Source organism: Castor canadensis, chromosome 16 (genome assembly GCF_047511655.1).
Source record: "Castor canadensis chromosome 16, mCasCan1.hap1v2, whole genome shotgun sequence".
In the NCBI taxonomy this organism is placed as follows: Eukaryota; Metazoa; Chordata; class Mammalia; order Rodentia; family Castoridae; genus Castor; species Castor canadensis.
Genome location: NC_133401.1, coordinates 31,990,285 through 32,131,031, shown reverse-complemented (window position 1 = coordinate 32,131,031; position 140,747 = coordinate 31,990,285). Strand labels below are relative to the sequence as shown.

At 45.2% G+C, this 140,747-nt stretch overlaps 8 protein-coding genes, 1 long non-coding RNA gene, 1 other non-coding gene and 1 pseudogene across 20 annotated transcripts in view; 2 read left to right on the top strand and 9 right to left on the bottom strand.

Annotated features, from left to right (window-relative positions):
* The window catches only part of Znf446 (zinc finger protein 446), a 4,986-nt gene extending 2,569 nt beyond the window's left edge, over window positions 1-2,417 (bottom strand). For 2 of the 4 annotated variants that reach the window (XM_074058569.1, XM_074058570.1), the window contains exons 1-4: window positions 2,308-2,360; window positions 698-1,079; window positions 421-622; window positions 42-136 (exon numbers count right to left, since the gene is read on the bottom strand). In XM_074058569.1, the coding sequence (XP_073914670.1) occupies window positions 42-136; window positions 421-622; window positions 698-1,079; window positions 2,308-2,324 (696 nt within the window). In that variant the 5' untranslated portion in view covers window positions 2,325-2,360. The other 2 variants (XM_074058572.1, XM_074058571.1) reach the window with 2 other exon arrangements.
* A 273-nt stretch (window positions 2,418-2,690) lies between these two features.
* Window positions 2,691-10,977, bottom strand: Znf324 (zinc finger protein 324). 3 transcript variants are annotated; one of them, XM_020158660.2, is made up of 4 exons: window positions 10,524-10,977; window positions 8,294-8,420; window positions 7,751-7,867; window positions 2,691-6,939 (listed from the first exon to the last, which is right to left on the bottom strand). In XM_020158660.2, exons 1-4 carry the CDS (start codon window positions 10,542-10,544, stop codon window positions 5,474-5,476), a joined length of 1,731 nt encoding a protein of 576 aa, XP_020014249.1. In that variant the 5' UTR covers window positions 10,545-10,977; the 3' UTR covers window positions 2,691-5,473. The 3 variants fall into 3 exon arrangements, with proteins under 3 accessions (XP_020014249.1, XP_073914666.1, XP_073914667.1); XM_074058565.1 differs by lacking the exon at window positions 10,524-10,977 and having other exon boundaries at window positions 7,751-7,919; window positions 8,294-8,421; XM_074058566.1 differs by lacking the exon at window positions 10,524-10,977 and having other exon boundaries at window positions 8,326-8,417.
* A 3,512-nt stretch (window positions 10,978-14,489) lies between these two features.
* Window positions 14,490-16,365, top strand: LOC109683031 (probable ATP-dependent RNA helicase DDX52). The gene has a single exon (XM_074058577.1). It carries the CDS (start codon window positions 14,891-14,893, stop codon window positions 15,890-15,892), a length of 1,002 nt encoding a protein of 333 aa, XP_073914678.1. The 5' UTR covers window positions 14,490-14,890; the 3' UTR covers window positions 15,893-16,365.
* A 16,290-nt stretch (window positions 16,366-32,655) lies between these two features.
* Window positions 32,656-33,789, bottom strand: LOC109683034 (myb/SANT-like DNA-binding domain-containing protein 3 pseudogene; annotated as a pseudogene).
* Window positions 33,790-45,320: 11,531 nt separating this feature from the next.
* Window positions 45,321-47,047, bottom strand: LOC109683039 (ras-related protein Rab-18). The gene is made up of 2 exons (XM_020158667.2): window positions 46,620-47,047; window positions 45,321-46,564 (listed from the first exon to the last, which is right to left on the bottom strand). Exons 1-2 carry the CDS (start codon window positions 47,007-47,009, stop codon window positions 46,349-46,351), a joined length of 606 nt encoding a protein of 201 aa, XP_020014256.1. The 5' UTR covers window positions 47,010-47,047; the 3' UTR covers window positions 45,321-46,348.
* A 24,166-nt stretch (window positions 47,048-71,213) lies between these two features.
* Window positions 71,214-83,570, top strand: LOC141418148 (uncharacterized). Its single transcript, XR_012442815.1, has 4 exons — window positions 71,214-73,158; window positions 78,674-78,857; window positions 80,101-80,247; window positions 80,482-83,570. It is a non-coding gene; the product is annotated as an uncharacterized lncRNA (long non-coding RNA).
* A 4,942-nt stretch (window positions 83,571-88,512) lies between these two features.
* Window positions 88,513-96,915, bottom strand: Znf584 (zinc finger protein 584). Of its 4 annotated transcripts, none has more exons than XM_074058574.1 (3): window positions 96,469-96,915; window positions 95,671-95,797; window positions 88,513-90,937 (listed from the first exon to the last, which is right to left on the bottom strand). In XM_074058574.1, the coding sequence occupies exons 1-3, from the start codon at window positions 96,526-96,528 to the stop codon at window positions 89,955-89,957; spliced, it is 1,170 nt and encodes a 389-aa protein (XP_073914675.1). In that variant the 5' UTR covers window positions 96,529-96,915; the 3' UTR covers window positions 88,513-89,954. The 4 variants fall into 4 exon arrangements, with proteins under 4 accessions (XP_073914675.1, XP_020007405.1, XP_073914676.1 ...); XM_020151816.2 differs by having other exon boundaries at window positions 96,511-96,913; XM_074058575.1 differs by having other exon boundaries at window positions 96,378-96,474.
* A 6,309-nt stretch (window positions 96,916-103,224) lies between these two features.
* Window positions 103,225-112,963, bottom strand: LOC109674964 (zinc finger protein 154-like). 3 transcript variants are annotated; one of them, XM_074058578.1, is made up of 4 exons: window positions 112,752-112,963; window positions 112,505-112,616; window positions 111,103-111,253; window positions 103,225-107,005 (listed from the first exon to the last, which is right to left on the bottom strand). In XM_074058578.1, exons 2-4 carry the CDS (start codon window positions 112,550-112,552, stop codon window positions 106,707-106,709), a joined length of 498 nt encoding a protein of 165 aa, XP_073914679.1. In that variant the 5' UTR covers window positions 112,553-112,616; window positions 112,752-112,963; the 3' UTR covers window positions 103,225-106,706. The 3 variants fall into 3 exon arrangements, with proteins under 3 accessions (XP_073914679.1, XP_073914680.1, XP_020007406.1); XM_074058579.1 differs by having other exon boundaries at window positions 112,505-112,610; XM_020151817.2 differs by having other exon boundaries at window positions 112,505-112,963.
* LOC141418256 (U6 spliceosomal RNA) lies at window positions 105,798-105,904 on the bottom strand. The gene has a single exon (XR_012442940.1). It is a non-coding gene; the product is annotated as a U6 spliceosomal RNA (small nuclear RNA).
* Window positions 112,964-120,893: 7,930 nt separating the features above from the next.
* Window positions 120,894-123,212, bottom strand: Rnf225 (ring finger protein 225). Its single transcript, XM_020151818.2, has one exon. The coding sequence runs from the start codon at window positions 121,888-121,890 to the stop codon at window positions 120,910-120,912; it is 981 nt and encodes a 326-aa protein (XP_020007407.2). The 5' UTR covers window positions 121,891-123,212; the 3' UTR covers window positions 120,894-120,909.
* A 151-nt stretch (window positions 123,213-123,363) lies between these two features.
* On the bottom strand, window positions 123,364-128,160 carry Rps5 (ribosomal protein S5). The gene is made up of 6 exons (XM_020161920.2): window positions 128,002-128,160; window positions 127,020-127,128; window positions 124,589-124,798; window positions 124,320-124,448; window positions 123,571-123,669; window positions 123,364-123,488 (listed from the first exon to the last, which is right to left on the bottom strand). Exons 2-6 carry the CDS (start codon window positions 127,125-127,127, stop codon window positions 123,420-123,422), a joined length of 615 nt encoding a protein of 204 aa, XP_020017509.1. The 5' UTR covers window position 127,128; window positions 128,002-128,160; the 3' UTR covers window positions 123,364-123,419.
* Between the last annotated feature and the right edge of the window lie 12,587 nt (window positions 128,161-140,747).

The following is a 140,747-nucleotide window of genomic DNA, read 5'->3' as shown; positions in this document are numbered from 1 at the left end:
CCCATGCTCAAGACCCACATTTCCTATCAGGGGCTGCTCACCTGAATCCTGGGTGGGTGGAAAGATGTGGAGGTTGGTTCCTGATGTTGAAGATGCCCCTCAGGGGACTCAGATGGAAGCAGGGGCCTGGAGGATGCTGAGAAGTGAGGCAGATAGGAAGGGATGTCAGTGCTACTGCTGCAGCCTTGGCCCACCTCTGCCATGTGGGCCCACCTCTGCCCATGTGACACGGTAGGCAGCCAGTCCTGTGCCCCTGCCTTCTAGGGATCCAATTCTGCAGTCCCTCCAAGGTCCCCATCCCAACTGGGGACATCTACTAATATGAGGAGGCTTAGCCCTGGCACAACCTCTCCTGGAACCTCTCTCCAGGGATGTGCATGCTCCCTCCACCAACCCTCAGCCTGGTGTGGCACCCCTCACCCATCTCCTGCCCATCAGCACTGGGCTCCTCCTTCACACTGCAGGTGAGCTGAGCAGACCCCTCCACTCTGGCATCCTGTTGACCCTCCCCAGGGGCTGAATTCAGGGGCTCGACTGTTTCTGAGAGGTGGGTGGGCCCTGAGGACTCCTCTGTCTTGTGGACTGAAGGAAGCACCTCTGGCTTCAGGATATGAGCTGTGATCTGGGGAGAAGAGGCAAGTCACTGGGGCTCTAGTTTCAGTCCACCTCTCTAAGAAGCTAATGCCACCAAACTCACCCAGCCCAGTAGCTGCCCAGGATCATGCTGCAGCCCCTCCACCAGAGATGCAGCTTCCTCAGGGCTGCCTGGTTGCTGCCCTCGCACCCACGCCTGGATCTCAGGGGGCAGTGCACCCAGGAACTGCTCTAGCACCAGCAGCTCCAGCATCTGTTCTTTAGAGCACAACTCAGGTCGCAGCCACTGGCGACACAGCTCTCGCAGCTGGACCAGGGCCTCTCGGGGCCCCGCTACTTCCTGGTAGCAGAACCCCCGGAATCTCAGCCGTGCAGCCTCAGGCTCCTCAAGGGTGCTCTCGGGGTCTCTGAAGGGCAGGTTTAGGGGACCAAGAGGAGATGGCATTCTTGTTTTGAAGGATCTTCTTGCAGCTGCCAAAATAGCCCTATAGAGAAGGGATCAGAGTATCATCCAAGAGGACCTAGCCAGGGGAATGCAGATACCAGGCCCAGACCAGGGGCCAAGACCAGGACAGAGAACACTGAGACCAGGAAAGCTTCATGGAGGAAGGTCATAAGAGCTGACCAGAATGGAACTGAGATCAGGAGAAAGTCTTGGGGACAAATGCCTAGATGTAAAGTGTCCAGGAAACTTCCTGGAAACTGCAAACAATTGGGTCTAACATTTGGGCACGATGCAGGATTGTTGGGAGATGATGGGACAGTGGCTTTTTCAGCATACAGAATGGGGCCAGGGGCCAGAGTGACTGGGATCCTTGAGGCTAGGAGAGGAAGCAAGCAGGAGGTAGGGCACGCTGGGCTGTGTTGGGAATGTGTCTGTCTCTAGGACATGTTGCTTGAAAAGCTGCCTCTAGGGATGGGACAAATCTAGACATTAGTGTAAAGCAAAGTTGAAGGATGGTACATTTAGGAGGGCTGATGTGGACTCCTAGACACTGTGCTTGGGGACCATAACTTACTAATGATGTTTCCAACAGCTTGGGCCCATGCATGTAAAACCCAAAAGCAAAAACCAAACAGAACTGAACCATGTGTGCATGGAGTCGAGGGCTGGAAACTGTCCCAACCCTGGCGAGGTACTAGACTGACACACGCCCACCTGGGAGGGGGGGTCTGTCCCCCAAAACAGGAAGAGAAAGAGGTCTTTCAGGAGGACAAGGCCCAGAGCTGGATACAGGGAACGGTGTTCTGGGTGGGAGGAAAGGCCTGTGAAGGCCGGGGGACGCTCCAAGAGTGCCGGAAGCAGGGACCACACAGGTCCCGGGGGCGGTTGAACGCCCCACCCGGGTACAAGAAGCCTCGCCTACCCATCTAGGAACGCGCTCACCTGAGCCGTTGCCCGAGTGCCCGAGACTACTTCCGGGAAGTGGCGCTGCGCCTGTCCGGCAGCCCGCCACTTGCAGAACGTGTTGCTTCGGCGATGCTGCCCTGGCCAATCCCGGCGCCTGCCACGCAGGCACCGCCTCTTCCCCATCGGAATACATTTCCCATAAGCCTCAGCGAGGACAGGCCCGAATTTTCAGAGGCCTCTCGCGACTGAGGTGCTCTGTTCCTCTTGAGGAGTCTGAGGTACCGCAGAGTTTGGGGGCTCCTCCCCCTGTCTGGTAGCCCCACTTTGTTGCACCCAAGCCCCAGGACTCACCCATTACAGACCTTATGCTCCTGCGCATATGCACCACGGACCTGAACCTTACTGGCTGAGTATGATCTCCCGACCAATCAGAGCCAGCTTTCCGCCCGCTAATACTTGGAGAACATCAGCCCGCCTCTAGATGTTCCCATAGCAACGACAGGAGCGTCTCCCTGGAAGCCCCGCCCTCCCTCCCCCAGGCCAAAAGTGGCGGCGGCTCAGTGACCTGCTCCAGACCTCCCAGAAGGTGAGGTCCCACGGAGCACCTCTGAGCAGTTGTGTGGGGAGAGCTCGTCATCCCAGTTTAACAGTGGCCTCATCAGATTGTGATGTTGGGAGTGGGGGGATAAGGTCTTTTCTCTGGGACTATACAGATCGTCTGTAAAGAACTTTTACTACCCACCGGTGGGGAGAACACTGGGGCTTTAATGGCTTCTCAGAGAGCTCACCTAGACCAGCTGAGTTGCTGGTTCCCAAGCCTTCTGCTGTGCTGCAGGTAAGCCTGGTTGGACCGCTCCCCACTTTCCCCATTGTCGACTTAGTATTTGGTTTTTTCCATACCAGTGACAGCCCTCCCATTCACTTTTAGCTGTAGAATGCCAGTGCTGTTCAGACTTTTTCCCATTCTCTTGCTTGTGAATTTGTTTCAAACACTTCCTTCAGTGTGGTGTCAGTGGATTTGAATTTTATTTATTTATTGCAGTACTGGAGTTTGAACTCAGGGCTTCACGCTTGCTAGGGAGGTTCTCTACCACTTGAGTCACTCTGCCAGCTCTGGTCCAATCTTTTGACCTAGGAAGCCCAGGAACATTTTTACAGTTGCTACTTGTTCAGAATTTAAGAGGCACCAAGATATGGGAAGAGGTGAGAGTTCAGAAAAGTACTGGAAAAGGTAGATAGAGTCAAGGGGAGTGGAGCACAAGAGCACAAGCTCAGTGTGAAGAGCCTGGTGGTAAGACAAGATAAGTTACTGAAAGAAGCCTGAAGGGCCAGGAGGCTCAGGAAAGGTTTCATGTGACTCAGTACTTCAACAGATGCCTTTGGTCCTGAATCCCATAGACTCCCCAGAACAGTCCCCTGTGGTAGGGTGGAGGTTTGCCTGCATTTCATAGTTCTGTAGACTAAGTCTGTCTAGAAGGGGTGGACAATGGTCCTGGGGTCAATAGGACATCAGGAGGCCCATTTTGGAAGGACTGCCTTTACAGAATCTTGGGGAGTTGGGCCCTGCATGCCACCCCTCCTTGTAGGAACTTATGAGGTTTGTGGGGCAGAAGATGGGTCTGGTCCCACAAGTGGGTGAGTGGGACAGCAATGCCTATGCTGAGTGTAGGGCTGCAAGGTCTTCAAGGTGATGGGACTGGAACACACTCTGGGCTGGTGTCAACCTTGCCAGGTCACTACACTTGGCCACACCCACTCTGCCTCAACAGCAGATAGCATAACAGCCCAGCCTTGGTTTCTTCACCCACCTCCCTCCCATAACCTGGGGTGGGGGGAGGAGGCAAGCCCTACCCTGCCCAGGTCTCCCCCACTCACCTATAGCCATCAAGGGGCTACAGACAGCTGCATATCTAGTGTGGTGTCTCCAGGAGACCCAGGTTGAAGTCAAATCCCTGGATCTCTGTGATGACATTCCAGTGGCATGTCTACATATGTCCATTTATAAATTTAATATTTTCTGCATTGTATTCGGGTGAAACCACCATCAGCCTGTTATTGTTCACACAGATGTTTAAAAAGAAACCTTTGTCAGGAAGGATCTTTGAATTTGTTAAAACCTGAACCATGCCCTGGAGTGGAGAGAACAGGCTGAGGCTGTGGCTGTGGACTTCACACTCCTGGGCAAGAAATAACAATTTAAATCCATTCTGAGTTGTAAATGCTAGTTTTTGTTCTCCCCCTCCCCCCCCTCCATAAAAAGACCATTAACTTCCTTGTTAGTATGGCCCCAGGTGAGGCTAGAATCTGGTCTGCTGAAGTCACAGGAAGCAAACTGGGCCCCACCCCACATCTGTCCCCACTGTTCACGGGCATTATGCTGGGCAGGGTAGTCTCTGAAGGCTGCCACACACAGTTTCAGGCAATACCAAATCCTCTTGGTTTTTTGTCCACCTTCCAACCAAGGTGGGAGAACAAACAGATGGGCACATGGCCACCAAACCCAGCAAAAATAAGCAGCCCCACTTTGCTTCCTCTGAAGTTATCATTACTTCTTCAGATATAAAGGTTCCTCATACATTGGGTTTGCTAAAAGAGCTGGTGCCAGGGACTGGATGAGATGTGAATGAGTGCTGGGCAACCAGCATCCTCGATCTGTCTTCCAATGCTGAAAGCCACATATTCTGGCATGGGCCTCCACCTCTGGAAGTCTGCTATGCTAGTGAGCCAGGCCAGGCCTTCACACTTGGTAGACTAGAATGAGGGGGTTGTGGGATGAGGCATGTGGATGTTGGGTAGGTTCCACCTGAGTTCTAGTTCCAGCTTTGCTGTATGACATGGGCGACTCACTTCTCCCTGTGCCTTAATTTGTTCATCTTTGAGGTGGGGATACCAGCACAGGACTCAAGAGAGCTGGTAGAACTTTCTTAGCACCTACAACAGGGGATGGCAGTGAAAATATCCTGGACTTTATTAGGACCCTGCCAGGCAGGGTGTCTGTTAACAAACACCACCCTCCAAGGGCCCAAATCTTTTTCTTTTTTCTATTTCCCAGAGGAGGAAGCTGAGGCTCAGAGCCCAATCACTTGCCAAAGGCCAGGACAAGGAAGCCCTGGATAAACAGAGACCTGAGGGATGTATTCTGAACTGCATTTGTATTCAGGCAGATTCCTCTAGGATATTCCCACCCCATTCCTACACTTCCTCCTCACCTTCGTTTCACAGTCATGAAATACTGAAGTGGCATCACCATACAAGGCTCTTTGTTGGTCTCCCACTGGCTCTGCGCATAGTATAGGCCCTACCAAAATCCCAGCACCAAGTCTGTATCCCTGATGTCTCTGCGGTATGGCCTCTTGGAGGATGGAGATGTGAGCTGTGGCCAAAGTGGAAGGAACCGAAGCCAAAGAGTCTCCCTCATGTCTGGCTTGAATACACAAGGCTTCTCTCCACTGTGGATCTGCAAAGGAAATGGACTTTGTAGCTGTGGAAGGAATTCACAGAACACTGAGAAAGGCCAGAGCTGCCGCCTCAGGCCTTAGTTGGCTTTGGGGCTGCCTTTAGGACTGTGGCTGGGCCTGTGGCAGAAGTTATCTTGTCATCCTTCCCGGAAGCACCTTCTGATGATTCCCCCGGAGGCCTGGCTGGTGGGCAGGAGACAGCCCTGGGCCGCCGCATGGCCTTCTCACCAGTGTGGATCCTTTGGTGGTGGAAGAGCGCAGGGCGCTCGCGGAAGGCACGGCCACAGTGAGTGCACACAAAAGGCTTCTCGCCCGTGTGGATGCGCTGGTGACTGAGCAACACTGCGCCCTTGGCGAAGGCCTTGCCACAGTCTCCGCAGCGGAAGGGCCGCTCACCCGTGTGCAGCAGCTGATGCTGCGTGAGGTTGGAGCTGTGGCTGAAGGCGCGGCCGCACTGTGGGCAGGAGAAGGGTTTCTCACCGGTGTGCACGCGCTGGTGCTTAAAGAGCGAGGAGCCCTGGCTGAAGGCCGCGCCGCAGAGAGCACAGGCATAGGGCTTCTCGCCCGTGTGTGTGCGCTCATGCTGGATCAGGTGCGAGTTGCGGCAGAAGCGCCGGCCACACTGCGCACAGGCGTAGGGCCGCCCGCCCGCGTGGATCTTGCGGTGCTGGCTGAGATTGGAGCCATGACTGAAAGCCTTGCCGCACTCACCGCAGTGGAAGGACTTCTCGGCCGTGTGGATGCGCTGGTGCCGCACCAGGGAGGAGCTATGGCGGAAGGCCTTGCCGCAAGCCGAGCAGGCGTAGGGCGTCTCGCCGCTGTGGATGCGCTGGTGCTGTGTCAGGTGCGATGTCTGGCTGAAGGCCTTGCCGCACTGCGCACACTCATAGGGCCGCTCCCCAGTGTGGGTGCGCAGGTGCTTGAGGAGATCGGAGCTCTTCACAAACACTTTGCTGCACGCCCTACATTCGAAGGGCTTTTCCCCTGGGAGAAGGCTGGGGCCAGTGTGGAGGGCCTCACCCAGCTCGTCCCAGGTCTGGGGCTCCTGGGCGCCGGGGAGTCTCTGAGACTCGGACCAAACTGCACCCACTCGGTGTTCTCCCCGAGCGCGAATGACTCCGAGGTCCAGGATGCTCGGGAAGGCTCTCCTGGAGGAGGCTTGCTGCTCGCATGGCTTCTGCCGCTGGGCTGCCCGCAGCTGCTTCCCCGGCGCCAGCTGCTTCCCCGGCGCCGGGCGGCCTGTGAGGGCCTTCCCCTTGGATGGGCCGCCCTCGGGAGCCTCCAGGGGGGAGGTCAGTCTCAGGCTGACACTGGCCTCCGCACTCCCCGAGACTGGCAGGAGCTGTTCCCAGTAGATCACCGATACCCCGGTGGGTTTTCTCTCCTGAGATGGGGAGGTACCCTGTTGTTCCTCCAGGCTCTTTGTACCAGTAGCAGGGAGGACAGTAGTAGACATCCCACCGAGGTTATTCAGGACAGCCTGGAGCAGGGCTGCTTCTCCAGAAACATTTCTGCCTTCTTCCAGACAATGGGAACCTGAAGGCAAGGAAAGACAGAACAGTGGTTTCCTGGGTCATCTGGCCAGGGGGTGACCAGAGTAGCCTGCATGGGCAGGCAGGGGAGACCTAGGAGTTGGGTATAGAAGCATAGGGAAAAAAGCAAAGGACCAGGCTGGTCCTGCAAGAAGGGAGTGGGATGCATCTGCCCTCTCCATCTAGGACCCCATGGTCAAGACTCCAGACCTCAGACACCTATAATGTACCATGCAGAAAACTGAGCCACTCACTGCACACCGCCCAGGCCTCTGCGCTGGCTGTCCCCCAGACACACTTCCCAGGGCCTATTCTCCTTCCCCACAGTACTCGCTCCCCAGCCCACTTTTCTCCTTGCGCTGGTCTCCAACTCAGGCTACAGACTGAGTTACTGATTGCTTCTTTCCTGACATCAGCTCCAAAGCAAGACATGAGTATCCTGGCTGATGCTGTGTCCCCAGTGCCAAGGACTGCCTGGCCATGGCAAATGTTCAGTCAACACTTGAACACATGAATGAAGGGAGAAGGAATGACCCCACAAATGTGGCAACTAGATGTGGAGGAGGAAGCCACACAGCCCAGCTGAGGGAGGGCCTCTGAACAAGTCTCACCACTGCCTGGTGGTGACTTCTTGTGTGAACCCAGCTCCTGTTCTCTTGGAGCTCTCCCTTCAAGGGAAGTCTGGGACACAGCTTTCAGTAGGAAGTCAGGTGGGAAGCAGGAGACAAGGGTACTGTATGTCTATGGGGCCAGGAAGTGGAGACAGGGTTGATCCAGGTTAACCCTGAGTTCACCCCAGGTGGAGTCTGACTCACCAAGGCTGGGCTTCATGTGGGTGCTCCTGCCCAGGGTTGTGTCCATCCCACTGGGAATCCAGGGTTCCTCACCACGCTGGAGTTGGACAACAACACGGGGTCGGGAGGTAGAGAGTCCTGGGAGGGAGGAGATCAGGTGAGAAGGCAGCCCCAGGTGCAGTTAGCCTACCTATCAACAGATGGCAGGAGATGGGGCTTCATGGGAATAGACAGTGCTATTTCTAAAAACAAGAAAACCCAAAAGTCACAACACAAAAGAGAATCTCAGGGGCAGCTCAAGGGTCCCCATTAGAAACTCCTCGGTCAGCAGCACCAAAGGAAGGGTCATGGGCCCAGGCACAGAAGAACACAGAAAGATAGCACCACAGGGACACAAGAAATGGTTAAGCCAACCAGACTGCATGTCTTCAAGGCTTTGACCCCCATCTCACATAGTCCCTATCCAAAAGGTCCTGCTCATGGGTAGCTAGGGAGGAGAGGGGGCAGTCCTAATGGCCTAGTCCAGCACCAAGTTCACTTCCCATGGAGGACCCAGGGCTCTACCCATTGAGGCCACAAGTGCAAAGTTCTCCAACATCACACGGCGGTAAAGGGCTCTCTGAGCAGCATCCAGGAGCATCCACTCCTCCTGGGAGAAGTACACAGCCACGTCCTCGAAGGTCATCAGGCCCTACAATAAGCAGGCAGAAGGAGATAGACAGTTTAAGGTATGGCTGTGTGGACTGGAAGTATGGCTTAAGTGGAAGAGTACCTGCTTTGCAAATGCAAATCCCTGAGTTCGAACCCCAGTCCCACCAAAAAAAAAAAGAAAAAAGAGAGGGGCAAGAAGAAAGTTTTAATTTTCGGGTGGGTGCTGGTGGCTCATGCCTATAATCCTAGCTACTCAGGAGGCAGAGATCAGGAGGATTGTGGTTCGAAGCCAGCCTAGGCAAATAGTAAGACCCTATCTAGAAAAAAACCTTCACAGAGAAGGGATGGTGGAGTGGCTCAATGTGTAGGCCCTGAGTTCAAGCCCCAGTACCACACACAAAAAAAAGGTATAGCTGTGTGACCCAGTACAAATTCCCTGTCCTAATGGCCACCTCCCCAACTATGCCTCTTGAATACCCATCCTCCTTCCCCAGTTCTACATCAGACCTATCTTCAAATGGCACTTCCTTCACCTGTCTGATTCTACCTGTCTATCTTCTTGCCCAGGCCACAGAAGGTCACTCAGCCTCTCCACTGCCCACTCTACACAAACAAATGAGAACAATGCTTAGGGCCCTTAGCTGGCTGCCACACCAAGGGCAGTCCCAGGCATGTATTCATTCCCCAGCATGACCAAATGTGCCCTTCTTATACCTGTAAGAAGCAATTGTATAAGCCCCAGCTTCAGAGCCCAAAGTCATGTTCATCTATAAGATCTTTCTCTGTTGCACATGCCTGACTTTTAAGGCTGGTCCTCCCTACAGGAATTGGATGATCCCCACCAGCTGGCCCCAAGGACTGGTGGACACACAGGAAGTCAGTCCCTTCCTCCCTCCACAGTATTGCTCCCTCTACTTCCTTTCCACTCTACTGCCACTCCCCTGAACCTCCACCACCTGCCAGACTCTTCCCCTCACAGCCCCAGGCATCCCCAGACACTTCCTTGTTCTCAGGTCCTAACTGACCATCTCTGGTTGAGTCCATGAGATCTTCCCTTCTGCAGCCCAATTTCTAGGCCCTGCTTTGGCCCAAGACACCAGGACCCTGTCCAATAGACACAACTTCAGATCCACCAAACCTTCCACTTTGGGACATCACAGACTCCTGATCTTCCTCTGAAAGAAACCTCCTTTTCATTCCAATTATCATTTGTCTATGACAGCGCCATCCTCCCGGGCACTCATGACAGTTCTTTATGTATCACACTCTTTCTTAACCCACACCTGAAGAATCAGCAGATCTACCTATGATTCAACCACTTTCCCACTATCACTGCCCATCTAGGCTAGGGCCCATCACTGCTCACCTGGATTGTGGCAGTAGCCACTTCCCTTCATACAGAGACCCCACTCTATGTGTGTTCTCCACTCAGGAAGAAGTAGGCTTTAGAAATCCTAACTGAAAGGGCTGGGCATGGTGGTATACACCTGCAATCTCAGATACTGGGGGGGTGGAGATAGGGAGGATCATGGTCCCAGGCCATCCTAGGCAAAAAGTTATGGTGATCCCATCTTGACAAACAAGCTGGGCATGGTGGTTCTCACCTCTAATCCCAGTTACTGGGACACATAGGTAGATGGATCGCAATCCAAGACTGGCCCAGTCAAAAACTCAAACCCTACCTAAAACCAAAAAGGGCTGGAGATGTGGCTCAAGTGTAGAAAGTTTCCCTAGCAAAACGAGAGGCCCTGAGTTCAAGCTAAAAAAAAAGTCCTAAATGGGAGGATATCCAGACTGTGGTTCAAGTCTCCTATGGCTCCCAACGCCCTGGGGACAAAGTCCCAACTCCTCTACCTGCCATTTCAGGCACACAAGACTCCTCTCCGGGGGACGCTCCACATTTTGAACACTCGTTCCAGAATAATCAAGGTTCAGTCTCCCCTCCCAGCCTTGGCACCCTTCCCTAGGAACTTCCTTCTAGACCTCGTCCCTTTGGCTGCCAGAAGTAGGGACCCCATAGGTGCAAGCCTCACTGACCGGTATTGAGGGTTTTGGGACCAACCGCCTTTCCCACCCGGCCTGGGCAGCCAGACTAGACAGATCGTTAAGACTCGGGTCCATGGGAGAGGTCGCTCTTACTTACCCGCGCCCCCGCCGCCGCCATCTGAACCTGCAGCTGGGGCGAGCCAAAGCGGGTGGGCGGGAGACCCCGGCTCCGAAGGTCCCTGCCCGCAGCCTCGCGCGGCCCGCCCTTGCCTCAGTCTCCCCGTAGGCAAAAGGCGCAGAAGGCCCAGGGGACCGCTGTGGGACTGCAGCGGGGGCTAGAGAACACGTGGCTCCGGGCGCAGCCTGAGTGCCCCACCCCGGCGCCCTTGCGTGGCTAGGGGAAACCGAGGCTCGGGGGCGGAGCTACCCGCCCGCCGTCCCGTTGCGCAGGCGTGGCACGAAGCGGGTCCTCCGATAGTATCTTCCTCACAGACCTCGGCTTGGGTCTCCAGAACCTCCGGAAAAGCCCAGCCTAGCCCCTCACGCCCCGGCCAGGATCACCGGTGTGGCCCGACGCCCGGCAGCAAAGTGACAGTCCCGAACGCAGGAAGTCCCGCCCTCGAGCCTTCATTTGCCCAATGCACGCTGGGGCGAATGCGCAGAGCCCTCTGGGTGGTGTAGTTTCTGCCTGCCTTCCGGTATCCATGGCAACGGCCAAGCATTGGAGCGTGAGGTAATAGAAAATGATCCTGGAGACTGCACCCAGGTTTCCTCCAGCCCTCCACCGAAGTGGGGTTTCGCGACTGGGCCTTCGCGCGGGGTCCCGAGTCCCCCGCTCCCACCCAAGCGGCCCAGAGCTAGACCCTGGAGTTACCGAAGTGGAAACTTCCGAGGTTTCAGGACATCAGCGAGAAGCACAAAGGAGAACACAGCCGACACAGCAGCCCAGAGAGCGTGGTACAAATCCCAGCTCTGCCTCTTTTCTGCTGTGTGCTGTGGGCGGGCGAGGGTTTGACTGCTGTGCTTCAGAGTCCTGTAAAGTGTCAACACCAGGAATTGCAAGCCCCTAGCCTAGATTTTTCTTGAGTTTGGGAATTGTTTAAAGACACTTGCCCAAACTTCCCGCTTTCCTTGTAAGCTTACATTGGGCAGAAAGTTCTTTCCCAATCTTTCTTGTCCTTATGATGCACGGACGACACTCGCAGGAATTTCAGGTGCTCAGGGTTCTTGAGCCTGCTCTGAGAATGAAAGCACAGACAGACTCTAACAGCAGAGGTCGGAAAGATGTTATCTGTAGAGAATTTAGTTGGAGAAAAGAGAAGAGAAAGACTGAATATTGGGGAATGTAGGGGGACCCGGAAACTGGTGATCCCGTGGGCCAGGGTGGAGAGTGGGTTTTATAGCCTATTTTTGCATTGCCTGAGGGCGGAGATGCCTTTCAGACGCAAACAGGTGTTTCCTAAGGAGGAGAAGTGTCTCATTGACATCCTGCGGTCTGTCCTTCACTTAGGCTATCTAGTTCTTGCCTTGCTCCACTTGTCACAATATTGATTCTTTGTTCCTTTTCTCTCTAGACCAATCTAAGTGACTGGTACATGTGAAATCAGAAGGCAGAGCAGTCTCAATGCAGACTCATCCTATTATTGGTAAAGAATAAAAGGTTTTCTCTCTGTTGTTCCATAGTGAGACTCATGTTTTTAGGATCTTTAGACAGTTCTCATTGTGTCCACTTCTTTTTCTTTCTTTCATTCTTTTTTTTTAGTGGCACTGGGGTTTGAACTCAGGGCATCACACATTACTAGGCAGGGATCTTACAGCTTAGCCACTCCACCAGCCCTTTTTTTTGTAAGAGGTTTTTTCAAGACAGGGTCTTTTGAATTATTTGCCCCGGGCTGGCTTTGAACCACAATCCTCCTGATCTCTGCCTCTTGAGAAGGTAGGATTACAGGTGTGAGCCACCGGTGCCCAGCCTTTAAACTATTGGGTTTTTTTTTTTTTTTTGGTGGTACTGGGGTTTGAACTCAGTGCCTTCACCAGATGTGAGCCACGCCTGGCTAAACTATTTTTAGTAAGCCTTTAGGCTATTTTAAATTATCATTCCAATGTGTAATTATTTAGGAGAATGTTTAGAAATTCTAATCATTGAAATGCTAATTATTTAATGATTTAATAATTTTTTTTGTGGTACTGGGGCTTGAACTCAGGGCCTACAACTTAAGCCACTCCACCAGCCCTTTTGTGTGTGTGTGTGTGTGTGTGTGTGTTAGGTATTTTCAAGAAGGGTCTCATAAACTATTTGCCCAGATTGGCTTGAAACCGAGATTCTCCTGATCTCTGCCTTCTGAGTAGTGATTGCTACAGGCGTGAGCCACCAGCGCCCAGCTAATGACTCAATGATTTAATGAATTAAGCTTGAAACAAAAAAAATACCAGCAAGTCTGCACACACAATAGCTTCTTCTCCCTGCCTCATATTCCCATGTTGCCCAGGACTGTACTAGGGACATCACCCGGGGCTGGTAGTTGCATCCTAACAAACCTGATTGGACCTCTTATAAAGCGCCCATGTTCTCATCTATAAAACACAGGTAGTCACAAACATTTGCACAATGCTGAATCATGCCAGATATTGCTCTATGTCCTTTATCTATCATTGAGGAAACCATGTCATTGCCATACCTATTTTATTATCAGGGAAACTGAGCCACATGTCCCAGAGTTCAGAGATGATTATCAGCCCAGGTGAAATATGAAGCCACACAGTGTATGCCTTTGACTACTTCACCATCTTCAAGACTTAACCTAAAAGTCAGCTTTTTTTTTTTTTTAATTTAAGCAGGGTCTCTTAAGAATCCCAAGCTGGCCTGGAACTCAAGATCCTCCTGCCTCAGCTTCTTAGTGCTGGGATTACAGCCATATATCACCACATCCTGCTTGCAAGTCAGCTTTAAACAAATGAAAAGTTATGTGCAAATCACCACAACTAGGATTTACTAAACTCTCAATTCAAGTTAGCTATTATTTCAGTACTGTCCTGGCTGTTAAGACAGTTATGATTGAAGGACAAGTAAGGACTTCCTGGTGTCACAGGTAGGGGAAAGTGTCTTAGCACAGGAGAGTGCACCAGAAGCTGGATAGCATGGGTCTTTAGGGTGGAAGAAAGGTTAGGGTCGGTCAAGAGGCTCCAGGAGTTTATGGGTGAGCATGGGTAGGAGAGTGAGAGGAGGATGAGCCAGAGCATGGGGAAACTTAAAGAGTTTGGATTTCTTCCTAGGGCCAGGAGGAATCAGGAAATCAGGACTTAACCTCCTTAATGTAAGGAGGGCAGGGCAGGTCATTAAACGAGGCCCCTGACAACTGATCAGGATTTGGTTGGGACAATTGCCCAACCAGACTGATCTTCATGGTCGCTACTGCTGTTATAGACCAGCTCAGGCCATAACCACTGTGAAATCATCCAACTTCTAGATAGTGCCTATGGATTGGTCCTTTAAAAAACATTTGGGGAGGGATGTTGACACAGGGCCTCACTATGTAGCCCAGGTTGGTCTGAAACTATGTAGCTCAGGCTGGCCACAAACTCACAATCTTCCTGCCTCAGCCTCCTGAGTGCTGAAATTACAGCTGTGCATTGCTACTCCTGGCTGGTCCTTTTAATTTTTTAACATTTTTTTGGTGGGACTGGGGTTTGAACTAAGGGCTACATGCTTGCAAAACAGGCACTCTACCCCATGAGCTACTCTTCTAGCTCTGTTTTGTGTTGCTTATTTTCTATTTTTTTTTTTGGCAGTACTGGAGTTTGAACTCATGTCCTCATACTTGCTAGGCAGGTGCTCTACCACTTGAGCCACTCTACCAGCCCTATATTTTTGATGGGTTTTTTTTTTTTTGAGATAAGGTCTCTCAAACTATTTGCCCAGGGCTGGCTTCAAATCACGACCCTCCTAATCTCTGCCTCCTAAATAGCTAGGATTACAGGTGTAAACCACCAGTGCCTGGCTTACATTTATTTTTAACAAGAATTTTGGGGATGTCTTGACCCTGTCCAACACCTCTATCTGGAGCTGGACTCTGCAATTCCTTGCTGGAGATGAGGCTAGCCAGGTCCTGACTGTAAAGAACATCTCAGCTCAGAAAGGAAAAGATAAATTTCTTCAGGAATAAATACAAAATTCACGTTCAAGGAACTGATCTTCCTGACCCAATTGCTACATTTCAGCAACTTGACCGGGAATATAAAATTAATTCTCGACTGCTTCAGAACATTCTAGACTCGGGCTTCCAAATGCCTACACCAATCCAAATGCAAGCCATTCCAGTTATGCTGCATGGTCGGGAACTTTTGGCTTCTGCTCCTACAGGATCTGGGAAAACTTTAGCTTTTAGCATTCCCATTTTAATGCAGCTGAAACAACCCACAAATAAAGGTTTCAGAGCCTTGATTATATCTCCAACATGAGAACTTGCCAACCAGATTCACCGAGAGTTAATTAAAATCTCCAAGGGAACAGGATTCAGGATACACATGATCAACAAAGCAGCAGTGGCATTCAAGAAATTCAGATCTAAGTCATCTAAGAAGTTTGATATTCTTGTGACTACTCCAAATCGACTGATCTATTTATTAAAGCAAGATCCACCAGGGATAGACCTAACAAGTGTTGAGTGGCTGGTAGTAGACGAATCAGACAAACTATTTGAGGATGGCAAAACTGGGTTTAGAGACCAGCTGGCTTCCATTTTCCTGGCCTGCACATCCCACAAGATCAGAAGAGCTATGTTCAGTGCAACTTTTGCATATGATGTTGAGCAGTGGTGCAAACTCAACCTAGACAATGTCATCACTGTATCCATTGGAGCAAGAAATTCTGCAGTAGAGACTGTAGAACAAGAGCTTCTTTTTGTCGGGTCTGAGACTGGAAAACTTCTGGCCATGAGAGAACTTGTTAAAAAGGGTTTCAATCCACCTGTTCTTGTTTTTGTTCAGTCCATTGAAAGGGCTAAAGAACTTTTTCATGAGCTTATATATGAAGGTATTAATGTAGATGTTATTCATGCGGAAAGAACACAGCAACAGAGAGATAATACAGTCCATAGCTTCAGAGCAGGAAAAATTTGGGTTCTTATTTGTACAGCCTTGCTTGCAAGAGGCATTGATTTTAAAGGTGTGAACTTGGTGATTAATTACGACTTTCCAACCAGCTCAGTGGAATATATCCACAGAATAAGTCGAACTGGAAGAGCAGGGCATAAAGGAAAAGCTGTTACATTTTTTACTGAAGATGATAAACCATTATTAAGAAGTGTTGCCAATGTCATACAGCAGGCTGGATGTCCTGTACCTGAATACATAAAAGGTTTCCAGAAATTGCTAAGCAAACAAAAGAAAAAAATGATTAAGAAACCACTGGAAAGGGAGAGTATTAGTACAACTCCAAAATATTTCTTAGAGCAAGCTAAAGCTAAGCAGAAAAAGGCCACTGGCCAGAGCAGCAAGAAGAAGGTAACCCTTGAAGGCAAAAGTTAAAAACAAATTTTAAAAAAAGAAAATGTAATTTTATGATACCATGATATCAGCATGAATGTTGTTTTCATGGAATACTTCAAGTGTTACAATCACCGCTACCAAACATCTGAAATCAACTACAAATACATGAGTCTGGGGAAAAATAATCACTAAGCTATCAATGCATCATGTCACATTTCAATTCATATGTGAAAATTATATAATGGAAATATCATTGACATTTCTGTGGTTTGAATCTAGAGACATACTTCTTATAGAAGAACAAATGCTTATGGTAAAAGTAACAACACCCAAATGTGGTGAACTCTTAAGGAATTTTCCCTTCAAGTGTGAAGGAAAGTGTGATGTATGTTGTGGAGAGGCATCTAGAACAGAATTTTAAAATGTTGAGATTGAATACCCCCTCTATCCCTTTCCTCACATTTGTTTTGGCGGGGGAGGGGTAGATAAGGAGTAGCGCATGTAGTCTATCAAGAAGAAATAAATTCTCTTTAATATTTAAAAAAAAAAAAGAACATCTCAGGCCAGGGCCCCATCTTCCTTTTGAGGAAGATTCCTTTGGCTGCCTAATAGAGAAAAGATGGCAAAGATTCCCTGAATAGGGGGCATTCAAGTGAAAGGACATATTCTTGGCACTTTAGCAATTACCAATTTCCTTCCAGTGCCTCAGAATCTAGGGCTACTAGGTACAAATGCAGAGGAAATGGGTGCAATTTATCATGACTGCACAAAAGGAATAACCATGATGAAACTTCTCCACTGAAGGGCCAGCGCTGACTACAGCAGAAACCTGAGGTTACAGACATTCTGACAAATCCAAGGGTATGGAGAAGAGGTTCCACTTTTATACCCTTCATCAGTCACAGTTGCCAGCTTACATTTTCTTGTGTGATTTGATGGATGTTGTCCAGCATACAGCAGGCAGGGCCAGGGATCATCCAGGAAATAGACAATGAGCCCCTTAGAATTAGACAGTGTATTACTTACATAGATGGTGAGGGGGAAAATGACCACAGTACCCACATACCCAAAAAAGTGGCAGAAATGAAAGGAGCAAGATAACAGCAACATGAGTTATAGGACACCTTGTTTAGAGACCAAATCTGAACTCCAGCTAAGCAATTTTATCATCCAGAGGGGCCAGGGATGAAGTAGGAAGTCTCAGATCTCATCACAATCTTGGAGGAAAATGGAAATAGTCACATGTCAGAGCCAGGTGGGAGGTGGTCTTGCAGCAGCTCCTCACAGTATCACCTGTTCTGGGAAGATCACAACATTAAAAGAAGCTGTGATTCAAACATTGCCTGCATGGTTTGTGTGGGTATGTGTCAGGTTGCCTGGGTACCATTGGCTGTTAAAGTACCCAACACCACAGTAGTTGCTCAGTGTGGTTTTTTTGTTGTTCTTTTTTTGGTTTTTTGTTTTTTTTCGGTAGTGGGGCTTGAACTTAGAGCCTCATGTTTTCTAGGCAGGCACTCTACCACTTGAACTATTCTGCCATAAGTATATGAACATATGGATTTGAGATGCTGGCCTGAGTGTACAGTATTTCAATCACCCCTAAAAGTTCTCTTGGGCCCCCGACATCATATCTCACCCCAGGGCTCAGTAGTAGAGCAAGGCCCTGAGTTCCATCTCCAGTATCGCAAAAACAAACTGCTGGGCAACAGTGGGTAACATCTGTAATCCTATTCTCTGCCCCAACAGGAAACCAGTTACCATCCTTGTTAGGACAGGCTGGTAAATCCTTCAGAAACTGGCCTTTTAGGGTCTAATGGAATATGCTGTTTTCCCATTTTAGCCATTAAATGAAATCACTATGTGCCTTTTTCACATCTGGTACACTCACAAGGTTTTGCTCATTCTGGTGGAGAATGAGAGTGGAGCTTTGGCTAAAAGCTTTCCCACATTTGGTACAGTTGTAAGGCCTAACTCTGATAAGCTCTGATAAGAACTCTTTTTTTTTTTTTTTTTTGGTGGCGCTGGGTTTGAACTCTGGGTCTAACACTTACTAGGCAGGTGCTCTTGCCACTTGAGCCATTTGGCCAGCCCTCTTTTTGTGATGGGTTTTTCAAGATGAAGTCTTTGGAACTATTTGCCTGGGCTGACTTCGAACCACGATCCTCCTGATCTCTGCTTCCCGAATAGCTAGGATTACAGGTGTGAGCCATCAGTGCCCAGTTGGTATGAACTCTTGTGCTTAGCAGGATTAGAGCTGTGGCAAAAGGTTCTTCCACATTTTCTGTATTCATGTAGCCTTTCTTTGAAGAAAGATGTTTGTTGACTAGGCCAATTGTGAGTTTGATATCCTGCTTCAAGCAGATAGGTCCTTTGCTGGAGCAGACCAGGGTTCAAATAGGAACCAGGAAGGAGTTTATAGGCTTTATTGTTCATTGTAGTCATCAGGCAGTCAGTCAGTCACCATTATTATCATCAGCAGCAGTAGAAGGTCAGTACGCCCCTCACCCTCCTTACCCCCCGAATATAGGCAGTTATCTTAATAATCATTTCCCTAGCTGGGCATTGGTGGCTCAAGCCCAACAATAGGAGGATCCCATTCCAGATCAAGGGAAGTTACTCAGGATGTGGAGATCAAAAGGATCATAGTTCCAAGCCAGCCCAGGCAAATACTTCCTGAGACCCTATCTCAAAAAAATCTTCACAGAAAAGTGCTGGTGGAGTGGCTCAAGGTGTAGGCCCTGAGTTCAAGCCCCAGTATCACAAAAAAAAAAAAATCACTTCCCTTACACAGGAGGAGCTGGGGATGTAGCTCAGTACTTGAGTGTTTGCCTAGCATGCACGAGGCTCTGAGTTTGATCTTCAGTACCACAAAAAACAAAAAACAAAAAAAAAAAAAACCTTACACAGGAGGAGACAGGGAAATTAATAATATAAATATTAAAAAGATCAGACTCAGAAATTAGAACCAGGAAATAAAAAACTTGAAAACCAGACAGCAAGCTCCCCTCCCATCACCTCCTTTTAGATGTTAAAGGAGATACAAAGGGGCTATCCACCTGCCTTTTCCTTGGAAATATTAAGAAGCTGCAAACTCTTTACATAGGTAGAGAAACAGGAAATTGGAGGGTCTGTCTTTAGGCATGGAAGTCCTGAAACTCACTTAATGTTCACATTTTAGAATAATAAGAGCATGAATCTTGGCCATGTTTTGGGTAATAAGCCTGCCAGAAATGATTGTCTCTAATAGTTGGGGGTTCCTAGAGACATGACTATGTTGTATTTCTCCAGCTCAGCAAGTATAAAGACCCTAGATAAGAGCCACCATATTGAGTGTTCACTCCCATTTTCTGCAAGGGTAGCAGAAAGTATTTCTTTCTCCTTTTATCTATTTCTCCCTATTTTAATCTGTTATCCTAAAATAAATCCTTGCTAAAACTTTCACCTTGTGAAAATTTTCTTTTTGGCAGTACTGAGATTTGAACTCAGGGCCTCACACTGGCTAGGCTTTTTAGGAGAGCACTCTACCACTTGAACCACTCTGCCAGCCCCAAACCTTCCTTTTTGTAAAGATACCTTGAAACCTTTTATTGCAGTTCTTATGTTACTGTGATACTGGGAGGGAGCACCTCATCCAACATCAGATAACAGTGCCAAAGTATCCATAAGATGAACACTGCTGACTGAAGCTTCCTAAGGGGTAAAATGCTTCTCCAACAAAAGTTACTTCTTGCTCTCCCTCTTGTACCTCAAACTGCCAAATTAGCTATTTCTTTCTTTTATTCTTTTGGTGATACTGGGGTTTAAACTCAGGCCCTACACCTTGAGCCACTCCAACTGCCCTATTTTGTGATGGGTTTTTTCGAGACAGGGTCTCATGAACTATTTGCCTGGTCTGGCTTCAAACTGATCTCTGCCTTCTGAGTACCTAGGATTTCAGGTGTGAACCACTGGCACCCAGCTGTGTTGTTGTGTTGTTTTTGGCGGTACTGGGGTTTAAATTCTGGGCCTAGCCCTTTTTGCTCTTGTTATTTTTCAATAGGGTATTGTTTTTATGCTCCCTTGATCTGGAATGGGATCCTCCTATTTATACTTCCCACTAGCTGGAAGGACAAGCATGCATCACTACACTCAACTTTTATTGGTTAAGATGTGTCTCCTAACTTTTCACCAGGACTGGTCTCAAACCCTGATCCTCCCAATATCTGCCTCCAAGTAGCTAGGATTATAAATGTGAGCCACTGCACCCAGTGTTTGGTTTTCTTCTTCTCCTTCTCCTCCTCCTCCTCCTCCCCTTCCTCCTCCTCCTCCTCCCCCTTTTCTTCTTCTTCTTCTTCTTCTTCTTCTTCTTCTCCTCCTCCTTCTTCTTCTTCTTCTTCTCCTTCTTCTCCTTCTTCTTCTTCTTCTTCTTCCTTCATCATCTTCTTCTCCTCCTCCTTTCCTTTTCCTCCACCTTTTCCTTCTGCTTCTTTTCTCCTCCTCCTCCTTGTTTTGGGAGTTTGCTACCTGAGATATGGGACTCTTGAGGCAATTAGCAGGAAGCAATGCTTTATTGTGCCAGCACAGACTCAGCAGACTCACGTCCAAAGGCTGAGCCCTGAGAACAAAGGAGTCTCACCTTGTGTACCCTTGCAAGCAGGTTACAGAAGCAAAAAGCAAGGTCTAATCCATATATGGTTATATTTAATTTTATTGTCTACTTTATCCTAGTACTGTGTGACTTTCCCCTCCCTGGTGCTACATGACCTTCCTCATGTTCAGATTTCTCAGGTTTTATCTCTTTGCTATGCCATCCCTACCTTACTGCTACTTTCTCAGGACTTAGGCCTAGTCTATTTTCTTCTGATCCTCCTCCCTGCTACATTATTCCCCACTTTGATGCTCAGATCCACTTAGGGTCAAAGAGCATCATCTTACTTTAGGGTTTGTGTTTTTATAATATCATTACATGTAAGGCCATTTGTCATCTTTTTCTCAAGCTCAGTGGTCTCCCATGTTGGTCCCCCCCAGAAGCATAGCATGAAGTGACATTTAGTGTCTGGGCTATAGACTTAGCCGATGAGAGGAACAAGTTTTTAGCTTTGGCAGAGATGGAAAATTTACTCCTCATCTTCTTATAAAAGGAGTGAAAAACTTGGTATGAGGAACTCTCATGGGTAACAGCTACTAATTTGAGGTATATCAGACTCTCAGGGTCAAGACCCTTTTTATCTATTTTTATACCGATTACTTTTCCCCGTGTTTAATCAGATGGCTTAAGTACAGAAATTTACAGGGTTACGGGTGCCTCAGGTGTAGTTAGGGGCAGCTTTCCCTTGTGAAGGAGGGCTGTGTATTTTGTCCTTTGTTAAACCAGATCAGTAACAATAAATAGCAATTATGAATCCTGTTCAAAAGAGATAGAAGAGAGCAAATAAAAACCTTTCACCATGAGCCATAGGTTTCTGCCAAGTCTATGGCGAAGACTAGGGTGAGAACTATAGCAGCAGATACAGACAAGGGGTGACAATGCATTACAGTGAAATAACTGGTGTGAAAAACATAGCCCGTTTGTCCTGTTGGAGAGTTGACTCCTCAAGCTTCTGCCATGCATAGACTAGTGAGCTTTCGGGATGACTAGAGCAGGGCTGTTGTCCCGCTGTTCTTCGTCCCCCCACCCCTTGTTTCCTGGGAAATGGAGTCCTGCTGAGGGAGGGTGCTCAGGTTCCAGAGGGTGATCCTGCATGGTGAAGCTGGATCAGGGATGCACTTCCAATTGAGAGAATCTGGCTTGACTCTACTGTGGTGGATCCAAGGAGCAATCACTGCTTCTTTAACTATGGTGGGAGTAGACAAGATAACAAAAGGGCCCCTACAATGGAGTTTTAATAGTTGGACACTTTAGTTGTTTTTTTTTTAAATCTAGACATATTTTTTTAGTAGAATTACTTTGGCAATAATATACTGTTAGTATATATGTCCAAGAAAACTCATTGTTTAAAAAAGTTAAAACCACCATCTTTAAGTATTAAATGACATATTTAGAGCCAGTAAAAATAGTTATTTTGTTTCTATTTTAGTAGAAGACCCTGTCTAAAAATATGAGTTTGTGTCTGGAAGAGCTTTAATGCCAGATAGCCACACATGCATAAGAAACTTTTCTTTAATCCTCTAGGCCTTGGTTATTTTTGAGAGGTCTGGCACCAGTGACTCCATTTGAACTTTGATGGCATTCCCCCTTGTCTTCAAACTGCTTGTCTCTGAGCAGTCTCTTCTGAAGAGCTGTCTTCCATCCAAGTACTAACCAGGCCCAACCCTGCTTAGCTTCCAAGATCAGATGAGATCAAGTGCATTCAGGGTGGTATAGCTGTAGACTGAAGATGTTTCTTGATTGGTTGCTTTTTCCTGGATTTTGTTTGTTTGGTTGGTTTTGGTCCCATGTCGGGGGGTGGGGGGAATAACAAGCAGATCATGTGGGAGTTAGTGCCAACTAGACCCTTTTGGCCAAATTTAAGCAACAAAGAGGCTTAGAAGGAGAGGCTCTTAGGTAGTAGGCTTCTAGACAAGGACAATACAAAACAAAATCTAACAAAGCAGATGTCTAAAAAGCTAACCTGGTTGACACATAAGTAGTTATTAGAGTCATTTTTTGTGGACTTGATTGTAAATGTCCCAGAAGGATCAGAACTGTAATGACAAAAACTTAAAAGTCATGGTTAAAATTCTGATGGACAATTTAGTAACTAACAGAACAGTATATCTGTAACTAACTTTTTGTTACTGTGTTTATCTAAATTTTGTATTTTAGAAGGCTTGATATACTTAAAAAACATAAATATATTTAATGTATAGGAACCAACAACAGCATCACAGCTCTATAGAGGTTATATATACATATAGTTTAGTTGTTGCTCTTGAAGTAAAACCTTACATTTTTTCATCATTTGGAGGGGGAACAGTGTCAGCAACCCCAAAGAGCCTAGTCACAGACACATACAGGGTACCAACTGTATTAGAATCTCCCAAGACAACAGTTATTTAACCATGAGATCATCTAGAAAGTTTTATATAAACTGTTAGAAAATAAGAGGTATGGAAGAGGCAGAGAGATGGCTCAAACACCAGTACAGGGTTTATTGTTTAGGCAGGAGCCCTGTGGAGGGAGACCCCAGCAAGAGAACTAGAGCCCATTGCCATACACAGGCTTGGGCTAGATATAGGGGGCTAGTGGAAAAGTACCAGGAAGGTCACTAAGAGATATTGTTGCTGGGCAACCAAGAAAGATAAATTGTAGTTAGATCACTGTCTGCCCAACTGTCCTTAGCATCTATTCAGGGAGATAAAGGAAAGCCATCTGCATGGGGAAGGGGGTCTAGTCCTAATATGGCTGTCTTCATTGTTAACCCCAACATAAACTAACTCTTAAATGAACATGACTTAGTTACCTTAGTAGTTAAACCCCAACAAAAATCACCAGAGAACACAGGTAAATATTTATGGGGACTAAGTGTGGAGTTAGGAAACACAGTGACCAAGAATCATGGCTCAGATGTTGATAAGGGATCACATTCCAGATTGTTGACATTAACAAATGGCTTGTGACATACAGCAAGATCCCACCAACCTGTAATCAATGGAGTTCCCCTAAAGTAACAGGCCCAATCTGGGCATCGCAGGGCAAAAATTCCCTCCATCCAACAGGTGGAAGGAGTAGGACCAACATCTCCTCTCTGTTTAGTCCAATAAAAACTGGAGGTCTTGACTTTCAGTGTAGTGCTGCTTTTTGAGGTTTTTTTTTTTTTCTATCCATCTGGAGGGTACACTTTGGCTTTACATAAATACATCTATCTTAACCCTTATATCAGTGCAGCAGTACTCCCTGTTCTCAGCTGTCTCTTGTTTTTTTGGGTTTTAATAAACTCTTTTTGTCTTGACAAATTTGTAGATTAACCCACAGTACCAAAATTCCTGACAGTTACCTTGACAAACCAAAAAACATTTTAAGGCAATTTTTTTGTAAATGTTCTCAAGAACAATACAATATTTTTTTGTTTATTTTTTTTTATTATTCATATGTGCATACAATGCTTGCGTCATTTCTCCCCCGTGCCCCCACCCCCTCACTTACCACCCACTCCGCCCCCTCCCTCTCCCCCCACCCCCTCGATACCCAGCAGCAACTATTTTGCCCTTATCTTTAATTTTGTTGAAGAGAAAGTATAAGCAATAATAGGAAGGAACAAGGGTTTTTGCTAGTTGAGATAAGGATAGCTATACAGGGAGTTGACTCGCATTGATTTCCTGTGCATGTGTGTTACCTTCTAGGTTAATTCTTTTTGAGCTAACCTTTTCTCTAGTTCCTGGTCCCCTTCTCCTATTGGTCTCAGTTGCTTTTAAGGTATCTGTTTTAGTTTCTCTGCATTGAGGGCAACAAATGCTAGCTAATCTTTTAGGTGTCTTACCCATCCTCATATCTCTCTTGTGTGCTCTCGCTTTTATCTTGTGATCAGAGTTCAATCCCCTTGTTGTGTTTGCCCTTGATCTAATGTCCACATCTGAGGGAGAACATACGATTTTTGGTCTTTTGGGCTAGGCTAACCTCACTCAGAATGATGTTCTCCAATTCCATCCATTTACCAGCGAATGATAACATTTCATTCTTCTTCATGGCTGCATAAAATTCCATTTTGTATACATACCACATTTTCTTGATCCATTCATCAGTAGTGAGGCATCTTGGCTGTATCCATAATTTGGCTGTTGTGAACAGGTGCCTCTGGAGTAACCTGTGTCACAGTCTTTTGGGTATATCCCCAAGAGTGGTATTGCTGGATCAAATGGTAGATCATGTTTACCTTTTTAAGTAGCCTCCAAATTTTTTTCCAGAGTGGTTGTACTATTTTACATTCCCACCAGCAGTGTAAGAGAGTTCCTTTTTCCCCGCATCCTCGCCAACACCTGTTGTTGGTGGTGTTGCTAATGATGGCTATTCTAACAGGGGTGAGGTGGAATCTTAGTGTGGTTTTAATTTGCATTTCCTTTACTGCTAGAGATGGTGAGCATTTTTTCATGTGTTTTTTGGCCATTTGAATTTCTTCTTTTGAGAAAGTTCTGTTTAGTTCACTTGCCCATTTCTTTATTGGTTCATTAGTTTTGGGAGAATTTAGATTTTTAAATTCCCTATATATTCTGGTTATCAGTCCTTTGAAGTGTAGCTGGCAAATATTTTCTCCCACTCTGTGGGTGTTCTCTTCAGTTTAGAGACCATTTCTTTTGTTGAGCAGAAACTTTAGTTTTATGAAGTCTCATTTATCTATGCTATCTCTTAGTTGCTGTGCTGCTGGGTTCCATTGAGAAAGCTCTTACCTATACCTACTAATTCCAGAGTATTTCCTACTCTTTTCTGTATCAACTTTAGAGTCTGTGGTCTGATATTAAGATCCTTGATCCATTTTGAGTTAATCTTGGTATAGGGTGATATACATGGATCTAGTTTCAGTTTTTTGCCAACTGCTAACCAGTTTTCCCAGCAGTTTTTGTTGAAGAGGCTGCTTTTTCTCCATCATATATTTTTAGTGCCTTTGTCAAAGACAAGTTTGTTATAGTTGTGTGGCTTCATGTCTGGGTCCTTTATTCTCTTCCACTGGTCTTCATGTCTGTTTTTGTGCCAGTACCATGCTGTTTTTATTGTTACTGCTTTGTAATATAGTTTGAAGTCAGGTATTGTGATACCTCCAGCATTGTTCTTTTGACTGAGTATTGCCTTGACTATTCGTGGCCTCTTGTGTTTCCATATAAATTTAATGGTAGATTTGTCAATCTCTTTAATAAATGTCATTGCAATTTTGAGGGGATTGCATTAAACATGTAGATTTCTTTGGGGAGTATAGACATTTTTACTATGTTGATTCTACCAATCCATGAGCATGGGCGATCTCTCCACTTTCCTCAATCTCTTTCTTCAGAAGTTTATAGTTTTCCTTGTAGAGGTCATTCACATCTTTTGTTAGGTTTACACCTAGGTACGTGATTTTTTTTCAGGCTATTGTAAATGGAATTGCTTTCATATATCCTTTCTCAATTTGTTCATTGTTAGTGTATAGAAATGCTAATGATTTTTCTATGCTGATTTTATATCCTGCTGCTTTGCTGTAGCTATTGATGGTGTCTAAGAGCCTCTGAGTAGAGTTTTTCTTTAGGTCTTTAAGGTATAGGATCATGTCATCTGCAAATAGGGATATTTTGACAGTTTCTTTACCTATTTGTATTCCGTTTATTCCTTCTTCTTGCCTAGTCACTCTGGCTAGGAATTCCAATACTATGTTGAATAGGAGTGGAAATAGTGGGCATCCTTGTCTAGTTCCTGATTTTAGAGGGAATAGTTTCAGTTTTTCTCTGTTAAGTATAATGCTGGCTGTAGGTTTGTCATATATAGCTTTTATAATGTTGAGGTACTTTCCTTCTATTCCTAATTTTCTTAGAGCTTTTATCATGAAATGGTCTTGGATCTTATCAAAGGCTTTTTCTGCATCTATTGAGATGATCAAGTGGTTATTGTCTTTGCTTCTGTTAATGTGGTTTATTACATTTAGTTATTTTTGTATGTTAAACCACCCCTGCATTTCTGAGATGAAGCCTACTTGGTCGTGGTGAATAATCTTTTTGATGTGTTGTTGAATTTGGTTTGCCATTATTTTGTTGAGGATTTTTGCATCAATGTTCATTAAGGAGATTGGCCTATAGTTCTTTTTGGAGGTGTCTTTGCCTGGTTTTGGGATAAGTGTAATACTGAGTTCATAAAATGTGTTAGGCAGTTTTCCTTCCCTTTCTATTTTGTGAAACAATTTAAGGAGGGTTGGTATCAGTTCTTCTTTAAAGGTCTGATCGAATTCAGCAGAGAATCCATCAGGTCCTGAACTTTTCTTTTTGGGGAGACTCTTGATTGCTGCTTCAATTTCATTTTGTGTTATAGATCTATTCAGGTGATTAATTTCCTCTTGGTTCAGTTTTGGATGATTATATGTATCTAGAAATCTGTCCATTTCTTTAAGATTTTCAAATTTATTTGAATATAGGTTCTTGACATCTCTAATGATTTTCTGGACTTCCATAGTGTTTGTTGTTATCTCCCCTTTTGCATTCCTGGTTCTACTAATTTGAGTTTTTTCTCACCTCATTTTAGTCAGGTTTGCCAGGGGTCTGTTGATCTCATTTATTTTTTCAAAGAACCAACTTTTTGTTTCATTATTTCTTTGTATTTTTTTTTTTTTTTGGTTTCTATTTTGTTGATTTCAGCTCTTATTTTTATTATTTTTCTCCTTCTATTTGTTTTGTGATTTGCTTGTTCTTGTTTTTTCTAGGAGTTTGAGATGTGTCATTAGGTCATTGATGGGATCTTTCAGTCTTTTTAATATACGCAGTCATGGCGATAAACTTTCCTCTCAGGACTGCCTTTGCTGTGTCCCATAGGTTTCTGTAGGTTGTGTTTTCATTTGACTTCCAGGAACTTTTTAATTTCTTCTTTTATTTCATCAATAACCCATTGTTCATTAAGTAATGAGTTATTCAGTTCAAGCTGTTTCCATGTTTTTTGTCTTTTGTTGTTGAGTTCTACTTTTATTGTATTGTGATCAGATAGTATGCATGGTATAATTTCTATTTTCTTATATTTGCTGAGGCTTGCTTTATGCCCTAAGATATGATCTATTTTGGAGAAGGTTCCATGGGCTGCTGAGAAGAATGTATATTGTGTAGAAGTTGGATGAAACGTTCTGTAGACATCACATTGGTCCATTTGATCTATTGTATATTTTAGATCTTGAATTTCTTTATTGGTTTTTTGTTTGGATGACCTATCTATTGATGATAATGGGGTGTTAAAGTCTCCCACAACCACTGTGTTGGAGTTATTATATGCTTTTAGGTCTTTCAGGGTATGTTTGATGAAATTGGGTTCGTTGACATTGGGTGCATATAGGTTGATAATTATTATTTCCTTTTGGTTTATTTACCCTTTTATTAGTATGGAATGTCCTTGTTCATCTCGTTTGATCAATGTAGGTTTGAAGTCTACTTTGTCTGAGATAAGTATTGCTACTCCTGCCTGTATTTGGGGGCCATTGGCTTGGTAAATCTTCTTCCAGCCTTTCATCCTAACCCTGTGCTTATTTCTGTTGGTGATATGGGTCTCCTGTAAGCAACAAATTGTTGGATCTTCCTTTTTAATCCATTTCATCAAACAATGTCTTTTGATGGGTGAAATAAGTCCATTAACATTTAGTGTTAGTACTGATAGGTATGTGGTAATTCCTGTCATTTAATTGTCTTAGTTGTTTGAAGGTTTGATTGTGTGTACCTAAGTTGAGGTTGCTCTCTACTTTCTCGCTTTTTCTTTTCCTGTAGTTTGGTACTGCCTGATCTTTCATGGTTATGTTGGGTTTCACTTTTTGTGTGCAGAATCCCTTGAACAATCTTTTGAAGTGGTGGCTTTGTGGTCACATATTGTTTTAGTTTCTGCTTATCATGGAAGACTTTTATTGCTCCATCTATTTTGAATGATAGTTTTGCTGGGTAGAGTATCCTGGGGTTGAAGTTATTTTCAATCAGTGCCCAGAAGATCTCACCCCAAGCTCTTCTTGCTTTTAATGTTTCTGTTGAGAAGTCTGCTGTGATTTTGATGGGTTTACCTTTGTATGTTATTTGTTTTTTCCTCTCTTACAGCCTTCAATATTCTTTCTCTAGTTTCTGTACTTGTTGTTTTAATGATGATATGCCATGGGGTAGTTCTATTTTGATCTGGTCTGTTTGGTGTTCTGTAGGCCTCTTGCATCTGTATGGGAATATCTTTCTCTAGATTTGGGAAATTTTCTGTTACTATTTTGTTGAATATATTGTGCATTCCCTTTGCTTGCACCTCTTCTCCTTCTTCAATGCCCATGATTCTCAAGTTTGGTCTTTTGATGGAGTCAGTGAGTTCTTGCATTTTCTTTTCACAGGTCTTGAGTTGTTTAATAAATAGTTCTTCAGTTTTTCCTTTAATTACCATTTCATCTTCAAGTTCTGAGATTCTGTCTTCTGTTTGTTCTATTCTGCTGGATTGGCCTTCCATTTTGTTTTGCAATTCTGTTTCATTCTTTTTTCTGAGGTTTTCCAGATCCTGGGTCATTTCCTCTTTAATGTTTTCTATTTTGACCTGAATTCATTTATCTCTTTATTAATTGTGTTCTGTGTTTCACTTTGGTGTTTATACAGTGCTTCTATGGTTTCTTTTATTTCTTTTTTTGCTTTTTCATATTTTCTATTTTTGTTGTCTTGGAATTTCTTGAGTGTCTACTGTACATTTTGGTTGACCATATCCAGTATCACCTCTAAAAAATTCTCATTGAGTACCTGTAGTATTTCTTCTTTTAGTTTATTCTTGTAGGCTTCATTGGGTTGTTTGGCATAGTTTATCTTCATTTTGTTGGAGTCTGGATCTGAGTATCTGTTTTCTTCATTTCCCTCTGGTTTCTGTACTAATTTTTTGCTGTAGGGAAACTGGTTTCCCTGTTTTTTCTGTCTTCCTATCATTGTTCTTGGTGTTGTTATTGTCCCTGTACTGTGTGCGGTTAGGTATTTTCTGGCTTGTGATAATAGCACTAGTGATACTTAGAATGGAAGGGTGGGAGGAGATGGAAAGCAAAGATGTTAAAGGAAAAGGGAAAAACAAAGAAGTAGAAAAAAACAGAACAAAGAAACAAACAAAAAAGTTTCAAAGATAAAAACAGGGAGAGACAGTGTACTAATCAACTGTAAGCTGAAAAGGTATTAGAGTGTCAGAGAGAGGATTGAAAATTAAAAATAAAAAGAATAAAAATAACAATAAAAATGAAAAATAAGTAAATGAAAAATACTTATATACATATGTAAATAAAATTAAAAAACAATCTCCAAGTTCAAATCGAATAAAGTTTCAGTCTTAATAATTTTGGTGTTCATCTCTCAACCTCCCATCCTGGAGATGGTGCCTCAGTTGTTGTTCTGTAGTTTTCTCATCAAAGGGGAAAAATAAAATAGAACAAAACCACACAAAGCAAAAAAAAGAAAAAAGTGTCCCAAATTCAAACGCAATACAGTTTCAGTAAGTTTTTCAGCATGCTGGTGTAGTTTGGTTGTTTTCTCTTCAAAGTTAGGGAGAGAAAAAAAAAAGAGTCTGGAGACAGTTCTGTGAATGGCTATCTGCAGCTGTGGCTTGCCTGCCCACTGCTGTCAGCCTGCTGTTGCTGGAGGCATTATTTGTGCTGATCTCTGGGTTGAGCTTAGCACTCACCTGGCTTTGTTTACTCAGAGTTCTCCTGTGCATGAGCCGCTGCTATGAGCTTTCCGCTTTCCCCTTTCCCCTTTCCAAACACACTGGGGGAGGTGACACTGCACCCGCTTTCTCAGGCCTGCATGTTTATTTACAGTTCACGTGGGAGGTGGGTCTTCCTCCCTCTCTTGTGGAGTTTTCCTCCCACCACAACTTTTACAAGCTTTCCCGCTCCTGATTGCTGGGTGTGTGTTGCTGCTCCTGCCAGCCAGCCTGTTTGTTTACAGCTCACATGGGAAGTGGGTCTTTTCCCCTCTCCTGTGGAGTTTTCCTCCCTCCACCACTCACAAAGTTTCCCACTCCTGGTTGCTGGGGGCGCGCTGCCACTCCCACCCTCTCTAGCCAGGCTTGGCTTGTTTATTTGCAGTTCTAGGAGGGATTCCCCTCCCACCGTCTTCAGTACTCAGGGTGCCCCACCCTCTTTGCAATGTGTCTTTATTGTTCTTATTGCTTATTACTCAGTTTCTCTTTTTTTCCTGGGTGGGGGGTTGGTCTGTCCAGGGGGCTATGCTGATCTGGCCCAGGGTTGTCTGTGGGAGTACCACATACTGCTTAGCTCACCTTGTGGTCTGCATCTTCCCAAGCTGTCTGGCCACCAGTGTCTGGCGGCAGCCCAGGGGCCCTCCTGATTTCTCCGTTCAATGTGAAGTGGAGATGCTCTGCGCAGGCTGGAGGTGTGGAGGGGTCAAAGATTTGCCTCTTCTCAGTGGCCCTGCCTGCAAGGTGTGTCTCCAGCATCTCTCCAAGATATCACTTTAGGAGGCACACTTTCTGCTTCCTCCCTCTAGCCGCTATCTTGGAATCTCCCCTGAACAATACAATATTTTAAAGATAGCCTTGTTGGTATGAGCTTAGAGAATTAAGTGTTTAGTTTAACATCAGTACATTAAATTTGGCCTTACAAAACCTTTAATGTAACTCTTAGATTTTAGTTAACATAATCACTTACATAAGCATGTATAAGCTCCATCTTTTTATGACAACTTACTCTGTACTTTCATGACAACTTATTTTGCATCCCCTGGGGATCTTGTCTTTATCTCTTTTTTTATCTAAAAGTATTTTTTACCTTTTATTTTTTAAAAACCATATCCTTAATATGATGTTACTTGTTGAAATTAATTTGTAAAACCTTTAAACTTAGAACCTTATATCTGTATGGAAAAAAAAACAGAATGAAAGCAACCTTAAAATTATTTGTTTGTATAAAGACAATTTATACAAAGCCCATTTGTTAATAGACCCATATATTATAAGAGAGAATTTAATTCCAGATTGTATTTATGACAGAATGAAACATGTGAAGGTCATTTCTTTACCCAAATTCCAAGATTCCTGTTGCAGGCTGAAGCTTCCCTTTTACTCCCCCCATCCCCCTCTCTCTGAGCTGGAATGTTAACTCCTGAATGCCTGCATCTTAGTGAGACCTGATTGAAATAAGTTTGATAATCTGTTTTCTTAAAAGTAGTAGTAGAACAGAGTAATAATTTTTACATTGACTCTATAATAAGAACTGTTGTCAAGATGCTTACATATTTATGTGTAAAAAGCCTAAGCAGTTTATAATAGAGATCTTTAAAACAAATACCCTGATTTTTTTTGTTACCTTGAGTATCATATTAACCTTATAGCAGTAGTTTAAGAACCATTTGAAGATGCTTACACATAAATACACACTGAATACACCATTAGATGGATGCATAATCTGACCAGCCATTAGCAAGGGAAACGTAAGCATCTCATGACTGTCTCAATGATAGACCAAGCTTACTGCACCAACCTTTTGAAAGAGTTTGTTTGGTTTTTTTTACCAGCAACAGTCAAAGTTGCTCCTTTTTTTTCCCATCCTTTTAGGTAGGCTCTCCCTGTTTATGCTCCCTAGAAGTAAAGGTGCCAGCAAGTTCAGTATTTCTGGCATATTTTAATAATCCTAAATTTTTTAATTTACTTTTTATTTTTAAGACATAAAAATTCAACTGAAGGAATATATTAAACCTTTTATCCTCTTCTGTCTCCAAATATTTCATGACATTTTAATTTTCTCTCTCTCTTTTCTCACTCTCTCCTCTCTCTCTTTCTCCCCTCTTGCTCCTAACTTTATCCATGAAGACCTCATCCCAATTTTGTTTCCATTCCTCCACTTCCCTCTTTCTGCATTCACAACCCTTCCATAACATTCCTTTTCTTTCAAGTCAGACCAGATCTTATGAATCTGTGCAAGTCCATCATTCATGTGTTAATTTTTGTAAGAGCTCAGTTAGTGCTGAGCCTCAGTTCTCCTTTATGATGTCCATTTTGGGTGAAGATGTGCAAACTTGGACACCAAAGCTACCTATCAATACTGAAAGATTCTACCTAATAAATTGCTGCCTGAATTTAAATAAACAACAAAGTCTGGTTTTTTTTCTTACATGAATTCTAATTAAGAGACATTACATTCAGAATTATAGCACTCATAGTGATAACTTTCAGAAGACTATAACAGCTTCTTTGCCACTTAAAGGGTACATAGGGTGCAGCTATTTACCTGAATGTATTCTTAAATAAGTGACTACTACCACTCTAATTTTCCTAGTTGTAGCTCAGTTACAGGTTACTGACCGCAAGTTCATATTTCAGACTTTCTTTGCCAACACAGATTAATTACAAGAGAGTCATCCCCAAAGTCTTAGGGTGAATTGGGAAAGGGCCAGTTAAATGAAGAAACAGGCCATTCCTTGGTAAAAGTTTGTAGTTTTCTTTCCCAATACATCTTCTTTTTATTGAGAACATCCATTTTCATCCTGTGTTCCTCCTCTGCCATCTCACACTCTCGCTCTATCTGCTGGATTTTGGCCACATGCACCTCATTTGTTTGTATCAGCTGCAGTTGTAAGATGGACATTTGTTGATGGTGTTCTTCCTCATGCATCTTTCTTAAAGCACCTTCCTGAGAGGTTTTGCTCCTGTGGTTTTTATTGGCTGTTATTCTGACAGCTGAACACTAGGGTTTAGGTTGAGAGGTCCCCTCATATACTGGAAAATGTATGAACTCTTTCTCATCATCGCACAGTTCTCTATTTGAAACAGCAAGTGATTCTTGGGCTGCAGTGTCAGGGTGGTACTTGAGCTCTTCCTCAGGCAGGCTCTGCAGGAAGTAGAGCTGCTCGGGTAGCATGGCGCCCATCTTCTCTTTCCCCAGGGTGTGGGCATTCAGCAGCGGGCTGACACCATGCTTCACTTTCTCTCTCCTTTCATGGGCCATAATTTTTTTAGTCCGAGCCTTGATGTTCTCCCAGCACTTCTTCAGCTGTTTGAAATCCCACAGGGATACGCTAGGCTAGGAGTTGTATTCATGGGCCAATGCCTGCCAGGTTTGCTGCTTGAGGGCAATAGTTTGTGCATCACTTTTTTTACATTCCAGCACATATTTGTACTTTTCTACTAAAGCAAGCAAGATGCTCTTTTCCATCTGAGAAGTATTTGGCAGGTTTTATAATTTCGTTGTTTTGCATTTTCCACTGTATTTCTCCTGGTCACTAGCTATCCCTGTGCAGGCATCAGAGAGAACAGTGTTCCACAAAGATGTAACAATGTAGCATAGTGTGGGACAGCCTGGTGACAAGGCACTGTGATAAGCAGTGACAGAGTCTTGCTGAGACACACTACTCCAAGACGGGAAGTTCCTACAACAGGAACCTTCATTCCTGCAGCAGCTGCACAGTGGCCACAGACCAGAGAGGGGTGGGCACAGTGTGAGTGCAAGACCTGGGCTCCTCTGGCAGGTGGGCCAAAGTCTGTTTTTTGAAGACCAGTCTTAGCCTCTTGGCTTTTCCCATTCTCCTGGGTGTTAGGTTTTGTTTGTTTGTTTTGTTTTTTTTACAATTACTCTGTAAACTTCATTAATCACAGTTTTATCTAGTGACCCTTTTGGGGGCCATTCTACACCAAAAGCAGGCCAATTTACTTCACAAAGGAACTTTAGCTTGTTAGGAGTTAACTTAACTCCATAGTCTCCATTAAATTCCTTTTTAAAGTTATTAATCATACACTCCAAGAGAGTGTTTTTACTCTGATTTCTATCCATCTCCTCCTTTTACCAGACTGCCAGACAGACAGATCGGGAGAGAACTCCTCACTCACCTCACAGCTAGGCTGCATCTCAGCCCGTATTTTCATATATTCTCATTCAGCATTGTACTTCCATCCCACTCCCTGAAACTAAGAGACATAGTTTCACCCAAAAAAAGGCAGTTACTAGGGTGTCCTATTGGGAAGTGATCAAGCTCCCCTTCTGCCTCCTGGGGTAGGCCTGAATTTCAACCCAGGTTCTTACCAGTCTGATGAGCAGTGCTCCCCTCCCCTCTCTGGTTCCTGTGCCTCACTGGGTTCTGTTGTGCATCCAAGGCCCTACCCTGACTCCCCAGGAGGATGAATCCCCCTCCAGATTAAGCTGTCTATTGGTGCCTGTTGGGATCTCCTCCTGGTGGTCTGGGGGATGCACCCCAGTGAAAAAGGAGGTGATAACTCACCATCTCCACAATCCTAGATAACAAGCCCCCAAGAAATGTTGTGGGAGTTTGCTAGCTGAGATACAGAACTCTTGAGGCAATTAGCAGGAAGCAACGCTTTATTGTGCCAGCACAGACTCAGCGGACTTGTGTCCAAAGGTTGAGCCCCAAGAACAAAGGGGTCTCACCTTATATAAACTTACAAGTAGGTCACAGAAGCAAAAAGCAAGATCTAATCCATATATGGTTATATTTAATTTTATTGTCTACTTTATCCTGGTGCTATGTGACCTTCTCCTCCCTGGTGCTACCTGACCTTCCTCATGTTCAGATTTCTCAGGTTTTATTTCTCTGCTATGCCATCCCTACCTTACTGCTTTCTCAGCACTTAGGCCTAGTCTGTTTTCTTCTGATCCTCCTCCCTGCTACACCTCCTCTTCCTCCTCCTTCTCCTCCTCTTCTTCTCTTCCTCCTTTTCTCTTCCTTCTCCTCCTCCCCCGCTCTCTCCTACTCCTTCTCCTGGCAAAAGTCCCCATCTTCCAACTTGCTGGCTTATTGCCAATAAAGCTCTTCCTTTCCCCTCACTGTCTCTCAAGTTGTTGGCTTCATTCCATGGCAGTGACTCAGGCCTTTGGCAGTTACATAGTGGTGTTTATGACAGACTTGGGGTGGGGATGCTAAGAACATTTACAGTAATAGCTCTAGCTCTGGGTGTAGCTCAGTGGCTACAGAGCTTGCCAGTACAGCAAAGAAGGAGGGAGAGAGGGAGAGAGAAGTGGAAGAGAGGTAGAAAGAAGGAGTGGGGGACTGTGGAGTAGGGGGAGAGGGAGAGAGAGGGAAGGAGAGAGAGAGAGAGAGAGAGAGAGAGAGAGAGAGAGAGAGAGAGAGAGATTAGACTCCTATGCATTTAACATTGTGTTTGCCCTATGCTAAGTACTTCTCATGTCATCATCTCTCATGAGGAACCCAATACTTATCACTGGACTTGGCATTGCAGCAACTTCTGATTGATAAAGAAACCTGGAGAAAGAGCAAAGCCAGAAAAAGGACAAAGATGAGTAAAGCCGTTTCCCTTAACCAGGGCCCTTGCATCCAGCTATCTTGCTAGAAACTGCTGATGGCCTTCTCCACAGCTGTGCTGACCTTCAAAAGCTAACTGCCAAGTCTGCTTCTGTACTCCCTGCTTGCTTGCTGCTGCTTTTCTTGATATAAAAACCTCAACCACCCTGAGCTCAGGGCTGGTGCCATTTTGGAGATGTCCAGCTGCTGGCCCGCTAGCATAATAAACCTTCCTTTCCTCTAACCTCCTGAGTTTGAGTATATGACTATACTGTCTGTAACGGTTTTCTGCAACATGATGTGCTGGAAACCCCCAGGAGGCTGGTCAAAGCCGAGTGCTTAAGGCACCCAGGGATTCTGACTCTGTAGATCTCGGGATCAGAGCATTCTTGGCGTGCTCCCCAGTGATGCTGATGTCCTTGGTCAGGAACCACTGAATTATAGGGACACTTAATTTCAATAAATAAAAATGTCCAGGACATCAATCACTGACTGGACACTTCTGAGGGAAGAGGTCCTGGAGTAAATCCTTCAAGAGGAAGTTAAGACAGACCCCTGCCATGTTTTATTTAGGACTCCGTTTCCTAGGTAGCGGTGCTGCCTGCGTGTTCCCATGCAGAGGGTGAAGAACGCTCCAGGCCTAGCCCGACGCAGAGCGGAAAATACATTAACTAGAAGGCTTTGCAAGCTCGGTGAAGTTTGAACCAATCATAGCCCATACTTAGAGCTTTCTTCCTGTGGTGTTAGTCTTGTGGGCGGGACTTCCGGCTGCGCCATTGTGGACGTTCATTTTGCCTTTGTCAGGTCGTTGCATGCTGCCTTTGGAGCCGGGAGCTGCTTCCGAGGCGCATCCCTGGGACCTACCCAGAAGGACAGTGAGTGGGTCGGCACCTCCGTGCTTTACTATGTGCTGTGATCCCTGTAGTGAGGGTGTCTATACTCGCCCTCGGTCCCCGCAGCCCCGAAGGTGGCACCGTGGGCCTGAGCACATTTCTACAGTGAAGACGAGGCCCTGGGCCTGACAGTTGGCTCGTGATTACCTCGTCCAGTGGAGTGTGGGTGTTGCTGAGTCCGCAGGGAACAGCATGCAGAAAGGCCCAGAGACCTGGAGGTCCTGGAAATGCTGTGGTTCTGAGTGGCTGAGGGTTGAAGGGCCAACCATATAGAGGAACCATGAAGTAAGGGGTGGGTGCTGACATCCCTGGAAGTTGGGGCTGGACAGGATCCTGCTTGCCAACACTTGGCATCCAGGGACTGGTCACCATTTACAGGGGTGTATGGGAGAGAGACAAGAAATTGGTTTTGTAGGTCATGGGGTGACCATGGAACCTGGGGTGGGGGTAGGACCCTAGGAGTAATGTGTATGTGTGGAAGTGTAGGACAATGAGCCAGTTACTCAGGAAGAAGGGTGAGCCCCAGCCTGGTGTTTTTGGGATTCAGAATCTGGAGACCTAAAGCTCATATGTCATCTACTTCACCTGCCTGATCTTTGAGGGTGGAAATAGTGATCAATAAGACATGAATAGAGAGTGGCACCAATTGGCACTGGGGCTTAGGGCAGAGGGTTACCTGGGAGAGTGCTTGTGCAGGGGACCTAGGAGTCATGGAAGAAGAGATTGCTGCCAGAGAAGTGGCAGGATGTGGGGTTGAGGCCCTGATGGATTCATGGGTTTTTCTGCCATCATTTGGTTGGGACAACTTAGCATGGCAGGACCAGGTGACCTTTGGAGATGTGGCTGTTTACTTCTCACAGGAGAATTGGGGCTCCTTGATGAGGTTCAGAGGCTCCTGCAACATGATGTGATGCTGGAGAACTTTGCACTTGTGTCCTCTCTTGGTAAGGCCCTTACACCCAACCCAGAATTCTGTTCTAGGATGTGTCCTTCCTATTTCCTCCAGGGCAGCTCTGCTTTCCCACAGCTGGAGCATGGGAGCTTTTTTTTCTTTTTTTTTTTTTTTTGGTACTGGGGCTTGAACTCAGGACCTACACCTTGAGCCACTACACCAGCCCTTTTTTTATGGATTTTTTTTTGAGATAGGGGCTTGCTAACTATTTGCCCAGGTTGGCTTCAAACTGAGATCCTCCTGATCTCTGCCTGCAGAGTAGATAGGGATACAGGTGTGAGTCACTGGTGCCCAGCTTGGGAGCTGCTTCTTCACCTGGATGAGCTGCTGTGTGTGCAGAGCTGAGATGAAGGCATGGCCTGCCTTAGCTCCCCAAAGACGATGGATGATGGATGACCCCACTGTTTGACCTCTGTGTTTTCTCATTACCCTCCTCTGCTCCCTTGACAGCACTGCCCTGCATTAGCCTACACTTGGTGTGTTATGAGAAGTGAACATACCCTTTTATAGACTCTGAGTACCATATCCCTTGCTGCAACTGCACTTGCCTGAGGTTGTATACACTACTCTGTTCCCCTTCCTGTCAGGGATCTCCTGGGGCTTGCTTGTGTCAGGGCTTGCAGAAAGTATTGGTGTAATTTGGAGTTCCTGCTCTTTGTCCAGCCTTTACCCATACCTATGTTCTGGCACCTAATGAGGGACCTCCTGTGACCTACTCAGGTCCAGCCCTGCAGTGCTGTCTCTTCTTTACCCTGACTTCATTAATGCATATGCCAGACATGCATATGTAAAAAGGCTTCCTGTCCCTAACAAAGCCCTACATGTACTTCACAGGAATTTCTCTACTTTCAGGTTGCTGGCATGGAGTGCAGGAATCCTCTTCTGAGCAGGACGTTTCTGGAGCAGGAGTGTTCCAGTTTGGGACTTCTCAGGCAGGTTGGAAGGCCTATATCTGTGATATGTGTGGCCCAATCTTGAAAGACATTTTGTACCTTGCTGAGCATGAAGGAACACAACCTGGACAGAAACCATACATGTGTGGGGCATGTGGCAGAGGCTTTTGGATCAGTATGAGCCTTTGCCAATTTCAGAAGGAGCATAGTGCTGAGAAGCCCTTCATATGCTGGGTGGGAAAGACATCCAGGAAGGTCATGACCTCCAGCACTAGGCCACCCCCAGTAAGGGGAAACTATGCAGGACCACCAAGCAAAGGACAGTCTTCCTACTCCACTCCAGTGTCAGGCAGTAACAAGTTCATGATGTACAGAAGCCCTTCAAATGCAGCAGCTGTGGGATAAGTTTCAAGAAGGGCTTTGCTCTTCTTTACCACCTGATAACTCACTCTGAAGAGAGAGACCCTTTAGATGCCCAACAGGTGGAAATGTCCCCAACAAGAACTTAATACATATTAATCACTCAAAATTTCACACTGAAAAACCATCTCATGTGTGTAAGGAATGTGGGAAGGCCTTCAGCCATCTGTTTAAACTGGTATCTCATCAGAAAGTTCACACTGGAAAGTTGCATCACACTTGCAATGAAGGTGGGAAAATCTTCACTCACAAACACTGGTTCAGAAACACAGAGTTCATACTGGGGAAAGGCCTTATGAGTGTGGCCAGTGCAGGAAAGCCTTCACTCACAGATTCCATGTTGTTAGGCACCAATAAGTTCACAACACAGAAAGGCCTTATGAGTGCAAACAGTTCTGGTGAGTCTTTAGTTTTATCTCCAGCTTTGTTGAGCATCAGAAAATACACACTGGAGAAAAACCTTATGAGTGGAATGAATGTGGAAAAGCCTTCATTAATACTTCCCATCTTGTTCGTCACCAGAAAGTTCATAACACTTTCTGCCTTTTCAGTGCAGTGAATGTGGGAAAGCCTTCTGGCAAACCTCCAAGCTTGTTCTACATCAAAGGAGTCACACTGGAGAAAAACCTTATAAATGCAACCAGTGTGGCACACCAGCAAATTCATACTGGAGAAAAGCCCTATGAATGCTCAGAATGTGGGAAAGCCTTCAGTCAAAGCTCCACCCTCACTCAGCAACAGAAGATTCACATTAGAGAAAGGCCTCACAAGTGCAGTGAATGTAAGAAGGTCTTCAGCTACAGCTCTAACCTTGTTAAGCACCAGAAGGTTCACACTGGAAATAGGCCTTACGAGTGCAGCCAGTGTGGGAAAGTCTTAAGTGAAAGCTCCATCCTCAGTCAGCACCAGAGTCCACACTGGAGAAAAGCCTTATGAATGCAGTAAATGAGGAACAGCTTTCCACTATAGTGTTAAACCTTTCCAATCACCATAAAAGTCATGCTGAAAAAGAGCTTTCCAAGTGCAGTGGACATGGAAATCCCTTCAGCCAGCTCTAGATTCTCTCAGCACTAGAACGGTAACACTGGAAAAGGCCTTATGAGAATGGCCAGTGTGGAAAAGCACTTAGCTTGGATTTCTTCTTGTTCACTATAAAAGGACTCACTTGCCAGGTGCCAGTGGCTCACACCTATAATCCTAGCTACTCAGGAGAATCACGGTTCAAAGCCAGCCCAGGCAAATAGTTTGTGAGACTATCTCGGAAAAAACCTTCACAAAAAATGGGGTGGTGGAGTAGCTCAAGGTGTAGACCCTGAGTTCAAACTTCAGTATTGGAAAATAAATAAATATATGGACTCGCTCATGAGAAAACTTCTGTGAAAAGAACCTTTGTGAAGAAGCTATCAGCCAAAACTTGTACATCAAAACATCTCTTGTGGGGAGAGTGCCCATAAATGTCAGATACATGGGAAGCTTTGAGGAGCTATGTTACACTTTCTAACCTATTCAAGCACTTTGTCAGATCATGTCACTGACAAATACCATTTCATCTCTATAGCTGGCAGGCCTCCCCAGAGTGTGGCTGCCATACTCAGGGGAGACGGACCTGTGTGCTCTCTCATTTTCTGGAGGGAGTGAACAAAGCCCTTTGGGATCACCTCAGTTCACATTTCTCCCTTGGTCCAGTGGTTTGGGTGTTACCTTAACCTAGTTCTCGCCAAGAGGATCTGAATTGGAGTCTGTTGAGGACATCCAGCAATTTCTCTTTCTGGTCGTTTTTTAATCTCCAGATGACATTTTGCAGTGGGTTTGTTCAGCCACAAAATAACCTAACCCTGAACCCCACCCCTGCCTTCAGAGAATGATAATAAAAGCCTTACTGTGCAAGCTATCTTTTTTTTATTCATTTGTGCATACAATGTTTGGGTCATTTATCCCCCCTTCCCCCACCCCTTCCCTAACCCCTCCGCCCCCCTCTCAACCCCCGCCCCCTTGATACGCGGCAGAAACTATTTTGCCCTTATCTCTAATTTTGTTGAAGAGAGAGTATAAGCAATAATAGGAAGGACCAAGGGTTTTTGCTAGTTGAGATAAGGATAGCTATATAGGGAGTTGACTCGCATTGATTTCCTGGGCATGTGTGTTATCTTCTAGGTTAATTCTTCTTGATCTACCCTTTCCCTAGTTCCTCATCACATCTCCTATCGGCCTCAGTTGCTTTAAATTATCTGCCTTAGTTTCTCTGCGTTGAGGGCAACAAATGCTATCTAGTTTTTTAGGTGTCATACCTATCTCATACCTCCCTTGTGTGCTCTCGCTTTATCATGTGATCAAAGTCCAATCCCATTGTTGTGTTTGCCCTTGATCTAATGTCCACATATGAGGGAGAACATATGATTTTTGGTCTGTTGGGCCAAGCTAACCTCACTCAGAATGATGTTCTCCAATTCCATCCATTTATCAGTGAATGATAACATTTCATTCTTCTTCATGGCTGCATAAAATTCCATTGTGTATAAATACCACATTTTCTTAATCCATTCATCAGTAGTGGGGCATCTTGGCTATTTCCATAACTTGGCTATTGTGAATACTGCTGCAATAAACATGGGTGTGCAGGTGCCTCTGGAGTAGCCTGTGTCACAGCCTTTTGGGTATATCCTCAAGAATGGTATTGCCAGATCATATGGTAGATCAATGTTTAGCTTTTTAAGTAGCCTCCAAATTTTTTTCCAGAGTGGTTTTACTAGTTTACATTCCCACCAGCAATGTAGGAGGGTTCCTTTTTCCCTGCATCCTCACCAACACTTGTTGTTAGTGGTGTTGATAATGATGGCTATTCTAACAGGGGTGAGGTGGAATCTTAGTGTGGTTTTAATTTGCATTTCCTTTATTGCTAGAGATGGTGAGCATTTTTTCATGTGTTTTTTGGCCATCTGAATTTCTTCTTTTGAGAAATTTCGGTTTAGTTCACTTGCCCATTTCTTTATTGGTTCATTAATATTGGGAGAATTTAGTTTTAAGTTTCCTATATATTCTGGTTATCAGTCCTTTGTCTGATGTGTACTTGACAAATATTTTCTCCCACTCTGTGGGTGTTCTCTTCAGTTTAGAGAACATTTCTTTTGTTGAGCAGAAACTTTTTAGTTTTATGAAGTCCCATTTATCTATGCTATCCCTTAGTTGCTGTGCTGCTGGGGTTCAATTGAGAAAGTTCTTACCTATACCTATTAATTCCAGAGTATCTCCTACTCTTTCCTGTATCAACTTTAGAGTTTGTGGTCTGATATTAAGATCCTTGATCCATTTTGAGTTAATCTTGGTATAGGGTGATATACATGGATCTAGTTTCAGTTTTTTGCAGACTGCTAATCAGTTTTCCCAGAAGTTTTTGTTAAGAGGATGCTATTTCTCCATCATATATTTTTAGCTCCTTTGTCAAAGACAAGTTGGTTATAGTTGTGTGGCTTCATATCTGGGTCCTCTATTCTGTTCCACTGGTCTTCATGTCTGGTTTTGTGCCAGTACCATGCTGTTTTTATTGTTATTGCTTTGTAATATACTTTGAAGTCGGATATCGTGATACCTCCAGCATTGTTCTTTTGACTGAGTATTGCCTTGGCTATTCGTGGCCGCTTGTGTTTCCATATAAATTTAACGGTAGATTTTTCAATCTCTTTAATGAATGCCATTGGAATTTTGATGGGAATTGCATTAAACATGTAGATTACTTTTGGGAGTATAGACATTTTTACTATGTTGATTCTACCAATCCATGAGCATGGGAGATCTCTCCACTTTCTATAGTCTTCCTCAGTCTCTTCCTTCAGAAGTTTATAGTTTTCCTTGTAGAGATCATTCACATCCTTTGTTAGGTTTACACCTAGGTATTTGATTTTTTTGAGGTTATTGTAAATGGAATTGTTTTCATATATTCTTTCTCAGTTTGTTCATTATTAGTGTATAGAAATGCTAGTGATTTTTCTATGTTGATTTTATATCCTGCTACCTTGCTATAGCTATTGATGGTGTCTAGGAGCTTTTGAGTAGAGTTTTTTGGGTCTTTAAGGTATAGGATCATATCGTCTGCAAATAGGGATATTTTCACAGTTTCTTTACCTATTTGTATTCTTTTTATTTCTTCTTCTTGCCTAATTGCTCTGGCTAGGAATTCCAGTACTATGTTGAGTAGGAGTGCAGATAGTGGGCATCCTTGTCTAATTCCTGATTTTAGAGGGAATGGTTACAGTTTTTCTCCATTAAGTATAATGCTGGCAGTAGGTTTGTCATATATAGCTTTTACAATGTTGAGGTACTTTCCTTCTATTCCTAATTTTCTTAGAGCTTTTATCATGAAATGGTCTTGGATCTTATCAAAGGCTTTTTCTGCATCTATTGAGGTGATCAAGTGGTTTTTGTCTTTGCTTCTGTTAATGTGGTTTATTACATTGATTTTCGTATGTTGAACCACACCTGCATTCCCGGGATGAAGCCTACTTGGTCATGGTGAATGATCTTTTTGATGTGTTGTTGAATTTGGTTTGCCAGTATTTTACTGAAGATTTTTTCATCAATGTTCATTAAGGAGACTGGCCTATAGCTCTCCTTTTTGGAGGTGTCTTTGCCTGGTTTTGGGATAAGTGTAATACTGAGTTCATAAAATGTGTTAGGCAGTTTTCCTTCCCTTTCTATTTCATGGAACAGTTTAAGGAGGGTTGGTATCAGTTCTTCTTTAAAGGTCTGATAGAATTCAGCAGAGAATCCATCAGGTCCTGGACTTTTCTTTTTGGGGAGACTTGATTGCTGCTTCAATTTCACTTAGTATTATAGATCTATTCAGGTGATTAATTTCCTCTTGGTTCAGTTTTGGATGATCATATGTATCTAGAAATCTTTCCATTTCTTTAAGATTTTTGAATTTATTTGAATATAGGCTCTCGAAGTAGTCTCTGATGATTTCCTGGAGTTCCATGGTGTTTGTTGTTATCTCCCCTTTTGCATTCCTGATTCTACTAATTTGGGTTTTTTCTCTCCTCATTTTAGTCAGGTTTGCCAGGGGTCTGTTGATCTCATTTATTTTTTCAAAGAACCAACTTTTTGCTTCATTATTTGTTTTTTTTTTTGTTTCTATTTTGTTGATTTCAGCTCTTATTTTTATTATTTCTCTCCTATTTGTTTTGTGATTTGCTTGTTCTTGTTTTTCTAGGAGATTAAGATGTATATTAGGTCATTGATTTGGGATCTTTCAGTCTTTTTAATATATGCAGTCATGGCTATAAACTTTCCTCTCAGGACTGCCTTTGCTGTGTCCCACAGGTTCCAGTAGGTTGTGTTTTCATTTTCATTGACTTCCAGGAACTTTTTAATTTCCTCTTTTATTTCATCAATGACCCATTGTTCATTAAGCAATGAGTTACTCAGTTTCCAGCTGTTTCCATGTTTTCTGTCTTTACTTTTGTTGTTGAGTTCTAGTTTTATTGCATTGTGATCAGATAGAATGCATGGTATAACTTCTGGTTTCTTATATTTGCTGAGGCTTGCTTTGTGCCCTAGGATATGATCTATTTTGAATAAGGTTCCATGGGATGCTGAGAAGAATGTATATTGTGTAGAAGTTGGATGAAATGTTCTGTAGACATCAAGTAGGTCCATTTAATCTATTGTATATTTTAGATCTAGGATTTCTTTATTGATTTTTTTGTATGGATGACCTATCTATTGATGATAATGGGGTGTTTTTTTTTAAGGAAGGGAGGCTATATTTATTTAAAAACTATAAAAGGTTACAATATAAATCTATCAACAAAATTAATTATTAAAAATTACATTCAAGTAATTCATACATATCCAAATTTTGACCAAATCAAGACAACAATCCAATGCACAGAAATATTATAATATAGCTCAAAGAGCAAAAAAGTAATAAACAGAAGTCTTGCCCATATAGTCTCTACATAAATACACAAATCTAAAGTTTAATGCAACACAAATGAATCATAACCACATGTATTAGCAATCTTTCTCTAATATTAGATGTAAATGTTCATATTTAGTAAAAATATAAAGAATATAAAACCTTTAATCACATGTAATGTAGACTAAGGAGTAAATCAAGTAGAATGTGAGGTTGTCATATGTGAAGATATACATTTCAGAAAAAACCCAACTTGAAGTAAATTCATTAACACACATATTGCAAAGGTCCACAAATATGTTTTATCATTTGTAATTGTACATAGAGAATAAACTGCCAAGAAATTAGTTGAGGGGTATGATGGTGTCCAGCCTTAAAAGATAAATTATTTAGGGCTTCAAATAGCAGAGGTCAAGGTAAATTAAATAACATATGAGTGAAAAAACATACAGTGTACAATACCAAGAGGTTAGAAAACCGAATACTGTGGAAAGATTTATTAGTCTGTACAAGTTGGTTTTGATAAATTATTGGTTACCTGTTATAGTAAATTATCAAGATTTTCATTACAACATTTTCCCACACATCAGAATCTGGAAGCAATATGCTTTTCTCAAGTTATCATTTAGTGTTCTTTTTCCCCACCCCTCGAAACACAGAAATAGAATTTTGAATATCAACTAACCATTTATGGAAGCCATAAGATACAGATATTCATAAACATTATACAAGCTACAGTTGTGGAACGTGGACAAACACACAAACATTTATGAAAAAAGATGGTTTTTAAAGTGGTAAGTACTGAAGGAGTTATAACAAACACACTATTTCTGTCCTTCTGAAATTAAAATGGGGAAAACCTTATTGCCATTCTGTCAAACATCACATAACTAAAAACAGTGCACAAGGATCATCAATCCAATGTACACATCTCAGGATTAAAACTCCAGTTCAACAACTGAGCTAATCATTGAAGTAAATTAAAAAGTAATACCAAACATTTTTAACATATCAATACTATTTTACAAGCATCATCAGGACAAATAAGAGCTTTAATTATGAATTGACCTGGACTATATTCTGCACTGAGAATTTTGCTTAGTACTAAGAGGTTCTCAAACATCCTAGGAAAGCTTGGAATCACGCTCTTTCTTATTCCTCAAAGGAAATCTGACAGGTTTGATGATACCTATATATCTCTGTGGGTCTAAGTGTTCTATATACCAAGTAATTCAGTAATTGATAAAATATTTAAGCAAAAGGAAACCAAAAGCAGACCTTGTGTCAACATATACTAGACAGATAGATGTTTTAAAAATTACATGATAAATGTAAATCATAAAATCAAATGTACTCATAAGGTACATCTATTTTATGTTACATAAAAAAACTATAGACTGCAAACTATGCATGCTTACCATAACATTTTACCTGGGAAAGCCGATGAGTGGGATTTCTTGCAAGTGTTTACTGCCATGATACAAAACAATTATGTGCAAACTGCAAGGTCCCTAAAATAGCAGTTAAGAGTTTATATACAGAAAGATGTCACTATCTGATCAAATATGCAAGAGGTGGAATTTCCCAGAGTTTATAACACAGAATAATAGCCACCACAGGCTCCTCCACCATGGCTCTCTTCCCTGTGCGACAGTTTGACACCTTTGTTCTGGTTCTCACTTTCCCACAGTCTGGGTGTCTGAATAATCTTTTCAACAATATCCTCAAAGGCACACTGTACACCATCACAGGTTTTTGCACTTGCCTCTATAAATAACATGGAATGCTTTCTTGTGAATTTCAGACCTTCATTTCTATCAACTTTGCGATTTTCCTTGTCAATTTTATTTCCAACTAGCATGTTTACTATGTCATTTCTTGTACAGTACATTTCCAATTCACTCAGACAATTATCCAATTTAACAACGGTGTCTCTTCTTGTGACGTCATAAACTAATATAACACCCTGTGCACCTCTATAATAGCTGGGAGCTAAGATTCTAAACCTCTCTTGACCAGCAGTATCCCATATTGCAAGTTTAGCCTTATTTCCATCCACTGAAATTGTTTTCACCTTAAAGTCAACACCTATTGTTGCTGCAAGCTCTGGATCAAAAGTATCATCTGTGAACCTCAAGAGCAGGCTGGACTTGCCCATCCCACTCTCGCCAATGATGAGGATCTTCAGAGTGGTCAGCACGTCCTCGTCCATCCTGACTCCCAGCCCAGCCAGCTGCCCCTATTTTGCCTCTCAAGACTTTCCCAGGCAGAACAGCTCGCCATAATGGGGTGTTAACGTTTCCCACAACCACTGTGTTGGAGTTGATATATGCTTTTATGTCCTTCAGGGTATGTTTGATGAAATGGGTGCATTGACATTGGGTGCATATAGGTTGATAATTGTTCTTTTCTTTTGGTCTATTTCCCCTTTTATTAGTATGGAATGTCCTTGTTCATCTCGTTTGATGAATGTAGGTTTGAAGTCTACTTTGTCTGAGGTAAGTATTGCTACTCCTGCCTGTTTTCGGGGGCCATTGGCTTGGTAAATCTTCTTCCAGCCTTTCATCCTAAGCCTATGCTTATTTCTGTTGGTGATATGGGTCTCTTGTAAGCAACAAATTGTTGGATCTTCCTTTTTAATCCAGTTTGTCAAACGGTGCCTTTTGATGGGGGAATTAAGTCTGTTAACATTAAGTGTTAGTACTGATAGGTAGGTGGTGATTCCTGTCATTTAGTTTTCTTAGTTGTTTGAAGGTTTGATTGTGTGTACCTAAGTTGAGGTTACTTTCTACTTCTTACTTTTCTTTTCCTGTAGTTTGGTGCTGCCTGTCCTTTCATGGTTATGTTGGGTTTCACTTTCTGTGTGCAGAATCCCTTGAACAATCTTTTGTAGGGATTGCTTGTGGTCACATATTGTTTTAGTTTCTGCTTATCATGGAAGACTTTTATTGCTCCATCTATTTTGAATGATAGTTTTGCTGGGTAGAGTATCCTGGGGTTGAAGTTATTTTCAATCAGTGCCCAGAAGATCTCACCCCAAGCTCTTCTTGCTTTTAATGTTTCTGTTGAGAAGTCTGCTGTGATTTTGATGGGTTTACCTTTGTATGTTATTTGTTTTTTCTCTCTTACAGCCTTCAATATTCTTTCTCTAGTTTCTGTACTTGTTGTTTTAATGATGATATGCCGTGGGGTAGTTCTATTTTGATCTGGTCTGTTTGGTGTTCTGGAGGCCTCTTGCATCTGTATGGGAATAGATTTCTCTAGATTTGGGAAATTTGCTGTTACTATTTTGTGGACTATATTACGCATTCCCTTTGCTTGCACCTCTTCTCCTTCTTCAATGCCCATGATTCTCAGGTTTGGTCTTTTGATGGAGTTGGTGAGTTCTTGCATTTTCTTTTCACAGGTCTTGAGTTGTTTAATTAATAGTTCTTCAGTTTTTCCTTTAATTACCATTTCATCTTCAAGTTCTGAGATTCTGTCTTCTGTTTGTTCTATTCTGCTGGATTGGCCTTTTGTTTTGTTTTGCAATTCTGTTTCATTCTTTTTTCTGAGGTTTTCCAGATCCTGGGTCATCTCCTCTTTAATGTTGTCTATTCTTGTCCTGAGTTCATTTATCTCTTTATTAATCATGTTCTTTGTTTCACTTTGGTGTTTATACAGTGCTTCTATGGTTTCTTTTATTTCTTCTTTTGCTTTTTCAAATTCTCTATTTTTGTTGTCTTGAAATTTCTTGAGTGTCTCCTGTACATTTTGGTTGACCATATCTAGTATCATCTCTATAAAATTCTCATTGAGTACCTGTAGTATTTCTTCTTTTAGATTGTTCTTGTGGGCTTCATTGGGTTCTTTGGCATAGTTTATCTTCATTTTGTTGGAGTCTGGATCTGAGTATCTGTTTTCTTCATTTCCCTCTGGTTCCTGTACTATCTTTTTGCTGTGGGGAAACCTGTTTCCCTGTTTTTCCCCATCATTGCCCTTGGTGTTGTTATTGTCCCTGCACTGTGTGCAATTAAATACTTTCTAGCTTGTAATAATAACAGTGGTGGATATTTAGAATGGAAGGGTGAGAGGAGATGGAAAGCAAAGAAGTTAAAGAAAAAGGGAAAAACCAATAAACAAGTAGTAAAAAAACAAAACAAACAACAAAAAATGTTTCAAAGATATAAACAGGGAGAGATAGTGTACTAATCAACAGTAAGCTGAACAGACATTAGAGAGACAGAGAGAGGGTTGAAAATTAAAAAATATAAATAAAAATAAAAAATAAATAAATTTTTTAAATTTTTAAAAAATCTCCAAGTTCAAATGCAATAAAGTTTCAGTGTTAATTTTGGTGTTCATCCCTCAGCCTCCAATTCTGGAGATGTTGTCTCAGAAGTAGTTGTGCCATTGTCTCATCAAAGGGGAAAAAAACTAAAACAAAACAAAACAAAAAAACCCACAAAGTGTCCCAAGTTCAAATGCAATACAGTCTCAGAAAGTTTTTCAGCATGCAGGTGTAGTTCAGTTGTTGTCTCATCAAAGATAGGGAGAAAAAAAAGAGTTTGGAGACAGTTCTGTGACTGGCTATCTGAAGCTGTGGCTTACCTGCACGCTGCTGTCAGTCTGCTGTTGCTGGAGGCTTTATTTATGCAGATCTCAGGAGTGAACTTAACACTCACCTAGCCTCTCAGGCTTTGTTTACTTAAGAGTTCTCCTGGGCGCGACTGCCACTGCTACAAGCTTTCCCCTTTCCAAGCACACTGGGGGAGGTGACACTGCACCAGCATCCTCAGGCCTACGTGTTTATTTACAGTTCACGTGGGAAGTGGGTCTTCTCCCCCTCCTGTGGAGTTTTCCTCCCAGCACCACTTTTACAAGCTTTCCTGCTCCTGGTTGCTGGGCATGTGCCGCTGCTCCTGCCTTCTCCAGCCGGCTTGTTGTGAGGGATTTCCCCTCCCCCCCTTTTGGCGCTCAAGGTGCTCCACCCTCTTTGCTATGTGTCTTTTTTGTTGTTATTGCTTATTATTCAGTTTTTTTCTCTTTTTTCCTGGGTGGGGGTCGGTCTGTCCAGGGGGCTATGCTGATCTGGCCCAGGATTGTCTGTGGGGGTACCCAGTGCCACTCGGACCCTGTGGTCCACGTCTTCCCAAGCCATCTGGGCGCTGGCATCTGGCAGTGGTGTGGGAGCCCTCCTGGTTTCTCCATTTAATGTGAAGTGGAGATGCTATGCACAGGCTGGAGGTGTGGAGGAGTCAAAGTTTTGCCTCTTCTTGGTGGTTTTTCCTATAAGGTGTATCTCCAACATTTCTCCAAGATTTTACTTTAGGAGGCAGGCTTTCTGCTTCCTCCCTCTAGCCGTCATCTTGGAATCCCTCTGGAAGCTATCTTTTGATCTTGGGATTCTACCCTCTCTCTCTTTCTTGGGGGGACACTAGGGTTTGAACTCAGGATCTCATGCTTTCTAGGCAGGCATTGTTACTGCTTGAGCCATTCCACCCATGAATAAAAGGCTCCTGAAGTCCAAAATCTGTAGGCAGGTGTCACCTTAAGTGGATGTAGAAACACTTTGTTTGAGGCAATATGCCATTGGTAAATGTAATACCAGCTCATGAAAGCTAGTTATGTTTAACTCCACATTCAATGACATCAAACAGAGTAGCTTGAAATTGACCACAGTGGGGGAATTTTTTTTTTTGGTACTGGGGTTTGAACTCAGAGTCTACACTTTGAGCCACTCCACCCACCCTATTTTTGTGAAAGGTTTTTTTTTTTTTTGAGATAGGGTCTTGTGACCCTATTTTCCAAGGCCAGCTTTAACTGCAATCCTCCTGATCTCTGCCTCCTGACTAGCTAGTTTTACAAGTGTGAGCCAGCAGTGCCCAGAATAGTACAGGAATTTATAACACAAAAATTAGCAAACACCAGCTCATTGAGAAAACAAAAACACAAAAGACATGATTTTCTCTGACAGTGATCTTGGCCACAGGAGAGTGTTCTTATACACCCTCATCTTGTGCTGCCATATTCTCCAGAACAAATACAGATGTCTCTAAAAGAGCACAACCAGCAGCATGTGGATCATTGGTAGATCAAAAAATCTAAATGTTCCGTGTATTCCTTTAATATCCCAGGGCTATTCACTTCAAGGCCATCCCTGCAAGGGCAGGAAGCCCTGGATTCATGAAGGGAGGCCCTATAGATTAAGGATGTGGCTTTTGTGGCCCACCCAATATTCCTAGGGATTGTGGAATGGCCATGGCCTGTGTCATCTGCTGGTTTGTGCTGTCACTGAGGCAAGGCTATAATGGGCACAGAGATAGTAGAATCAGTATGTGATTGCCCCATTTTTTGTTTTCCAAGAGGAGTGAAAGAGCCACATTTTTATGTGGAATCCTTTGACCTTACAAATGTTTGATGTCATTTCCCCAAGACTTCTATACAAAATTGGCTCATCAGAACCTATGATCATAAGGTGTACACATGTATTCCTGGGCCAACAGTTATGACTGTTAAGCAAATTAGGCAGGGGGTAGCCCAGAGGTTCTCAGACATGAAGTATCCTTTGTCCCGCAGTATTTACCCCACAGCATGTAGCAGTAGTGGCGCTCTTGCAGCTCAATCCACATGACATCCCCCCCCACCCCGCCAAGTTCCCTGAAGCAAGAGACAAGCTAACCACATTAACCACATGAGGAACAATGTCTGGGAAGGTTTGTAATCAGCAGACATGTGCCAGGTCTGTATAAGTTCTAAACATCCTGAGGTATCAGAGCAGACCCTGACCCCAGGTCATCCCTTCTGGATATAAAAATTGTCTTCCATCATCATGGAAGGGCTGCTAGCAGTTAAGAGTTAAAGTCTGGCTGAACTATGTGGGGCCTCAAAGTAGGGTGGCATTTGTTATTAGACCTCAATCCATTGTATCCTGGATGGTCAGCTATTTGTAGACTTTGTAAAACAACCCTATCCCCATGCCCTTGGTAAAGAATCCTCAAATGAGCTTGCCTTCTGGTCTCCTCCAACGGGGCTCTATGCCAGGTAGCTGACCTATTGTGTGTGTGTGTGTGTATACACATGAATATGTGCCAGAATATTCCAAACCATGATCCTGTGGCTCTGACCATCTACAAATTGGGCTGCTCACAACCATTGTGACTCTGTAGGGAGGCCTGCCTATGAACTGCCACAGAGGAACCATGGGTCCTTTCAGCACCCAAAGCACTGCCAAGTGAACTTCTTGGTCCCATGTACCAATAATGATGATTCTTGCTGAAAATACTTAAGATTGTCACCTGAGATTGATGAGTTACCTACCTGGAGTTGTCCCACAATATCAGCCACAGCTTCACTTACTAGCTCCATGGACAGGAACAAAGACTGTCCTGGCTTTCCAGGTTCACATAGCAGCAGCAACAGGTGGATGAGGATATCCAAGTTGCCTCCTTTTCTTCAGTTGCCCTTCCCTAGAATTCTGACCTAGTTCTCAAACAAAATTCAGCTCCAGTCATCTGACTCCTCATAACCCAGCCCTGCTGTGGAACAATGAATTTGTTCCACAGGTTCTCATCTGGCTCATAATAAAATGTAAACATCTCACCCTAGCATACTGTGCCAGCATAACCTGGTTTTTCAAACACCATCTCATTTCTGCCACAATGCCTACACTTCAGCTCCTTCTGAGTGAAATACTCTGTCCTGGAGTCACCACCTTGGAGTCAGCTTCACTAATCTCAAGTAACATTTTTTTCGTCATTCTTCTCTCTTTTGTTTCCTTCACAGTTTTATTGGAAATACTATCATCTAGAATTATTTTCTCTGCTTATGTGTTAAATCTCTGTATTTCCATTATATGAAGATAACCTATAAGTGCAGATTATGTCACCTAATGGCTGTGTTACCACAGGTCTCAGCACAGGGCCTGTCATCCAGTAAGATCTCAGCAAACATTTGTTGACATGGCACTCAGCAGGACCTGTGCTTGAGCCTTCATACCTCTATAATCATAACTAATGATTTTTGTGGAAAAGAGTGAGAAAGGAGCATAACAGAAAGAACAAAAGTGAGCAACTTCCTGTGGGGAAGCTTACTTTTTTTTTTTTGCAATATTGGGGTTTGAACTCAGGGCCCCACGCTAGCTAGGCAGGCACTCTACCACTTGAGTCACTCCACCATCCCTAACCAATGCCATCTGAGAAGCTACTGTGTGCTGGGGTCTGCACTAGTACAGCAGTAAACAAAATATACAAGTTATTTCCCTTGTTGAGCTGACATTCTAGTAAAGAGACAAGCATTCCTCAAAAAAAAAATCAAAATATAAATTGTTTTCAGTCAAGATGGAGTGACAAGGACCAGATTTACCCTTCTACTTGAAACAATGAACCAACTAGACAAAATACTGAAAAAAAATTTTCCAAGTACTGAACAGAAGACAACATAGACCAGTGATCCCTAAGAGAAGGAAAACAAAAGAGATGAGCTCTGTGATTGCCTCTAGCTACTAACTGGAGAGCATATCTAGGCCATAATGTGGGAAGGAAACCCAAGACAGGAACTGGAGGTGTCCCTGAGTTGAATAGACCAACTTGTAGTCTGTAGAAACCAAGGCAGCTGGAGTGTACAGGGCAGAAGACTGAAGAGGAGAAAGCTGCATAGCTCTAGAAGTTGGAAGACTCTCCTTTGATCAGCAAATTCATGTGAGGAAACTAAGTCTGGCAAAAGAACCACCCAAAAGGTCCAGGGGGAGCAATATCCAAAATGTAAATAGTGTTGGCTATTTTTATCTTCCAACCAGTCAGGGAAGAAAAGCTTATAATTCACAGGATATTCAGATGAGTATTGTTCTCGGTGGGGAAACTCAGACTTAGATTAAAAGTCATTCTGGTTCTACATAGCAAAACTTGAAATCAAACCTCAAAATGATCTAACTACTAGAAACTGAAATTTAAAAATAAATATTAAAATAGCATGTGAATGTTTAGGATTATGCTTAAAAAAGAAATTGTAAGACTTGTACACTGTAAGCTATACAACATTGCTGGCCTAAATAAACATGCCATATTCATGATTGGAAGATTGAATATTTGTTATTTTACAACAATGTTATTACATTTAGTATGTTCCAAGCTGATATATAGATACAACATAATCCTAATACTAAGTACAGTCAATTTTTTTGTAGAGGAATACACCAATTAATTTTGTTTTGTGGTACTGGGGCTTGAATTCAGGGCCTATACCTTGAGCCACTCCCCCAGCCCAATCTTTTGTGATGGGTTTTTGAGACAGAGTCTCATGCAACTATTTGCCTGGGCTGGCTTTGAACTGCAATCCTCCTGATCCTGATCTCTGTCTCCTGAAGTAGTTAGGATTATAGGAATGAGCCACCCAGTGCCAAGCGACAAATTAATTTTTACAATTGATTGATTGATTGATTGTGATACTAGGATTTTGAACTCAGGGCCTTGTACTTGCTAGGCAGGTGTTCTACCACATGAACCCAGCCCCCAGCTCTTTTTGATTTGGTTATTTTTGAGATAAGGTCTGGCATTTTTATCTGGGGTAGCCTGGATTGCAATCCTACTACTTATGCTTTCCATATAGATTAATGCTTCCCACATAGATGGGATGATAGGCATGCAATACCATGCCCAGCTCTTCTTTTCCTTCCTTCATTCCTCCCTCCCTCCCTCTCTCTCTTTCTTTTTTTCTTTTGCAATACTGGGGATAGAACTTGGGGCCTACATCTTAAGCCACTCCACCAGCCCTTTTTTGTGCTCGGTATTTTTGAGATAGGGTCTTACAAACTATTTGCCTGGGCTGATTTTCCTGATTTCTTCCTCCTGAGTAGCTAGGATTACAGGCGTGAGCCACTGGCACCTGGTTCAAAACAATTTTTTTTTTTTGGCAGTATAGGAGTTTGAGTTCAGGGCTTCATGCTTGCTAGGTAGGAACTCTCCTACTTGAGCTACACATCCAGCCCACCAAAACAAATTTCAAAACTGAAGAACAGAGTTATTAAAAGACTTCTACACCTTATTCCACTAATTTTTGTAAAACTACAATAATAGCCAACATTTCATGTGGTATTGGCATGAAGATAAACAAAATGGTCAAAAGAAAACCGCTAGAGGTATGGATCAAGTATAGAGTGCCTGTCAAGCAAGCCAAGGCCCTGAGTTCAAACCCCAGTATCACACACAGAAAAGTCGATTCCTTTCCTGTTACCAGCAATCAAGAAATGCAATTTGAAACTAAAAACACTATACCATTTACATTGGCATCCAATAAATGAAATAAGTATAAATCTAACAAAATATATACAGATCTATGAGGAAAAGGTATAAAGTTCTGATGGCCATAATCAAAGAAGAACTAAATAAATGAAGAGACATTCTGTAATTAAAAGTAGTAGAAAGACTAAAAATTGTCAAGATATTGGTTCTTTCCAACTTGGTTTATAGATTCCATGCAATTCAATCAAAATCTTAAGTTATTTTGTGGATATCAACAAACTGATCTAAAGTTTATATGGAGAGACAAGACTCAGAAATGCCAACGTAATATTAAAGAAGAACAAGATTGGAGGGTTGGTAGACATACTGTAAAGGTACAGTAACCAAGGCAGTATGGTATTGGAAAAAATAGATTAGCCAGGAGTTGGTGGCATGCCTGTAATCCTAGCTACTCAAGAGGCAGAGATCTGGAGGATCTCAGTTCAAAGCCAGCCCAAGCAAATAGTTTGCGAGACCCTATCTCAAAAAAACCCTTCACAAAAAAGGGGAGGGGGGCTGGTGGCATGGCTCAAGGTGTAGGCTCTGAGTTTAAACCCCAGTACCAAAAAAAAAAGTAGAAAAAATGGAACAGAACAGAGAGTCCCAAAACAAACTCACATAAATTTATCCAAGTAATCTTTGGCAAAGAAACAAGTATAACACAATGGAGCAAATATTTTTCAACAAATGGTGCTGGAACAACTAGAAGTTCATGTGCAAAAAAAAAAAAGAAGAATCTAAACCAAGTGGCCAGGTGTGTTTTCACACCTGTAATCCCAGCATGGCTGAGGAAGGAGCATCCCAAATTTGAGGCCAGTCTGGGCTACAAAGTGAGATCCTGTCTTAAAACCAATCCCAATCAAACAAACAATGAATCTAGACAAACTGTAAACCATTCACAAAATTTAAATCATCTTGGTCTCTCAGCATGTTAGGAAATACAACAAAGTCCCTGGAAGTCTAACCACACATGCAACATGCTAAGAATATTTCCCAAACCAAGTGTGGTGATACACAGCTCTAATCTCACAGCTCTAATCTGCTTCAGCATTTGGGAGGCTGAAGCAGTATGAACCAGAGTTTGAAGCCAACCTGGGTTACATAGCAAGACCCTGATTCAAAACACCAGCAGCAACAAGAGTATTTCCCCAGTGGGCTGTTCTGGTGCACTCATTTGCCTTTTTCCAATGGGAACACTGGTGCCAAACAAGTGTATGGCATACACTGGTGGCACATTTTCTGCCTTGGTAAATGCCTTTTTAAACATGGACTATTTGGTGCTTGACAAGAACTGAGAAAGAGCTGAGATTTTACGCTAATTACTAATTAACAAGCTGCCAAAGGAGTGTTAAAGCCATGCTCTGAGCTTCTAGTGCAGGTCTGGAATGCATACCTTCCACTCCTCTTTATTTATTTTTTATTTTTATTCATTGTTTTTTGAGGTACTGGGGGTTAAACTCAGAGCCATACTCCCCTGCCCTTTTTGCTTTGGTTATTTTTGAGATAGTGTCTTGTTTTATGATTCTGTTGGACTAGACTACAATCCCATGTAGCTGGGATGATAGGCATGTGCCAGCCATTGGTTGAGATGGGGGTCTCATAAACTTTTCTCACAGGCTGACCTTGAACTTTGATCTTCCAGATCTTTGCCTCCTAAGTAGCTAGGCTTAGAGACTTGAACCACCATGCCCGGCACTATTTATTTATTTACTTATTGTGGTGCTGGGGTTTGAACCCAGGGCCTCATTCATGTCAGGTAAATGCTCTACCACTGAGCTACATCAACAGACCTATATTCTCTATACCTTGCCTCATAAGGTTGTAGACAGGATTAAATAAAATAGCATCAACTGAGTAAGCATGACCATAACCGGTTCAGGGTAAGCTATCAATAAGTACTGATGATATATTATTAACAACATAGCTATTTCAGTTATTAGATCAATATATAGGGGTTTATCTAGATTATGAGATATGGAATAGGTGAACCCAGTGCAAGATATCACATTAAACAAAACTCTAAGAGATTTTTATCTCTGCTACAGTGGCAGAGGGGGACAGAGTGGGCTAAGCCAGTAAAAGAAGAGGCTGAAGGAAGGGACTAAAATTTGGAGTACTTTCCCCATCCTCCTTTCAGGTATGTATTTCATGAAGGGAGTTGGGAACCAAGGGATAATACTCTCTGTACCTTCAGAAGCAGGATAAGTGGAAAATGAAAGTAGAGGTATTGGGAAAGAATCAAGGCAGAACCAGTTCTAATTCCAGGGGACACTAGAACCAACATGCTAGCACCATGGTGAGCTTCCTCAGATGCTTCACCAGATGCTGCTTGAAATCACTTTACTTTTAGATGATGACATTAAAAAATTTTAAGTATTCACAAGACCTTTCGGGAGGCTTGAAATAAACTGTGACTTTAGAACTAGATTTTTGGGTAGGCTTTAGCTGGAGAGAATGTCTAAGAGGTTGAGAAGGACCAGGTTCTAAAAGCAGAATTATTCAGACTGAGAACAGAGGGGACAAAGACAGGGAGTTGGGTGCTTATGCCTGGGACAAAAAATTTCTAGAGACAAATTGGTAAATGGCTGGTGTCAGTCCTGAGTTCAGTCACTGAGGCAAGGGTCTGGTGAAAATAGGGGGAGTGAGGGAGGCTTCTTGGAGAAGGAACAGTATGGGGAGAAGCAGGGATTGTCACCATAGTTCCTGGGAGGGAAGTGTATAGATAAAGGTGCTAAGAGTGATGCCAAACTCAGAGCTCTTACTGTCCCCAAATGAGAGACTTCATCAAGCAGTAATGGCACCCCTCTCATTTTCTGGTCAGGATCAGCAGACTGTGGTATGGGCTGTTATGGCATCAGGGTAGAAATACCTCCCATCAACTGAGTAAGCATGACCATAACTGGTCAGGTGGAGAAAATGGAGAATAGGATGGAAGCAAGTGCTGTACAGTGAGGGAAATGCAGGCCTTTGGATCATCAACGCCTGTGTCCTCAACCCTCAGAGGGAACAAGCCAATCTCATGGAAGAATGAATTTTCAAGAATTGTTTAAAGGTATATATCAGCTCACAGCATGTAAAGGGGAGCCCCATGGTGGAAGATCTGGAAGAACAAGGGGAGAAGTAGAAAGGGTTATGATACTTGGAGGACAGAGATGTTGGAAATATCTTTAAGATATTGGGGTATCATGAGAGAGAGACGAAACAATTCAGAAGTCAACAGGCAAGGCAAATTTTACTTCTGCAGAAGGATGCACCACAAAGAGCAAGCACACCCAGTGGGTTTTATGTCTAATGCAATGCTGCCCCTATCCTGAATTGAGCAGATTTTGGGTTCACAGTCTACATGGTTGGCTAATTGGAAAGAGGACATCAGGAGGGGGCTTTGAAGATGAAGTTTAAAAGCTCAGGGAAGCAATAACTTTTAGGTTATTAGGTCTGGAAACAGGACATCTAGCAGAATTTTGTCTGGCGGAGGATAAGAACCCTTTGTTCTTAATAGATACTTTTATCATGTTAAGCAGAGTATATGAAGTGAGCATATGGGAAGCAAATTAGTCAGACTAACATTTGTAACAGCAGTAATTAATGATTAAATCCTTTCGCAGAAAAGATCCAACCTAAATTGATTCTCACAGAGAGGGCACAGGAGTAAGGGGAAGGTAGAATGGAGTGTCAGAAGAGGGTCAACCCGCTGCCAAGGGTCCTCCACACCTGTCTCACACTCACAGGATCTGGTCCTTCATAGGGCCTCCCTAGCTATGGCCTGATCTGAACTACCCTGTCCACCAGTTAGGTCTCCTTACTTGTTCTAGTTGGTTGACCACATGGGGAGGGCGTTGGAGGCAAGCTCCATGTAGAATCAAATGGTTTGTGAAAGGTCAGTCCCAGGTCAAAGTGGCTTCCCATGACAGACCACAACAGCAGGTAAAATTGCAATTATGTAGTTGGGAAGAACTGTACCTCACAAAATGAGCGCTGGGGGAAGGTTTCACTAGAAAAGCTCAGTGGCCCCAATCAATGACCATGTCAATGTCTATAATGCCGGTATAGGGACTGGCAAGGTGCAGTTGGCCAAGAAATGACCCAGCTGTGCGCGATGGGACGGTCTTTGAGCCTCGGTCCCCTCCTCTGTAAATCAGGCACACCAAAGACGATGATCACGGGGGACCGCGGGGACACTCAGGATCAGGCTAGGTCGGAGTCACCGGGGTTTTAGGAGGGACTGTCCCCATGGCCAGGGCGCATTACCGGTCACGGAACCGGAACTTCCCTGACTCTCGTGTCTTCCCCACTCGGGTTTGCATGGGCTCCGGAGGCCTATTGGCTGTCAACTCTCCTTCTGGTCTTTCTCCAGACAGGAACTAAATACGAGCTACCCAACTACCTTTCCAAACAGACCCCGGAAGTCTTCTCCTCCAGCAAAACCTTCCAGGAAATGTCCCTCCTCAGGCCTTCATTGGGCCAGAATCCGTGTGCCCCGCCCAGAAATGCCCTTAACCTGGGTTCTCATTGGTTAGCCTAGATGCACAAGGAAAGGCCTTCTGAGTGATGTACAACCCATCCGCATAAGCAGTGATGTGGGAGCGCCTTCACAATCACCTTGGAAAGACTTAGAGGCACTGAGACTAGCTCAGAAAAATACCGTCATCATTGGCAGCAGACTCTAAGGCAATGAAGACTCAGACCAGCGTCAATTTCCCCGCCAGCAGCAGTGGGCAGGGCTGGACTTACGGTGTCGCCTAGCAACCTGTGTTTCTCGTCTATGGGTTGGTCAGTTGGGGGGCCCGTTGGGACCCAAAGGGCAGGGTGCTAGAGAAAAGAGTAGGGACTGTCACTGCATTTTGCATGCATCATAACTCATAGCTATGATGCACGGATGACACACGCAGGAATTTCAGGTGCCAGGGTTCTTGGGTGTGCTCTGAGAATGAAAGCCCAGACAGACTCCAACAGCAGAGGTCGGGAAGATTTTATAGAGAAGAAGAGAATAACTGCATATTGGGGAATGCAGGAGGACCCAGAAACCGGTGATCCTGTGGGTCAGGGTGGGGAGTGGGTTTTATAGCTTTTTTCTTTGTGTATCCAATTCTGAGGGTGGAGATGCCTTTCAGATGCAGAATGCATTCCCTAGGGAGGAGAAGTGTCTCCTTGACCTCCTGCTGTCTGTCTTTCAAGTTCCCCCTCGTGACTGCTTTAACTGCTGTTAGGATTAGGGGCCACGAAGTCTATTCAGCAACTGCTTTCTGCTGATAGGAGGCTGACCACCAGAGGGGTTGTCGAGGGGACAGAGGTAGTAGGTCATTTTCATCTCCATCAGGGCCATTTGTAGTTTGATGGACTCTAGGTGGGAAGAAATAAACTTGACAAGTAAGTTTAAAATGCAAGGCCCAAACACAACCAAGAGAATAATGGCAACTATAGGCCTCAGAAAGGGTAGGAACCAAGTCCAGGATTTTATTTGGTCCCATACCTGTGTAGAAACCTGAGTTTCAAGAGATTGCTCCTGGAGCCACTTAGTCTTTTGGAGAATGTAATCTGCACATTCCTCTACGATGCCTGAAGTGTTTACATATGTGCAACAGGAAGTATTGGCCATGGCAAATTTGGCCAAAAGAAAATCTGGGGCCAGGTGGTGGTTCATGACCATACAGGCAAGGGATGACAAAGACCTTTGCATGTCCTTAATGGCAAGGCCTACCTGGTCTGAGGTGTCCTCTACCACTTTGGTTAGGTTTTTTTGAAGTTACATGATTGGCAATCACCCCATAGCTGATTCCAGCAAGGGCTGCAACTAATGCTGTTATCCCTAAAACTATTAAAGTAACCTCCCTTTTATCCCTATGGGAAGCTGTTCCTGTTTGTTGGGAAAATTCAGTTTGTTGTTGTGGTGAACACATATAAGATTGTTGTTGTATTGAAGGATTGTTGTGGTAAACACATAAGATTGTTATTGTATTGATGGATTGTGTTGTGTTAAAGCATGAAAAAATTGTTGAAATAAAGAAGTATTAGCTAGTGTGTGTTAGGACTCAGAAGCCAGCCAGAGTGTGACAAGCTGATATGCTAATAAGCCAAACCTAAGGTGGCAGCTTATATGCTAATAAGCCAGACCTAAGGTGGCAGCTGATATGCTAATAAGTCAACCCTAAGGTGACAGTGTGGATAACAGAAGTGGTGAGGTCACCACAGGGTATATAAACTCAGGCCAGAACCCAAAGCCTTGCTCACCTCCTTGCCATCAGAGACTACGTTGTCAGGAGTCCACCTGGGACCCTGACGTAGAGGCAGCCACTGCTTGTGAGCGTGCACCTCCTCCTGACGACCACTGGGTGTTGCCAGTGAACCATGAACTGGACCTGCACTGAAGGTGGCTGTGAGGATCCCCTGGGGTGCAGCTACGCCCCCCTCATTGGCTGAGAAGACATCACAAGGTGAGTGAGACTTGGGGGAAAGTCTGAGTAACTCCTGGCTGGCTACGGTAGTAGAGACAGGCATTAGGATCCATAGGAAAGTGCCATGTGAATTTGAGTAAAAACTCTGTTCTCTGAAATAAGAGTCTCCTGAGTACTGTCTCTCTGTACTCAATTGAACCGATAGGCACACTCGACAATTGGCATAGTCGACAGGATATCGTAAAGGGGATTATGATTGTGGCTTTTTGGCTTTTTATAGGCCTAGCACGAGAAAGGGCGATCCGGACACAAATCTTGGTCCCGGAACTAATCAAGGCATTGGAGGCACTTGAGCAAAGGAACAAGGAAGGGCGCAATGAGCAGAAACCTTGACCAACCACCTGTATGAAGCCAACCCAGCCCTGGTTGGGGAAGAGCGGGTAACTCAGATGTGGGTCCTTCTCTCCTGCGTACCTAGGCCTACCATCCATACGAAGCCAACCCAGCCTTGGTTGGGGAAGAGTGGGTAACTTGGGTAAAGGCCACCCCTTGCTCCAGAGCAAAGGGAGCCCCCAACGCTGAGATTCTCTCAGAGGGATTTTAGAACTCACCCCTAATGAAAAATGTCAAGTAGCTATGAGACAGTGGATAAGTAAAAGACTGTATAGAATTGGAGACTCACTATTAGACAAGCAAATTTGGGAACTAAGCACGGCCGGATCCATTCATTGGTACCTAAGGAAGGTGGTCATTAAGAGAATATTTACCCTAACCACTTGGTGGGAACCTGAAGCCTAGGTCATGGCGACCACCAGGAGTAAAATATGGGAGAAGCTGAAAAGGAAATGGGGCAAAAATAAGACCAGGGGGGAGATAGAGTCAGGGTCCCCTTGGAAAGAGACAGAGACACTAACACAGGAAAATCCTAAGGGAACAGATATAACTATTCCTCTAACAGACCCATACACTGTAAACCCCATAGTGAAAAGGGCCCAAAGAAAGAGATACCAGCAATACTGTGCAAAATAATAGATGACATAGATATTGACTGAAGAAGCAGAAAACAACTGATCAATAAGGTCCTAGGCAAAAATAACCCCTTCATTGAGGCATGCCCAGCAACAACTCGAAAGGTGACTTACACCCCTGTAAATGGGCGTGAGGAGTCAGAAGAGATCACCATAATAGAAAAGAGATCTCTGACAAGAACTGAGTTGCGACAATATAGAACAGAATTTGCCCAGAAGGGAGAGAAAGATGTAACCTACCTAGAAAGAATATGGTCTAATGGAGCCGATACAGTAGAACTATCGGCAGCTGAAATGAGACAGATGACAGGTATGACAGAACACCCCCACATACACAAGGGACTACTGATGGCTCTGGAAGCATGCCCAGAGGCCACCAGGACCTGTTTGCCTGGATAACAGAAGCGTGGAGGAATACAGTACTGGACATGAATATGTCCTCAGTAGAGGCAGAGGCAGTTCAGTGGAGGAATTTAGATGAGGCCATAAAACTGTTAAGGAAGGTAGGGATTTTATATATAGTTTACCACCCTGAAATTAGGACACCATTGGGGGCACCAGTCTCGAGAGACATGAAAAAGATAATTATAAATGGAGCTCCAGCACATTTTTAAATGACCTTAACAACAGCCTTAGTGCAGGCAGAAACTTTACAGGACATCACAGACTTTATTAAGGAAGTAAGAAACTTAGAAAAATGCAAGGTACTGTCCTTCCTGGTAGAAAAGAAAAGAGAAGCTAAATGGCCACCAAAACAGCTTACCACCTTTATAACTGAAGCACCAACGTGCTTCAGGTGTGGTAGGCCTGGAAAGGAATGTCACTGCAGGCAGAGACAGAATTTCCCAACCAGACCCCAACCACAGGGTACATATAGACACTCCTGTTTCCAAAAAATGGGGGAAGCCCCTACAGGGGCCAAATGCAACAAAAAAGACCAGGATGGAACAGATGGGGACAAGTGATGAGGAATATCAGACCTTTTGAGGACCCAAACATGAGCAGAGGCCCAAGGCTGGAAACACACTCATGGGGTCCAAGGTTATGGGGCCAGCCAGCACAGAGACCACAGATGTCAGGCCCTACATCCAACTACCAGTGCTTGTCAATGGACAGACCCACTTCCTAACATTTTTATTGATACAGGAAGTGAGGTCACAATTATTACATCAGTGCCTTGCCCCAAACAACAAGATCCTATACAGATACAGGGAGTAAACGCTGTAAATATTGCTTATAGATGCCCGATAAGAATATTAGTGTATGATAGAGAGCCTATAGAAATAAATGCAGTTTTTATGTCTGCACCAACAGATTTGCTAGGAATAGATATTATTCCACAAATATTTGGTGCATGGCTACCTTTAAAGAAAAATAAAATGTTACAAGTAAATGTGGCAGAGGTAAAAGTAGAGCCAATACTACTGCCAGAAATATAATCTTCCTTTACTAAGCAATATTCATTGAAGGGAGGACATGATGAAGTGACAGCATGTATAAATACTCTAATAGATGAAGGAGTCATTGAAAGGACAGAGTCCCTTAATTTAACAGCCCAGTCTGGCCAGTTAAGAAACCAAATGGCACCTATAGATTCACTGTGGACTTTAGGAAAATTAATGAGCTTTCACCTGCAATGCCTGGTAATTTACCAGATGTACAGGACTCATTTTATAGAATACAGAAGGGAGCACACACATGGTTTGCATCAGTGGACTTATCTGATACATTCTTTGCCTTACCATTGCACCCTAAATCTAGAGAGATGATCACCTTTACCTGGGATAATAAATAATATCAATTTAAAAGATTGCCACAGGGACATAAGAACAGCCTCATCATAGCACATGTGACACTACAGTGGTCACAAGACAAATTAAAGATCCCAGATGAGTGCTTAGTACTGTCAGATATAGATTATATAATTATAGCTGGAAAGAGCAAAGAAAAGGTATCAAAATTACTAGAGGAGGCAGTGGAGATATTAAGGAAAGATGGGTGGACAATGAATCCAAATAAAATACAAAACCCATAAGACTCTGTTAAGTTCTTAGGAGTGATATGGACGGTGACAGGACCAAAGGTCCCTGACCCAGTCCTAGATAAAATTGCCAATTTAAAAGCACCAACTAATAAAATGGAAGTGCAATGAACGATTGGATTGTTTGGATATTGGAGAAATCATATCCCATATTTACAGATCCTATTGCAACCCTTATATCAGGTTATTAAGAAGGCCTCTGATTTTGAATGGGACCCACAACAAGAACATGCCTTTAAGGCAGTGAAAGTGTTGATAGCAACTCATAGTCAGTTATATACCATTGCCCACACTGGTACCGTGATTCTAGATATTTCCTATCAAGCAGGATATGGAAACTGGAGCGTAATGTGTAAACGAGGTGTACGCACAGTACCCATATCATTTTATTGTAAAAGGTTCCCATATGTGGAATCCAAATATACAACTTTTGAGAGGCTCACTTGGATGCTCATGGAGGCAGTAAAAACAGTGTGCCTGGTCCTGATGGATCAATGCTTAGTAATCCGTAGCCCAATGCCAATATTGGACTGGATCAAAATGAAAGGGGAAGCCCTAGCCGGAACCCCTTCTGAACCCAAGGTGTTTCAATGGAAGTGGTTCCTCTCTGAGTTCATCAATAATCATAAGATCATGGAAAAGGGGAAGACACCACTTGGGTGGAGGAAATTGTCTCAGCCCTGATGGTACCATACCCCATAGCCATGCCAAAAATTACACAGGCCAAGAATATTGGCTATTGGGGGACAGAGAGATGGGACAACTCACAGACAAATGGCTGGTTTACTGATGGAGCATCCATGTTGCGGGCTGGCAAGCTGCATTGGAAATCTGCAGCCTGGAGACCCACGGATGGACAAATCCTCACAGACCAAGGCATGGGTAGATCAGCGCAACATGCATAGGTCCATGCAGCCAGATTAGCAATTGAACAATCCCAAAAGGAAGGATATAAAATTGTTAGGATATATTCAGACTGGTGGTGTGTGTGCAATGGCATTGCAGTATGGTCAGGGAAATGGAAGCATACCAACTGGCAGATAAATGGCAAGGACATATGGCCTAAGGAAGATTGGATAAAGATGGACAAACTCTCCCAGTCTATCAGCATCTACGTGACACATGTGGATGCACACACAGGGAGAGGTGATCCAGCATCTCAGCATAATGAAAGGCAGATGAGTTAGCAGCTCTAATGATTACCAGAAATACACCTTGGCAGGTGAAAGAGTCCACAGACCATTCTGTAACCTTGTATAGGAAAGATAACCAGGCAGATCCATGGCATGTGCATAAACAAGAAGGGCTAAAAATGACTCTCAAAAGAGGACCTGGGAGTAAGATAATACAAGATAAATCTAAAAGGACTAAAACTAATACATTTAGGAATTATAAGAATGAACAAAATGAACAAATAAAACAACAAAAACTCAAGATATGTACCCCCTCAATACAAGAACTAAGAGGCCTTCATAAGGCATTAGGCCATTGTGGCATACATGCATTGTTTACTTGGGGACAGTTAAGGAATATTGATCTGTCTTGGACAAAATGTAAACAGGCAGTGGGAAACTGCCCAGATTGCCCAGTGACAGTACAAAGATTTAGATATAGAGCCCCACCAGAATTGTATAAACTTAATTGCTTTAATGCTACAATATAGACAGATTTCATAGGACCATTACAATCACATAAGGGAGATTATGCATGCACAATGATAGGTGTACATTCTGGTGTAATGTTGGCAAAAGCACGTAAGAGACCTGATGCTATGGCCACCATATACACCCTATGGTGTTGGTGGGCCAGATATGGCCCCCCGGCCATTATTGAGTCAGATCAAGGCACACATTTTACTAGCCAAATAGTCAAGAAATGGGCCTAGGAGATGGATGTTATGTGGAATTATCATCTAGCATATAACTCACAGGAAGCAGGTAACATAGAAAGACATAATAGGTTATTAAAACTGAAACTACAGTATTTGAAGGATCAGCCACTGAGTAGAGCTTTAGAGATAGCTTGTTATGAGCTCAACTCTAGATTAAGGCTTGGCAGACCCTCACACTTTGAAAGTGCCTTCTCCAGACCATTTTTTAATCTGGGGGTAATAACTCAGGGTAACAAGATACTCCTACCACACAAAGTTACTTTAAAAGATCACAATAATAATCTCTCTCCACAGGAGATTGTGTGCTCAGGAGCGCCCAACACTCTTTGGACTACAGGGGAAAAGGGCAACCTCAAAATCACTAGAATAGACAAGCTGGCGCCACAATGCCATCTTTAGCATTGCGCTGCCTGAATTACATACATACTACTTGCTGCTGCATTGCTATAGTTATTCTAGTTTGGGTAGGAATTACAGTGGTTGGCCATTATACCCTCTGCCATGAAAGGAGGTGCCAGGGCAATGTCAATAGCAATACTACCAGTAGTACTAACTTCATGTGCAAGAAATTTACTAATCATACTTTGTGTATCCTGGATCATTGGCTCCAGTGATGCTACCACCATCATTAAACCCACTAAATACTTTCATAATGAAACCCTACCAACACACAACTCTAATCCTACACTTAATTCCTCAATTTTCTTGGTCCCATGGAAATACTTAGACAGACAGCCATTTTTAAAGTATAGGCCTTCCTATTGGGCTCTGTATATGCATTGCTATGCTAAAGGAAAGTGGTGGCTCCATCTTACTGCCATGACTACTTTGAAACCAGGGATTTGTTTCATTTCCACCTTATGGGCAGGAAGCTATTCCCATCAGCCAGTCATGTTAAATTAAGTTCTGCAGCATGTATTGAAAGTGTTTTATGGAGGAATGCCACTACTGAATCAGCCATTTATGCTACATATGTAGCAGACATTAAACTTAACACCATGATGTGGAAATCTCCAACTTATCATATATTCAATGCCACCAAGGGACCCAGTTCTTACACCGAGATTACCTTAGAGGGGGAACCCATCTACACTTGTGATGATGCTATTCAGACATCATTCCCTCAAATCTTCTTTTCCCCATTGATCAGACAAGAATTTGGAACTGAGAATGAACAGGATGAGGATTATGAGTATGAGGATAGTGAGAATAAGGATGATGGAGAGGAGGAAGGGAGTGATACTTTAAGTACCCCAAGTACTCCCACAACATTACCACAGGATATACTTAGAAAACCTATACCAAATTTTGCTCCCCCAGAAGGCAGGAACACTTCGTATCTAGACTATTCCAATGAGCCATATGGGGACATATGCCCAGAAGCAGCTATGAATAAGAGTATCCCATGGTTCATGCAGGAAAATGATACCAGGATAGTACTGTGTGTTGCTAACTTCCCAAATTTGCCATATTATAGGGCCTTACACTATTACCATGGCAGTTCTTATGTTAGCACACCCACGGTGACTAACCTGTCCCTCCCACATATTCCAGCATGGATGGGCATACTCCCATGGGTGTACACTATTGGAGAGTCCCAATTATTTTAACTGAATTACTGCCACAACCATTCCCACCAACAGACCCTTCTTTTGCAGCTCAAATACCAACCAATTACGGAGACAGATTACACCAGCAGGAAGAAATTAAAGATTATACTAAACAGGAATTGGTATTACAAGATCACTATCATTGTGTCTTGGGATTTCTTACATTGGTAAACACTGCTGTGGATTTACCAAGGCCAGAAGAGATACCCAAATATGATGCGCCTCTACGGAGTGCTCACCACAAATTGGATAACGATACCACAGCAGTGACCATAATGTCATTCCTGTGTGCACAAAATTTTTCATATCAAGACCTTTCTAATGATACTGCACTCCACCAGATAAAATTGAATTCTACCACTGATTCTGATGCAAATGTAAAAAAAAACTGACAACATCTCTGGCATCAGCTTATTCAAACCTATATTCCCCGTTAGCTGAAATAGATTTTGGCATCAGAACAACCTATAAATTTTAAAACAGAACAGAAGATGGTAGTACTACTGAAAGTGTGTCCAGTTTCAATTTTTCATTTCCCATTTTTCTGAATAAGACTTTCCACGTTGCCTTCTTTAATCATACAGGGCAACTTGCAGACACCGGTACTGCACCCAGAATGGTGTTCTCTCGCTTTGCAGGAAAAAGGAATTTAACAGTGTATGCCTTAATGAATAAGATCCAGTTCTCAAATATATATAGAATAGGCACAATCCCAAGCAATTTAGATTGTGATAGTCCAACATATATACATGAAGCTCAATATATACCTAGACAAGCCCTACCATACCAATCTGACACAGCTGAACAACCTATCCCACTGGATTTAATAACACCAGCTACTAAAACTATTATGCTAAATGCTCAAAGGTTAAATTATAAATGGCTACCAGGGCCAATTAGAGCTATGACAAATTGGAAAAACATTACATACTATGAGATCAGTAGTTATGTGGCACCTAATTACACCTTAGATGGTTTGATAACCTCTAACCAAGTTAAGAAATCTGCTTGTGCTGGACCTCTTGTTCATGTTAAATCTACATATAAAACAGCACAAGCCAACAACTATACATTATGGTGGTGGTCCAATGCAGGGATGAGCATGCAGGGACTAGCTAAAATACACCATTTTGGTGTCCCATATGCATTCTCCTTCCTATTACCATGGAAAGGAAGATGGCATGCAGAGGACTTTGTAGCCCACAAACCCAGATGGAGAAATGATACATCCAGTGCAATGCCAACAGAAGGAATACCAGTTTCTATGCCTGGATATGATTGGGACACAATATACCATTTAGAAGTTTCATTTAAAAAATGTTGGATAAAAGACTTTTCAGACACACCATGTGTATTGTATAAAGGAGGCTGGAATGAGACACTTAAATTTTACTCCATACATTATAAACCGGAGGTTCTCTTTGCACCAAGGGTATCAGAAAATACTTCTGCTATACATAGACACATCATCTGGAGAGAACCCCCAATGATTTTACCATTAACTTATACTTCTTTAAGAATATTGCCTAACCCCAGGATAAGAGAGCTTACACTCACACTAAATCTCAATAATACGTTGCCTAAGGAAATGAAATGTAAAGGGTTAAAACTAAATGGCCTAAGCCCACTGAAAAGGAAGCCCTTACAGTTCTTTATGGCAGGTGTCATCACAGCTGTGGTAGCAACTGTGGTAACGACAACCTTAACAGCACCACTTTTCATAGCCCTGGATGACCTAAAACAGGTTACAAAACACCAGGCTGAGGCAATAGAATCCCTATCAAGAGGTCTGAGTCAATTAACACAAATAGTACATCACTTACAACTAGAAATAGAGTCCATCAAGAACGCTCAGCTTCAGTCTGACAAGTTGGCAATAGGAAGATTTCAGTGGCTTAAAGAACAATTAATCCTGCAGGAACATGAAATAGAATGTCTTAAGGCCCAACAATCCTTAGATGTCATGATGGATGAAATTAGGATATTGTTCCAAACAGGTCACAGAAGGGAAACAATGCATTTTAAAACTATATTAAATGACAGATACCATTCAAGTTGTGTAGATGGATATTGTGAGCTTCATCTCTTACAAATTTTCTCAGACAATGCACTCTTAGCCCACTACACAATGACAGTCCCAAGAAAGTTAGGAGATAAATTTGTAATACCATGATCCACACTTTTATTAGTGGACGATAAACCTGTTAATACTACATACTTTTATCCAAGAGACAGGGCAATACCTATCACACAAAATATATATATATATTATATCAGAACCCATGTTGCATACCATACATGAATTAGACTTAGTAATAATACCCCTTAGAGATACAGCCACTTCCCTAGGGAACAATATATTTTTAATATGCTCAGGTGATAATCACACCATACAGTATTGGTAGAGAAATATGTCAATGATTGATAATCAGGCTCAGGACAAAACCCATGATACCTGCATTGACCGAACCCAAGAAAGACCAGAAGGATACATTATCCTAGAGAATGCATACAAAATCAATGTCACCTTCAGACATCAACCAAATCCAATTTTCACTAGTACTATTTATTCGAGACAGGTCTGGGATAGAAGAGTAGTATCCACACAACATTATTTCTCATTTTCACAAGCAGCAGCTCCAGATGTTTTAGCAAGAGAAGAAGCAATGGCAAAGGAAGCCAACTGACAATTAGATATTAAGAAGGAATTCATACATAGAAATGCAAAACAATTTGTAAACATGAATGATGTAGTCCATAAGGAATTTGAGCACATGGACAAACAATTGGTAGAAATAAAGAAGGCAATGTACTTGGCTGAGACAGATACAATGGCATTCATCCACCATAAATATATACCCTCTCACTGCTCAGCAGGAGATGTGTTAATAAGACTGGTGAAATTTGATATTTCTTGTATCACCTCTTGGAACCCCTTAGGTAGCTAAGAGATTTATGGCACTATGCAGTGCTCATACTTATATTGGTTATAGCAATAAAACTACTTTCCCTATATTGCAGGCATTCTTAAAAGAAAAATGCTGATTTGACAATTTGGAAACTAATTGCCCACAACAATGCACAGCTTCCACGCCTTAGATTACAAATATATGAATAATGGGAGGACATGGAACTCTCAAACCCTTGGAGGAAATTATTTTAAAGAAATAACTTGGAACCACCTCTACCACACATATGCAATACATACAGATACTTATTTGGTTATTAATAGGATGTTAAGATTATATACCAATGATGAGTGTAGATTTTGCAAGGCTAGATTTGCAATATATAATGGATGACAAAGGCAAGATACATACAGAGAATTCCTAAGACACATCTTAAAACATGATCTAAACCCTCACAACACTTATGGGCACGAACACCACTACCAAGTGGTAGGCACCCTCCTTACATACTGGATAAGTTTGCACCTCTCACAATGAGTGCACACATATCCTTCAGTTTGGAGCTATATGCTTAAACCAGAAATAATTCTTACAGTCTTAGGAATAACATTTTCTATCACATACACACTCCTCTTATTCTTATTCTTAATCTTGAAGTCTTTTACTATTGACAGATATAGATTTTATAAGCTTTGGTAAATAATGCTGAACGATCTCTTCCTTACTCTGTTCTTCTATCTAGTAGGACTAACATAGGGATATTTGGCAGGCTGCAAGACATACAGGCCCATCACACTTTTTACCATCGTGCTTGCAGTATATTCCATTCATTCCTTGTGTAATTCCTCACACACCAAAACAAATACAAATAGTCAGGCCCACGCCCCACACTCCTGTAGATACACAACTAATAATCACACAAGAGACACTATCAACTCCTTCTGGACAATGAACAACTTCAACATCTCAAGAAACAGAAGAAGCCCTCCCCGGCCTCCAATCATATGTGATCCAGATGGACAGCCCATTGATCCAGTGGAACTAGGACCTGCCTTCAATTCACCTGCAATGTGTGTCATCATTTCCAATGAGGGAACCCTATGCTACTCAGCACTGGGAACCTTCATCAACAGACACAAGGCAATCTTCAGACTCAACGCTGGACCTCCACAACCACAATCAGATGTAGGAGCAGGCACCAGCACAAGAATCATCAACAATCAACTGAAGGCCGTGGACTTCGAGGACGATGTAATATTACAGTGGAAACCTGGACATTGGTCCAACTTGGCAAAAGACAGAACACCAGCTTGCAGACCAGGGGGTGACATTTACACTATTCCCCCATCGACACAATGGACTGCATGGACATACTTACAAGAATGGGCTGCAGAGGAGATTCACCCACATCCACCAACAACAGGATTCCTCACCTTCTTCATTGTTTCCCACTTCTGCCCAGTGGTGACACTTGTCCATTTCCACATGTATGCCAGACTGGGCACGTGTCACTACTGGACAAATGAACACTATGCAGCATGCTATACAGGACATTGGCATCCCATTGGTTGGGAAAAGGCTTTTTGCAGCTTTCACATGGACACAAAAGGGGAATTGTTCCCTTTTGTGATGCTAATTAACTCTTCCAGTTCACCATGGAACTCATCCCTGAGGCTCTAGGCTGAAGACTAGGACCTCAAGGACTCAGGGGGTGGACTGTGATGAACACATATAAGATTGTTGTTGTATTGAAGGATTGTTGTGGTAAACACATATAAGATTGTTATTGTATTGATGGATTGTATTGTGTTAAAGCATGAAAAAAATTGTTGAAATGAAGTATTAGCTAGTGCGTGTTATGACTCAGAAGCCAGCCAGAGTGTGACAAGCTGATATGCTAATAAGCCATCCTAAGGTAGCAGCTGATATGCTAATAAGCCAGACCTAAGGTGACAGTGTGGATAACAGAAGTGGTGAGGTCACCACAGGGTATATAAACTCAGGCCAGAACCCAAAGCCTTGCTCACCTCCTTGCCATCAGAGACCACACTGTCAGGAGTCCACCTGGGACCCTGACGTAGAGGCAGCCGCCGCTTGTGAGTGTGCCACTTCTCCCGACGACCACTGGATGTCGCCGGTGAACCGTGAACTGGACCTGCACTGAAGGTGGCTGTGAGGATCCCCTGGGGCACAGCTACACATTCCCCCTTCATTGGCTGAGAAGATGTAGCAAGGTGAGCGAGACTTGGGGGAAGGTCTGAGTAATTCTTGGCTGGCTAGGGTAGTAGAGACAGGCAATAGGATCCATAGGAAAGTGCCATGTGAATTTGTTTGAATAAAAACCCTGTTCTCTGAAATAAGAGTCTCCTGAGTACTGTCTCTCTGTACTCAATTGAACCGATAGGCGCTCGCAACAATTGTATTATAGTATTATTCCAAAAAGAGATATGTTCAGGATTAGGTATTAGTTGGGTAATTTCCCAATATCCTCTAATATGGTTTGGTTGTAGACATGGCAGCCCCCATACCTGGTCCTTTTTCCATGACCTTCTTACAAAGAGATATCCTTCCTCAAGATATAAAATACCTGGGGTGTTGTTACCTTGGGCCTGGGAGGTGTCTCCTGGAAACAAGTAGTCAGAGACATTAAGACTGCTGGTAAAAGATGAGGCACAGGGGGTGGAAAGGTAGAGTTATACAGTTTTCCTAATCCTGTCATATATTTTGTTAAGATATATTTGTGATGACCAGTAGTAAGTATGCAATAAGAGTTTTTACCAGTGAGGTTTGAAGACTTATTTAGCTCGGAGACAAGGCTCATTACAAACATCAGCATATGAGCATATCGGGACTCAGAAAAGTGGGCTCTTAAAGTTATTCATACAGCAGCAGCTGGCTGTAAGATGATAGTCATTTTTAAGGGTGGTGAAGTCAAAAATGTCTTTTTGGGATGTAGGCCCTAGGTCTTTAATTGACAAATGACAAGCCAGTATATAGTTGTCTGAGACAGAAACGTTAAACATACAAATTTTTGTCTGAGAAATGAACCCAAGCCAAGAGTAAGACATAGTAGGCTGGTTCTTCCATGAGACCCCTGTAAGAGGAACCATGTCATAGGAGAAGTTACCTGGCCTGAATATCAAAGAAGGGAAGGGACCCTGAGTGAAATTTAATAGGACCCATGCTGACAGGTGAGCGGCTATCGGTCTCTCATAGCAAACCTAGGAGTCCTTTAGTGGAAATTTTGGAAGGGTAAATACTCAAGAGAGATTTAAGAACCCATTGGTTTTCCATGAAGGGCTATAGCTCTTCTCATATGAGGGTGCTAGTGTACCCAGAAGACCAAGCCCCATAGCAATATAGTTAGCAAATAAAAGGAACATGCTGATGCTGTCTTTTGGGGCTCTAGTCCAAGTAGAGGGAGCTGTAGCTGCTAATCCTATTCCGAAAGTAATTACAAGCAGAATGAATAGACCCATTAGGAAGTATTGGAGGTTTGGATAAAGGCTTATGAAGATGACTTATCTGTGTCTGTAGGCATTTTCTTTTTAAACAGCAGTTTTAATCCATCCAAAGGTTCACATGAGAAGAAGGCAGGCTCCAATTCTGGGTCTGGAGGTGGAGATGTGATGTTTGCAGACGAATTCCAGCTCTTGACTCTTGAGTAATGGATCCAGGAATCCAGGCCAGCCACTCGCACTGCAGTCAGAGTAGACAGAATGACTGGATATGGCCCCTCCCAGAGCGGGGTGTTTAAGTTCTGGGTTGGATTTGGAGACTTTATTAGGACTAGGTCACCAGGGCAAAAGAGAGGGGGTCCCTGTATATCCTCCCTTGGGGTGGCTTGTTGATCTCTGAGAGTGCTTGTTGGAATTTAGCAAGTTGAGTGACATGGGAAATTAACTGAGCTGTCTCTTGGTCAAGAAGGAGCTCATTGGTTAGGAAGGGCCTGCCATATAGAGATTCAAAAGTGGTCAGTCCCTGCTTGTCCGGAGTGTTTCTGAGCCTGATGAGAGCAATAGGGAGGAGCTTGGTCCAGGGGAAGTGGGTTTCTTGGGCCAATTTAGCCAGGTGTCTTTTTAAAAATTCATTTGTTTTTTCTTCTTTTCCAGATGATTGGGGATGCCAGGCACACTGGAGGTAGTATTCTATGCCTAGTGCTCTAGAAAGTCCCTGAGTTACTTCTTCCTTAAATGCAGGCCCATTATGACTTTGAAGGATGTTGGGGAGGGCAAGCGAGGGATTATTTCTGTGATTAGAACTCAGACCACTTCCCTAGCATGTTCTGTACTGCAAGGAAAAGCCTCCACCCACCCAGTGAATGTATCCACAAATACTAACAGTAGTTTTTATTTTGGTCCCCCTGGCATATGGGTAAAGTCTAGTTGCCAGTCTTCCCCAGGATAGGATCCCTGTCTCTGTGCTCCTGGTACCTGGTGTCTTGTATTATTGGGATTTTTTTTTGGCACATTTCACATCCCTGTACAACTTGTTGGGCATTGTCTCTTAATTTAGGTCCCCCAAACATTTTGTTGACCAAAACCAAAGTATTGTCTCAGCCCAAATGATAGAGTTGGTGGAGAGTCTTAAGAATTTTCCACTGGAGTGCCTCAGGGAGCCATAACTTTCCTCCAGGGGACACCCACCAGCCTCGGTGATCTAACTGGTACCCTTGGTCTGAGGCTTGCTTACTTTCCTCTGACTGATAATGTGGTCTCTCTGGGGGAAGGAGCCATCCCTTGGCTACCTGATCTAACTCTTTGCTTAAGTAGCCTACTGGCTGGGGAGTGATGCCCCAGAGCTGAGTCACCATGCCCAAGGCCAGTCCTCCCTTTTCATAGACATATAATTGAAACTTGTCTTGTACTGGGAGATCAAGGGTGGAAGCTATCATAAGAGCCTTTTTTAACTGGTGGAATGAATTTTCTGACTTGTCATCCTATTCAATAAAGGGCTGGGTATCCTTCTGTGCTTCCTTAAGGATTTGATATAAGGGCCTGGCTAGGTCTGCATATCCCAGGATCCAAATTCTGTAGTATCCTGTGACCCCCAAAAAGACCCTCAATTGCTTTAGAGTTTTAGGTTGAGGAAACATCAGGATTGGATGCATTCTATCTTTTCCTAGAGACCTCATTCCTTTCTCCAGGACAAGACCTAAATATGTAACCCAAGACTGACACATTTGGGCTTTTTCTTTAGAGATTTTATATCCTCTATCTGCTAAGAAGTTTAAGTCTTCAGTGGCTTGTGAAATGACAGGCTCACTTGGTCCACAGAGCAGGAGGTCATCTACATATTGTAGCAGAGTATCTTGTGGATATTGCCACTCTGCCAAGTCTTGGGTTAGAGCTAACCCAAAGAGGTGGGAGCTGTCTCTGAATCCCTGGGGGAGGACAGTCCAAGTGACCTGTCCAGACTTTCTTGTGGGGTCCTCAAAGGCAAAGATAGGTTGACTTTTAGGGTGTAAGGGAATGCAAAGGAAGGCATCTTTTAAATCCAGGACAGAGTATTAAGCAGTACCTAGAGGTATTTGGACTAAAAACGTATAGGGATTTGGAACTACAGGGTGGAGAGGCACTACTGTTTCGTTGATCAGGTGGAGATCCTGGACTAGCCTCCATTTTTTAGGTCCCTTCCTGACACAGAGAATAGGAGTATTATATGGGCTGGAGCATTCTATTAGCAGTCCCTGTCTCTTTAAGCCTTTGATTATGGGAATTAGCCCCTCCTTAACTTCTGGCTTTAAAAGATATTGTTTTTGATTGGGAAACCAGAAAGTGTCCTTGAGATGAATTAGGACTGAGACAGCTGTTTGTACCCAGCCCACAGTGTGTCCATCCATCCACACAAGTGGGGTCTACTTGTTCCTCTATTAGGGGCAAGCAAAAGTACTCTCCTGGGGGTAAAAGGAGCTGTACCCCCAATTTAGATAGAAGGTCTTGCCCTAGCAGAGGAGTAGGAGTTTCTGGGACAATTAAAAAGGAGTGACAGAAATGGAAATCTCCCCAGGATCAGACTAAAGGCCTAGTGAAATAATGTTCAGGGCCTGATATGCCCTGAACAGTAATTTTTTTGGAGGACATGGGTCCGGGAGAGAAAGGAATAGCTGAGATGCTGGCTCCAGTAACCATAAGGAGGCTGACCTTGTGCTTTTCAATAGTGAATAAAACTCGGGGCTCCCGATTTTATGGTGGTTACAGGAGCCTGTATGGGAGGACCCAGGACCCATCATTGGGTGGGAGGCTCTGACCTCGGTTCCCCTGAGAAGTGGGGACAGTGTGCCTTCCAGTTTTCCCTGACAAATGGGGCAGGGTCCTGGAGGTAGCTTTCTCTGGGGACACTCCCTCCTAAAATGGCCTGCCTGTCAACATTGAAAGCATATCCTTGGGTTTGGATTTTGCCCCAGGAAAGCCTCTCTGATCACTGCGATCAGAGCCTCCTGCCACTTATCTCTTCTCTTTTCCTTTTCCAAGTTCTTCTTTTCTTTTTCTAAGTCCCTATTATAGTATACGGATGTGGCTACACAGACCAATTGGTCCAGATCTATGCTCCCTTCAACCACCAGTTTCTGAAGCTTTTTACGGATATCTGGTGCTGTGTTAGAAATTTATCTTTTAGGATGATTTCCTCTTCCTGTGACTCCAGTACAATGTTGGTATGCTTTTGTAAAGGATTTTTAAATATCTGTAGGAAAACTACTGGGGTTTCTAAGGGTCCTTGCTGTATAGCTGTGACTTGGGAGTAATTAAGAGGTTTTACCTTGGCTTTCCTTAGACCCTCAAGAATGCAGTGGATGAAATGGTTATGACTCCATTCATCCTTGTCATTTTCAGGGTCCCACTTGGGCTCATACCTAGGTACTGCCTAATCTCCTGTTGGAATTGGGAATTGAGGTTCCCTTTTAGGTATCCAATGCCTTTGTCTTTCTTCTCCCTCCCCCTCCTCCTCCTGTGAGGGCCCAGTCTGAGACAGGCCTGTAGGGCCACTTTTATCTAAGTGATAATTGTCTCCAGCTGTGATTGCCTGATATAGTACCCACTGTTTCTCCAAAGAAGTAAGGGTCTGAGATAGCAATAGCATTACATCTTTCCAGGTCAGTTCAAAGTTTTGGCTGACTTCTCTAAATGCCTGGATGTACTGATCTGGGTTTTTTGTGTAATTTCCTAAATCTTTTTTATTTCTTTAAGTTCACTCACTATAAAAGGAACGTGAGCCCTATCCCCTCCAGGAATTAACTGGAGGGGGTAGAGTCCTGTGGGATGGTGTCTAGTGTGTGAGGTAGCTAGGTAAGGGGGGAGAGGGGGAGCTGATGGAGCATTAGATGGGTTTTTTGGTTCAAGGGAGTTTGGGGGCTTTTTGAAAAGGGTTACCATGGTCTGGGTATCTAGCCTGCATTTGTTTAGCCATTCTGGGTGGTCTCTTAGGAAAAAGAACAGTTGAACATATGGAACTTCAATCCACTTTCCTTCCTTTTTACAGAACATATCTAATTGAAGAATAGTATTATAAATAATGCTCCCTCCTTCTGGCCATTTTTCTTCATCTACCAGAGGATATTGTTGCCAAGCCTGGGTGCAGTAAAATTTGAGCCACTTTTGCTGAAGACTTTCTGGATCAAGATCTTTCCAATATTTTAATAAGCAGGCAAGGAGGGATCCTTCCTGGATCCTTGAGGCTTGATTCCCCATCTAAAAAAAAGGAAACAAGTGAAAATTGGTCACCTTAACAGAGGTTTCTCCTTTTATCTAGGCATCCCCAGATGAGGAGAAACTCTACTGGGAGAGGGCGTCCCTCTCTCCCTTGCTCCTTCCACTGCCACCTGTGGCTAAGGTCATGGAGGATTTCCAGATATTGCAGGTGCAGCCACCCCCATGAAATGACCTTTGACCAATCTCTTATCTATTTTGACTTGCCTGTTTGCTGTGTGACCCAGGTAGGTCTGGTTCTCCTCTACCAGGTGAAGACTTGTAATTTAAAAATAACTCTATCAAAGTAACCAAGAGGGCTTGCATAGTCAGAGGGAGGACCCCTGTAGAGTTGTGGATGGGGACTCCTGATGAAGTAGACTTTGTCCCCCTATATATCCTGTGAGGCATATGTGCTTTTTATGAAAAGAGAGAGAGGGAGAGAGAGAGAGAGAGAGAGAGAGAGAGAGCATCTGAAGGCTTTTGCTCTGGTAAGGGGCAAAAATGGAGAAGACCTGGACCTGAGGTCTCTGCCTTTTAACTGGTTTTTTTTTTTTTTTCTTTCCCTGAGGGCAGGCTGCGGAACCAGTTTAACCAGTTAACCTGATGCTTGACAAAGACAGTTAAGCCTAAATTGGAGACTAGCACTTTCTGGTGCCTGTAGGGATTTTCCCAAACTCCCTGAAGAAAGAAGCTCACTGCTGTTTAGGGGACAGGGGGACACTCATCCTGAACTTCCTGGGAAAGAGGAAGGAGAGGCTGAAGATTGGGGGAAAAGAGAGTTTTCTGGCTTAACGCATGGTTACCACTGCTGTCCAGGTCGATCCTGCCCCCAAGGGCAGAACTGGAGCACTGGAAGCAAGGCGTAACCTTCACTCTCAGGCCATGGAAACCAAGAAGGAAGTATAGAGATCTGATTGTCTGTTTGCTGCAGACATGGCTGGAGGGGTCCGAGACTTAGCTGCCTTTGGAGACTCAGGGTGGGTCAGGAAGTTGAGTCTCCAGCCTTTGGGTGAAACTGGGGAGTACCCCGGCCAGAACACCTTTTATGGCTTGAAGACAAGCTTTCCTTTCCACCAGCTGTTTTCAGACCTCCTCTTAAGCAGGTCAGATCTTGAGAGAGAGAGAGTTAGAGTTTAATGAGAGGGAAAAAAAAAGCCTCGGTGCACTGAAGTCTGGGTCTGCCCACATAGCATTGGCAGTCTGGTATAAACTCCCAGCTGGCATCTGAGTTCTCTCAGATTGCCTGCCTTACAGCTGCAATGGGCTTGGAGCATTTCCTCAGTTTCCCAAGGGAGAAAAACCTTCCTTAACAAGACAGAGAGAGAGAGAGAGAGAGAGAGAGAGAGAGAGAAAGGTCGACCTGAGAGTTCCACCATAACTAGGCTCTAGGCTATGGTGGTGATGGGGGGGGGGCTCTCCTGGAAAACAGACTCCATCAGAGTGCTGGATGCTCATGGTCACATTCCTAGGCAGTTTTTCTCATTTCAGCACAACCTATACCAACCTCAGGTGACAGCCGGTCCCTTTGTGCATCGCCAAATAAGATGCACGGATGACACGTGCAGGAATTTCAGGTGCTCAGCGTTCTTGAACCTGCTCTGAGAATGAAAGCCCAGATAGACCCCAACAGCAGAGGTCAGAAAAATTTTATTTATAGAGAAGAGAAAGACTGCATATTGGAGAATGCAGGGGGACCAGGAAAACAATGATCCCATGGGTCAGGGTGGGGAGTGGGTTTCATAGCTTTTTTCTTCGTGTATTGCCTGAGGGTAGAGATGCCTTTCAGATGCAGACCAGCATTCCCTAGGGAGGAGAAGTGTCTCCTTGGCCTCCTGCAGTCTGTCCTTCAGCTATGATTCTATTTTCCAGACCCTTGGGCTCCCCAGATGTGGAACCATCACCATGAGTCTCCAGGATCCGCATGTCTATCCAGGAGGCAGCCCCACCCATTGGACACATTTCATAGGCAGGATCTAAACTGAAGAAGTACCAGAGATTTCATACTAGAGTAAGATATTCTGAGTGCAGTGGATGTGGGGAAGACTTTAGCTGCAAAGTCACACTTGTTCATCCTCAGAGAGTGCACTTGGAAGAAACACTTTGAGTACCACGAATGTGGGAATGCCTTCACTCAGAAAATAAGTCACACCTCACTCAGAAGCACAAGATTCACGCTGGATAAAGGCCTTTTCAATGCTTCAAGTGTGGAAGAGCCTTCTGCAAAACTTCTAATTTCCTTCTGCACCAGAAAGTTCACATCCAAGTATGCAATCAGTGTGGAAAAGCCTTCAGCCAGAGCTCTGCTCTCATTCAGCACTGGAGAGTTCATACTGGAGGAAAACTGTATGAGTGCAGTGAGTGTGGAAGAGCTTTCAACAGTAACTCCAACCTTGTTCAGCACCAGAAAATTCACACCATAGAATGGCCTTTTGAGGGCAGCAAATGTGGAAGAGACTTCAGCCAAAGTTCCCACTTTAGCAGGGAGGAGGATCAGAAGAAAGCAGACTAGGCCTGAGTCCTGAGAAAGTAGCAGGAAGGTTGGGATGGCATAGCAGAGAAATAAAACTTGAGAAATCTGAACATGAGGAAGGTCAGGTAGCACCAGGGAGGGGAAAGTCACATAGCACTAGCATAAAGTAGACAATAAAATTAAATATAACCATATATGGATTAGACCTTGCTTTTTGCTTCTGTAACCTGCTTGCAAGGGTATATAAGGGTATATAGGTGAGACTCCTTTGTTCTCAGGGCTCAAGCCTTTGGACATGAGTCCACTGAGTCTGTGCTGGCACAATAAAACGTTGCTTCCTGCTAATTGCCTCAGAGTCCCGCATTTCATATAGCATCCTTCCACAACACCACCCCCCTCAACATTAAAAAGTTCACACTGAAGAACAACCTTTTTTTTTTTCTCCAGTACTGGGGTTTGAACTCAGAGTCTGCACATTGAGCCACTCCACCGGTTCTTTTTTGTGATGGTTTTTTTTTTTTTTTTGAGATAAGATCTCACAAACTATTTGCTGGGGCTGGCTTTGAACTGAGATCCTATAGATCTCTGCCTCTTAAGTAGCTAGGATTGCTGGCATGAGCCATCAGCGTCCAGTTGAGAATGACTTTTTGAATGGAGTGAATATGAGAAATCCTTCAGCAATATCTCTACTCTCATTCAGTGCCAGAAACTTCCCACTGGGCAGAAGCCCTGTGAGTGCAGTGAGTGTATAAAAGTCTTGACAGCTCCAGCCTGGTTCAGCACAGAATTCACACTGGAGCAAGGCTCTGTGAGTGTAGTGAATGTGTGAAATCCTTGACTCACAGCTCCTGTCTCACACAGTACTGCAGAGTTCACATAAAAGAATGGCCTTATGAGTGTAATGAATGTAGGAATTACTTTAGCCAAAGTCCATTCTCATTAAACACTATAAAGTTCACATTGGAGAAAGGCCTTATAAGTGCAGTGAATGTGAGAGATCCTTTAGCCCAAAGTTTAGCCTCGCTTATCAATGGAAATGTGGTAAAGCCTTCAGCAATAACTTCCACTTGGTTTGTCACCAGAGTTCACATACAAGAAAAGCCCTGGTGCAGTGGCTCAAATGGTAGAGCACCTGTCTAGCAAGCCCAGAGTTTAAACCCCAGCACCACTAAAAAAAAAACTCCATGGTTTAACACCATAGAGTTCTTGCTGGAGAAAGGCCTTATAAATGTGATGTAGCCAATGTGGGAAATTATTCAGCAGGTCTTTGTAGTGAATAGACCCCTGAAAGCATGCACTCAATTGCAGCATTCAACCACATGTGTGTGGCCAGCAACACACATGAAGAAGGACCCAGAGCCACAAGTTCAGTTAACACATTAAGGGCTTATCAAAGGGGAGAAGGGATCCTTGGGGAAGCGTCACCAACCAAAAGCAGGTTCTTGTGAAAGAGAAGAGGAGAGCTCACTGGCGGCAGCCTCTGGGGAGCACTCAGATCCACAGTAAGGCAGCTGGGAAAAAAGCGACCATGGTGAACGGACTCGGGAGCTGGGCATCTGACCTGTAGCAGGTAGCCAGAGCTGTAAGTTACTGGTCATGGTTGACCAGTGCTGTGACACAGGAGATCAAGAACAGAGGAAAGTAGCCTGCCAGAGTGGGGAGAAGACTGCCAAGGAGAGGCACGCAGGAATGGTCCCTTGGCACTGCTTGAGTGTGAAGGATGAAGAGAAGTGTGCTCTGGTGGTCAAGTCCAGCTGGTCAGCTTTTATAGTGTCAACGGGTGTATGGTTCATGGGCATAGTCTGTCCTGCAGCGTAACAGATTGGTTACACCCTTGGGTGTATATGGGTGTTCTGTTTGAATGGGTATGTCCTCAAGCTCTTGCTTCATATGCTGGCACGTCCTGACGTAATCATGTCTTGACATGAGTCCATATTGTCCACGTTAATGTCATCCTTGTAACCTTGCTTACCATGAAAGGATTCATACTTGAATGGAGCCTAATGCAAGTGGTCTTTGTGAGAAAATCTTCAGCTAAGTCAAACTTCATGCAGCAGAATCCCCACTCCAGAAAAATTATCTACATGTACCACTGAGAGTGAAAGCCTTCAAATGCTCCTCTATATCAGCCCAGAAACTTGGGCAAAATCATCTCACCCCTGGACCATCGGGTAGAAGACATAACTACTTTCCATCCTGTCTGGACCCAAATATTTGTAGCAGTACACTCCTCATTTATGGGGTAAAAGTTTCCTGGTCTTCATCTTCCCCTTTCCTGGAGGGAATCAGGATTGTCCTATGCCCACTTGAATGGCTTCCCATTGCTTCAGACGATTGGTCAAGGGGCCTCTCTAGGAGAATCCACTTTATTCTTCACTGGAAGATGCACATTCATCATGGGTATGGTCAGGTCTGCATGTAATCCTTATGCTATCCAATGAGCCCACAAATCTCCCTCCCCTGAGAATACCTACTTTGTCTGGTCTGTACTGTGTGATAATAAAGATCTTATTGATCAAGTCACCTTTAATCTTAGGGGTTCTGTTAGGGTAGGTTGAAAAATGGAATTGGTAGAGGCCTCTGCCTCAGGGCACAGGAAGGCAGAAAATCATTGTCCTGCTTTGTATTGCTGTTTGGAGAGCTGGGAAAAACTGAAAGGCTAAAGACTATTAAGTAGTCTTTATTTCAGAGCTCACTCTGAGAGAAAGGAAGTCATTGTGCAACAATAGAGTGATCTGTTAAATTAGGAGGCAGGTCTCTGATTCCCCAGGAGGAGTCAGGATTTCTCCAGCTGTCTATAGGTAGCTAACAAGGCAGGGTCACTAGGGAAAAGACCTGGAGGGCTCAATGGGTACTACATGTGGACAGAAATAACTTGGGTGTGAGGTAGTAGAAAGGGAGACTGGTAAATTATAGGGAATATGTCGTCCTGGACAAAAGAGCAATCATAGTCCTAATTAACTGGCTGTCCAGGGTGTGCAGAACACCTCTTCAGGGGCAGACCTGTGTATTTACCACAACTGTGTGCACTTGCCTCACTTCTCAGACTATGTTTTGCCATCTATCATCCTTTAGGCAGAAATGAGACAGAGAAATAATGGCCAGGAAAGTGGTTTTTGTAACCTGGCAGGGTTTCTGGGCCCTTTTAAGACACTGCCATCATGGCGCTGCAATCTTGCTGTCCAACCAAAGAGTTTGACAGGAAATGAGACTGAACACATAGTTGCCAGATCTGGTATTTCAGAATGAGCTTGTGTTTAAAGTCTGTTACCTATTTTTAAAGAATGTCTTGGGGCCAGGCACCAGTAGCTCAAGCCTGTAATCCTAGCTGTGACTTGGGGCTAGTGAAATCGCTTAAGTGTTAGAAGGCTTGCCTAGCATGCATGAGGCCCCCAGGTTCAATCTCCAGTACTAACAAAAAGGTTACATTTAAAAACTGACCTGGGCTGGGGTGTAGCTCAATGGAGTACTTGCTTACCATGTGCAAGGGCTTGGGTTTGATCCCCAGTCCTGAAAAAAAAGACAATGTGTAAATTCAGCACAATCTACATTATGTGAACTGTTAATGTTTTCTGGGGCGCTGGATTCTGGCCCCCAGACTAGGGAGCACTGCTCATAGAATTGCTGGGACGTAAGCAGGAGGCCTCGTGCAAGAGGTTTGTGCTCACCTCACTCAACAGTAGTCATTACTGCCACCACTTTCCCATGGGATCTGCTCCTCGAGCTCCTCTAGTCACCCAGCAGGTAAACTATGGGGTACATGGCATGAGCCATCCTCCCTCACCCTGACCATGGCACTCTCCTGACTGAATAGCTGGCCATATCCCAGGTAGAAACCCCACATGTGAAAGTGAACCAAACCACCAGCAACAGAACCATTAATGGTGGAAATGACATTTTCATATGTGACATGGTGCACAACTTCATTTGTAAAGAAGTTCTCTTCACACACAGCAGCATTCACAGAGGACCCCATCTGTGGCTGGGCATTTATGCAGATCTTTCAAGGTAACCTCTCCCAGCACTGGAGCACCCAGAGCAGTAAGAAGCCTAGTACTGGCATAGGGCGAGTACTTTCCTTTTCCATCACCAGAGCATCCAGAGCACAGGGAAGTAACAAAAAAAGATCTCACTGAGAAGAAAAACCTTTCCACACAGCTCCAATTTTAGAAACTATGCAAGTCATGCCAAACAGAAACCCTCCAAGAGCAGGCACTGTATGAGTAGCTGTGTGAGGCTCTGAGTCACAAGGACCTTTGCTCTCTTCAACTAACTGAGGACCTACACTGAGGAGAGACCCTAAGCAATGTGTCATGCACAAACCAACCCTTATCAATAGCAAAAACAAATCCCCATCAAGGAAGCATATAAGGAATGTGTATAAGGAGTGAAAGAAACTCTTCATACACCTACCCTATATGAGAAAACAACAATGTTCCTGTGGAAAAGAGGAATTACAATGAAGAATGGGAAAATCTGCAGCACGATACTCTTTTTCATCACTAGAGGATGAAAGCAGGGTAGTAAATGTGGGGAAGCCTTTACTCACTGCTCCCGAAATCCTGGGTAGCATTGTATCCTTGCCGTTTGCTATTGCAGAAGCTCTCTATATGAGTATCTATTACTGGGAAACATTGCCCAACTTAGTGGGTGCCTCATGTCTGAGTCCTGTTTTGGGGTCTCACAAGGTTGACATTGAAGTGTCAGCTGGGGTGTAATCACCTGGAGGCTTAGCGCTCATGCAGGCTCATAGTTCAGTTCTTAGTGAGACATTGGACTCAGAACCTCTGTGCTTGTTGGTCAGAGACTGCTTCCAATTCCTTGCCTGGATGGACTCTCTAAAGTGGTGTCATCAAAGTTTATGGGCTCAAAAAAGCAATGGAGAATACCAACAAGACAAATGACAGTTATATGTGCCCTAACACAAGTTGCATCCCATCACCTTTGCTATATGCTGTTTCTTAGAAGCAAGTCACTTGGTCCAGCTCAGTCAAGGGGAGGGAATTACACAAGGCATGAATAGCAAAGGGGAGTGACCATTGGATGATGTCAGAAGCTGCCTCCACACCATCTCAGCTCCACTTGCTGACAAGATCCCATGGTGTGTCAGTTCCTCAAACTGTTTTGGGCAGGCAGACTGATGTCTCCCATTTTCTGAATGGAATCATGCTACATCTGAGCCTTTGGACTCTCAGTTTTTCCACACTATGGCTTTAGATGTGGGTGTGACACAACTCTGGCCAAGGTCCGAGCTAGGTCTGTCCAGAAGAGGTTTCTCTTTGTGGATTTTTTTGGGGATACTTGCAGGTGATTTGTTCAGTATGAATCACTGGAACCCAGACCTGGCTTTCTCTTACTGAGATAATCAGATTTAAAAGTACAGCCTTTTCATCAGAGGTTTTTTTTTTTTTTTTTAACTGAGGATGTGAGTTGAAACAATCCATCCTAATGTGATAGGGGGGCAGGTTTTTGGGGGGACTCCAAATTTAAATGCCTCAGACAGCTAGTCCCGAAGAATGGGGTGGGCATTTTTTTTTTCGGCAGTACTAGGGTTTGAACTCAGGGCCTATACCTCAAACCACTCCACCAGTCCTTTTTTGTGAAGGGTTATTTTGAGACAGGGTCTCACGAACTATTTGTCCAGGTTGGCTTTGAACTACAATCCTCCTGATCTCCGCCTTCTGAGTAGCTAGAATTACAGGCATGAACCACCGGCACCTGGCCTGTTTTGTTTTTTGAGATAGGGTTTCTCTATATAGCCCAGGCTGGCCTCACACTCAAGATACTCCTGCCTTGGCCTACTGAGTACCGAGATTACAGGCAGGTCCACCATGTATGTTAGTTTGAGAACCCCCACAGCAAGAGTTGGGACCCTTGCCCAGCAGATGTTCCATTTTACTAGCTGTGTCTTTGAGGACCTGCCCAGGACTCATGACTCATGAGATCTAGAACCCAGCAGACAAGTTTCAGTGATTCAGCCATAACAAAGGCCATGTGGAAACACAGGAAGTAGAGACTGGTACACTAGGGGGACATGGTTGTTCTGACAACTGTGGCCCAGAGGCATAAGGGTACATAGAACTTCTCAGGACTTGCAGATAACACCTGTAAGTGAAATGTGAATGTATGTTTTATGTGTTCCTGGGTGAAACCCAGATGGTGGCTGCACAGTATGAAGACAAGACAGTGCATGGCCTAGAGTGGCATATGTGAGTAGAGGGTTTCTAGACTGCCACACAATAGTAGCTTTCATTGTTATACTTCTGGTTGACACCAAGCATGTTTGTCCCTCTTAAAAGGAGATCCCAGAAGAGCCAAGTATTTGGATTTTTTTTTTGCATGGGGGGCAGTATTGAGGTTTAAACTCAGAGCCTCCCACTTGCTAGGCAGGCACTGTACCACTTGAGCCACTCTGCCAGCCCCTTTTTAATGCTGTTATTTTCAAGATAGATAAACCTGTCATCCTAAGCTATGCAGGAGGCTGAGATGGGGAGGATCATGGTTTCAGGTCAACTTGGGTCAAAAAATTTGCAAGACCCTCATCTCAACAGAAAAAAGCTTCGTGTGGTGGCATGCACCTGTCATCCCAGCTATGGTAGGAAGCAAAAAATATGATTGTGGTCCAGGTCAGCCTAGGCAAAAAGGAGAGACCTTGTAAGAACAAAAAGGCTGGAGGTGTGGCTCAAGCAGTAGAGTGCCTGCCCAAGCATGAAGCCCTGAATTCAAACCCCAGTACTGCCAAGAAAAAAAAAACCCACATTAAGGAGACTGTGGGGACTGAATATTTATATTCTCCCGAAATGCATGTTGGAACCCTGACCCCACCCCACCCCCAAGTAAAGTTTGGACTGACAGTGATGGTATGAGGAGTACCACCCAAACTGGCACTTAAGTGAAAGGGCTAAGCCACCCTCTTTCCCTGCCCGGCTGGGGGCTGTTTTGTATAGAGCCCAGTGGCAAACCAGAAAGCAGCTTCAGGGAGGTGCAAGGACCTTTCACCTATGTGCTGGGAGCCACATGATCAGTCCAGCCATGGCTAGCCACATAGGGTACCAAGGATGGGAATTCAGATGACCCACCCTATTTCTTAAAGGTCTGAGTCCAAATGTTTCAGCTAGACTTTAGCTTTACCTCCACACAGTCCCCAGGTTGGGTATTCAGAGAAGCCAAAGCAGACCTAGGGTGAACATATGCCACAACTGAGCAGACTGCTATCATTGCCTAATGATGAGCCTGCCTGGCACACTACTGGGTGTGGCCTGCACATTCCCACCAACAGCATTGGGCAGAGGGCAGCGGCTGTGGCAATCTCTAACCCCAACAGTTGTACTGGCTGGGAGTACTGGAGGTTCAGGGTGTTCCTGCTCTTAGTCCAAGCATGACTACCAGAACACAAGCTTTGAACAGGATACAGCTAGACAACATAGAAGTTTTGCTGAACTGACATTTTATTTACTTTTTGGGGACATAGTTTCCAAAATTTTTAATTAAAAGATCCCCCCAACATTGATCCTACCACCACTCTGCCCCAAGCCCTGGAAGGACAACTCTGCCACTGTGGCAACAAAAACCAAACTATGATGAAAGCCATGGCATCCAGAGGCACCAGAAGCACTGACTGGGTCACCAAAGTCACACCCAGAACTATAGGATGATGGTGAACAGCTGAAGGAGGATTCAGAAAATCTGTAGATTATTTGCTGACAGTGACCTTGGCCACAAATGACCGGCCTGGAATTCCTGAGTAGTTCTGGGATCCTCACCCTGTGAAACCACAGCTGCTGGGAAATTGTGGATTTCTTTAGAAGTGGCTCAAGCCCTCCAGTTTACTAGATGCCTCACTCCATGTTACTTCACTCAGAATTTCTGCACCCTTGCTCTACCCAATAAGCCCTGTAAGTCTAAGCAGTCTAGAACTTACCTCTGCAGTTTCTGGAAACAGCTGCTTTTGACCAAAGCCAGCCCTTTTTTTCCTTTTTTTGAGACAGGGTGTTGCTACATAATGTAGGCCTTGAACTCTCAATCTTCCTGCTTCAGCATCCCAAGTGCTGGGATTACAGGTATGTGCCAGCATGCCCAGCTACCAAGGAACCCTTTTGTTGTTCCTAAACACATGGAGTTCCTTACACCAATCACCCCTTCTTCAAGCTGAGCTCTGGACCCACAAATAAACCTGACTTCCAGGCTTCACAGTGTTTTTCTGGAGGACTCAGGCCATCTTGACTACAGCCTTTCTCTGCCATCTTGCTGTCCCCACTAAAGCAGAAACAAGTCAGAAAAGCTATTACCTCTATTCACACCAACAGAGACAAATTCAGTTCTCAATCCTTCCACACACAGGGATCAGAACCTCCAATATGAAAGGTGGCTTAAACAGTAAGGCCTTTATTACCACACACTCCAGAGCAGCATGAAACAGCCTGTTCTCAGTATGACAAGCACCATGTGCAGTGTCAGCATCACCCATGAAAAGGGTGCACATTCCCTGATGCCCCAGAAAGACCACTCGGCATCTACTGGCCACATCTAAACCAGCCACGAGTTGCAGATGAAGCCCACTGTGGGCTCCACCATTCATGATTCTCTACTTGGGAAGACAGGTGAACATGAAGTCACCATTCCTGAAGACACTGGTGAGACTGAGGCACACTGCAGGAACCTGCCCTGTGGTGGAGGTAGGGTACCCTCTGTGACAGAAACTGGCAATGACATAACTCTGCCAACAGCCCTGATCAGGTCAGAGTGCACCGTGGCTCCTGAATTACCCACACATGACACGTAAGGAGAACTGCCCTGAGTTCTCCATCTTCTTTCTGGAATGAATGAAAGTACTAAACAAGGTACAAGTGTCTTTTGCATATACCCTGACCTCCTAAGGGCTTTCTCCAGTGTGGACTTTCTTGTGCCGAACAAGGGTAGAACTGTGTTTGAAAGCTTTCCCACAATCTGTGCATTTATAGGACCTCTCTTCAGTGTGGAACTGCTGGTGCCGATTGCAGTAGGACCTGGTGGTAAAGGTTTTCCTGCACAGGCTGCACTCGTAGGGCCGCTCACCAGTGTGGACTTTCCAGTGCTGGTACAGGCCAGAGCGGGTCACATAGGATTTCCCACACTGCTTGCACTTGAAAGGTCTTTCTCCAGTGTGCACTCTTTGGTGAAGCATGAAGCTGCTACTGTCCTTAAAGCACTTCCCACATTCTCTGCATTGATAGGGCCTGTCTCCAATGTGAACTTTGCGGTGCCGAATTAGGGTAGACAGAACGCTGAAGGCCTTCCCACACTTGCTGCACTTGTAAGGTCTTTCTCCAGTGTGAGTCCTCTGATGTAGAACAAGTGCATCTTTGCGGTTGAAGGTTTTCCCACACTCGCTGCATCGGAAAGGCTTAATACCTGTGTGCACCTTCTGGTGCTTCCTCAGTTTAGATGGGTAACTAAAGGCCTTCCCACACTCATCACACACGTGGACTGTTTCTCTGGTGTGAGCCTTCAGGTGACTAACATGGGTTGAGCTCTCACTGGGGGCATTTCCACCTGTTGGGCATCTGAAGGGTCTCTCTTCAGAATGAGTTATAAGGTGGTCAAGGAGAGTGAAAGCCTTCTGGAAGCTTGTCCCACAGCTGCTGCACTTGAAGGGTTTCTGTGCACCATTGACTCCCTGTTGCTGCCCGACACTGGAGTGGGGTGGGAAGGCTGCCCAATGCTTGGTGGTACTGCACAGCTTTCCTTTATTGGAGGTGGCCTGGTGCTGGAGGCCTATGGTGGCTATGTCATTCTGCTCAGATTTTCCACACATACAGGGCTTCTTTGACATTTGCTTGGGAGGAACTTCCTCATCTTTTACTCTACACAGACAATCTGAAAGCAAACACAAGTCAGTTACTGGTCAGACTGGAGGGAAGAAGTGCCTTATCACCAGCGCGTGTCACACACACACAGAAAGGACACCCAAGAACTGCTGGGAGGTTGATGGGAAAAGTTGAGGTAAGGATGGATTGGACCAGCAAAACTGGACTCCACTGGCCCCAGAACAGGGAAGATCTGAATGGAGCCAAGAACACAAAATGGGGTGCTGAACAGGGAGGGTTTCCAAGACACTCCTCTCCAAAGGGCTTCAGCGGAGCCTGAGCTGCTAGTAAGAGTTGAATACTGTGAAGAGGCAGATGCCTCGTCCAGCAAAATCTGACTGCAAAACAATAGCTGGGGCTGAGGACATGACTCAAGTGGTAGATTGCCTGCCTAGAACCAAAAACAAACAACAACGAAAAAACCCAGCAGCAGCTATTCAAGTATTGTTTAAGCACTAGCTGGTGTTCAAATACTATTTAAGTATATACACACGTCTCAAATCACACCACAGTGGTCATTTAGCAGACCCTTTGCTCAGACACAGAGAAACGGGAATGTAAGACACAGGTTTGAGAGGTGGGGTCACCAGGGCCCAAGAGTCATGGTTTAGAGATAGCGAGAATGCAATGTCCAGAAGGAAGAAGAAAGATGGGAAGAAGGTGTGGTCACTGACCTCAACACCACTGATACCCAGAATACTGTGAACTCACTGCTGAAACCAGGGAATCTTTCAGTTCCACTCACCAAGACCAGGACCTCTTCTGGCCTCTGCTGTGCTAACTTTGTACATCCACCCAACTGGGCACACAGGCCTCTACATCTCCACACAATTGAGTAAACACATGTGATCTTGAAGGTGCAAGTTCTGGGGGTGATAGGTAGCAAGAAGCTAGCTCAAGCCAAGACTGACGCACAATGCTACACATGACAGGTATGTCATCATGGCAACCATGTAGAAAATGTAAACACTTCTTAAGGATATATGTATCAATATAAGTTCACAGAAAATGAATTTCCTCTGTACAATTTAAAACTTAAGAAAGTGGGCCTTATGAGTTTTTACCAAAAAAAAAAAAAAGAACTTCCTTTGAAGCAAAATTGACATACCTGAAGTAAGAAAGAGATAATTTTGCCCAGGCATGGTGGTTCATGACTGTAATCCCAGCTACTTGGGAGGCAAAAATTGGGAGGATTGTGGTCCAAGGTCAGCCTGAGCAAAAAGTTTGTGAAACCCCTCTCAACCAATGACTGTGGTATGGTTCTGTCATCCTAGCTACTTAGCAAAGCACACATAGAAGGATTGTGGTCAAGGCCGGACTAAGTATGAAAGCAAGTCCCTATTTGAAAAATAACAAAAGCAAAAAAGGCTGGGGGCATGGCTCCAGTGGTAGAGCACCTGCCTGGAAAGTGCAAGGTCCTGAGTTAAAACCCCAGTACCATTAAAAAAGAAAAGAAAAGAAAGAAAATTTCAACAATTATTGTTGAACACTTCAATTTCCCATTTTCAATAATAGAACCACAGAACTGGGCTGGCAGAGTAGCTCAAGTGGCAGAGTTCCTGCCTAGCAAGAGCTAGGCCCAGAGTTCAAAGCCCAGTACTGCCAAAACAAACAAACCAAAACAAAACCGGACATAGTAGCACATGCCTGGAATCCCAGCACTCAGAGGTTGAGGTAGGAGGATCCCAAGTTCAAGGCCAGCCTGGGTTACACAGTAAGACCTGTTTCAAAAACAAAACATAAGAATAGAAATTTGGGAAACTCACAAATTCATGGAATTTAAACAAAACACTCCTTAAAAACCAATGAGTCAGCCAGGCACCAGTGGCTCACACCTGAAATCCTAGATATTCAGAAGGCAGAGATCAGGAGTATCGTGGTTTGAAGCCAACCCGGGCAATAGTTCACAAGACTCTATCTCGAAAAAAAACCCATCACAAAAAAGGGCTGGCGGAGTGTCTCAAAGTATAGACCCTGAGTTCAAGCCCCAGTACTGCAAAAAACAAAGAAACAAAACCAATGAGTCACCAGGTGCCAGTGGCTCACACTGGTAATCCTTGCCAGGTGGGAGGCTGAGATCAGGAGGACTGTGGTTCTCGGCCAGCCTGGGCAAATAGTTTACAAGACCCCATTTCCAAAATAACTAGAGCAAAGAGCAAAATGGACTGGAGGTGTAGCTCAAGTGGTACAGAGCCTGCTTTGCAAGAGTGAAGCCCTGAGTTGGCAGTCCCACCAATAAATAGATAAATTAAATAAATAAACAGATAGATAGATAGATCTCAAACCAATAACATAATTCTATACTTCAAAGAATAAGAAAAAGAAAAGCAACTAAACTCAAAGCTAGCAGAAGGAAATAATTCAGATTAGAGCAGAAATAAAGGAAACAGAGATTAGAAAAATAAACTCAACAAAACTAGAATTTGGTCCTCTGAAAAAGATCAACAAGATCAACCTTGGGCTGGTGGAGTAGTTCAACGGTAGAGCATTTGTCTAGCAAATGTGAGTTCCTGAGTTCAAACCCCAGTACCACAAAAAAATTTTAAAAAGACAAACCTTTACCTACATTGATGACAGAGCAGAAAGAGGAGAGATAAATCAATTTAGTACCAACAACAATTTAGTTTCATCTGGTCAAACCCAAGACTTAGAGTTATCCCAAAAGCTGTGGCAGGGGAGTTCGCACAAGTGAAGTGTCCCAAACTATCCCAAAACAGGGCTGGTTGGGAGTCCAAAGAAAGAAGCATGACTGATCAGTCCAAAGTATTTGTTAGGGGAACTTAACTTACAGAGCACCAAAGTATATATTCTTGGTATGTCTATCATTATGAGAGTCAAAATACAGCGTTCACATGAAGGTTTAGAAATTCAGTTAAGAGCCATGCCAGCTTCTTTTGGGTTTGGAGCAACAACTTAAAACACCTTTATCAGTTCCTGGGAAGGTTCAAAATCCCAGCTTGGACTCAAACCTGCTGGGAAAAACCTGTAGCTGACTGGGTCACAGGAAAAAAAAAAAAAGTGCTCTGTGCTTTTTTTTTAAAATTAGGACACACAAAGAAAGCAGAGGAAATATGGAAACATATAGGAATGTAAAGGGGGGCATCGCTAACAACCTTACAAAATAAAATGGATTGTAAGGAAATACTATGAACTTAGGTAAGTTAGATGAAATGGACAAATTCCTAACAGACACAAACTACCAAAACTGACTGAAGAATATAAAATAGAAATAAACTTATAACAAAGTTTATTAAACTCCCCTCCCAAAAAAGCCCAAGCCCAGATGGTCTCAATGGTAAATACTAACAATACTGAAATGGAACTAATATTCACACTCTTCCAGAAAAATAGAAGAGGGAGCAGTTCCCAGCTTACCCATTGAAACCAAAATTGCCTTCATACTAAAATTTATCCTGATACCTTACAAAAATACACTATTGATAGATCTCATGAATACAGATGCAAAAATCCTCAACAAAATTCTATCGAGACCAGAAATGACAGAGGGAATTAATTTTCCTATTAATGAAAGGCTGATCATATGAAAATCAATTACTGTAATATACCACAATTAATAGAAAAAAAGGACAAAAAAAAAATCACATAATTATCTCAATGTGGGAAAAGCATTTGACAAAATCTAATTACCTTTCATGACAAACACACCAATCAGGAAGAGAAGGGAACTTTCTCACCTGAAATGGGCATCTGCAAAAAATCAATAGCTAACATCATAATTAACAGAGAAAGACTGAATTCTTTTCCCTTGAGATTAAGAACAAGATTTTACTCTATAAAATACTGGAGGTTCCAGCGAGGTCAGTCAGGCAAAGGAGGAAGTAAAACTACCTTTAGTACTGGATGACAGAATCTTTTATATAGACAACACCAAGGAATCCACTAAAAACAAACAAACAAACAAAAAAACCCTACCACATTTCTACAATTAGCAATGAACAATTCAAAATAAAAATGAAACAATTCCATTTAAAATAGCATCAAAAAGGTGTAGCAGAGTGGCTCAAGTGGCAGAGTACTTGCCTAGTAAGCATGAGGCCATGAGTTCAACCCCCCAGTACTGCCAAAATAAAATAACATAAAATAACATCAAAAAGAATAAAATACTTAGGGCTGGGGAATTGGCTCAAGTGGTAGAGCACCTGCCTAGCAAGCATGAAAGCCAAGTTCAAACCCCAGTACCACCACCAAAAAAAAAAAAAGAAAGGATAAAATACTTAGAAATGAGTTTAATAAAAGTACAAGGTATATTGAAAATACAAGATACTGTTGCGAAAAGAGCTAAATAAATGGAAAGGCATTCCATGTTCACTGATCTGCAAGACTTAAGATGGCAATACACTTCAAAATGATCTACTGATTCAAACTCATGACTCAGGCCTGTTCCAGGGGGTCCTGCAAAATGTCTCCAGAAGACACAACCTGGAGAGGGTACATCTTCAACACAGTCATAGGGCAGGGTGAGACAGAGCTGAGTGGGATTTGGTGGCCAAACTATGACATGACTGACCCCCAAATCCTGCTCCACTAGGCTATGGGGCAACAAGTGTTTAGGTTGCTAAACCCTCTGGGAAGAGAGGCACAGAAAAGAGTCTCAGCATCCATAGCACTTACAAAAGCCCATCTAGGAAGGAAACAGCAGCCTCTGTGGTCTGGCTTTGTTATGGGCAGAACTTTCCTGGGGAAAGGCAGAAGAGGTCAGTATGCTGACCTAGTAAGACTTACCCAGAGAGCTAATGAGTGCCAAGTTCTCCAGCATCACATCACGATATAGTATCCTTTGGGTCTCATTAAGGAGCTCCCACTCCTCCTGGGAGAAATGCACAGCCACATCCTCAAACCTCACCAGGCCCTACAATGATAGATGCAACTGAGACTTGAGGCAAACAGTGGGCAGAAAAAAACCAGCTAAAATAGGGACACAGGGACAAAGTCAGGCCTTGACCTGTGCCTCAGGATCCTGCCATTTTCTTTCCCGATAAGCCCCAAAACTTCCCCCACCACACATACCCGCTTACTTCCCTTTTCCCAAGACCACCACCTCAGAGGAATCTGAGGGCCCCAGTGTCACTGGTGCTTTTGGGGTGAAATATTGTACACTGCATCCAACCCATAGCCACAACAGGTTGGTGACCAGACAGATGCCATCTAGGTGCAAGGCTGAGCACACCTAAGTCCCAGAGATCACACCTCGGACGCAACCAAACCTACGCTCACCTTCCTCTGTAGGCCCCCAAATACCTGGTCCCAGTATCCTCCAGTTTTCCCTCTTGCCTACCAGGAACTTTGTAGGACAGCGTGCTTGGACTCTGCAGCCCCAGCACAGCCTCACCAGTTCACACGCCATCCTGCATATGAGCCTCTCACAGCAACTACGATCCCATTCTGCCCCACACCTCCGACGACCCGCGCTGCACTGAAGACCTCCCCACCTGGACCTGTTCCTGTGCCGCCCTGAACCACGCTCGGATCTCCGAGACCCCCTTCCCTCCATCTCTGCATTAGCTCACGCTGTCCTGTCACCTGACGCAGCCTTCCACTCCTTCCGCTGCACCCTCCACTCACGTGCGAGTCGCCTGCCATTACCACCCATGGGCGGAGCGGGGTAGCGAACGCGCTCAGTAGAATTTGGCCAACCGCGTACTGGGCGCGGAACCTCCGGCTACCACGGAACCTTCCCAAGCTGGTCTTCCGGCACCTAGGGAGAGGACGAACTAGGGAGCCGCCTCTGGGAGAATTGCGGCGCCGTTAAGAGCGTGACACCGAGTAACTCTGAGGAAGACAGTCACTGGCCGGCTGGAGTCACAGTGCCTGCCAAGACTCAGGAACCATTCCTCCCCCGCCATCCCCATCTCTTAGGAATTCCGCCCGTAGGTGTCGCCAGAGGCGCTCGACCCCACCCAGCGGTCGCTGAGCAAGGACCACCCAGCAGCCCTAGGGCAGCATCATATTATGACGTTATTTTCTTGCGTCCCTAGCTGAGTGCTTGGTCGTTGCCAAGGCGAAAGGGGAGGGCACGGCTAGCGGCTGAAGGACGCGCGTGAACTACAGGTCCCACAAGCCAGTTCGTGTGCGTTCGCACAGACAGGCCAATGACGGCCTAGGAGGACGGTGTCTCCGGCCAGCAGCGCCGGCGGGGGCGGGGCTTCTATAGAGGCTTGGGAACCTGGAGAGAAGTAAGGACTGGGTCACGTAGCTGCGGATGACGTCTGGGAGGTCTCAAGGCAAGGAAGGCAACGTCAAGGAGTCCCCGAGGCAGGGAAAGCCCGAGAGTCAGGGAAGTTCTTCTTCCTCACTGATGGCGGCGGATGCCCCTCCCCTATCCTCTACCAGTGCTCGCGACCGCTCAGGATCCCTATTGCGGTTGTGTGTCCCCTTTACCGAGCGGGACCGAGGCTCACAAGTGTCCCGGCCGTGGGACTGGGTGTGGTAGAGTGAGTGCTTAGCAAGTGTAAGGCTCTGGTCAATCTCCAGTATACACACACTCACAAAAAGTGTCCCTGGCGCAAACCTATAATCCCAATCTCTGCCTCTGAGAGGCAGATGCCAGCCCAGGCTACATAGCAAAACCCTGTCTCAAAAATAAAGCACCGCTTGCGGCATGACTCAAGTGGTAGAGCAGCTGCCTAGCAAGCACATGGCTGTGAGTTCAAACCCCAGTGCTGGGGGAAAAAAAGCACCCTTTGACTTCAAACCTCAAAAAATAAATAAAATTAGCTGGGCAATGGTGGCTCAAGACTGTAATCCTAGCTACTTAGAAGCTGAGATTGGGAGGATCTCTGTTCAAGGACAGCCTGGACAAATAGTTCCAGAAACCCCATCTCCAAAAACAACCAGAGCAAAATGGACTGGAGGTGTGGCTCAAGCGGTAGAGCACCTGCCTTTGCAAGTGCGAAGCCCTGTATTCAAACCCCAGTTCTGACAATAACAATAAAGGCTCAAGACACTTTGTTGACTTTATTTTCTTTATCTGGAAAATAAAGAAAAAGGACAGTAGGTGTGCCACAAGTGATAGGGCACTTGCCTACCAAACCTGAGGACCTTAGTTCAAACCCGGGCGCTGTAACCAGGTGGGTGATCTCAAGAAGTCCCTGGTCAAGATCTCAGGTCCTTGGTTTCCCTGGAAGGAAATGTACAGAGACACACAGGGATTGCAAAGCAACAGCAAAGTTTTATTGAAAAGAAATTTAAACAGGAGGATATGCTACAAGAGAGCAGAGGTTCCTTAAGCAGTGGCTTAAGAGCAACACCTGTAGCTCAAGAATCCTGGTGTCTTGGCTTTAAAGGGAATTTATATATCATAAGGGGTGACTGAAGGAGGAGATTACAGTGTTTTTGTTTCTTTTTGGTGGGACTGGGGTTTGAACTCAGGGCTTCATGCTTGCAAAACAGGCACTCTACAATTTAAGCCACACCTCAGTCCATTTTGCTCTAGTTTGGAGACAGAGTTTCGAGAACTAGCCTCGAACCTCTATCCTCCTCATCTCAGTTTCCCCAGTAGCTAGGATTATAGGCGTGAGCCACCAGCCCCCTGCTGGGTGTTTCATTAGAAGTGGCTTTTGGTAATTGACAGATTTGATTGATAGGGGCTAGCTATATAACATTTGGAGCATGGAGTATGTGCTTACATAGAATTCCTTCTTTTATATTGTATGCATAAGATGCAATCACTATTCATGAGACTGTAATTAGGAAATTTGGGTCAAAATGTTACTTTGGGTCTGGTTATTTTCTTTGTGTGCATGGCCCAGTTTGGGTATGTCCCTTGTAGTTCAGCATCCTACTCACTAGGGATGTTGTGGTTAGTAACTGCTGTAGCTTTTACCACAAAAGGGGCGTTTTGGGATGGAGCTGGGCCACCTGCTTCTTGGAAGACAACTTGCAAAGTGTGTGGGGTGTGGGGGGCGGTGTACCTACTCCTTGTTAGGTGGACGCGGATGGGAAGGCCAAATTGGAGCCAAATAATAAAGCAAATAAGCTTTAAGCAGGCTTTATTGAGAGCGCACTCCCCGGCGAAGTTCACCTTCCCCAAAGAGCAGGGCCGCAGAAGGCAACCTGGAGAAATGGCAGCCCAGTTTTTATAGCCTGGATGAAATCAAGCGCTTAAGGTATTATGGGGCGTTGGGATAGGTCGAGGTTTGCTGGGGCGGAGCTCAGGGTAATATGGATCTGTAGGATAGGTCAGGACCTATTGCCCGTCAGCAGGAGTTGCCATGGTAACTAGAGGGGCCAAGGAAGGCAAAACGGAAGTCTGCCACGTGCTGGAATTGCCATGGTAACCATGAAAGTAAGGAGGGGGTGGAGTGAAAAGTTGAGCGGAGAGTCCCTGATCGCCATGGGGTGGCTGCCCACCGGCCAGACACTCCTCATGACCTGGATTGCATACTTTCCCTAAACTTCCTGCCTCAGCACTGCCCAAAAAAGTGACTTTAAAATAGAACGCAATCATCTTACTAATCATGGCCGTGTCCTCTAGGAGCCAAAGTCCAGAGGTGCACCTACCTCAGGATGAGCAGAGCTTTGCACTCTTTGCACTCTTGGCATTACTGAGTCAGATCACTGACTTCCTCACTCTCCCCAACTAGCTTTCTGGTTTTTCCTCTGCTTTTCTCATGTTGCCCTCGGTAATTGCTGATGTTGGGGGTGGAGGCTGTGCTGCCTCCTCTTCCAAGCAGCTACCTCCCTGTCACATTATACTCAGGGATTGTGGATGGCCACTATCAAGGAGTAGAAGTCTAAATTTTCACAGCAGGTGATGTCAGCATGCTCCTGTAAAATGCCAGGCGCTGCCTGTACTGACAGTTATTTGTGGGAACACTGGGCTCTTCCTAAGAGAATTCCCTGGATGTTCAGTTTGTGAAATTCAGTGTTTTCCTTTGTGTACAGATTATTCTCACTGGGGCCTGTCATGGGATGGATTAGCTTCTCCTAGGCAGGATTCTCACAAACTCATCATCATCCGTAGGTCTAGTGGCTTCTACATTCTGCCACCTCCATTTATGACACAAACTTAAAAACAGCCATGACACACAGGTCCAGAGGAGACCTGGCCCTATTAACTGCAGTCCCCAGAGTGGGCTGTTCTCATACCTGGTGCCTGGCCCATACTCTCTCAGGGCCTGGTAATTCCCTGACTCTCTTACTAGTTTTCCTGATTTTTTTTTTTTTTTTTTTTGGTGGTACTGGGGTTTGAACTCAGGTCCTCACACTTACCAGGCAGGCACTCTACCACTTGAGCCACTCTACCAGCCCTCTTACTAGTTTTTCTATCCTCTTGACAGCTCCCCATTAGTCCAGCCCCTGCCCATACCCTCACTCTCTCTGTCTTCTTCATTCTTAGAGCTCAACTGTGCAATGTTCACCTCCCCATAACATCCCCTGAGCTGATCACATATCCTCAGATAGTCCCTGCAGCCCTGTTCCTCAGTAACACATGTGGGTTCTCTCCAGCGGATGTAGGCACATGAGGAACTCCCCCCAGCACATGGTCAGTAACCATGGATTGACATAGTTGAGTTTTCCTGCCCTGGGCTGGACTCTCACCAATCTATTCATTCTTCCACAGGATTGTCTCATTTATAGTCCATGAGTTTACCCAACTGGAGTGCAATAAAAAGCCCTGATTGATGGGCTAGGTAGAGTTGAAATCAGGGATGGTGCAAGAGGTCTGAAGAGGTTGACATGGAGATTCAAAGCTGAGGATAAAAGTGTCCTAATCTATACTTCTGGTGTCTAAGTGCCTTTATCACGAGCCTTGTGACTTTTCAATCTTCCAGATTCCCTATTGCACAGTCACCTTCACACCAATAGCCCTGATTCTAGTACCCTGCCTTTCCCCCACCTGTCTTCCATGGCTTACTCCCTCTTCTCCCCTCTTACTGCCTAGTTCTAAGACACTGGGCACTCCTTCACATGTCATAGGATGAAACACATCTGTAAATGGTTACTGAAAACCTGTTCTTCTGTGAGGACTTATTCCCTCTTGTGGGCCAGGGCAGACTCATGGAGGGTTCAAGGCCTGAGGCTCGTAGAGGCTAAGTGCTTGCTCTGGGTCATGTAGCCAGTGGAAGGCAGTGCCACAGTTTGATCCCAGGTAGTATGAAACTGGAGTTCCCACTCTTAACCACTTTTCTGGAGGTACATTGGAGTGTCACTGTTTGCCCAGCATTGCCTCGTGGGACTTTTGGTTTTTTTCCCACTTTGGATTTCAGGCTTAAGTGCTTCCTTCAAGACAGCAGGGTCAGGGGATGAGAAAATGGAGAGGACAAGGTAACCCTGAGCTACAGGACATATATCTGGGAAAAGACAGTACTATGGACTAAATTGTACCCTCTCCTAAATTCATCTGGAAATCTGAAACCCCCAGTGTGGTTGTATTTGGAGTACAAGAGTAGGTAAGGTCATATGAAGTCATAAGACTGTAGCCCTGGCCAGCCACCGGTGGCTTACGCCTGTAATCCTAGCTACTCAGGAGACAGAGATCAGGATGATTGTGGTTTGAAGCCTGGGCAAATAGTTCTGCAAGACCCTATCTCAAAAAAACCCTTTATAAAAAAGGACTGGTGGAGTAGGTCATGGTGAAGGCCCTGAGGTCAAGCCCCAGTACCACAAAAACAAACAAACAAAAAACCTGTAGCCCTGGCCTAATGAAATTGGCAACCTTTTCATCAAAGATCACTCTTTCCTACCCCATGTGAGTACACAGGAAGGAAGCTGCTATTTGCAAGCCAAGAAGGCCCTCACTAGGAGCCAAACTGGCTGGATCTGCTAGGTTCCAGAAAGATGAGAAAGTAAATTTCTGTTACTTACACCACCTACCCTATGGTATTTAATTATGGCAGCCCAAGCACACTAAGACAGATGGTCAGAGGAGAGTGAAATTTGGGCTGCTGCCACAGAAGGGTACCTGTCGGAATCTGGGAGATGTTCACAGAAAGACTGTGGGGTGTGAACAGAAGAGACGTATCCACACAGCCATTATGTATCAGCTCAGTAACAGCAGTGATACTGAGTCCTTCATTCAATGGCTGAAAGTTGACATTACCTTCCCTATTTCATATATTAGAAAATGAACACAGAAAGGTGAGTTTTGTATCCCAGGTCACACTGGAACCCAGGTCAGTACCACCCCAAGTTTTGATCCCTCTGCCTCAGTGTTACATCATGCATCCAGCAAGATGCATGGCTACATTTTATGAAAGTCCAGTGGCTTCTGCTTCTGGTAAACTGAATTCTCTGTATTTACCTCTGTTTTGGAGGTTTGTTTTTGTTTTTGTTTTTTCAGTTTGGGAGGTAGTAGTTTGCTCTATCACCTCAATTTCCTTATGGATCTAAGAAGAGTTATTTCCAGTTCAGCTTTTTCCTTACTACAAAGACAAAATGATTACTTCCAAGCTGTTTGCATGTTGAAATAGAAACTGGAAGTCCCTGGTTCATTTTTGAAAATAGCTTTATTGAAGCATAACATACACAACAAAATTCAAAATTCACCAATTCTAAGTGTGTAACTCAATGAGTTTGAACTACACACTGTCACTGGTGTACTTCCTTTACTAGAATTCAAACAAGCAAAATCTTAAAAATCTTAAAGTATTCCATCTTTTGTTCCTGTATTCCTTCACTCACCTAATGCTTTTAAAATTTATCTCCATGATTGCCTGTGTCAGTAAGTTAACACTCACTAGGATTCCATTATATGATGTACCACAATGTTTATCCATCCTCCTTAATGAGACTTGGGTCATTTCTCCTTTCTGGTTATTTTACATAAAGTTACACTGACCTTGTCTGTCTCCTCTGGACTACAGTAGGACTCCTGGGAGGAGAGGGACAGGACAGGCCTGGTTCTGAAGATAACTGGCAGCCACAGGTCTCCAGCTCCAGTGTCTTTTTTTGGGATGACCCCTCTGGCTTTCACAAGGAGACATCACCTTGAACAGGGCAGCATCAGCATAGAGAGCCTGCCTTGAAAGCACAAAGCCCTGAGTTTAAACACCAGTATCACCACAAAAAAAAAAAAAAAAAGCCATGAAAGGAGAGATGCATTTGGCACTACAGCAATTCCATGCCAGGGGCAGGGGAGTGGGGGTACGGTGGTGGAGTGGCTCAAGTAGTACAAGTAGCAGAATAGTAGAGTGCCTGCCTAGCACTCTACTACTGACTTCAAACCCCAGTCCCACCAAAAAAAAAAAAAAAGAAAGAAAAAGAAAGATTGAGTGTGGTGTACACAGCTGTAATCCCGTACTCAGGAGGCTGAAGCAGGAGGATTGCAAGTTTGAGGTCAGTGTGGACTACATAGTAAGACCCTGTCTTAAAAAAAAGGTTATATCAGCCCAAAAGGAAAGCAGTAGACAAAATAAGCAAGATAAGGATCTCTCTACTAAAAGTGAGAGCTGATACTGTGACTACCTGAGCCCTCAAGAGACAGACATGGACAGATCCGGAGATCCTGAAATGCAGAGAATGAAGCTTTAGTCTTGACAGATACCATCATGGACACAGATCCCAACATGGACATACCTTCAGGCATTTATTACAGTTACCAGTGTACATTTGTGTGATTTTTTTTTTTTTAGAAATGCTTGTTTCTACTTGTGTTTTACAGGTATCTTATAGCCAGGGACAAATGATGCCTGGTCTCTAGCTTCAGAGGCAGGTCTCCTGGGCAGGTCCTAGAGATAACCTCCTCCCAACATTGCTGAGGACTACAGGAAACCACCTAATTCCTAATGTTTTGGGAGGAATGTTATGACAAATGTAAGTTGTCACAACTACTGTGGTTCCTCAGGCTGACACCAGGCTCAACATGTTATCCTAACATCCAGGCCATAAGCTTCAGCTCACCAAACTCTTCACTCTCTACGGAGATCATGGTCAGCAATGCAAATGAAACCAAATCTGAATTTTGGCTGCTTCCTACCTTTCTGCTTCCTATCTAAGGTCAAGACTCCCACAAAGACTCTGAATTCAGGCCAGCAGAGCACAATTCTATTTTCTATCCATTCCACACCATGAACAGAAATCCCAGAGTCAAAGGTGGATTAAACTGTTTGTCACACAATCCATGGGCAGTTCCTGCGATGGAGGAGTTGGAGACTCAGTGTCTGTTATAAGGTCATCATATATAAAGTCAACTATGTCCATGAAGAAAGGCTTCCCTGGAAGCCTGAGAAGCAGTTTAGGTCTTCCTGGCCAGTGAGGAGACAATGAGGACCCCTCATGATTCAAGATTCTAGGAAATGATACTTTTTTTCTTTTTGGCAGTTCTAGAGGTTTGAACTCATGGCCTTGTGCTTGCTAAGCAAGCACTCTACTTTTAGCTCTCTAAGAGTTTTTTGTTGTTGTTGTTTTGTTTTTTTTCTAAGAGTTGACAGAGGAAGCCCCAATGTCTTCCTTCCTTCCTGGGCACAATAGATGACAGATACTTTCTGTGGCAGCCATTAGAGATTACATGGCTTCTACCAAAGGCAGTAACAGTGATATGATAATGCCACAGGCCCAGGACAGATCAGAAAGTACAACATAACTTTTAGGAATTTTCCACATACCTGGTACTCACAAGCAGTCTCCCCAGCAGGACTGGTGATATATTCAAGTATGGTCTGCAGAACTCTAAGATGGCCCCCATTCCTCCATCCTAAACCCTGAGACTGTGAATATGATGGATTTTATTCTTATGCTTAGGTTATGTTATATGGCACTCCTGGCCTTAAAAAAGGAAGATTATCCAGGTGAACCTGATGTGATCACATGGGCCTCCAGAAGCAGACATTCCTCAGTTGTCCCAGGAGAGAAAGCCAGTGCTCCAAACAGTGAAAGGGACTCTGTGCACTAGCTGGCTCAAAGGTAGAAGGGCCCATGTGTCATCTAGGAGCTGAGTGTTCCTCTGCTGAAAGAGGCACCAATCCCACAACAGCAAAAAAAAAAAAAAAAAAAAATGAATTCTGTCAACAAAAAGAATGAGCTTGTCCATGGCTTGTAACCTAATGTTTTATACTTCACTAAATTGTGATGATTAGAAACTTCATGTACAGTTTGTGGAAATCATTGAATTAAACATAAAAAAATTACAGAAAAAGGAAAAAGGAAGGAATGGAGAGAGGAAAGGGAGGGAGGGAAGGAGGAAGAGAGAGAGGGAGAGAGAGCTTGAAATGGATTTTTCTAGTCCAGCAGGCTCATTTTGGTATTAGCAGAGAACTTAGCCATGCTGTGCCAGAATTCTGACTCTAGAACTGAATTAGGAAATAGGTATTTGGTGATTGTGATCATTTGTTAGGCAGCAAGAGAAAACTAATACCACATGGTTAAACTCCTGTATGCCTCCCAAAGGCAATCTTCTCTCTGGTGTGACTTGAACAAGGTGACAGCCAAGGCTCAAGTTTTTCTCATATTCATTGTACTCCTAAGACCTTTCACCAGTATGAATTTCCTGGTGCTGACAGCAGGCAGATCTTTAACTGAAGATGTTCATAAGGCCTTTCTCCAAGGGTAAATTTCCTGGTGAGAAATAAGACAGGAGCTTCGACTGGTCTTCTCACATTGGATGATTTTCTATAGCACAAAAACTTGCAGTAGAACAAGTTTGGCACTTTGGTGGAAAGGTTTTCCACATTTACTACACTAAGTCCTTTTTTGGATTGTGAACTTTCTGGGTGCTAAATGAGGTTTAAGGTATATCCAAAGGCTTTTCAACATTCATTATATTCTTAAGACCTTTTTCTAGTGTGAGGTTGGTGTTGAACAGCTTAGCGGTGCAGCTAAAAGCCCTTAGATGTGTGTTGCACATACAGGCCTTTCTATGTTGAGAAATTTCTGGTGCCAAACAAGTGTGGTTTATCTTTTTTTTTTTTTTCAAAAATATGGAACGCTTCACAAATTTGCATGTCATCCTTGCGCAGGGGCCATGCTAATCTTCTCTGTATCGTTCCAATTTTAGTATATGTGCTGCCGAAGTGAGCACTATCTGTCTTTTTGTTGTTGTTGTTGTACTGAGATTTGCTTTCAGAGCCTCATGCTTCCTAGGCAGATACTCTACCATTTGAGCCACTTTGCCAGCCCTTTTTGGGGATGCATTTTTTTGAGATAGGGTCTCATGAACTATTTACCAGGAGCTGGCTTTGAACGGAGATCCTCCTGATCTCTGGCTCCTAAGCAGCTAGGATTACAGGCTTGAGTCACCAGCACCTGGCTAAGTGTGGATATCTTGAGGAAGGCTTTCTCAGTGAGGGCACTCTCATGTTCCTTCTCCCACAGGAATTTTCTGGTGCTGACTGAGACAGGAGATCCTGCTGTAGGTTTTCCCATATTCAATGCACTCACAGGGCCTTGCTCCAGTGTGAGATCTCTGGTGTCAAATGAGGTTAGAGTTTTGGCTAAAGAATTTCCCACATTCAGTGCATTTATAGAGCTTTTCCCAAGTGTGAACTTTCCAGTGCCGAATGAGGGTAGATGCGAGGCTGAAGGCTTTCCCACATTTGCTGCACTTATCCAGCCTTTCCCCTGTATGAATTCTTTGGTGCTGAGTAACTGTGGATTTGTGTTTGAATGCTTCCCACATTTGCCGCACTTGTAATGTTTTGTTTCAGTGTGAATATTCTGATGTGTGCTCAGTTTAGATGGAACACTGAAGGCCTTCCCACACTCCTTACACACATGGGATGTTTCTCCAGTGGGAATTCTTTTCTGAGTAGTAAGACCTGACTTCTCCTTAAAGGCATTTCCACCTGTTAAGCACCTATAGTGTTTCTCTCCATTGTACAGCTTCAGGTGTTTGAGAAGAGCGGACTCTTCAAAAAGGAGTTCCCACAGTTGACGCAGTTAGACTTCTGGCTGATGAGATTCCCTGGGTGCCACAAAAGGTTGGAGCTAGAAGAGAAGGTCCCCAGGGTACTCCTCTGTAGCTTCTCTGCTCTGTGAGCAGCCCGTTGCTGGACAAAGCCCCAGCTGGCTAGGAAGTCCTTACCACACTCCCCATATACCAAGGGCTGTTCTGATGGGTGGGCCCAGCAGCTCTTCACCTGTTCTGGAGGGTCCTCGCCATCTTCTTCTCCACACAGACAACCTGCAAAGGGAAGTGTTAACTGAGTACTGGGTTGGAGGAGGAGGTGCCTTTATCACAAGTACACATCAGACACATGCAGAAAGGACTTCATGGTATTGCTGGAATGTAGGTATAGGGTCCAGCCAGATGGAATGTGGGGGACCTTAACAGAAGTGATGATGTAAAAACAGAGCAGAGAATCGGGGTCTGCAAGTCACTCCTCTTCTGCCAGCCAGGCATTAAGGCATATGTGTTCTTTGAGAAAATGGCTGACAGCATGTGTGTGCATGACTCACATCCAGCATGGAGCAGGTCAGTTAGGCTGCTCTACTCAGACGCTGAGCTAGATATGGGTGTACTGACTCTCAGCTCCACACTCACCTATTTTACTCTATACAAATGGATCTAGAGGCTTGGTGCAATGGTCATATCTATACTGCCAGCCACTTGGGAGATGGCGATCAGAGGGATTGCAGCTCAAAGCCACTCTGGGCAAAAAGTAAGACCCATCTCAACAAACAAACCAGGTATGGTGGTGTACATCTATAATTCCAGCTAGGAGGATTGCAGTTTGAAGCCAGCCCAGGCAAAAAGTGTGAGACCCTATTTGGAAAATAACCTAAAGCAAAAGGTGTGGCTTAAATGGTAGAGCCACTGCCTAGCAAGTGTGAGGCCCTGAGTTCAAACCCCAGTACCACAAAAAAAAAAAAAAGGTCACTGGTTATTTAAGAATGAGTGAAACTAACTCAAAGTGGAAGTATCTGGTTGGACCCAGATGAAAATGAATTCCCAAATCACCCAGAGCCTATCTTACCAGCAGAAGAAGCTTCCCTTCCATTATCTAGGGAAACGACCCTTCCTCTGCTTGAAAACTGGTAATAACCTCACCTGGGTCAGTTCACTTTCTCCACACACCCTCTTGCTAGTGCTGCCGGGTTAAATCTCAGCCTGCTCCATGGGGGAAGTTACACACTGTAACTCAGGAGAAAATGGCTTCCATGCAAAAGAATTTCAAAACTTTGTCAATTTATCCATCATTAGAAACCTGGGGAAAATGTATAGATGCTAAGGTTAAGGAGGGTGGAATTTAACAAATTGGGCTGAATTTTTGTGTATTTTATATTACAATTTTGATTTGATGTTTTAGCTCAAACAGTTGGAGATGGCTTAACAAATGAAACCTGGACTCAGTGGTGGCCTGAGGCTAATGAAATGGAGACCAGACCAACCATGGAATGAGGTGGAAGAGGAACAGGTCTGTTGGAGTGGTTTTATTATAATGAGAACTGCATTCCTGTGTAGGTGAAACAATGTCTGCACTTTAATCCCCAAAACATGTAAATACTTTTCACACATGGAAAAATGATTCTGGAGATGGAATTAAGGTTGCTAATCAGCTGACCTCACAACAGAGAGAATATCCTGGATTATCCAGGCCTTACATAATCATAATGGACCATTAAAAACAGAAGAGGAGCTGGGTGCCGGTGGCTCACACCTGTAATCCTAGCTACTCAGGAGACAGAGATGAGTAGGATTGTGGTTCAAAGCCTGGGAAAATTGTCCACAAAACCTTACCTCAAAAATACCCAATGCAAAACAGGGCTGGCAGAGTGGCTCAAGTGGTAGAGCACCTGCCTAGCAAGCATGAGGCCCCGATTTCAAGCCCCAGTAACACTAAAAAAAAGAGTGAAGACCAAATGTGCTCCATTGTACCCATTCGGCCCAGAGGTCCACCTTGTGATTATTTCCCCAGTTGTTAAGTATAGGGTTGGAATAAACATACTCAATTACTGGCAGAATCTCTACACCACCATGCTGACCCACTGGATAAGGGTCACCATTCAAGGACTAAATGGAAGCCTTGGAATTTCCATTTTCTGCTAAGAGAGTAAACTAGAAACAGTAACACATCACTGGAAGAAAGATTTGAAAGAAGCAGAGGTGATTGTACCTATCATGTTTTCATTTAACTCTTTTAGTTAAACCAGTGCAAAAGTTATGTTGATCTTGGAGAATGACTGTGGACCACAGTAAATTTAATCCTGAGGTGACTCCAATTATGGCTGCTGTTCCAGTGATAGCCTCCTTACTATAACAAAGTAACAGCCCATATAGCCACCGAACTGGAGGTGCCTCTTCCTCCCTTCCTCCACACTAGTCTGAAAGATCACCAGAAACCATTTATTTTTACCCAGCCAGATCAAGAGTCTGGAAATACATCAATTCTGCTGTCTGCTATCTATAACACACATAATCCAGAGATCTTGAATTTTTTTTTTTTTTTTGGCAGTATTTGGGTTTGAACTCAAGACTTCAAGCTTCCCAGGCAGGTGCTCTACCACTTGAGCCATGTCCCCAACTCCCAGCCTTGTTTTTTTTTTTTTTTTTTTTTTGTGGTACAGGGACTTGAATTCAGGGCCTACACCTTAAGCCACTCCACCAACCCTTTTTGTGTTAGATATTTTTTTAAGATAGGGTTTCACAAACTTATTTGCCTGGTCTGGCTTCAAACCTTGATCCTCCTGATCTCTGTCTCCTCAGTAGCTAGGATTGCAGGTGTGAGTCACTGGCACCTGGCTTGTTTTTTTCTGATATAGGATCTTGCTAATTTTGCTTGATTCTCCTATCTATACCTCCCAAGCAGCTAGGATTACAGTCATATACCACCATACCTGGGACCTTGATCACCTTGACATTCCATAAATGTCACATTGGTTCACTTTATTGATGATATTATTATGCAGAATGGGTCTGATGAGCAAGAAGTAGCAAGTACTTTAGATACCTTGGCAGACGAGAGGATGGGAGAGGAAACCTACAAAAATTCATGGCCAAGAGCTAGTGGCTCACGCCTGTAATCCTAACTACTCAGGAGGCAGAGATCAGGAGGATCATGGTTCAAAGCTAGCTTGAGCAAATAGTCCCAGAGACCCATGTAAAAAAACCCATCACAAAAAAAGGCTGGTGGGTTGGCTCTAGGTGTAGACCCTGAGTTCAAAACCCAGTACCTCAAAAAAAAAAAAAAAATTCATAGGCACCTCAGTAAAACTCTTGGAGATTCAATAGCCTCATTCTAATGAAAACAATCCACTTTTTTTTTTTTGGTGGAACTGGGGTTTGAACTCAGGGCCTCATACTTGCTAGGCAGGCACTCTGCCACTTGAGCCACTCTACCAGCCCCACAATGAAACAAGGACAACAGTTGGTAGGCCTTTCTGGACTTTGCAGACAACATATATAACATGTGAGTCTACTTTGAACTAGCTTCCTATTTTGAGTAGGAACAGAAAGAAGACTCTAAAACAAGTTCAAGCTGCTCTACAGCCAGATTATGATCCAGCACATTTGATGACATGTGGAGATGTTTGTGGCAAATACGGATACTGTACAGAGCCTTTGTCAAATAGCAAACAATCACAGCATAGATGTCTAGGATTTAGGAGCAAGTCTACATCTTCTATAACTATTCTACTCTGGAAAGTTTGTATGTTGATACTAGGCCTTTGGAAGCTAACGAATACCTAACCTTGAGCTGTGAGGTGAACATGTCACCTGAATGCCTAACCATGGGATACCAGAGGACCATCATGAACTAGGTATTATCTGACCCACATAGCCATGGGTCAGCTGGGCATGTGTAACAATCTAAAATGCTATAGTAGAGATTAAGCTTGGACTAAGACATGGCAAACCCTGAATAAAGACTTGTGGAGGGGCTGGGGAGATTGCTAATTAGTAGAGTACTTGCCTAGCAATTCCCAGTACCACAAAGAGAAAAAAAAAAAAAAAAAAAAAAGACTTGTGGAAGAAGAGGGAAACTTCGAAGTGCACAGGGGCAATGACTTCAACCAAGCAGGGACAGGTTGACTGTGAAAGACCTGGCACCCAAGTCCTACCCTATAAAAAGCCTTAAGGCAACAGGTATTGGGGTTGTTCACAGGGCTCCTCAAAAGGAAGCAAGGAGATTGCACATATCCCAGGCCCAGCACCTTCTGCATCAACCACAGAGAACCTGGAAAGGAAGTATCTCTGTGGTCCAGCTTTGGGGTGTCAGAACATCCATGGGGAAAAGACAGAGGTGATCAGTGTGCTGGGGGAAGGCATGAGGAACTTACCCAGTGAATTAATGAGCTCAAAGTTCTCCATCATCACATCACAGTACAGGTGCTTTTGGGCCACATTAAAGAGCTTCCATTCATCCTGGGAGAAGTGTACTGCCACATCCTCAAATGTCATCTGACCCTGCAATGGTGGGTTCCACTGATCCTTGAGGTCAATGAGTGGGAAGAAAAGACAAAACATAAGCAAATGGACATATCCAGGCTCTTGACCTAGAAGGTCACATATACCACTTATATCCTACTTCCCCAGAGGTCCAAACCACCTCCCACACACAGCCAGATACCACCTTTCCCCCTAGAGTTCTACACTAGATGGGATACCAGGGTCTGGTTGCCATTGGTGCCTCTCTTCTAAATTTACTATTGGCCACTGTATCCAACCACAATAGCAAGCAGGTGACCAGATGGACACCATACACATTCCATTCTGGTCCAAGCATATAGGCCCTACCCTCTTCTATCAGCCAATTCCTTCAGTGCTGTGTCAGCTAGATCATCACCTCTCAGATGCAACCACACCTACACTAACCTTTCTCCCTAACCCTGGAGTACTGGGGCTCCAGGGCCCTATTGTTTGTCTACCACCTCTCAGGCACAAAACTTGTATTCTGCATGTTCACAAACTTTCCCCACCCAGCACAATCTCAGAAGTTACCAACTTAGGCATCCCCTGGCTTCCTCTGTGCTACTCTGTATATAATGTTCCCAAAAATGTCTGGTATGAACAACATGACCCCATCCTACCTACACCTCCAGTGGTCCCACTGTCAAAGGCATCTCCCAATCCTGCATTGAAGACCTCCCCATCTGGCCCTGCTCCTAGCTTCAAAACTTAGCCACTAAAAAATACACAAGGATCTCAGAAACTCCAGGACCTCCTCTCCTCTATCTTTGCCTTTGCACAAGTTGAACCCTCAACTGTTACAAATTTTCTCTTTCCTTCTGAGACACATTAAGAGTCTAACTCACTGGCCAATACCCTGGACTTTGGTTCCTGCCTGTCTCCTAAATAACTTCATTTGTCACTGACTCTGTAACCCTGAGTCAAAATCCATACCTCTCAGAGAGAGCAGACACAAAATTACACAGAAGAGAGAATAAACCCAGTCCCAGATCTCACTGTCACTCTACCTCCGACAGAGTATCACAGTCATGTCACAGTCTCCATCCCAGGTCTACTCACCACAGAGAGGCTTTGGTCCCTTGACACCATCCCCTTCTGCATCCCTCTCCTGACAAGGGCCCACCCCTCCATGACAGCCTCAGTGATAACAGCACCTTACTGTTTTAAAAACAAGACACCTAGTCCTCACCCTCCAGCATCTCCTCTCCCAGACCCTCAGGGCATTCATCACCATCCTGAATCTAACACTTAAGTGCATTCTGGTCCACACACCGGATCTAGCCGTCTGGATGTTTTCATTCGGGAGCTCTGTGATCCCATGCCCACTCAGTGCCGACACTCAGCGGTCTCCAAGACATCCCAACTCTGGATCTTCCTCCTGAAACTTAAAAAGAATGCACATTAGCAAGTGCCAGGGCTCAAGCAGCCGTCCACGGAGGCACAGGAACCACGTGGGTGAAGGTGTCTGGCACTTGTGCCATCTGCTGCCATCCTGCGGCGAGAGCCTGTGTCTGCTCACCACCGCGGGGTCCATCAGACCGCCTGGGGCTCAGCCGGGGGCCCTGCACTGGCGCTGGGGGTTGTGGCCGCCGGCTGAGATGCTCGCTCCGGGCCTCCGTGTCCGCATGTAAGACCCGTACAGGGCCCAGGATGCCGCAACCGCGGTCCGCGTGGCTGTCATGAGTTCAGGGCAACAGCGCCAGTAAGCTCCCAGAGATCAGCCCTGCTTGGCCTTGGAAAACGCCAGGCGAGAACTACACTACCCATAAGTCCGTTCGCCGCCACGAACCCACTCTGGCCAATAACGGCCCAAAGATGGCGTTTCCAGCGGGCTCCGGAGGTGGGACTTCTGGCGACGTCTTCCGGCAGTTCTTCCGCAGTTCGCGGTGTTCTCCGCCAGCGGGGGGTCTGAGTTGCTGAGCGTCGTTTCTAGTGCCCTTGGACATTCCGTGACCTCGGCGAAGGTCCCTCCCTGAGCCATGGTGTCCCTGGCCGTAGGTAGGCGGTCCCCACCAGGTCGCCCCGCAAGGGGGGGTGGCTGGCCAGGCCTTCGTCAAAGCTGTCTGTATAGGCGGGGTGCTGGTGGTTCACACCCGTAATCCTAGCTACTCAAGAGGCAGACAGAGGTCAGGAGGATCGCGGTTTGAAGCCAGCCCGGGGAAATAGTTCCCGATACCCTATCTCAAAAAAAAAAAAAAAAAAAATCACACAATGCGAGTCAACTCCTTGTACAGCTATCCTTATCTCAACTGGCAAAAATTCTTGTTCCTTCCTATTATTGCTTATACTCTCTCTTCAACAAAACTAGGGATAAGGGCAAAAGAGTTTCTGCCTGGTAGTGAGGGATTAAGGGGGGTAAGAGAGGGGGCGGGGGGAAGGGGGGAGAAATGACCTAAACATTGGATGCACATATGAATATAATTAAAAAAGAAAAAAGAAAAAAAAATCACAAAAAAGGGCTGCTGGAGTGGCTCAAGGTGTAGGCTCTGAGTTCAAACCTCAGTACCAAAAAAAAAAAAAAAAGGTGTCGATGTCTATGGCCATCCCAGATTCACCACCACCTTGGCCTTAATATCCAGTCAATGGAACTGGAGACCAAGCCTTAGGAAAGCCATCGCTGCCGGAGTTTAATAACCAGCTAGGGATCAGTAGCCAGGGACTTCCGCAGGATTAGGTGTCAGGAAAGATAACAGTTGGAGATGGGCAGAGATGTGGATGGTGTTCCTAGTTGAATCTCATAGGCATCATTTAATTCCCCCCAAGAATGATGTGAGACAGCATGACAGTGTTGCCAACCATTGAAGCCCACTCCAGCCCAGGCAGGTTCAGGGTTTTTATCCACCTTCTTTCACCCTGCCAGCACTGCCCCATTGGTTACTTTGAATCCCACAGATGGCTGCAGAAAAGGTTCTCAGTCCAGTTCTCAATCACTAGGATGCTTCCTGGGCAAAGGTCCTGGGAAAGAGCTATTTTAATGGAACCACTTTCTACTGTCCCTCAACACCATTCTTCTTCCACCCTCAACATTTGGGTCCTGGATATGGGTAGGGACAAAGCCACACCATTATTCTCCTTTTTCTCTTCCTTGGCTCTGATATTTTCCCCACTTGGTGCCACCATGGCTGGCACTAGCTTCTCCCTTGCACATTGCCCCGCCTCACCCCAAGAAGATTGACAGAGTTGCCTCCCTGGGGATTCAACCTGAAGTAGAAGCCTGGGACCCTATGTCAATAAATCAGGCCCCAAGAGAGCTGTTCAGCTAAAGAAAACAGAGAACCTTGCTGGTGGCCATAATTTAGGTGGCCTCAATGAGTCTTTGGTATCATACTCTCGGTAGTCCCTTACCATAAAACCAGTAGTATTTTGGGAAGAGGATAGTGGGTGGCTTTTGAGGCTAGGTCACAAGAGGCATTGTGGCTTCTTTTGTTCTCTATTGACTAATTTACTCTGAGGGAAACCAGTTGGCATATGCTGAGCACACTCAAGCCTGTGGAGAGGTCCATGGGGTGAGGAACTGAGGCCTCCTGCCAACAGCCATGAGGGTAAGCAGCTCTGAAGTGTATCTTCTACCCGCAGGTAAGGCTTCAGATGTCTGCTTTCCTGGCTGGAAGCTTGATTGCACTTGGGCCAGAACCATCAGCTGAGCTGATCTGAGTTCCTGCCCACATAAACTGTGAGATAATAAATGCATATTGTGTTAGGCTGCCAGGCTTGGGGGTTATTTGTTAGGCAGCGCCAGATAACTAATGCAAGCAAAAAGAAGATCAGGGTCTTCCTCAAGACTGTACTCTTCTTACCACAAACTTGGTGAAGCCACCAACCTGCAAAATAGGCAGCATCTATCAGGCATCTGTGAGGATGCCTTGAGTATCAGAGAAAGTGCTTGAACTGGGTTCCCATTCATAAAAAGAGAAAAGGTGCAATTATGCAATTATGACTAAGTGGAAAGTTCTAAAATGTTTGTACTTCATTGGCAGTAAATCTTCCTACACTCCTGTCAATCTTGGCCACCTCCTCTCCAGCCACTCTCTTATCCTCACTGCAGCCCTCAGAGACAAGCCTGTCTCTGTTTCAAGGCCTGTGCAGCTGCTATTTCCTCAGACTGGAAGACTCTTCCCTAACTTCACCCCTCACCCCTCCTGTCTTTGAGCATCTATATTTCTTCTCCCTGACCCCTCCATATAAATTGGACCCCATTAGTCTTGTTTATATCATTTTGCTTTATTTTCTACAGAGCACAGCCCTGACCTCGAGAATTCTGCCCTAGAACTAGAGCCGGTTGTGGGGGCAGGGGTATTTGTGACTCTCTGGGCAACTTTATGACCCAGCCCATGTCACGGGTGCCTGTTGAGATAAATAATGAGCTGTGTGATGAAATGTGTGCATGTGACAGAGACCGAGAGGCTGTAAGGAGGACTGGTTAGAAGGCAAAAAGCCCAGGCCTATCTTCTATATTTGGATTTCCAGGTACTCCTCAGAATCTAGCATAAACCTGCACCCATAGCCCACCAGTACTTGACCAGGAGCACAGCCTAGTCCTGTGAGCCATGGCCAGATGTACCCCTCCCACTTTCTAAGTGAACACTGAGTTTCAAGGAACCAAGAACAAAGCCCACCATGAATCAATCCAAGTAGAACCAAGCATTCACACTGACATCTCTCTAGAGTCCACACCCCTGGTTGAGTTGGCCCCACTAGCCAGGAAGAAAATCCATACATTGCTTCTTCTTCAAATGTGGATGTTTGCATAGTATATGACTAAATTAAATACATATTTTTTTCTTTTTCTTTTTTTTTCAAGACAAGGTCTTGCTGTATAGCCCAGGCTGGCTTGGAACTCACTATGTAGCCAAGGCTGGACATGAATGTCTGATCCTTCTCCCTCAGCCTCCCAAGTGCTGGGATTACAGGCATGTACCACTATGCCCAACTTCTATTGATAAAAAATAACTTCTGTTCATATAAAATGGTAAAAAAAAAAATGTTTAGCTGGTAGAGTGACTTAAATAGGAGAGTACCTGCCCAGCAAGCGTGAGGCCCTGAGTTCAACCCCCAGGACCACCACACACACACACACACACACACACACACAAAATATAAACTGTCTTATGGGCTGGGGGCATGGAGGTACCCTAGTACCTCCAAAAGAAAAATAAAAGTTTTTTAAAATGTCTAGCTGGTTCAGTGGAGTGTGCCTATATTCCAAGCTACTTGGGAGGTTGAAGCAGGTGAAGGGCTTGAGCCCAGGAATTCCAGGCAAAACTGGGCAACATAGGGAGACCTCATCTCTTTAAAAAAAATAATAAAATGCCAGACACTGGTGGCTCACACCTGTAATCCTAGCTATTCAGGAGGCAGAGATCAGATTGATCAAAGTTTGAAGCCCACCCGGGCAAATACTTTGAGAGACTGTATCTTGAAAAAAACCCTTCACAAAAAGGGCTGATGGAGTGGCTCAAGGTGTAGACCCTGAGTTCAAGCCCCAGTACCACAAAAAAGAAAAAAAATTTCCATCCAGACTAGGCAAATCCACAGACACAGAAAATAGATTAATGGTTGCCAGGGATTAAGGGGAGGGAGGAATAGGGTGTGATTACTAATGTGTATGAAGTTTCTTGGATTCAACTCAGGGCCTTGTGCATGGTAGGCAAGCACTCTACAACTGAACTACTTCCCCAGCCCTCCCTCCTTTTTGGGAGAGTACTGAAGTTTGAGCTCAGTACCTGTGTGTGTTAGGTAGGTGTTGTACCACTGACCTGTGATCACATGTGCCCCTTTCCTTTTGTTAGGGCATTTGGTGTCTTGATCCTTTTCTCCTTGTTCAAAGACTATGACTCAGAGATTGAAGGAAATAAGGTGGAAGAGGGAACTGTGGATTCGGGACCAGAGAAGAAGTAAGAACTGAGGCAGCCAGAGCAGGCAGATGAGGTGAGATAGAATTTTTGCAGAAATCTCCCTGGAACTAGGTTCGAATCCACTCTCTGCCCTGCTGGTCAGCTTCAGTTTCCCCATCTGTTAGTCTGGACATTGCTTCTCTTAGAATCCAGCGTGGCCCTCTTCGCTTCTAGTCCCTTGGCATGACCACAAGAGGATTCCCAGTGGTGGGGGAAGGATCTAATCTGGGCAGGCCTCTCTGACCCTTGCTGAGAAAAGACTGGCAGGTCCTGAAGAATGAAGCCCCTGGCAGTACCCCTGCTATGGGTGAAGGAGGACTGAGGACAGGCTTGGGAAAGATTTGGGGAATGAGGGAACCCCATGAAGATGACAGGTAAGGCAGTGCAGCAAGAATGATGGGTTAGATTCCCTAATGCACTCCTGGTACACAGAAGGTGCTCAATAAATATTTTTGCACAAACAAATTCCTTGAAAGTAGAGGGTTTATTGCTCATTTTACAGAAAAGAGAACCAAAGCCTCATCGGCCGCACATGTGCCAGACACTGAGGCTATCCCCACCTCCTGGGCCTCCAAGCCTCCAAGGCCTGAGAGGAGGAGCAAGCCTGGAACCAAATGTGTGTGTGTGGGGGGGAGGTGTTCAGCAAGTATGGGGTGGGCAGATGAAAGGTGTGGCTGCAGACCCAGGAGGAGATGGGCGGAAGCCTCTGGGCAAAGGTAGGAGTATCCCTTTGCAACCTCTTTGAGAGCAGTGGGCAGGGAGGGAGGCACCTGTAGTAATCTGCAGACAGAAGTTCAGTTACCCGTGGGCTCTGCCACCAACCTCTTTTTAGGAAGAAGAGAATTAGGCCCCAGGTGCTGAGCCAGGAGGGTGTGGATCTGATTAGGACAGAGAGGGAGGGGCCCTCAGCTACTACCTCAACACCTCCTGGCTTGCTTATGTCCACTTGCTTTTGTCAAGCTGTGCCACCTTCCTCAAATGCCAGCTCCTAAATGTGTTTGCAGATACTGCTCTTGGGTTCCCTCCTCCAAGCAGCACTTCTGGACCCTCCTCAGGCAGCAGCTTCTTTCTATCTTCTGTGCACTTCTAACCATGACCCCTTTCTGGCCCATGTAGGCTCGGTCTATTTCTGCCCACCTTCACTTCCCCAGGTTGAGTGGAGGAGGGAAGAGGAAAGGAGGGGGATCTTTGGATGGCTCCCAAAGATATCCAGGTCATAATCTATGGATCCTGTGAACCTGTTGTGTTACATGGCAGGATGGACTTTTCACATGTGATTAAAGATCTTGAGATGGGAGATTATATTAGATTATCTGGGTGCTCCCAAGGTCCTCGAAGTGTCCTTATAAATGAGAGGGGCCAGGTGCCGGTGACTCACACTTGTAATCCTAGCTACTCAGGAGGCAGAGATCAGGACAATTGTGGTTTGAAGCCATCCCAGGCAAATAGTTCTATGAGACCCTATCTTGAAAAACCCTTCACAAAAATAGGGCTGGTGGAGTGGCTCAAGGTGAAGGCTATGAGTTCAAGCCCCAGTACCACAAAAAAAAAGAAAGAAAGAAAAAGAAAATGGGTAACAGGAAGGTCAGATTTCAAGAAGCTATGCTGGGGCTTGTGGAGTGGCTCAAATGGTAGGTGCTAGTGGCTCACACCTGTAAACCTGGCTACTTGAGAGGCAGAGATTAGGAGGATTGAGGTTGGAGGCCAGCTCAGGCAAATAGTTCTAGAGACCCTACCTCGAAAATACCCAACAGACACACAAAAAGGACTGGCAGAGTGGCTCAAGTGATAGAGCGCCTGCTAAGAAAGTCTGAGGCCCTGAGTTCAAACTCCAAGTACCACCAAAAAATTTTAAAAAAATGAAAAGATTCTACACTGCTGGCTTTGAAGGAACCACAAGCCAAGAAAGACAGCTCCAGAAGCTGCAAAAGTTAAGGCAACAGATTCTCACAGTTCAGAAGTAGGACTGTCAGTTCCTCAACTTTAGTACAGTGAAAAGATCTTGTCATGGACTTCTGTAAGACAGTAAACGTGTGTTGTTCTAAGGCATTGAGTTGGGGGTAATTTGTTATGGTAGCTAGAGAAAACTGACATGGACCACCAGTGCTGTTCATGCTGGACAGGGTTCCATCCCTGTGAGGCTGGGCTGTGACTTCTCAGTGACCCAGTATACTGGCCTCAGCCCTGTGAGTGACATTGGCAGCCGGGTGTGGGCCAAAAACTAGTCTGGGAAGACACACCCCTGGACACCCTAATGTTCCTCCTCTGACTTCCCACCTGAAAGCTAGTTCATACCCGAACTAGCTCCCCAGACATCCCTAGGCCCAGGGTGACTGGGAGTTGGCAAGCCCTGAGTGTCACAAGAATTCCTAGGCTGCCTCTCGGTCACTTGTGATGCTGTCACTCCTCAGCAACCATTCAGCATCACTGCATACCCAATGCTGGGGACACACATGTAAACAAATCACACAGGAGCCTCTAGCTGCATAGAAGCCATGTTTCTTTTTGGAAAATGCAAGGCGCCTGCTCCCATACACATTTGGAGTGGGGTGAGGCAGGATGGAGGCTCCAGAAGCCTGTGGTCTGTCAGTGCAGAGGGTAGGGTCACTCTCTACCTCTCTGTGACTAAACCAGGAAGGCTTCTAGGAGGACAGGAACCTGTGAGCCACCTTCCTTGGAGGCTGCAGTACACTAAGAAGGCTCTGGGTTCAATTGGGGCACAGAACCTCAACCTTGGAGGCTAGGCAGGGCTGGTTAAGGCCTGGAAGAGGAATTATAATCACTGACCCCACAAAATTAATTAATGAGGGTCAAGCAAAAAAGGACAGGGACAAGGATCTCTCATGAGGACCTCCCTGAATTGCATGCCTCTGTCTGACCCAAGGGGACAACCTTGATCTTTCTAAGCCATGATGACCTAGCTGCCCCACATCGTACTGGAAAGAACCAGAAGCCATGAGCCAGAGGGGAAATCTAGAATCCCAGAGCAGTTTGGGATTTAGGACCCTGGTGGAAGCCAGTCCTCAAGAGTCAGGGCTCTCTCTAGCCCTGGTTATGTCACCCTAGTCTTGCTGAACCTGAGTCCAAGCCAGGTGTACAGGGAGCTGAAGTTCACAGACTGGCTGTGGGGGATAGTTGTCACCTGTAGTAGGTGGGGGAGAGGGAGGACCAGTGGAGTAACAGCAGTTTTTTCTTCCAAAAAGGGGGACCCAGTCGCCTGAGGCGAGCCCAAAGGATGAGTGGATCAGAACCATTTGCCTCTTGTGCGGTCCAGGGATGCTCCCCCAGGGCTCTGTGGTGTTGATGACTGGGAGTGCTCCCAGTGGTACCCCTTTAAATCAGAACGGCGGTCACCTTAGCAGAGCCCCTGTATGGATGTCAGTGGGGAAGAGACCAACTGGACTCCCACAAAGATGAAGATCAGCAGTGATCTCAACTGGACCCTCACAGGGATGAGATTTAAGGCCACCCCCGGCAGGACTTTTAGAAGGGTCATGACCAAGGCATCTTCAGCTGGAAGGTCATGGAAACCAGAATCAGATGGGAATCAACAAGAGTACAGGTCTACCCTCCTGGGGATCAGGGGCCTTCCCAGAGAATCACTGTGGAATGACTTTGGTCAGTGGTTGTTCAAGTGGGCTCCTGCCCCATGGTAACAGTGCCAAAGATGCCCTGCCAGGCCCTAATCTGAAGAACTGGGTGCTTTCCATGCATCCTGTTAAGACCCCCAGGATGACACCGAGGTTCTCAAGCCTGGAAACAGAGCCTGTGGCACCAAGGCATTTATTGCGGCCCCCACAGCCTCCTCCAGCCCCCTGACCGTGGGGTCCAGCCGGGGCCATTCTCTGTCCCCCATGTGTGGTCCGATGGCTTGTAAGGTGTCCCTTCTTCCTCCACTGGGTCCTCAGGGGCCCCCTCTGGCTCCAGCGCGTCCTCCACGGCCTCTGGCAAAGTGTTGTCGTCCTGGTCAGAACCCATGGGGGGCGGTGTCCAGGGCACTCCTGGCGTTGGCCGTGGTGGGAACCAGAAGCCGGGCGCAGGAGCCAGTGCCACAAGCTGAGGCCGCACAGGACCGGAAGAGGAGGCATGTGGTATGAGGAAGAAGATGTAGACCCCAGAAACCACAAGGCCAGCGGCCACCAGCACTGCCAGCGCCACCGCTGCGTTGAAGGCCCAGGCCGGGCTGCTCAGCGTCAGGCGTCGGGATAGCGGGCGGCCGAGGCGCAGCGGCGGCGGCGGTGGTGGGGCGCGCGCGGCACGGCTCTTGCGTGGCCCGGGTGGCGGCGGCGGCGGCCGCAGGTAGAGCAGCCCGCGGCGGCGGTCGAAGCGCACGGAGCCCTGGCGCAGCGGCGGCGCTCGCGCGTCGCGGGGCAGCAGGCCGGGCTGCGTGGGCAGCGCGGGCAGCCCGCGGCGTGGGGCCAGGCGCGTGGGCGCGCGGCACACTGGACAAGCTACCGCGTCGCCGCCGCCTGCCGTAGCCAGCGACAGGCGAGCCAGGCACTCGAGACAGAAGACGTGGCCGCAGTCCAGACGTTTGGGCAGCTTGAACACGCCATCGAAGGGCGACACGCAGATGAGGCATTCCATAGGGGACGCAGGGGGCAAGATGGGGCCAGAGCCGGGGCTGCCATCGCCCTCCTCCTCTGCGTCCTCGTCCTCTCCTCGGCTCTGGGAGCGCGGAGCGGACAGCGCGCCTGGAGAGCCCAGGCCCGAGCTGTGAGAGGCCCGGCTACGGCGAAGCCAGGGCGGCCGCGGGCAGGGCATCCGGACCGGACCAGCGAGGAGAGACAGTCAAGCCGGGAAGGGACTGTGGAGGGCATCTGGGGCACCACCGAGGACTCCAGGGACGAGCGGGAGTAGACTCTGGAGATCACCTGAACAGAGATATCGTCCAGAGAAGAGGTAGCAAGAGCCAAAGAAGAGCAGAGATGACATAGGAGGGGACAGAAATGAGACCTCGAGTAGACCCATAAGGGTCCGCAGATCCTAAGGTAGAGGTTGGGAGGCGGGGCCCAGAGACAAACGGAGGAAGAGACTGAAACTGCTTTGAAGATGGGAAGAATCCATCACCGAGAGGGTCAGAAGTTGCTGGCCAGGCCGTAAGATTCCAGGGAGGACCTATTGGGAACTGGGATGATAACTTTCTCCAGAAGAGGTAGGATTCCTGAACCACAGAGGGGTGCCAAACAGCAGAGCAAAATTAGGATAAGGCTTCCCAGATACTAACTGACCCTATCCAGTCTGGGGGGACCGACCTACCTACCTGTGGACACCTCGTCCCTCCAGCCAGTGGCGCGTACCTCTGGTTCTTAATCTCTGGCTGGCTTGTCTCTGGGTACACAAGGGCCCCTCCCCTTAGGAGGGTTCCTGACCTGGGGCCACCCCCTCCAGGTTCTCAGGTACTAGATGAACTCGTTCGGCAGCCTGCCCCGCCCCTCTGGCCCATCCAGCCAGAATGACCCAAGCCTGACTTAGCCCGGATGTTGGGGGTGGATCTAAGGTTATGGCACAGACCACCCTACAGAATCCACCAAGCCACTAGCTGTAGCACGAATGGTTTCCAGCCTGTCTTGCTAGTCTGACTTTGCATGGGGAATATGCAGCTCCAGGTGGCAGTAGCTTGCTGTGTAGGGTGTATACAGGGTTTAGCTGCTGTCACAAACATACGTAGATGAGCAGCAGCCTGGGAAGTATGCTGTAATTCCAGTGGCCCATGCCTGTAATCCTAGCTACTCTAAAGATCAGGAGTATCTGGGTTTGAAGCCAGCCTGTGCAGTTTGTGAGAATCTACCGAGAACACTCAGTACAAAACATGGCTGGCAGACTTGCTCAAGTGGCAGAGCACCTGCCTAGCTAACATGAGTCCGAGGTCAAACCCCAGGACCTCAAGAGAATGAAGCCTGCACACAACTTAGAGGGTACACAGCTAGACAGACCAGCCTCTCCCTGGGGAAGCCTCTAGGAACCATGACCTGAGAGGTCAGGGTCACCTAGGCCTCTTGGGAACCCAAGTACCTTCCCAGACCAGAGCAGCATGTGATATGCCAGGTCCTCTGAGGTCGGGGATAAACTCTTCACTGTTATTTCTATTATCTGTTGGGACACTCTAGGCCATTGAGCTCATACTCTGTGACTACCTTTTAGTCCTGAGGTGGAATGGGTCTGAGTCAGTGGTACTCCCCAGGTGAACTCAGGACACCAGGCTATCCCAACCCCCTACAAGAACTGACAACCACATAGGCAGGTGGAGCTGCCCCAAAGGGCAGACAATTTATTAGGCAGCAACTGGGGAATCAACGGTTGGACTTGGCCACACGCTCCAGCTCGTCCTTCTTCTTGATGGCATAGGAGTTGGAAGAGCCCTGCAAGGAGACAGATGATTAGCTCTAGGTGCTAGAAGACCATCCCCCCAAATGCCCAACCTTAAACCTATGCCAAACCTACCTTGGCAGCATTGATGAGCTCATCTGCCAGGCACTCAGCTATGGTCTTGATGTTCCGGAAGGCAGCCTCACGGGCACCTGTGCACAGCAGCCAGATGGCCTAGAGAGCACAGGCAAGGGTCAGACTAGGCTGGCAGAAGAGTCATCCTCCAGTAACCTGGAGGACCTCAACATTGGCTGTCACCATAGACAAGAAACACGAAGATGACATCTTGCCAGTTATCAGATCAGAGGGTTGAAAAAACCCGTGTCAGGACACAGGCTAAGCCTGGATCCTCAAGACCTGCCACAATAGCAAAATGTGATATACGTCCATAACCTGGACCCCTGTCTGACAAGAACAGTTATAAAGGGCATGATGAAAACAGATAAATGACTGCTTTGCTATCCTATTGCTATTAAATTACTCATGGGCAGAATCATGGGGGCAGATCAGCCTTGCTCCTAAAATACCCGCTCAGGAATTTAGGGAAAAGTCAGAATGACTGCAACTGATCCTTGGATATTTTTGTTTGGCCCAAAGGAAAAAAGTACAGCGCAAAACTGTATGCTAGAAATGAAAGCAGACTTTGGAGGGGGCCCAGAGCCAGAATCTGCCCTGCACAGGGTGGGAATTCAGGAAGTTTCCTGGAGGAAGTGAGGCTCTAGGTAAAGCATGCAAACAGGAACAAGCCTTTCTGCCCTAGGCAGGATTCCACCAACTCCTGGTGGCAGTTCCTGCCCTGCCACCTGCACAAGCCCCAGACCCACCTGATTCACTCGGCGCAGTGGGGACACATCCACAGCCTGCCGTCTCACTGTTCCAGCTCGCCCAATACGAGTTGAGTCCTCCCGGGGACCACTGTTAATGATGGCATTCACCAGGACCTGTAGAGGGTTCTGTGAGAGAAGGGGGCTATGAGCCTGATGTCTGGTCCCAGGTGCTCCTCCCCAATCCTCAACTCTGAACAGGATGACCTGGCATGCATACTGTGGGGCTTTGGCAAGTACCCAGGGCATAGCCTTGCCACAAAGCCTACCTCACCAGTGAGCAGGTGGATGATCTCAAAGGCATGCTTGACAATGCGCACAGTCATGAGCTTCTTGCCATTGTTCCGACCGTGCATCATCATGGAGTTAGTGAGACGCTCCACGATGGGGCACTGTGCTTTGCGGAAGCGCTTGGCGGCATAGCGCCCTGCACTGTGGGGCAGGTACTTGGCATACTTCTCTTTGACTGCAATATAATCCTAGAACAGCAGGAGAAGGAATGTGAAGGGTCAGTCAGAAGCAGAATAGGCAGGCCTCAGCCAGGAACCAGGGTAGCCCACTCAAGGTAGCCCTCAGCTAAGTGCAATCCCAGTTGCAGCCACCTGCTTTGAGAAAATAAAACCTAAAATGATTTGCCAAGTCACTTAGAAGAGTACTTCCTTTATTATGGAAGTGAGGAATGTGATTCCAGTCTTTTACAAGTGTTCCTCTGGACATTTCTGACAATTTTTTTGTTGGGAGGAGAGCTGTCCTGTGTAACATAGGATGTTTACATTTAGCAGCACTAGTTTGCCAGCAGCCACTCCTATGAGGGTTTTTTTTTTTTTTTGGTGGTACTGACATTTGAACTACTTTACCAGCCCTTTTTGGTGATTTTTTTTTTTTGAAATTGAGTCTTACAAACTATTTGCCCAGGCTGGCATCAAACAGCAATCCTCCTGAGTAACTAGGATTATAGGCATGAGACCCCAGAGCCCAATCTCCTTGAGTTTTGACAACTAAAAATGTATCCAGATATTGCCTAGTATTCCCTAATGGGGAAAACGACCACCCAGACCAGAGGATCGTAGCTTTAGAACAGTGTCTAGAAACATGCCAAAATATTAATCTTGAACAAGAACAGCAGACAAAATTAGAGGAAGCTATGTGTATGCAAGTCACAAAATGTACACATGGCCATTCTAGTATTCATGTGATACAAAATTTTTTTTTTTTAATGTGCTACTGGGGTTTGAACTGAGGGCCTATATCTTGAGCCACTCCATCAGCCCTTTTTTTGAGACAGGGTCTCCTGAACTGTTTGTCTGGCCCACAGATGTGTTTTGACTAATGAAATGATGGGGAAAAGAACACAGGAGCCTGAAATTCAGTTCAACATCTACCTTGGAGAGAAGGGCCTACATATCTGGTTCAAACCAGTGAGCACTCCAGTGCTACACTGATTTTTACTTTCCTATACCCTAATAGCAGCCACAAAATGTTTATAATAGACCAAGGTACAGTGAAAAATTCTTAATTTTTAAAGAGTCGTGTAAAAAAGAACCATATAAATAAGTAATTGAGACCCAATGTGGCCTGTGAAGCCCAAAACATTTACCATCTAGCCTTTAACAATTTGTGGCTGGGGGTTGGGGCTCATGTTAAAAACAAAAACAAAACAACAACAAAAAAACACCACACTTCAATTATCCTTTAGGTGTGTGAGTCCTGTGGTAGAGGCAACAAATGTTTTAATTCCTTCTAAAACATAAAGGGAAAAACACAATAAGCCTGATTTATATTCATCTTTATACCAATGTAGTCACAAAGTGTAACTTTTATTAATGAAGAGCCTATAAAAGCAAAGCTCCTAAGGTCCACAACATTCATGAAGTTTTGTGGGCAAAGAAAAAAAGCTATGTGTGAGGGATACAACTATGACTTACTAATAAGAATACATGCTAAAGGTCCTGAGTTCCACCATCCTGGCGCTAAGGAGGGATGGTGGAACTCCATTTCTAATTTCAAAACTTTATAGTCTAGAGAAACACACACACCCCTGGCCAACTTATTTTTGGTAAGGATGCCAAGGCCATTCAATTGGTTAAACAGTCTTTTCATCAAATGGTGATAGATAACTGGATATCCACATAAAAAAGAATGACACTGGACTCCTACATTTTAAAATGGGTGAATTATATGTTTCACTCCCCCAAAAAACAAAACCAAAAAACCCAACACACAACAGTATACTCGGATATGGGCAGAAAAAACCTGCAGTGAGTCTGAGGATGTAAGTTAGTGCCAGAACACTTGCCCATCACACACAAGGATCTGAGTTCAATTCCCAACACCAAAAAACCCCAAACCAACAAAAATCACAGAACCACTGTAGCAACCTTTGGGCAGGATATAAGAAAGAGAGAATATGGTGGTCTAGGGATCTCTCTCCTTTACCTATCCTACTGGAAAAATTGATAACCGAGCTAGGTACTGGTGGCTAACTCCAGAAGGCAAGAGATCAGGAGGATTGCGGTCAAAGCCAGCCCAGGCAAATAGTTTGTGAGATTCCTATCTCAAAAAATCCCTTTACAAAAAAAGGTATGGTGGAGTGGCTCAAAGGTGTAGGTTGTGAGTTCAAACCCCTGTACTGCAAAAGTAAAAAAGAACTGACACCTGCTCTCAACCCCCAACCGAAACCAACCACTATGTCCCCCTCACCTGCAGGGAAATGTCATTGATCTGCACGTCATCTGTGCTCCACTTCCCAAAGAGTTTGATGTCAGGGGTCTCTGCCACTGCTGGTGCAGCTGTCTCCCACTCGGTCATCCTGGTGACAGGGTAAAGGTATGAACAAACTGTCAGAGCCCAGTCAGCCTGGCACACTGTCATACTCACCTGCAACTGAGACTGACCCCCATCCCGTGGTGAACTGGGGAGTCAGAAAAGACCACAGAAAATTGTAACATCTCTCTCAGCCTCAGGAAAACTACTTAGCTGTAATAAGTTCTGCTTCTTATCCAAGACTTGGCAATCACCTAGTCAACAGCTGCTGCATGGAACGCGCCATAGTGGCTACGCAGGTGATGCTAAACATCCCACCATTCCATCAGTCGGGAATCAAATCCCATCCAAGTCAATTACACAGTCGTCGACCCTGGGATAATCAACAAACTGCTTTGAACTTAGCTTCTTTATCAGCAAAATAGCATCAAGGACCACTGTACGAATTCTGCGTAATAACAAATGCAAATGTTTGCATTCTGGTGACACTAGAGAGACGCTAGGGGCTGCTAGTGAGAGGGAATCGTGTATAAAGCAAAAAACGCTTCTTGGAGCTAAGAAAACCAGAAATTCCTATCCAGGTGTTTAGAGCCCAAATCAGTATCCCAAAGCCCCGCTATGTCGACAGCACAAACAAGAAGGTAAGAGGGAGCTGGAGATGTAAGTGGCAGAACGCCTGCCTAGCAAGCGCAAGGCCTTGAGTTCAACCCCCAGTACCACCAAAATAAACTCAAAGTAAAAAGGAAAGACAAGCAAATAGTAACTATCCACGCACATTTCCTGGGGACCCTTTTTCCGGAGATAGAGATGAAGCCTAGAGAAGGAAAACCTAACCTCGGACCCTCCCAAAGCACTCCAGAAGACGTCCCCGGAAGACCCTGGACAGTCTTTTGTTGCCGTAACCCCGCAGCAGTCTCACCTGAAGACTCAGTCGGAGCCTCCCTGTAGCTCCGCTTGCACCACGCGCCGCCTTGACACAGACAGGAAAAGGCCGCGCGATGCAGGCTGACGCTTTTAAGAGGAACGAAAACTTCCGGGTCAGCGTTGGCGACGCATAAGGTTTTAGCGTGTTCATGAGCCAATCTGAAACGAGTATGAAAGGAGCCCATTGCGCCGAACAGGACGCGCTCATCTCGGGCGCATGCGGATTTGAAGAAGCGGACCCACAAACAAGCAAGCCTGCCAGTTCTTGTGGACCTAAGCACAAGCGCAGAGATGTCAGAGAGGTCAACGCCGCCATGTCTAATAAGGGCAGAAGTAGGGTCTGCGCTCCGTAGGTTAGGCCTCTGACCTCACACACCACCCTTGATGGATTTCGAGCAGCATCCTCTTATTCCTCGTCGCCTTCGCAGCTGCTAACGCGCGCTCCAGGTCTGGATTTGACGTTCGTGACTGCCATCCGCTGGTTCCCGGTCGCTTCGCGCGTCCCTCCCCCGGTCCGGCACTTTGTGCTCAGCGAATCCGGAGGTTCAGGCAGCGGCTTCCTTCTGTTTCCGTCCCACATGGTCACTCCCGGCCACGACCTCAGCCTCTAGTGCCCAGGCATCGCGTCCGGCCGGAGGAAGGGAGGACGCCCAGACAAGAGGCCCGAGGTCTTGGGGTGGGAGGCTCAAAGGGGATGCAGGGCTGGCAGACCAGGGACTCCTTGGGGGAAGTCTCCACACCCGGCTCCTAGAGTTGCTTCTCTGAACTACACTGAGCTCTGGAGGGATGAGACTACAGCCACAAAATAGAGATCAGTTGCCCACACAGCCCCCTGTCCCGCCGCCAGGTGCACCAAGAAAAGCCTCTTGTAAACAGGGCCGAGTAGTTCCCAGAACAATCTCGGGGTCTTTGGTGGTATAAAGCTTCCTTCTCTGGGCCTCAGTTCACGCTGTGGGGCACAGTAAGCCTACACCCTTAGGCAGAAAACTATGGGGCGGGGAGGGGGGTGCCTGATGAAGTGGCTCAAGTGGTAGAGCACGTGCCTAGCAAGCGTGAGGACCTGAGTTCAAATCTCAGTACAGCTCCACCAAAAAAAAGTTTAAAAAAAAAAACACAAACACCAGTGCCGCCAAAGGAAAAAAAAAAATTAAGTCAGTGAACTCGGAAAATTATGGGGCTGTGCCCCGAAGGTGGCTTTGGGGGCTTCCTCACCTTGCTTTACTTCAAAAGCTAACAGGGCTGGAGGTGTGGCTCAAGTGGTAGAGCACCTGCTTAGCAAGCTGGAGGCCCTGAATTCCATTACTGACAAAAAATAAATAAGTGAAAATTTAAAAATTACTCACCCAAGCTGACACGGCCACCACTGAATCTGTTTCTCCTTCAGCATAGAAGTGAGAACATAACCAAAAAAAAAAGAAATGAGAACACAATCACATAGTTTTTTTTTTTTTGGCAGTACTGGGGTTTGAACTCAGGGTCTCCACCATGTGAGCCACTCCACCAGTCCAACATGATCACATAAAAGTCCAGTTTAGACTGGGTGGCTGGTCTCTGTGGTCACTTCATTGGACATCTTCATAGACCATACAAAAATGACCCACCAGGTGGCAGAGGGAGGTGAGGGGTCCTGGGCATGGCCCTGTTGTTGAACAGGGAGCATTGCAGAGGTTGCCCTGCACAGATAAGATGCTGCCAGGCCAAGGGTAAACTGGGTCCTCAGGCCCCTAGGATGCTGGGACAAGATCCAGAGTCTAACTTAATAGTTGTAGGACTGCTGGTATTATGTCCAGACTGGATAGTGGCCTTGAGGGTTCTTACTTCCTGGGTGTGCTGTAAAGTATAGAATAGTGCCTGTAAAGTGTAGGTTCAACTTCCTAAATTTGGGCTGACAAGTGAAGCCCAAAGAAGGCGTTTAGATTCCACAGCCAGAATCTTGTGTACCACTGGTGTGTCACCCATCCTCTTGCAGTCTCAGTTAATGTACTTTAAAATGAGTTATTCATTTACCAGAGTTTTATGGAGCTCTGCTCTATGTCAGGTTCTAAACAAAAAACCCTAACTACTTCCAGCTGTTGGAACTGAGGCAGGCTAGTAACAGGAAAATAACCCACCATAGGACCCCCTTCTCTCCCTCTCTCTCTCTCTCTCTTTTTTTTTTTCTGGTGGTGCTGGGGTTTAAACCAGGGCCTACACCTTGAGCAACTCTACCAGCCTTTTTTTGTGAGGATAGGGTCTTGCAAACTATTTGCCCAGACTGGCTTCAAACTGTGATCCTCCTGATCTCTGCCTCCTGAGTAGCTAGGATTACAGGCATGAGCCACCAGCGCCTGGCTGGGACTCCCTTCTCTTAAGCAAATAGATACCCCAAGCTAGACTTTTTTTCTACTACTCCCCCAGCACCACCCTGAGCCATCTCTAGAACAATAAATCCCAAGTTGTACGTACCCTGGCAGTCATAAATATCTTTGCAAGAAAGTGTCCAGAGGGTGCTCTGAGCTGGATTTACCTGGTAAAAGGGAGGTCTGCCCCCTTTTGATCTCTCTGGGGACTTAAAGTCCTCTGCTTAAGACCTTATGAATATCGGTGGCATCTCATACAAACAATTAAAGGCTTGGAAATTAGCATAAGCACATGTACAGAACATCCCATGTTATGTGATGAGGTGTGTTAATTAAATCTCCCAGCCATCTGATCACCTTCCTATAAGGACTGCCCAGATTTTCCACTTTACAACATATAAATTGGTCTTTAAAAATATTGGTCAATGCTGTGGTGCTACAGGGCAGGAGCCCACCACCTTTTCTCTTGTGGTGCTTTCTCTTACTCTTTCTTCCCTTTTCTTTCAGTAAAGTTTTGTTACTATTTTGCAATTTGTGTCTCTGTTTAGTTCTTTGTTCAGGTGACATAAGATCTTGGGACCACTCAGCCCAGTAACAGAACTACCAGCTGAGGGTCTAAGTTAGAACAGGGGCTACACACAGTTTGAGCTTACTAAAGTGGTGTGGTTCTTTGCTGCTCCTTAGAAGATAACCCGTCCTATCTATTAGGAGGACAAGGGGGTTGCTACAGTGTTGTGACAGCAAAAATGTGAAGCCTCCTGATTTTATGTCTTTTTCTAGAAGAAATAGGTACTTATTGGAGAAAATGCAGGGAAGGTATATGGGATCACAAAGGTTATAAAGCAAGAAGGCCCATACCCCCAAGACACAGTCTGGTTGACTTGAATGCCAGAACTACTTCCCTTGTGGGCTCTCTTTTGCATTCTGTTTCCACTTGGCAACCTCAGTGTGGAGTCTTGGATCCCTCAGGCTTAGTGGAAACTGAATGGGGTGGGAAAGGGATGAGGCTCTTTAACAGGGTCATGGGGTGAGGAGAAGGGGCAGATTTCAGGTCTTGCTAAGTGATTGGCCTTTTAACCTAGACAGATGGGGCTGGGGATGCAGGCCAGTCCATCTGCTGGGTTTCTGTCTGGACACCTGGCCCTTGAGGAAGGGAAGGGGGAATGTCTCTAACTTGAGTCAGAACATGTAGGCTCCTGTGTCTAGAAGTCAAGTCCAGCCATGGAGTTTCAAATACCTGGCCAGTTTCCCAAAGAGGAAAATGCCTATGCTGCTTAGAGCAGCCAGGGGAGCTTGTGAAAACTGAAGTCAGGCTTTGTCCCTCCCCTGCTTAGACCCCTCCGTGGTTACTGTGTCATTCACAGGAAAAGTGTACCATGGCCTGCTGGATCCCCTGGGTATGGCCCCATCACCCTTCAGCCTCCTCATGACTTTTGCACTTGCAAAAGTCTCTCCCAACCTGCTGGTGTGGAGGTGTGGCTCAAGTGGTAGAGTGCCTGCCTAGCAAGCATGAGGCCCTGAGTTCAAACTCCAGTACTGAAAAAAACAAAACAAAAAAACCCTGCTTTTCACCGAAAGATATCAAGCCAAGCTCTGCCTTGAATCACACTTTTTCCATGAGGCCTCCTCTGACCACTCTATTTACTGTATCTTTTGTTGTTTTTGTTTTGAGACAGGATCTTGCTTTGTAGTCCAGACTGGCCTCAAACTCACAGGCACTGTAGTACTTAAACCACGTCCCAAGCCCTTTTTTGCTTTATTTTTCTGGTGGGGTTTTATGTTTTTCCCTGGGGCTAGCCTCAGACCATAATCCTCCTACCTACAGCCTTCTTAGCAACTGGGATCACTTGTGCTTATTGACATGGAGAATCACTAACTTTTTGCCAACGCTGACCTTCAACTGTGATCCTCCCAATCTCTGCCTCCAGAGTAACTAGGATTGCAAGCATTAGGCACCGCACCTGACTGTTCTCAGAGTCTTGTCCTACTGCCTCTGCCTCTTGAGCTACTGAAGACATGAAGAGCAAGTAGAGTTAGCAGCACCTTTGTGACTAGGGGACTGTGGTTCTCTAAGAGGGCCGCACATATTTGAATCACCTGGGGAGCTCGACGCCACACGAAATTTCATTTCATCAGCCTGTAGAGTAGCCCGCTCACTGGGACGTTTCAGGGCACCCCAGGTATCTCGCCACGTGTACCAGAGGCTGGAGGGAGTGGTGAATAAAGAGTATGGCTAAGGGTACAGGGTTTCTTTCAGGAGTGATAAAAGTGTTCTGAAACTAGGCAGTGGTGTTGGTTGCATGACTTTGTGGGTATATTTTAAAACACTGAATTGCACACCACAAAATAATTTTGTAGTATATGATTACGTTCCTATATAAAACATCACAACAGAGCCAGGCGCACGCAGTTAGCCGAAAGTGGCTGGGAAACGCTGGCCCTTTCAGGGTCGGACTCCTCGGAAGCCTTATTAGGCGCAAGAACTATCAATAATCTTTCTGGCCAATCTGCCGCCTTGCTGCGCCTAGTGGGTGGGATGGCAAGTCCTTCCTGGACGCCATCTTGACGACACAGGTCGAACCTCACTGGGGCGGGAGTGGGGGAGGGGGGGGAATCGGCTGCCTTTGCTGCCGTGACAACCAGTTTTCCTACTCTCACATCTTACAGCTAGCATCAAAGTGGGACGCAGCGGAACTACATTTCCCAGCAGCCCTCGCGCGGGCTCTTGCCCTTCCGTGCAGCGGTCCCAAAACCTCAGTGCCACAGACGCCTGGAGGAGGCGAAAGGAAAGCTGGGCGCTGTGTGCGCGTCGGGGACCAGGAGACCCGTGGGGGCTGCCTCCAGCGAGTAAGTGGTATTCTGTTCGTACTGCCAACCAGACCGTCAAGCCTGGGGTCCTTTAGGCACTTAGTACGCCTTCACCACCCCCGAGCGCTGGATCCAGGCGGAGGCATAAAGCAGCGCACTTCCGGTCCGTTTGTTCTGGTCGGGATGGACCATAGTGCTCTGGTCCTTCAGTTCCGGAGAGGTTTGCGGGCTGTAATTCTGGTTTCTGCGTCTGCTGTTGTAAATGGGAGACAGAGGTCCACGAGGGGAGGCCTACGCCTCTCGGAACCAAACCCATCTCCTTACAGTAGCCTACGCTGTCCCCCCTTCTGTCTCCAGTCCCGCTTCCTGACTTGCACTTGCTGTTTCCCTTCCTAGTTGCCACCTGGCGGCTCTTCGTTTTTTTGTTTCTTTTTGGTGTGTGTGGGTGGGGGGCCTCAACTGAGGGCCTACCCCTGGATCCACTCCAGCCCGTTTTTGTGACGGGTTGTTTGAGATAAGGTCTCGCGAACTATTTTGCCCGGGCTGGCTTCGAACCGCGATCTTCCTGATCTCTGCCTCCTGAGTAGCTGAGATTACAGGCGTGAGCCATGGGCGCCCAGCTGTGGCTCCGCTTCAGATTCGGCTCCAATGTTCCCACCTCAAAAAGGCTGGAGCCAGCCGCCGCCTTCCTCGCCCACGTTGTGGAGCTGCTCGCAGTTGGATGTTCTTCATGTCTTTTTCTCCTAAAATGTCTCCTTGTTCGTTTTTTCTCTGCACTCACCTCATGTGTCCTGTTTTATTATTATTTTTTTTTTCGTGCATGCTAGGCAAACGCTCAACAACCGAGCTACATGCCCAGCCCAGGCCTGTGTGTTGAAGGTTGCTTTTCCATGAGGCCCAACCCGGAAGGATGGAGGTTTCATGGAGAGAACAAGCAGAGAATGGAGTCGTGCCTGCAGGTTGAGTACATTCTTCTTGCCCTACTGTGTCGTGCACAGCTGTCGCCACCGCGTGTACCTTGTACAATAGGACAGACAGGAACTGTCAGTGGGAATGAGGTTGTCCTGTGACACAGAGAGGTGAAGCCACCTCGAATTGGGCACCCTGCCACACCTCAAACCCACCCTGCATATCCTCTTGGGTTGACAAGACCTCACTGAGCAGCGTCCAGATTCCTTGAGGGAGTTGAAAACACTAAACTTCTTGTGTATACCCTTGCCCATTGGCTCTGCAAGGCTCAGCCTTGGACACCTTAATTTCTCAGGTCCCCTGTGCCCTAAGGTGGTTGCTCTGCAATCTGCCCTCAACACCAGCAACCCTGGGAACAGTTTGAAACGATTGGCATGGAAAAGGTGTATGCTATTCCTAGCCAGAGCAATTAGGCAAGAAGAAGGAATAAAAGGAATACAAATAGGTAAGGAAACTGTCAAAATATCCCTATTTGCAGACGACATGATCCTATACCTTAAAGACCCAAAAAATTCTACTCAGAAGCTTCTAGACATCATCAATAGCTATAGCAAGGTAGCAGGATATAAAATCAACATAGAAAAATCATTAGCATTTCTATACACTAACAATGAGCAAACTGAAAAAGAATGTATGAAAACAATTCCATTTACAATAGCCTCAAAAAAAATCAAATACCTAGGTGTAACCCTAACAAAAGATGTGACAGACCTCTACAAGGAAAACTATACACTTCTGAAGAAAGAGATTGAGGAAGACTATAGAAAGTGGAGAGATCTCCCATGCTCATGGATTGGTAGAATCAACATAGTAAAAATGTCGATACTCCCAAAAGTAATCACATGTTTAATGCAATTCCCATCAAAATTCCAATGACATTTATCAAAGAGATTGAAAAATCTACCTTAAATTTATATGGAAACACAAGAGGCCACGAATAGCCAAGGCAATATTCAGTCAAAAGAACAATGCAGGAGGTATCACAATACCTGACTTCAAAGTATATTACAAAGGAATAACAATAAAAACAGCATGGTACTGGCACAAAAACAGACATGAAGACCAGTGGAACAGAATAGAGGACCCAGATATGAAGGCACACAACTATAACCAACTTGTCTTTGACAAAGGAGCTAAAAATATACAATGGAGAAATAGCAGCCTCTTAACAAAAACTGCTGGGAAAACTGGTTAGCAGTCTGCAAAAAACTGAAACTAGATCCATGTATATCACCCTATACCCAGATTAACTCAAAATGGATCAAGGATCTTAATATCAGACCCCAAACTCTAAAGATGATACAGGAAAGAGTAGGAAATACTCTGGAGTTAGTAGGTATAGGTAAGAACTTTCTCAATGAAACCCCAGCAGCACAGCAACTAAGAGGTAGCATAGATAAATGGGACCTCATAAAGCTAAAAAGCTTCTGTTCATCAAAAGAAATGGTCTCTAAACTGAAGAGAACACCCACAGAGTGGGAGAAAATATTTGCCAGCTACACATCAGACAAAGGACTGATAACCAGAATATATAGGGAACTTAAAAAACTAAATTCTCCCAAAACTAATGAACCAATAAAGAAAGGGCAAGTGAACTAAACAGAACTTTCTCAAAAGAAGAAATTCAAATGGCCAGAAAACACATGAAAAAATACTCACCATCTCTAGCAATAAAGGAAATGCAAATTAAAACCACGCTAAGATTCCACCTCACCCCTGTTAGAATAACCATCATCAGCAACACCACCAACAACAGGTGTTGGCGAGGATTCAGGGAAAAAGGAACCCTCTTACACTGTTGGTGGGGATGTAGACTAGTACAACCACTCTGGAAAAAAATTTTGAGGCTACTTAAAAAGCTAGACATTAATCTACCATTTGATCCAGCAATACCACTCTTGGGGATATACCCAAAAGACTGTGACACAGGTTACTCCAGAGGCACCTGCACACCCATGTTTATTGTGGACTATTCACAATAGCCAAGTTATGGAAACAGCCAAGATGCCCCACCACTGACGAATGGATTAAGAATATGTGTTATCTATACACAATGGAATGTTATGCAGCCACGAAGAAGAATGAAATGTTATCATTCGCTGGTAAATGGATGGAATTGGAGAACATCATTCTGAGTGAGGTTAGCCTGGCCCAAAAGACCAAAAATTGTATGTTCTCCCTCATATGTGGACATTAGATCAAGGGCAAACACAACAATGGGATTAGACTATGAGCACATGATAAAAGCAAGAGCACACAAGGGAGGGGTGAGGATAGGTAAGACACCTGAAAAATTAGCTAGCATTTGTTGCCCTTAATGCAGAGAAACTAAACCAGATACCTTAAATGCAAGTGAGGCCAATAGGAAAAGGGGAACAGGTACTAGAGAAAAGGTTAGATCAAAAAGAATTAGCCTAGAAGGTAACACCCACGCACAGGAAATCAATGTGAGTCAATGCCCTGTATAGCTATCCTTATCTCAACCAGCAAAAACCCTTGTTCCTTCCTATTATTGCTTATACTCTCTCTACAACAAAATTAGAAATAAGGGCAAAATAGTTTCTGCTGGGTATTGAAGGGGTTGGGGGGAGAGGGAGGGGGTGGGGCAGGGGGGAGAAATGAACCAAGCCTTGTATGCACATATGAATAATAAAAGAAAAAAAAACAAATAAATAGAAAAAAAAAAAAGAAAAGGTGTATGCTCACCTGTAGCAAACAGGAGGTCACTGTCGTCCTGGGACAGCTATAATGTAGGGCTGGGGCAGGCTCCCCAGCTCTAGGGACCTGGAAGCCCAGATTATTCTTGCCATGCATAGCCTCAATGCTTGGGCCATGGCCAGAGAATATCCTGGTATGTGTGGAGTAGTTAGATGGTGAAGGCTGGGAGCGGGGGCCTGTTTTTGGTGCTGGGAGGCAGGTTCTTTCAGAAGTAGAGGGCAGAGGAGCCACCCATGTCAGCAGGGCATCTAGGAAGTTTCCTGGAAATGCTCTGTATATGTGGCTAACAGACATCTCCCAGCCCCCGACTTCTCATGAGTTCAAGGTCCTTTCCTGCCAGGTGGAGGCTGCTGCTCTTCCAGCAACAACTGGCTTCCTTCTGACCTTCTGTCCAGGCAGGGCACAGTCATTTTGACTTCCCATTACAAGGGATCAGGTGAATCCTCCCCATGACCCACCTACTTTTTATCAGGGGTGCTGGAGCAGTCACTAACAGTTTATTAGTTGTCTGTGACTGATTGCCACACTGGTAATTACCAAAACTGTGTGACCTTAAAAGAAAGAGGCACCTGGTAGCCTGGTGTGGTGGCATACACCTGTAATCCTAGCACTCAGGAGGCTGAGGCAGGAGGATCTTCAGTTCCAGGCCAGCCTGAGCTGTATAGTGAGACTCTGTCTTAAAAAAAGTGGGGGGGGGGCGGCTAGTGGAGTGGCTCAAGTAGTAAAAGCCCCTGTCTAGCAAGTGTGAAGCCCTGAGTTCAAACCCCAGTGCTGCCTCCCCCCGCCGCCCCCCCCCAAAAAAAGGCACCTGGTTGAACAAAACACTGTTATTGAGAGCTTAAGATTTTTGATGTGAAAATTGTGCTTGGTGTTCTGGTATACAGTTGGCTGTGTGGGAGAAGTTCTGTAAGCAACAAGAACCTAGAGGAATTCTGTTTTTTTATCCATGGCCTCTTATAGTCAGTTTTAAGATTCTTGGGAACTGTCAATGATGAGGAATGCAAGTCATCCTCCACTTCTTCCTCCTTTCCCTTTTTCAAACATTTACAGATGGACTGCTCACCCAGGAGACTTGTATTTGTACATGTGTATTTTAACTTTGATCACTGTGTCTTAAAAGTCATAAATGCACTGACATTATGATTCCAGTGTGATGACACAGGGTTTGTTTTAGCCTCTTTTTCCGTATTTGTGACTTTTTTTCCAACAAGGACAAACTTAGGCTTCATGCACTTCAGTCTTCTCACTCCTTTATTCAGTTTCCCTAGTTTCCCTGTCTGACATCAGTCTGTTTACCAGGTGGGCCTTCAAGGGTAGACTCCTCCATGTTTGTTGGGTACACATTGTAGTTTTCTTCCCTGTTCTGCACATCAGGAGCTTTTCCCTAGTGAGACTATCTGAGCTGTTTATACTTCAGTTCCAGACTAACAATTTGTTCAACCTACACTGCATCTTGATCCATACTCTGTTTTCTCAGTGAACTGTGAGCAGCTCAGAAAAGGCCTCTTTGGTGTGCAGTATAAAAAAAAGATAGATATGACCTAGTTCCCAGAACCTTTACATAGCAAGGGATGAGGAGTTGTGATCAATTTATGGATCTTGAGATGGCAAGGTTATTCTGGATTATTTCTGGTGGACCTAGTATAATCACAAGTGTCCTTATATGAGAGGTACAAAGCTAGGTATGGTAGTATATTCCTATAATTCCAGCTACTAGGGAGCAGAAGTATTGAGTTTGAGGCCTACCCAGTCAAGGTAGCTAGACCTTGTCTCAAAAACAAACAAAAGTGCTGTGGGAATAGCTCAAGTTGTAGTGTACTTGAAGTTCTGGGTTCAGTCTCCAGTACTGCAAAACAAAACAGAGCAAAAAAGGCAGAGAGCCAGAGTTCTGTAAGGAGAGGTGATAGCAGACCCAGAACGTGAGAGATTTGAAGATGCTTCATTGTTGGCTTTAAAAATGGAAGACAGGACCAAGAGACAAAGTTTTCTACAAGCTGGAAAAATCAAGTAAACAAATTCTCCCCTAGTGCGTCCAGAAGGAGCCAACACTACCAAAACCTTGATTTAGTACTTTTGACCTCGAGAACTGTGAGATGATAAATTTGCATTGATCTAAGCTACTAAAATTTATGGCAATTTGTTACACCATCAGAAGGAAACTCATAGTACTACAGTGGAACCTGAAAATAGTGATAGCAAGCAACAGGCCTTCCCAGTGTCCTCACTTGCAGGGATGGTGAGGGTTGCTAGGCCCCATGCTTCTGTTTGTTTATAGTTATACCTACTTTGTAGATGAGGCTGCTGTTTCTGAGAGAGCCATGCTTACCTGGTCCAAGTGGGGAAGGGCAGGCCCAGTGTTGGACCCTGTGACATTGTCCTCCTGACTAGGCTCTTAGGTTCCAGGTGAGTCCTGTTTTACACCTCCCAGAAGAGATGGATGGGGGCAGGCAGGTGAATGGGGTCAGGCCTTGCCAAGGCAGGGAGCCAGGAGTATTGAGGGCACTGAGCTTGCCTCTGGAGGACTAGGGGCCAGGAGGGGAGGTAGGCTTCTGAAGAGTGCCAGCCCAGCATTTGGGGTGTGCCGGTTGTGGGTGCTGGGGGCGGGGCACTGCTCGGCTGCCAAGCTAGGGGTGACTTGGGAGTAGGAAGAGAGGAAAGGTGGAATCTGGGTGGTAGCTGGGGCATGGCAGACACCTCAAAAAGGGACAGGAGGGACTTGTTCCAGGATTCTCATGGCTGACAGAGCTGAGGGCTGCCCAGTAGGGCCATCTGTGGACTGGTCATTCTTTGGCCTAGTTTCCCACTTCTCCCAACCTGGAACCTGCCAACCTCTATTTCTTTGTTTCTCCAGAACCACTATTCAGGATCAGTGTTGCAGCCTGGCCTCAGGATGGAGGCTCCAGCTCAGGAGGCAGAGCAGGGAGGAATCCCCAAGGCTGATCCAAGGGAGGAGGGGCACCTCCAAGAGGATGGAGCTGGTGGGTGCCCCACTTACCATGAGGACCTGTGCAGAGGGATGACTGGTGGCAGGAAGACTCCCCCAGGCTGCAGCTCACAGTTCTGCAGCCTGAATTGAGCCCCAGCTCTGGGACCCATCACAGAACTGGAGCTGGACCTCTGGTACAGGAGCATTACAGCCCCGCTTCCTCTCAGGACCCCGACCTGGTCACTTCTCTGGGGCCACATGCAGGGGAGGGCCCCTGTCAGAGCCCACCTGGTGCCAGGTCTTCCCTGGCACAACATCACAGAGCATCTCGCAGGGAAAAGTCCCCTGTTTGTGACCACCGCGGTGATCATGTATTGCTTGGGGGCTGCTCCTGGGCACAGCTGCACGATGTCCCAAAGGACTGTCAGCTCTGCCAACTGGGGGCGGAGGTCCAGAACTGCCAGAGGAACCTGCCATTGACCTCCTTCCAATGGAGCTCCTCTGTGGGGCAGCCCTGTGCATGCAACTCCAGCGAGGCTTTCACCTGGAGAGCCCTGCTGGCCCTGCTGTGGAGCCCCACCCATGTGCCAATGCCTCCAGCTCCTCAGCCCAGCGGCTGTATGCATGTTCCAAGTGTGGCCAGTCCTTCAACCAGTGCTCCAACATCAATGAGCACCAGAAGCGTCACATGGACCATGTCGCACCCTGACCTCGACCCACACTTGAGCTGAATGTTGTGAGGATGGGTCAGCTCAGCCAGCCACCTGGTGGTGGCTGACCCAGGGCCCTGAGGTGGAGTCCTGGAGGTGTAAATTCACTGTCCCTGGTCCTGCCCTAGTGGGCTGCACGTGAGAGTGTTGAGCGTGCTGGGACTCAAAGGAAGTCACCAGTCATGGCCAGAAATAGGATCCCATCTACAGCTGGTATTCTGTTGATTCCCTGGGTCTGGCTGGGACATGTTTCAGTGTTTCTTGACCTAAG

Bases quoted from the DNA above. Each gene is read 5' to 3' on its own strand.
- Znf324 (XM_020158660.2), bottom strand. From the start codon at position 10,544: ATGGCGGCGGCGGGGGCGCGG. The intron at 8,421-10,523 runs GTAAGTAAGAGC...TGCTTATTGTAG, and splicing joins TGGCGGCGGCGGGGGCGCGG to GGCCTGATGACCTTCGAGGA. The intron at 7,868-8,293 runs GTAGAGCCCTGG...CCTCCCTCCCAG, and splicing joins TGCACTTGTGGCCTCAATGG to GACTCTCTACCTCCCGACCC.
- LOC109683031 (XM_074058577.1), top strand. From the start codon at position 14,891: ATGATCAACAAAGCAGCAGTGGCATTCAAGAAATTCAGATCTAAGTCA.
- LOC109683039 (XM_020158667.2), bottom strand. From the start codon at position 47,009: ATGGACGAGGACGTGCTGACCACTCTGAAGATCCTCATCATTGGCGAG. The intron at 46,565-46,619 runs GTTGATAGAAAT...TGTTATTTATAG, and splicing joins TTGACAAGGAAAATCGCAAA to AGGCAAGTGCAAAAACCTGT.
- Znf584 (XM_074058573.1), bottom strand. From the start codon at position 96,292: ATGGCGTGTGAACTGGTGAGGCTGTGCTGGGGCTGCAGAGTCCAAGCA. The intron at 95,798-96,223 runs GTAGGCAAGAGG...CTATCATTGTAG, and splicing joins GCTGTCCTACAAAGTTCCTG to GGCCTGGTGAGGTTTGAGGA. The intron at 90,938-95,670 runs GTAAGTCTTACT...GTTTGCTTTCAG, and splicing joins GGCACTCATTAGCTCTCTGG to ATTGTCTGTGTAGAGTAAAA.
- LOC109674964 (XM_020151817.2), bottom strand. From the start codon at position 112,552: ATGGGATCACAGAGCTCCCGAATGAAAACATCCAGACGGCTAGATCCG. The intron at 111,254-112,504 runs GTGTGTGGACCA...ATTGACCTCAAG, and splicing joins CATCCAGACGGCTAGATCCG to GATCAGTGGAACCCACCATT. The intron at 107,006-111,102 runs GTAAGTTCCTCA...TTCCCTTTGCAG, and splicing joins TGAGCTCATTAATTCACTGG to GTTGTCTGTGTGGAGAAGAA.
- Rnf225 (XM_020151818.2), bottom strand. From the start codon at position 121,890: ATGCCCTGCCCGCGGCCGCCCTGGCTTCGCCGTAGCCGGGCCTCTCAC.
- Rps5 (XM_020161920.2), bottom strand. From the start codon at position 127,127: ATGACCGAGTGGGAGACAGCTGCACCAGCAGTGGCAGAGACCCCTGAC. The intron at 124,799-127,019 runs GTGAGGGGGACA...CTGCTGTTCTAG, and splicing joins TCAATGACATTTCCCTGCAG to GATTATATTGCAGTCAAAGA. The intron at 123,489-123,570 runs GTAGGTTTGGCA...GTCTCCTTGCAG, and splicing joins AGCTCATCAATGCTGCCAAG to GGCTCTTCCAACTCCTATGC.